Source organism: Acomys minous (assembly GCF_964271855.1).
Source record: "Acomys minous genome assembly, chromosome: 9".
NCBI lineage: Eukaryota > Metazoa > Chordata > Mammalia > Rodentia > Muridae > Acomys > Acomys minous.
The window spans coordinates 29,412,742-29,556,920 of NC_140490.1; the positions used below are offsets into that span (position 1 = coordinate 29,412,742).

The 144,179-nt window shown below is 40.9% G+C and overlaps 1 protein-coding gene across 3 annotated transcripts; it reads left to right on the forward strand.

Moving 5' to 3' along the window:
- Window positions 1-327: 327 nt before the first annotated feature.
- Window positions 328-76,140, forward strand: LOC311606101 (cadherin-related family member 3-like; the record flags this gene model as incomplete). 3 transcript variants are annotated; one of them, XM_084797143.1, is made up of 19 exons in its annotated part: window positions 328-444; window positions 7,621-7,817; window positions 10,334-10,505; window positions 13,708-13,796; window positions 39,642-39,736; window positions 42,074-42,181; window positions 42,919-43,115; window positions 44,837-45,014; window positions 46,866-47,028; window positions 49,892-49,994; window positions 54,877-54,975; window positions 59,664-59,896; window positions 61,964-62,135; window positions 63,403-63,644; window positions 64,631-64,830; window positions 66,958-66,977; window positions 68,534-68,601; window positions 70,210-70,258; window positions 75,748-76,140. In XM_084797143.1, exons 1-19 carry the CDS (start codon window positions 402-404, stop codon window positions 75,909-75,911), a joined length of 2,592 nt encoding a protein of 863 aa, XP_084653269.1. In that variant the 5' UTR covers window positions 328-401. The 3 variants fall into 3 exon arrangements, with proteins under 3 accessions (XP_084653269.1, XP_084653270.1, XP_084653271.1); XM_084797144.1 differs by having other exon boundaries at window positions 68,534-68,592; XM_084797145.1 differs by lacking the exon at window positions 75,748-76,140 and having other exon boundaries at window positions 70,210-70,287.
- Window positions 76,141-144,179: the final 68,039 nt, after the last annotated feature.

Below are 144,179 nucleotides of genomic sequence, written 5' to 3' on the forward strand. Positions count from 1 at the left end.
GGGTCACCAGTAAACAAATCCTTTTGAATCTTAATGAGCCTAGTGAGGTCATTTCTTGAAAAGTTTCCACTAATGCTAGCCATACCGCCCCATCCCCACTCCAAGCACCTACCTCTACCCTCCAGCCCCCCCACCCCAAACACCCCACCTCCACCCCACCCCCTTCTAACACCCTGAATCAGAGGTTTCTCCACCTAGCTTAAGTAAATCCCTTTGCTGGAACCTTAGCCTTACAGAACAAAGGTGTCCCCTTACAGATTAGGAAGTGTGTACTGGTGCCTAGCGACAGTGGCCTCAATAAGGTGACTCCACACCAAGAACGTGAACATCTCCAAAGAAGTCCGCCAACACAACGATTGGAACATAGTGTCTCTGAAGCGGCCAGAACCCACGAGCCAATCATGCACCCTTTCCATTTCCTCTTCGTAGTGCTTGCTCCCTCAGGTTAGTGTGTCCAACTTTGGGCTCTTTTGTTTTGTTTTAAATATTTTTTGAGACAGGGTTTCTCTGTGTAGCCTTGGCTGTCCTAGACTCCCTTTGTAGACCAGACTGTCCTTGAACTCACAGAGATCCACCTGCCTCTGCCTCTCGAGTGTTGGGATTAAAGGCATATGCCAACAACAGTTGGATTGCCTTCCACTTGGCTCCTTTTCACTTGCCCAAGCACTTTCTTGGGGGGGGTGGGTCTTTTGAACTCAAGTGCTCCATACTTGTACCTCATTGGATAATCTACTTGCCAAAATATTTTCACAGATGCAGTTTATGAATGGGAACCAGGGCAATTTCTCTGGGAGACAGTTCTCCATTTTACTACTATCTGAAATCTGGACCCTCAGAGGCGAAATTCCCCTTGTGGATGGCTTACCTACAGAACTGCATATCAGAAAAAACATAAGCAGGCAATTTGTCATGTCAAGAACTAGAGGAAGTGTTGTCAGCAGATGATCAGAGTAGCTGGTACTGTGTCTGTGCCGCAGTGTCACAGCCACACACTCTGACACACAGGCTAAATGAGTCCTATAGAATGAAGGTGAGTGCTTTAGAGTTATGCATTGAAGCATATCTCACAGATCTGCCTGTCTGTCTCTTAGGTAGGCAGGCACAGAGAGTGCAGAGACACATAGACTAAGCTTAGCAGCGATTATTTTGGAGATTACAGGTAGAAAGATACAGAAGTTGGGAAGACAGAGAAGAAAATGTAGGTGATTTAAGTTTGACTTTATTTTATATATTTTCTTTTTGGTTAAAGTAATACAAAGTCTATTTCACATGAAAAAACATGTAGCATGTCTTACTAATACTTTAAAAGATTCTAAACAATGGACAGAACACTCTCCACAGTAGAGTGGAGAGTGGGATATTACTTTCTCACATACTCTGGTGCCTCACCTTTGACCATGTCCCCTGGAGGGGGAGACCTGGTGGCACTCAGAGGAAGGACAGCAGGTTACCAAGAAGAGACTTGATACCCTATGAACATATACAGGGGGAGGAAATCCCCCTCAGGAACAGTCATAGGGGAGGGGAATAAGGGGAAAATGGGAGGGAGGGAAGAATGGGAGGATACAAGGGATGGGACATTGAGATGTAACAAGAATAAATTAATAAAATAAAAAAAATTCATATTGAAATGGTATTTTAAGTATTTTGGATCAAGTAAAATCATCTTTTTGCCTTGTTTTCCCTTTTTTTTTTTTTTTTGAGACAGGGTTTCTCTTGTAGTCCTGCCTGTCCTGGACTCCCTTTGTAGACCAGGCTGGCCTCAAACTCACAGTGATCCTCCTGCCTCTGCCTTTAGAGTGCTGGGATTAAAGGCGTGTGCCACCATGCCTGGCAAATAAAATCATCTTAAAGGAAGGTTTTTTACCATTAAAATTTTTTTCAATGATGTGGTTATTAGAAAACATTAAACTACATGTTGGATAGAGTTTTAATCCTAGAAAAAAAAATTTGCTTTGAGACAGTGTTTCTCTGTGTTGCCTTGGCTGTCCTGGACTCACAGAGATCCACCTGCCTCTGCCTTCTGAGTGCTGGGATTAAAGGCATGTGACACCATGTCCAGCCTAGAAATTTTTTATGTAAGTTTGTTTTTCTTTCTCTCGGCAGTGCCTCATTGTATGGCCCTGGTGAGTCTAGAACTTACTGTGTAGGCTAAGGTGGCCTTGAACTCACTGAAATCCACCTGCCTCTGATTCCTGAGTGCTGGATTAAAAATGTGCATCTCTGTTTTAATTTATGAGACAGGGTCTCATTCTGTAGCTCACACTGCCCTCCAACCCACAGTCCTCAGGCTCAGCCTCTTGGCCAGGACAGTGACCTTGTGTCATTATTCTCTTCCCAGGCAGGACATTTTTAAAATGTGTGGAATACTGTGATTGACCCAGTACTCTTGTGGCATATATATATATACATACATATATATATATATATATATATGTGTGTGTGTGTGTGTGTGTGTGTGTGTATGTATACACATATACTTTATATAATATTTTCCATATCTTCATATTTTAGAAATCAGTTTCTAAATTCACCTAAAAACAGGACCTGCATCCCTACTGAGTTGAGCAGTAGCCACTCCTGTTACTTTCAGTTTATTACAGTTCCCACCAATCCCTGATGTCTGACAAGGAATGGAGCTGCTTTTCACACTGGTTTTACAGTGAAACCAACTTCTTGTTTTTTTGTTTTTTTGTTTTTTTTGTCACAAAATATACTTTTAAAAAGTTAAAAATCAGCTGGGTGTGGTGGTGCACGCCTTTAATCCCAGCACCCAGGAGGCAGAGGCAGGTGGATCCCTGTGTGTTTGAGGCCAGCCTGGTCTAGGACAGCCAAGGCTTCACAAAGAAACCTTGTCTCAGAACAACAACAACACAAAAAAGGTAAAAATCAATTAACTCATCACTGCAACAGTCAACAATGCATTATTAGATGCAAAAATAAGCAACTAGCTACATGGCCCAACCTGTAGAATTGAACCACAAAAATCTGACCCAATTAACTGACGTGCTTTCAAATGCATTCAGTGTCGCGTATAATCTACATAATTAGCGAGGGAGAGTCACTTTATTTACTCTGTTATTCAGTTAACAAGGATTAACTGGGTAGGTGCTACGGGTAAGACTACTACTGCTCTTAAAGCTGCATGTGCAGCAGAGAGTAAACAAGCGACACTCTCTGACTCCGGAAGCTTTTGTAGTAGAGGTAAAAGTCAGACAGAAAACAGTCAGTCTGTGGAATTGTAAGAGAAGGTGCCCATGGTGTGGAATACACTCCTTTGTCCTGAGAAGATCTCAGGTGCAGCGAGTCCTTATCAAAGACAAAAGGATGGACGAGTTGTAATATCCTGGAAGGATGCACTTTGGACTTCCTTGGTTTGTATGAGGACTAGAGAGGAACAGAGTGAGCGGAGTCAGGGGACTCAAATATGAGGTCAGGCAAATAAAGTAAGGTCTACTCTATGGGATTTAACATTTTTATTCCTTTTTTTTTTTTTTTTTTTGCCCTCACAAGTGTTTGCCTATAGTAGGCATGTGGAAGTCAGGACAACCTCTGGTGTTGCATCTCAACTTCAACCTTTTGGGGGGCAGGGTGCGCTTGCTGTTTGCTGCTACATAAGCCAGGATGGCTTCACTGCTAGCTTCTGGGATTCTCCTGTCTCTGCCTCTCACCTCTCTTCAGGAATGTCAAGATTATAGACAAGCTATCAATTAAGCACAGCTTATATAATGGTGGCTTTACTTGGATTCTAGAGAACAGAACTCAAGTCTTCGCTGAGCTGTCTTCCTAGCCCTACCTCCTGGGCTACGGGCCTAGTAGGTGAACTTGACTTTGTTCTGGGGTTTCAGAGGTTAGCAGATACACCAGATTTTTTGTTCAAAATAAAATGTGAGGCTGATGGATGACTGTCAGGAAGGCAGTGATGACACGTGAGCTTGGTTTTAGCACACCGCCATCTCTGCTGTGGGGAGCTCAGTCCTGTAAATTGCACTCATGAATTGTTTTTAATGTAATGTAAATAATGACTGCATTTATTTTCTATTGTTGCTGCTCTAGTTTGTCACCAGCTCCGTGGTACCTGAAAACATCATACATGTGTGGTTAGATGGCTGACGTGTCTCGCGGGGCTAAAATGAAAAATTTGACTGAGCTGTGCTCCTGCTGGAGGCTCCGGAATAGGTTCACCTCTCTCCTTTTTCTGGCTTCTGGGGTTTGTTCATGTCCCTTGTCTCTATTACAAAAGCCACCAGTGACTTATCTTTCTCACTGTTTACCTTTTTTTTTTCACCATCTTTTGCTTCCCTCTTACACTTTAAGAATCTTTAAGAAGGAATGGGCTCACACAAGCAGTCCAAGACAACTTCTTCCTACAATCTTCAGTTTAATTACAACTTCAAAGTTCGTTGTACCATAACAGGATATTGTGTACCATGGGGACTGAGAGCTGGAAAATCTTGCTAGGGCAAAGGGGCCATTCTGTTACAAGCTCCAAACACTACTAAACCACCACTGCCCACCCCCACCCCCACCTACTGCTAGCATACATACACCTTTAAGAGTGCATATTTTTATCATAGAGAAATTGGGCTTTGAAATATCCTGAGGGAAATCTATAGACAAACCTCTGGCTTGGAATTTTCCAGAAGTAAGAGCTTGAGATGAAGGACTGAATGTGTCCTCAAGTATGTACTTGAAAGCAGAAGAGCCACAGGAGAGAGAATGCTGAAACCCTGTTGGCTGCAGAGAGCTCTGAACCCTTAGAACCAGACTCAGAAATTACAAGAGTCAAGGAAAGGCCTCTTTGGAGTGCTGGTGCATTAAGACTCCAGCACTTCAGTGCCAGAGGACACCATCAAGCAAAAAGGTACAGGGGCAGGCAGATGGCAGTTGCGTCTCTGCACATTGAAATAATAAAATCTAAAATGGACTTTGTATATACTGATGGCCTCTGCTTAATGCCTCTTCCCTGAGTGAATCTTGGAGTGTGTGCACATTCTCTCTCTCTCTCTCTCTCTCTCTCTCTCTCTCTCTCTCTCTCTCTCTCTCTCCTTTTTGGTTTTTCAAGGCAGGATTTCTCTGTGTAGCCTTGGCTGTCTTGGACTCTGTAGACCAAGCTGGCCTCGAACTCATAGTGATCCTCCTGCCTCTGCCTCCCTGAGTACTGGGATTAAAGACATACACCACCATACTCTGTTTAATTCTCTTTATAGAAGTAATTTTCATATCTTGGGGTGGCTTCCTTACTTAATCCAGCTCTTTTTTGAGGATATTCTTTGCATTGATTGTTCATAGTTAGCATTATTCTTTGTAAGATTCCCACCCCCCCCAGTCATTTTCAATAGGATTTATTACTATGAGATTAGTAACTTTTAAGGGTGACATGCTATATTGCTTTTCATTTATTTTTGTTTCTGTGCTAGGACCTATGCTTCTAAAGTAGTGTGTAACTGGGTGGTGGTGGCATAAGCCTTTAATCCCAGCACTTTGGAGGCAGACGCAGGCAGATTGCTGTGGGTTTGAGGCCTTCCTGGTCTACAAAATTAGTCCAGGACAGCCAAGGCTACACAGAGAAACTTTGTCTCAAAAAAAAAAAAAAAGTAGCGTGTTAGTTGTGTGTTTCTTTTGCTCAAATCATCTTTTCACTTTCTGGGAAGACCTGTACAATGTTCAGGAGTTCTTCTGATGTCTTGAGACCTTGTCTTCTTCTTTTTTTTTTTTTTTAAAGTATTTTATTTTATGTATATGAGTGTTCTATCTGCATATACACCTGCAGGCCAGAAGAAGGCATCAGATCCCAGTATAGATGGGTGTGTGCCACTATGTGGTTGCTGGGAATTGAACTCAGGACCTCTAGAAGAGCAGACAGTGCTCTTAACCGCTGAGCCATCTCTCCAGGCCCCGAGACATTGTCTTCTTATGTGGAGCATGTGTAGAGATTTCAGGTTCTATCCCTGGTCTTTCAAGGGTCCTCTATTCGCTGCCTGAACAGTATTTAAAGGGCAGCGCACTCCTTGCTGGGCTTCTCTCTTGATTTCTGCTGTGAGTCTCTAAGCCTAGCTGCTCTGTGTGGAATGAGTTCTGTTCAACCCAGGGTCGGGAACTGCAGATGCAGGGATCTTGGGTGTGTAGTCAGGAGGTCTGTGGGATGGATGTAGTCATGATGGGGGTCTGTATGGTGGGCTGTGCTACCTGTTTGAGGTGCTTGGCTCCAAGGGGGTCTTCAGGTGGTAGGAGCTGGCATTGTATGGTGCATGGTACTAGCTGTATGTGGTGCACAGATCTCTGGTGATGATGTGGGCCAGGTGGGCAGATGGGCAGTGCTACCTGTGAGGTGTGGCTGCATGAAGTCCTCATTGGCTGGGCCTGAAATGGTAATTCTAAGAGTGAATGGGTGATGGTTTGTTTTTTTTTCAAGGTGCCAACTTACTCTTCATTTTCCAAAGAAGTTCTGAGCATCTAGCCAGAGTCTACCTTAGCTAAAGACAAGAGGCAGCTGAAATTAAGGAAAACAAAACAAAACAAACAAACAAGAAAACAAGGAAAGAGGGAAAGGGAAAAGCAAAGCAGGCCAGTTCAATGTGTAGCTGCCCTTTGCTCTGAATGCATTGTGAGTCTGAGTGTTAAGTAATTCTTCAACACTGCAGGGTGGATGATACTCACAGAAAACAAGGGCACTTGGAGAACTATAGTCACCACCCTTTCACACAGTGTCTAATAAAATGTGAGTTGCTGTGAGATGAAATTTACAACTGCTGTGGCTATGAATGGGAAATCTATATTGAGAATAATGACCAGTGGTCTATACAGCGTCTTTCTTAAGTAATGGTGACTGGACGTCCATGAGGCTCAGACAAAGACTTGTCCTATGATGCGACAACACTGGTTTCGAGCTTAGAAAGTATGCGCTACTTGCTGAAGTGTTCCTATAGCTAGTAAGAGGCAAGACTCAAGCCTGAGTTAAAGAGCATGTGAAATTCAATAGTGCCCCCTTAATCAGTCCCCTCCTGGACTCTCAGAACTACTGCTATCACTTTGCAGATAGGTGTGTCCCCCAATTTTGGCAGTCTGAGAACTGGACTTTCTAACATTTTATTTGTCCAGAGTTTACTCTGTTTCATAAAATAGTTTCAATCATTTAAGATCATGGGATATTAATCTGGCAAAAGTGGGGTTAAAATTTTAGCCCTGCAGTTGCTTGGCTCTGTCACATAAAGGCATTTCTGTGCCTTTAACTTTCTTCAGTGCAAAACAGAGTTGACAATAGTTGTTACAAGATAACCTGTGAGCTTGTGAGTAACAAAAGATCTCAGATGCTCAAAACTCCAACCAAGCCAACTCAACATGCTATTCAGAAATCCAAGAAAAAAAATGCATTCAGTGTATATTTCACTTTTCCTCTGGGGTTTCACACATGGAAGAGATTGGGAAACTATGAAGAAAACTATTTTTTTTTTTTACCCGAGACAGGGTTTCTCTGTAGCCTTGGCTGTCCTGGACTCACTTTGTAGAGAAGGCTGGCCTCGAACTCACTGCCTCCCCGAGTGCTGGGGTTACAGGCGTGTGCCACCATACCTGGCTGGCAGAAATCTTTATAAAGTGTACTTTTGTGTTTTCTCTAAGGTGTTCAAGCTGCTCCAAATTTTGTTGTGGAGAATGCCGTCCCCCTCCTTGAAAATGCCTCTGATCACACACGGGTCACCACGGTCACTGTGTCTCTCTCGCCTCACTCTTCTCTGGTTGGAGATCCTGTTATTCTGAATGCCAGCCCCACAGTGCATCCTTTTGCGCTGTCTCGTCGATCCTCACATCGGTGGGATGTAAGTGTGGAGGCAGATGGTGCTAGCATGCCTCGACAGATCTAGATGTGACTATCTTCTCCGGCTTGCTTTGTTTAGGTGTGTGTGTGTGTGTGTGTGTGTGTGTGTGTGTGTGTGTGTGTGTTGTTTTTAGCCTTTTGAGATTATATAGTTAAGGCTGGCCTTGAACTCCTGGTCTTCCTTTCTTGGCTTTCCAAGTGTAGGGATTATAGATGTGAACCAACATGCCCTGCCCTCTTATGTGTTTTTAATTAATTTAATATTCCACTCTTTGAGTCCCTGTGATGTGTCATATATTCTAAAATTCCTTGAGACTAACAAAGCACACCTGTTTTACAGGTACTTATTGAGGGTCTAGTCAGGTGCATGGTAACGCCTCATTTTCACTGCATCTACTTGCTGGAACATGTTCATTAAGTAAATACACAGGCATAAAATTGTGTGCCTATGACCTGAGCGATGAAGTACAAATTCTCAGATAGGTGAGAGGACCAAACAAGGACATATGATCTGTTTGGGTTTCCCTGAAGTAGATTTTTCTGCAGAATGGGCAGGAATTGAATAAATGAAGGAGAGAACATTCCAGGTCCTGTGCAAAGACCCTGTAGAAAGATTAGGAGAAGGAACTGAGGGGTTAATGTGACCAGATCTGAACTGTGAGTGTGGTGATGAATCTGCATGCAAGAAGGACAGAGCTTGTGGGGTCTGGGAGATATGTTGGGAAGTGATACCCAATAAAGCTAGTTCTCCCACTGGGGTACAATTCAAACAGGCATATTGCTCAGCATAGGAGATTTGGGTTCCCTAAGATCAGGATTACTCAAATATACTGCAAAGATATATATCCCTGGTCTTTCTGCATTGGCCCCTGCGACCTAAAAGAGGACTCGGTATATTAACCTCTTCAGAGCATCCCAGTTGAGCTGCCCTAGGCTGGCTTGCCTCCAGGCTGTGGTTCTCTCAAGCCCCTAAGAACAGTGATTAGCAGAAGTATAGTTCATCAGTGCAAAAGAAAAGCAAGAAGATAAGCTTGAGCCCATGTGTATAGTTTTAGACTCATGTCAACTCATAGGCTATTGGCTGAAGCAAATCACGTGTCCAAGCCATAGGAACTGCAAAGTCATAGGGCAAGCATCACAAACAAAAGAAACAACTGCAGAGTGTGGCAGAAACGAGACAAAATCAGCTAATGCTCGAAAAGGATCGCTCTAGCTGCTATGGGCACATGTTCTGGAAGGACAAGAGGTGCTAATAGGACCTGGGATATCCTTGCCAAGCCTTGGATTGCCAGCCTTTCAAATTGGCTTCCACTTGGAATTTGGTATAAAGGGCTATCTTGTACTTGCTTTCCATTCGGTTCCTCTATAAGGCCAATTAGCAAAATTATGCTGTCTCTGTAATCTTGCTGATCTTTGTTGCTGCTGTTTCTATAATCATGAGGTAGATGGATGAGCCTGCTTTCCTCTGTGGCTCCTTTGGTTACCAGCAATATGAACCTGGGGAGGTTACCTGACTTTCTCCAATTCTGCTTTGTTTTCTGTAAAATGAGATGAACAGTGATCATATTACTTTACTCAGGCTGATGAAACGATTCTGTGAGATAACGTATGTGAAGTTTCCTTGTTGCTGCTTAGGCCATAAGAAATAGCTGATACCTAATATCTGTTCTGTAATAGATGCATTTATAATCCAATACTCAGCTAGGATATAAATATTAAAAACACAAGAAATGTGTCCACATTATTAAAGTCATATCCTTACTAGATGTAGAAGTGCATGCTTTTTTTTTATTGTATATACAATGTTCTGCCTGCATGTACACCTGCACACCAGAAGGCATTAGATCCCATTATAGATGGTTGTGAGCCACCCTGTGGTTGCTGGGAATTGAACTCAGGACCTCTGGAACGGCGGCCAGTGCCCTTAACCTCTGTGCCATCTCTCTAGCCCCGAAGTGCATGCTTTTAATCCCAGTACCCAGGGCTCAGGATGGAGAATCATGAATTTGATCAAGTCTAGACTACATGGTGAGGCCCCTTTGGCTTTGTCTCAAAACAAAACCGAATTGTCAGGTGTGGCGGCTCACAGCTGTAACCCTAGACCTTGAGGGGGTGAGATGGGAGCATTGCTATGAAATAATTTAAGGGCGTCTTGCTCTAGTATGAGTCCATGTCTCAAAAAGCTAACTAACCAACTAACTAAAACAAAACAAAAAAATCAATTCCAAACCAATTAAACAAATAAAAAAATCATAGACTAGCTCCAGCAATAAAAGCAGCTAGATTATGAGATAATGTCATCGAAAAAAAAATACCTGCAAATGAAGACTTACTTTTAGTATAGGACAGTAAAAAAGGATCACACTCTGATTTATTTAGCACTACATAGATATCTTTATCCTTTTTTTGCTATATATATATGAAGCCAATTGTTTAATCCTCCATTATTGTGCTTTTTCTTTTTTCTTTTCTTTTCTTTTCTTTTCTTTTCTTTTCTTTTCTTCTTTTACGTTTTAGTTATTTATCACTGGAGTACCCAAGCTGGACTTTGAGGCTGTATCACTTTATTCCTTGACAATATATGGCAAAGACAACCATGGGGCAACAACATCCCAGACCATTTTTATCCAGATTGAAGATGTGAATGAGCCACCTGTTTTTATTGGGTCTCTTGCCCAGGAAGATCAAGGTACCAAGGGTCTGTTTTGGGAAAACAAAGCCCTATGGATATAGACGTAGGTCCTATTTCCTGTGTCTTTTGACTTGTTTTCTCTGTGTAGCCTTAACTGTTCAGGACTCACTTTGTAGACCAGGCTGGCCTTGAACTCACAGAGAGCCACTTGCCTCTGCTTCTGCAAGTACTGGGATTGCAAGTGTGCACCGTCGTGCCTGGCTTCCTATGTCTTAAGTGTGTTCATGGTGCTCTGGCTATAAGGCTAAAAGAGATTGATAATTAACAACAGTTGGGCTGATGTGATGGCTCAGCAGGTAAATGTATTTATAATGCAAGCCTTGTGACCAGAGTTTGACCATTGGAACCCACAATCGAAGTAGAGAACTAACTCCTAAAAGTTGTCTCCTGAGCACTATACACATGACATGTATATGCCCCTGCACCCTACCTCACCCCCACTAAGTAGCAGATAAGTTTGGGACCCTGACTATGTGCAGGTACCATCCTAAAAGACTTAAGTGGATTGTTTTGTTTAACATTCATAGCACTAGAGGTAAGTTCTTCTATTCCCTTAATCTCAATGTGCAGAAAATAGACTTAAAGTGATTTGCTCAGTATTGGAAACTGTCCATGTATTTGTTTCATCACAGTTACCAAAACCAATATCTTAAATTTGTCTAGTTGTTAGACTTGATGCTTCATGACACACCTAGTGAGGTTCCTTGCTCTCTCACCATCTCTCAGGGTTGCCCCTCTTTGTAATTCTCTGAAGTCAAATATTTAACTCTTCCTTGTGGAAATATCCAGCCGGTTCCAACTACAACATAAAATGGTTCAGATGTAGGCATAGTGACAAACTGAACTGAGTTCCTTGCCTTGCGTGAACCTCAGTCTCTTCATCACTGACTTAGATGGGAACTATTCCCCACAGACTCATGTAGTTCAACAATGGTCCCAAGCTGGTGGCACTGGTTTGGGAGGTCATGAACCTTTGGGAGGTGGAGCCTTGCTAGGGGAAGCAGATCACTTGAGGGTGGGCCTTAAGGTGTCCTTCAAAGCCGCTCTGTTTCCTGTCCATGGAGAAGTGAGACAGCAATGTGTTCTCATGGAACACTTCCATTGCTCTGTAGTCTCCTGCTCCTATCCCTCCCATCCAAGATAGACTATATCCCCCTAAGTCATCAGTGTTAGGAGTTGGTCTAGGACTGTGTATACAAATGCTGAATTCTAAACCTCAGGATCTGGTTGCTGCACAGATGGGTACATTTTTAGGCCTTTGTTGAGTAAACTTTGATCCTCAATACTCTCTGATTGGTTAAAATAAAGGCTGGGTCCTGTAGGTAGGCAGCATAGAGGTAGGTGGAGCTTCGATTCCAGGACTGGGGAATGGTTCCATGAATGACCACTAGGGGGATGGTTCCATGAATGACCACTAGGGGGAGATGTGGGAGATAGGAGAAAGAAAAAGATGGAGATAGAAGATGGCCTGATGGAGCAGATCCAGTCGAGACAGGACAATTTATTAGCAAGTAACTTGAAGTATGTAGCTGGGAAATAGCAAAATAGCTTAAAGGGTTGATATCTGCCCAACTTTAGTGCTTCAAAGCTTATAAAATAAATCATAGTCTCTTTAGGTCAATAATTTGGGAGCTAGCTAGGTTAAAGAAAATCTTGCCTTATTAATTTCATTATATAGATCAGCCCAAACAAATCCATCTTTCCTTATATTTCTTGTTTCCAGGAATTTAGTCATAGGAAGAAAAAAAGTAAGTAAAAAAATCATTGATTTAGCTGAGATATCAATCCTGCCTTGGCACATGTCTTAGGGTTACTAGTGCTGTGATACAACACCATGACCAAAAAGCAAGTTGGGGAGGAAAGGGTTTATTTGGCTTGTACTTCTGCACTGTAGTCTATCATCGAAGGAAGCCATGGCAGGAACTCAAACAGGGCAGGAACCTGGAAGCAGGAACTGATGCAGAGGCCATGGAAGGGTGATGCTTATTGGCTGCTCCCCATGGCTTGCTCAGCCTGCTCTCTTCTAGAACCCAGGACCACCAGCCCAGGGTTGACACCACCCACAGTAGATTGGGCCCTCCCCTGTCAATCAGTAACTATGAAAATGCCCTACAGCCAGATTTATGGAGGCATTTTCTCAATTGAGGTTTCTTCCTTTCAGATAACTCTGGTTTGTGTTAAGAAAACAGACAGGTCTCCTGGCCAGTGCATATGATGTTTGGAAGTACCAAATGTGTGCACACAATCAGTGCTCCATAGCTGTTTATGTCCCTTCTTTCTCTTCCCCAAACATGTGATGAAGCCTTGCATAGAGTCATGAGAAAATCATACTCTTTTGACTTCTCAAACTGTGAGCAAGGTGCCAGAGTACTTGTAGGTAATCCACAGGGTTATGTGTTGGAAGTATAGGTCCAAGTAAGCCTTGAAGGCCTCTCTGGTACCCAGAAACTTTGCTTTCTCTATAAGATGGGGCAGCAATGGGTATGAATATTCCCTTCTGGATTCAAGAGTCCCACACTTCTCAGCTTTGTTAATTCCCCCAAAGATTCTTAAGTGTGCAAGCTTGCACTTCCTATGACTATGCTAAAACTTGTAGCATCTGGGCATGTGGTTCAGCGATAGACCATGTGCTTAGCATGTGTGAGGTCATGGTTGTAACTCCTAACATCCTTCCCATCAACTATGGAAATAGGGAAAACATAAGGAGAAAACAAAAATTGAAACAAAGACGTGTTGGTTCAATAGCCTTAGGCTTGTTAATAATTTTTAAATATCAGTAGAAATAGAATGATTAAAACCACCAATGATGTTCAGTGCTTAGCTACTGATAAGTATTAAACTTATCTAATATTATTGTTATTCAAAATTATAAATCTTCTTCTTATATGCATGACTGATATAGACAATTCAATGTTGTTTCTCATCATCATTATTGTTACTACTGACTTAACTGGAGTCACTATATAAGGTAACTATCTGTTCTGAGTAAGTATAATACTTTAAGATTTTAGTTTTTATTATCATATATTAATTATATATAATGATGAGTCTCATTATAGCATTTTCATACTTGCACATGATATACTTTAATTACATCCACCTCCTGTTATGCTTTATTCACACATAGTTGAATGAGGTGTTTGGGGACTTAATACTGGTGAGATGCACAGAATCACATCTACTGTACTTTTTTGGGCAGTTACTGAGATTTACATCACAGAAGATACTGCCCAGGGCACCATCATTTACAAAACATCAGCCAAGGACCCAGAGGATGCTGTGTTGGAGGTAATTTGTCTTTTGGAATAAGACTATCAATGCCTGGTAGTTTAAATATAATTGCATTTAAATATAAAGGCATAAAACAGTCAAGTTACTTCTAACCCCCAGTTAAGTCCAAAACACATGTTTGTTTGAATTAGTGGGATATTTCTGGTGAAAGTGGTTGAAGTTATCTAGGTAATTGTTTCCTCTCTAGTCATCTAGGTCTGTGTAGTCAGACCTAGCCTAACCCTTAGAATCCTTTTAAAGAAAAGATATTTCATTTCATTTTTAGGGATCTTAATGCACATTGTAGAAAAACAAACCCAGCTTCCTAAGATTAATGTGATTTCCAAAACATTCGGACTTGTCCACAAGCTTCCTAATACCCTGTAGAGTGCAGACACTTGGAATGAGAAGGCTGCAGCTTATGTTCTGACTGTACCAATGGAGAGCGCTATCCATTTCTGCTCTGCGATTTCAATTGTTGAATTGTGGAAATGCCACATGCCTGCCTTAAATTCTCGTGTATAGCTCTCTCAGTACAATCAGTCATCACAAAGAATATGAAAGTAGTTTTTAATATGTGAAACATTTTTTTTTAAATTGCAGGATTTATAATAGTGTCTTAGTTTTTGAAGCCACATGAAATGATTACGGCACTAAGCCAGGATGCTTTTGACTAATGGGTTGATAGGCAAGAATAACATGTTTTAAAATTTTAATGCTGTATCTCTTTTCCAGACTGGCTAAAAAATGAGATGCTTATTCATGCTGATACTGTATTTTTGAAATTTGCAAGGGTCTGGATTCTTCTTCAAGGCAACTGAGTCTTATAAAATTTTACTTACATAGTAGATGGCCACTCACATCTGGGATAGGGTCCACGTGGCTTTAAATTACAATGGAACACTATGTTTGTCAAGATCCCCCACATACATTCGTCTCTTCCTCCTCCCAGGCACAATGCCACCTCCAGGATGGGACTAGAAAGGTCACAGTTTCCTTTACAACATGCAATTAAACAACCTAATCATGCATATTGCTCTAAATTAACACATTCCAGATTATAGTATTAAATCCAGCACCTAGCAACTGCAGCCACACAGGAAGCAGAGAGCATAGAGCAATTGTTTCCTTGGGCTTCTTTCATGATTGCTCACCCACCATGTTGACATTTTAGTATGGAAAATATGTGACAGTCCAATAGGTTTTAGTTGTGACTCTAACATGCAATCCAAATGTCTTACTAACCAATTAACGCAAGTGATTAATTTCAAATGATGGACTCCCAGTTGCTTGCTCATACAGATTAAATACTTCTGGTCCTGGCCCTATACTTTTCTCAGAAAAGAACTGGTTCTTGGAACACATTTGGAAGGCCCATGTAATGCTCTTTGTGAATTTTACCAAACATGGAATGACATTTCAGTAGTGACAAAGGCTGTGGAAACTTCCGTTCAGACACACTCCTACACATATCCTTTGACACAATAGAGTGGACCAGATGTGCTATTTCACTGCTATGACTGACTAACCACCTTCAATTGTTTGAACCTTTATATTGGCTCAGAGATAAACTAGCTCTAATGTGGTGAAGACGTTGCCACGCTTTGTGAGGCCTGACAGATAATGATGATGACATTAATAACTGTCATGATAGGCATGTGTTTATATGATTGAATCTTTAAGTAGACCCATGTTATCTTTAAAGTAGACCCAGTTATTTACTATGCTATAACCTAATGAATCGATAGTGAAAACGTCATGTCTTTAATTCATAGACAAGGACATTTGCTTGAACAGGAAGCTGTAGAATTAATGCAAACCCATTAAATTCTGCTCTAAATCCTGTTGTTTCCTAGATGACTAGCAGTTCCCAAAGTGTATTGGGTATTTTCATAGTGTGCAGACTCTATCTCATGCACCATGAGAAAAGCAAAAGATCACGTGATGGCCGGATCTTAGAGATGTTGTCTACATATCTTTTTAAAATTCATAATGTGCAGTCTGTGAAATGCTCATAGGAGTTGTCTAATCTATGTTCGGTTGTTTAGTAAGTTCTGTTTTAATTATTTGTCCACTGTCTACAAGCATATCATGTGTTATCTTGTTATGTAATGCTCAGGTAGCATCTCACAGAATAGAAAGATTATATCTCATCTTACTCTAAAAGCAGGCGTTAATGTGACTTGTTCCTGGCATGGTTATAATGCTGAAAGTGAATTTGGGTGAGGATATTGTTTTCAGACCAAAAGTTAATGCAGACAAGCTGGATTTTGCCTGCATTTGTGCCCACCTGACCTCCAGGATCTGGCTTCTTCTTGCTTTGCCACCATGGCCTAGGGTATATATTAAGGATATCTGATGTTGTGATGCAGTATATACTCTCAGACACAGAAATAGTGGGACTATTCATCATTATAAGAAAGTCTCAACAACAACAACAATAGCAACTCAACATTTTTCTTGGGCCCATCTGGGCAAACTGCTATCCTAAGACCTGGAGGGACTAAGAAGTCTAGAATATTCCAGCCCAGCTCAGGCTGCCTGGGGTGGAAGGCCAGAGCCTTTTAGGGAGACACATATGAATTATTAGAGGCTGAGTGAATTCAAACCTGGGAGCAGCTTTGGGCAGGAACATACTGTCATGGATTTTTAAATCAAGGAACACCACCAGATTGTCACAGTGGATACCAGGAAAGAACATCTGATGTGTCTAGGAGGGTTAAGGAGGATTATCTTGAAAACACAAAACAGAAAAGCTCAGGCTCTTGTCCATGTAAAGCTTACCTCTCCAGATGAGAGAAGGGAGATTTTAATGAATTTTTTTTTACCATCTGGAATAAACATTCATATTTATATATGTTTACGTATATAATGAATGTATATACACATACTTCTAGACATAGTCAAGCCTCAGAAAACCAAGCATAAAGAAATGATGGGGTGAAGAGACCCCTCACCATACCTGAAGAAGAATAAAGATAAAAATTATAGAGCTGGAGAGATGGCTTCTGTGACAACCCCTGCCCCTCCCCAAAGAAACAGTCCAGACAGGAAGCCATTGAGGAGAGTCTTTAAAAACTCTGCTAAAGATACTGCAGTGTAGCTTTTCTTAGTTGATGGTTTGAGTGGGGAGGGGTTGGAGATTCAGTTTTCTTTAAGACGCCTAGCTTGCCTCCAATGAGTATATGGGCAACTTGGTGGTTTTGGATGGGGGAGCACAAGGGTGAGAGGGTGGACCGGGGAAAAATGGAAAAAGCAAGTGTCATTAGGATGCCTTGTGTGAACTTACCAAATAATTCATAAAAATATTATGTTAGGGGAAAAAAGGAAAAAACTAGAAACATGCAAGTAAAGAGAAACCGAAATGAAATATTTCAAGTTTTAAGGAAAAAGAAACCATGACAAACAAGAAATTTGTATCCAGTCATCAAGCTGAATATCTTAAAATATACATACTTAAAATATACTAATGATGAAATACATATATCTATTTAATTTTTTAAAAGTAGAAATGACGTCATAAAACATATGAAAGCAGACATTCACTGCTAACACATCTACTCTTCATAAACTGCTGAAGAATTTTTATACATGGACGCTTGTCAGGAAGAGAGAAATGACACATATCAGATCAGGAAGAGAAACGACACACATCAGAAACCCAGATCTTCATAAAGAAGGTAAAAGAAGAGAAACAAATAGAGAATATAAGCACTTTCCGTTCTTCATTTACATAGGAGATACATTTAATAATGACATGTATAGTGTGCTTATAGCATGTGGACAGTGAAATAAAAGATGCTGCCCTATAGTGCACGTGGGAAGAATGAGGAATGCTCAGTTATCAGCTGCCTGAACCACCTATAAAGCGATACAGTATCATTCATAGCTGCATGTAGGTTAGTTGAAATGTATATTGGAAACTCAGAATAAACGACTAAAAAAAAATCTTGTAACTGATGCACTATGGGAGAAAAATAAAGTAATAGAAAATACTCAAAACGATAAAGAAGGAAAAAGAACAAATGTGGAAAACAATTAGGAAAGTTTTAAATATTAATTCAAGTAACATAAAAATTCAAAGAGATTGTCAGGGTGACTTAAGAAAACTGAAGGCTCGTGCTCACTTTGGCAGCACATATACTAAAATTGGAAAGATACAGAGATTAGCTGACCCCTGTGCAAAGATGACATGCAAATTCATGAAGCATTCCATATTAAAAAGAAAAAGAAAAAGTAAAGGCTCAATTATATGTTGTCTACACGAAACCTATTTTATTTTTTTCTATTTTTTATTAATTTATTCATATTACATCTCGATTGTTAGCCCTTCCCGTGTTTCCTCCCATTCTTCCCTCCCTTCCACTTCCCCCCCTTCTCCCTTCCCCTATGTCTCTGATTGAGGGAGACCTCCTCCCCCTATATATGTTCTTAGAATATCGAGTCTCTTCTTGGTAACTTGCTATCCTTCCTCTGAGTGCCGCCAGGCCTCCCCATTCAGGGGATGTGGTCAGAAAAGGGGCACCAGAGTTCGTGTGAGAGTCAGATCTCACTCTCCACTCAACAGTGGAGAATATCCTGTTTGTCGGCTAGGTCTTGGTAGGGGTTCGAAGTTTACTGCCTATATTCTCCTTGGCTGGTGCCTTAGTTTGAGGAGGACCCCAGGACCCAGATCTGCCTGTCATAAAGTTCTTCTTGTAGGTTTCCAGGACCCTGTGGGTCCTACTATTTCCCCATTCTTCCATGCTACTCTCGCCTAAAGTCTCAATAGGATGTCCTCTCCTCTGACCCACTTTCTTGGTAAGTAAAGTTTTTCATGGTACGTATCCCTTGGACTAGTGTTTTGATATAAGTGAGTATATACCGTTTGTCTCTTTTTGCTTCTGGGTGAAGTCACTCATTATGATAATTTCTAGATCAATCCATTTGTCCACAAATTTCTGGAATTCCTTGTTTTTAGTAGCTGTGTAGTATTCCATACAAAACCTATTTTAAATATAAAAACTCGCATTGGTTAAAAGCAAAAGGTTGGAGAAAAGAGATACCTTCCTAGGACCAGGTAAGGATGGAGATGCTGTACTAATTGCAAACCAAAGGGTAGGCAAAACCCTAAACCATGTTCACGATTTCATCACAGGGTAATTAAAATTTGCCATAGAGAACTCTCCTGTTATCATGTATCTACCATTCATATACCACATTACGCGCATCATACCTTCATCTATCTTTCATTTTACTTTCCATATGCTATAAGCACACAATATCTTGTCATTATTAAACATATTTGATCATAAGGCTGGGGGCGACACATGGTCATGGTTGTTGGAGATTGTCTAGATGCTGCACGGGTTTTCCTCAGCTCCACCCTGCTGCTCTACATCACACACTGTGCTCAACACACAAACCTCGCCCACCTCAGCCCATGAGACCTCATCTTTCCCAGCAACATGGTGCTGGTAGCATTGCTGCTGGGATCAGCACATACCTGCCTTGGTTATTACATCAAGTTAGTTCGAAAGTCTGAGCATATTGTCTTCATTCCATTCTGCTTAATAAAATCTTGGCTAGAACAATATTAATGCTTTGGAATAAGAAATATGAGAGAGCACATCTTATTCAGCATTTATTGGGTCTTTGCCCTTCTGAATGGTGGAACGAATGTGTGACCCAAAGGGTAACTCTGAGTCCTGCCTAGTGTGTTCATAGAAACAGCCAATGAGATTTGGGGGAAAATACATCCAGGCTCTAAGATGATAAGAGATGAAGGTAAGTAGAGGTTAGAAAGAATGACAGTGGAATGTGATAGGGCCCCTTTCACCAATAAGATTCAATTAACGCAAGTTGACAAATCTCAGGGCATATATATTAGAATCTATAGTGGTGTTCTGAATTTTTTTAAAAGATTTATTTATTTATTTATTTTATGTATATGACTGCTCTATCTGCATGCACACCTGGATGCCAGAAGAGGGCATTAGATCCCATTTTAGCTTGATGTGAGCTACCATGTGGTTTCTGGGACGTGAACTCAGGACCTCTGGAAGAACAGACAGTGCTCTTAACCACTGAGCCATCTCTCCAGCCCTGTTCTGAATGCTTTTATTGTCTTTCAGATATTAGAAAGTACTCTACTAAGCCAGAGTTCTAATAACTTATTGGAGATACTTAAAAGTCCCAAATAAGCAATAATTTCTTAAAGTTTCATTACAGTCATTGGAAAAGAGTCATACCATTCTGCAATTGCCAAAGTGTACTTCGATAGCTCAATTATTTTTGCATCTTTGCTAAATGTGATGACTCAATGTTGCCTGCAGATTATATGTGGAAATAAACAATATTTCCCCTTTCAGTCAAGTGTATTGACTGAAAGCTAACAATGATCACATTTTTATGAGAAAGTGATATTTGGAAATCCAAAGGGGGCGTAATTAGTGATGGAACCATCAAAAGACTCAACAATTATACTGTAGCCAAGCATTTAATTATGGGTCTGAACATTTTAATTACATACTTCTATTTTATAACACAGCTGTAAAACAAACATTAAAGGGGAGAAAAAGATGAGTCCGTTGCATTAGAAACTAGAATATGTAAATTTTTGCTTTACTATTCTGCTTTGAATGAATTGTTATAAAGTACAATCATTTTGGGGGGAAAAGGGGCCATATCTTTTGAATAGCATCTACATTTTAAAATTTTCTGTTTCACAAATAGGAGAAAACATACATTAAATAGCTCAAATGTAGTCGGCTGTTGGAAGCACGAGGTCAGGCCGTTGCTATTCATGCATTTCAGTCAAAATTAGTAAACAGGTTTTTTTTTCTTACATGGACCTTAGCTATTTGCAAGTAAGGATGCTTATGGTTGCATTTCATAGAAAACTTGACACAAATGATATCTGTGGCTACAACTCCTGAAATGATGAATGGCCATTTATGGTGGCACATACTTTTAATCCCAGCACTTTGGAGACAGAGGCAAATCTCTGAGTTCTAGCCGAGCCTGGTTTACAGAGTGAGTTCCAGGACAGCTAGAGCTGTACAGAGAAACCCTGTCTCAAGAAACCCAACCCAACCCAACCCAACCAATGAAACAAACAAAGGAAAAAAAAACAAAGGGAGGCAAGAAGGAAGGAAGGAAGGAAAAAAGAAAAAAAAGGAAAGCAGGAAGGAAGGAAGGAGGAAAGAAAGAAATTTGATGGGAATCAAGGCCCAAGACCCTGGTAACAGGGTTGACCCATGGAAGCTTCCTCTACAAGATCTCAGGATGTAGTATATCTAATTGGCTCTAATTGGCCCATCATCTCATCCCTTGCCAATTGATGTGGCAAGACAGAATACAATATAATGATTGGCTGAGGCCTAGGCCACATGCTTTACCTTGTGATTTCTGGGAGCTGAAATGGAAGCCACCATGGTTGAAAATGAGGGAAATCAATTTAGCAAAAAACTCATATGCAAAGTAGTGAAATGAAGGCACTCCTGTGGAAAACAAAAGCTCCTCAGTGTAGTGAGGTTTTCTTCACAACCTCGAGTATCCGCAGAGAACCTAAGTTCATGTTTGTCCTGAATACTCTTGTTGGTTGAGCACTCCCATAAGCCTCTTTCTGTGTCCAGAGTAATTGCAGATTCCTCCTTTACATTTACTGGCCTGTGAATGTGCGTGCCTCTGGGCAGATACCTTTGGGCACGCCGGCTTGAGCCACCTATGTTTGAGTTATGACCACCAACGCAGCAAGCTGTATCACACCCTGAGCTCACGGTCTGCCAACCTAGCTTAACTTTTATTAGGGCTGAGTTCTGTGCTGCTAGAAACTTTCTATTGCTGGGGTGGACTTGCAATTCCAGATAGCTGGAACCAACTCTAGATGTTGGGAGATGGAATGGAAATCTGACATATTAACACCATATGTCTTCCCTTGGCTTTAGAGCTGTTTCAGATGTTCCACTGGCAGGTCTGATGGTGGGCAATTAGCATCTTCTTAGTGTTAGATCTTACTACCCCAGCACTAAGCTCCAGTTTAATTACTAGTCTTATTTCTAGGAAAGGGGGACTCCAACTATGTTATGCTGCTCAAGGAATGGGTAGCATTGGGTGGCAGTACTTTGTAGCCTAGGATATCTGAGTTTCATAGTCACAGTGTCCCACAGTCTTAAAGATGTGGTGGGGTCCGTGATGCTGGTAGCATTGAATGCAAGGCCAAAATGCAAGTCTGCCTCACTGAGGCACAAGCATTTGCTTGGTTTCTGGGTGCTTCCAGGGTTGCCTCTGTGAGCCAGCGAGGTACAACGATATAGGGTGGGAATAGTCCTTTGATGGACCTGTGATGGGCTTGGTGCTGGGTTTCATGTCTAAGCCCTGAATTCTCTCCTCAGAGCCCTTTGCCTACACTGGGCTGTTTGGAGCAGAGGAGGGGTGAGGTGAACTGCCTGCTTTCAGGAATCTTTGGCTTTATCTCTACTGGAAGCAGGTACTGAGGTCTCTCTGTTAGTGTCTTTGACTCTCAGAGTTGGTAGTGTCTGTACAGAGTGTGCAAGGGCAGCATGGTGGCCATGTTGTTCCTTTTCTTGATGCTTTCTGGGCAAACCAAACCATCAGCAGCCGCAGAACTCTTGCTGTACGTTGCTCTGTAAAAAAATATTTATAATTTTAAAGCTTCAAACTTTCTGTTATCCCATGTTGACAAATACTAAAACTATCTTTAAGATCTGAGAATGGTGGCTCAAGCCTGTGATTTCATAACTTTACTGGAGCATCTAGAATTCTAAGCTAGTATGGCCGCACTGACAAGACCCTGCCTCAAAAGAAAAAGAGGGAAACACAGGAAAACACAAATGAAAATAATCCCAAACTGTCATTTGCTCTTCAGAAATAACTGTAGAATAGAAATGATTCAGAACTTTTACCTTTTAGTCTGGGGCACTGCAACAAAAAGAAATCATTTTCCCCTGCCTTTTCATAGCCCTAACTATGTACTGCCAATTGAAAAAAAAAATGCCTTTCATGAAGTAACAGGCTCCATAAAAGCAGAGATTAAGTGCATCTTGCTGATAACAGTACCTTGGTATCTATGAAATGTTTAAATAAAATATCAGAAAAGGCCTTTAAATGAAATATTTTCCAAGAAAAGAGCTTCAGATGTTTTGATATCATCCATAACTTTCAACATGTATGAAAAAATATTTACTGCAAAACACAGTTAAGACATTTCTAAATTCTCTTCAAGTTTTTATTGTGCATGTAATTATGAAATGCCTGTTTTGAATACATTGGTCTACATTTTATCAACAGTAAGTGCTATGGGGAAGAGGCAAAGGAAAAAGAGTAATAGATGTGGGAGGAAAGGTGAATATAATTTTGTGATAGTGCATACATGCACCAGACATAGAGCTTGGGTAGAATATTACAGACGAAGATAACAGAAGTCCCAAAGAAGCAGCAGCTCAGCATTGCTCAGGCACTAGAAACACAGAAACACACCAATGTGACTGTAAAGTGGGGGGTAAGTGGAGGAGTGCTACTGCTGAGGTGCAGGTAAGCATCAGCTTACAGGAGCCCTCTAAAATATAAGAAAGGACTTTATGTTTTCTTCTGCTTGGTGTGGGGTTCTCTTTAGATGGGAGGAATTCATGCTGTAATTTACATAAGAAACAACAAGAAAGCCTCTGTATGAATAAGAAAGAATCATATAAGACAAAAATACAAGCTGGGAAACCACTTGAGGTAACAGCAATAACAGTCATGAGGAGAGAGAATGACAGTCTAGGATATTAACAGTTGGAGTGGTAGGAAATTGCTTGATTTTATAGGTTGTCCCAATGTCTTATTATAAAAATTTTGAACACACAGAAAGATTGAAAAAGCTGAAAAATTGAAAGAATTATTTTCAATATCTCTACCGTGCAGCACAGTCCACCAGACCCTAGCTTTTCTGTCAGTGTGTCCGTCTGTTTATCTTATTTTCATTCTTTTGCTATCCAAGACAGGTCAAGTCCCTGCAGCAATGCAAGGCCCCAGAACTCAGCTACTTTATGTATTGGTTGAGTGTGTGTGTGTGCGTGTGCGTGTGCGTGTGCGTGTACGTGTGCGTGCAGGCATGTGTGCGGGCACAGGTGCCCTCGAACTTGCTCACGCAAGCTCATGCATGCGTGCACGGTACAGTGCGTGTGTTGGAGATCAGAGGACAACTTCTGAAAGTTCCCTCTTCCCACGCGGGCTTCAGGGATCGAACTCAGGTTGACACAGTTGGTGGCAAGGATGTTTATCCACTGAGTTGCCTGAATAGCCCTCTTCCTTCCTTTTAGTCAGTGAAATACCTCACCCTTTGAATGGTGCTGCCTACATGTGGGGTGGGTCTTCTGATACCAATTAACCTGGCCTGGAAACTCCCTCATGGGGACTGTTTTCATGGCAACTCTCAAGATTAGCCATCTCACCAAGGAATTTTGCTCATTGGAGTAGCTGGAGTGAAAGTGTGGCTGGGGACACCCTGAGGGAAGAAGAGGGGAAGAAGGTAGGAACAACCAGCAGAAAGAAATTTCAAAATAATTTCCCTAAGATGTAGAGCAGAAGAAATGGGACAGTAGCTGGGGGAAAATGTGGAGCCAGGAGAAAGTTTCATTTTTGAAAAATGAGAACTATTACCATGTTCTGTGCTGAAGAAGATAATCCAGAAAAGGAGAGAGAAAATTAATAACACAAACAGGAAGAAAATAATTGCTAGAGTCAGGGCTGTGGCAGTGGACAAAGGCATCCAGGCAGGGTGGAAGAGCAATAGGAATACATGGCCAAAGAGGACAGGTACAAAATTGTCCCTAAATGCTGGTGCTGTTTTCTCTGTCTTGGCAAGACCATCATCTAAACAGAGAACTTGCTCCATGAATGAAGAAGACAGAATCTCCTTGCCACATGCAGACAATCTGGCATCAGAAAGAGCCGCTATATTCCTCAGTGTATCAGGTGATGCCAAGTGTTGCAGAGGGAGAGAGCTGAGCTATTACACAGGGAAATAGCTCATGGCTTTAAAAATAATAGTAATTTGAAATGGATGGAGTTTTCCTGTGACTTAACATAGGCAAAAAAGATCAGAGACAGAGGGTAAAGAGGGAGACGTGGTGCTGGGAACTCTGGAACTTTGAGGATGGTAGAGAAGGCATCTGTATACGAAGACTTCTTCAAGGCCATCGAGAAATAGAAAGGTGAAAGAAACAGTCAGAGAGGACGGAGGTCTCCTAATGAAAGGCTGAGTTCTCAGGGGTACATGCGGGCTCTGGTGGATCAGTTGCATTGAACAATTGTCTTGGTGATAAGGGTTGGGCTGGTGACTGATGCGTATGTGACCAAAAAATGATTTGATCATCACTTAGGTGGGGACGAATGGGGATAGCCTGTCCCAGTGCTTGTGCTTTGAATGGTATCCTGGGAAATTTAGAATAGTTAGCTATTGCCACGGGAGGAAGAATCAGGGAAGCCATATCGTTAGGAGCAGGAAGTGTCTTGGGAACTCCTTCAGAAGTGCTGTTGTGAGGGTTAAGAGAGAGATGTGGCGGGAGGGAACAGCTGCTGCAAGGGTTGCTATGAAGGAATCTATACTTTAGGATTCCTCATAGAAAAATGGACATCTGGCAACATTTTACCTGTACAAAACCAACAGCCAACAAGAGAAAAGAAAATCAACAAACACACTTTGATGTTTGCTTGGATGGTGCTCATCTACATAAATGTCCGCACATTTATTGAAAAGAAGCCCACTGCCAATCAACATAGTGTATTAGTGACTTTTCTATAAAATAAAAATAAAATGCCATGACCAAAATCAACTTAAGGAGGAGATGGCTTACTGTGGCTTATGGTCCTAGCCACTGAGATTCCTCCATGTGGAGAAGACATTGGCACGATCACATTTTATCTACACACAGGAAGTAGGTCAAGGGTCTAAGACCCTAAAGCCCCTAGTGATGCTCTACCTCCTGAAGGTTCCTTCTATAACCCTCTTCAAGCAGTGCCACTAGCTGAGACTAAGTGTCCAAATACACGAGACTATCATTGAAATCACACCATACATAGTAAAGATATGACTTGTTTCCATCTCACTGATTTGTGGTGGCACAGACATATCAATATTCCTGCAGTATTGATTGGCTGTGTTTGTTTTCATTTCACAGATACAGGCATGGGCCTGGATCTTCATTTGTAGTAGACTTCAAGGAAGTGTTTACATAATCACTGGAAAAATTAAATTTTAAGTTGTACTCAGTAACTAATGACACTTTAGAACTTTGTTTCCTTGTGATACAAAGCTATTGAGGGGTGGACTGAGTGGGGGATGGAGTCACATAATAAAGTATTCCCAGAAAGTTCTGATTTGTGATGAAATATTTAGCATAAGACTATAATAGCCAAATGGATTTGAGAATGGAGACAATTATCTGAATTATTCAAGCTAAAACACAATTTTGCTTGAAATAACTGTGTGATTGGGGGAAAGTGATTTTTAGGAAAAGCTTTAATTATCTAGAAAAAAATCTTTAATCCTCCATATGAAAGGCAGATGATTGGAGAAAGCCATAATCATGTTCTTAATACAATTTTGGCTCAGTATTTACTTCACAATTGCACATCTTTTACCATCCTCCACCAGATGGCAGATTGTAACATACTATAGCCAGCAGTTGCACCATTGCTTAATGTCATTTTGCAATAAGCAATAAACACCGAACAATTGCACAATAAATTATTATCAGCTTGTCATATCAATTGCAAATGTATAGATTTTGATGGTATTTTTTATAAACTAAGGCTTCATCTTATAAAGACACAGTTGCCTGAGTGTGACTATTTGAAGGATATGTAAAGTAAAGGGAAAAGAAGATATGGTAATGATTTACCTATAAAAAGGTGTAATAACAATTTAAGTCTATGTATACAAGGCAAACGAAGAACCACTCATGATTGACCTGCTTAAAATCAACACTGTATGGGAGGCCCAAAAAGATGAAAGAATCAAAACCACCTATGTTTAAAAGAAAATTTTATGAAACTAAAAATTATAATACAATAATTACTTTGGGAAGAGTTATTTCATTATTTTATTCATGAAAACAATTGTGAGGTCAACTAGGGGATAGTATGATAAATCAACAGTATGATAATTGCAATAGGATCAAATGGGAAGCTTTCAACAAATGCAGAAGCCAGATCTCTTTTTTAGCCCAATGGTATCCAAATCTCTGGCAGTAGGCATAGGCACTGTATAGGTCTCCCCAGGCATTCAAATGGTACCTTAGACATCTTCAGTCTCTCAAGGAGTTCTAATGGCACTTTACACATCATCATTCTCTGATAATTTTGTGGTGTATTTTCACTTGCTGGCAGGACACATCACTAATTAAACATAATATACTTTTTCCACTTGGCCTAAACTTTTTCTCTATACAATGCTTCAGGCATCCCTATCTTTCTTTTGTTGTTGTTGTCTGTTGGTTTTGTTTTGTGTTTTGATTTCCTGTTGTTACGACAAAAACTCAACGAAACAAACTTAAGGGCGAGAGAGTTTATTTGAGTTTATAATTCCAGGTTACCGTCCATCAAGGCAGGGAGGTCAAGAGAACAGTAAATGCATGCATGCTGCCGCCCAGCTCCCCTTCTCCACTTACATAGCCCTGCAGAGGGAATGGTATCACCCACAGTGGGTAATATTTCCACCTAATTATTATAATCAAGGCTTGTCTAGAGGCTCATTTCCCAGATGAGTCCTAGATTCTGGACAAGTTGACCGTTCACACTAATTATTACAGTTACAGACTATTTCAAGTTAAAACAGAGTTGTTCCCCACCTCATAGTTATTAGAGAACATAGGACAGAATTAAATGTCAGGTAGGTATAAAGTAATTGGTTTCAAAACGTAAGAGCTAACCCTACTTCCTAGTAGGATTTCTGCTTCTGTAACAAAGGACGTTTCAAGGATTGTAGCGGATCGTAACTGTGCTCCTCCCAATCTCTTTGGATAGCTTCTGCCACTTTTCTGTGTTTCACCCACTCTCTGATCACAGTAGGATTTAGCTTCCATTGCTTAGAAGGAAGATGCTTGGGGATGTTTTTGTGGCTATAACAGCACATGACACCTGGAAATTCATATCTCCTAGGGAGAATCCTTCACCATGGAAAAGGTTTGCCTTTTCATTTTTGGATGGAGGCAGTCCCAAGCACTCAGGGAAAGGACCAGGCTGAAGTGCCTCCAAAGGACTCTGAGATGGCACTGTGCCTTGGGTACCCATTTCCTCTCTTTGGGATTCACAGATTTCAGGCAGTACTAAATCATGTACATACACATTTACATACTCATTTCCATCTCAGGATCTGTTTCTGGGAAACCCCTAAGACACACACACTAAGTCAACATACCAAACCAGACGTGATATAGAACACTAAGTTATCGGGATAATGCATGGCAAGTGCACAGAAGCATTAAGAAGGAAGGCCTTACGTGCTCCTGGAAAACATACTGAAGAGGTATTGCTATTGCTTATGAAGTGAGTGTACTCCAGAGGAAATAAAGCCATGCCTGTAAAACCCCAAGACTTCCAAAAGTAAACATAGAACCCCTGTTTCAGAAGACGCTCAGGGCAAAATGTCAAGGAAGCACATGTCTTCAGCCACCATGCTCAGTAGACTGAGGCAAGAGGAGCCCAGGTTCAAAGCCAGCCTGGTGAAATCGTGTCTGTATTGATCCTTCCCCAGAAGGTAGTTCTTTGGCTCAGTCTACCAAATGAAGCACCATATGTTAGCACATCAGCCCACCCTGAATTTACGTAGCATGTGTTAGGATTTGGACTTTCTGATTTCTGGCTCTATGTCTCTAGGCAAGTCTTACAATTTCTCTGAAACTTACTTTCTTTAATTATAAAACAATTATTAATAGTACTTATCTCAGAGTTATAATGAGGATTAAACTAGATGGTACACATGAAGGGTTATCTTAGTGTGTCTAATTTGTGGCCTGGGGGCAGCATGCGTCCCCAATACTTGTGAGTGAGACCCAACAGATTTGTAGAGTACATTGCCATGTGACAGTGTCAAAAGGTTGGACATTACTGATGACTTGTCAGAGATTACTCCACAAATGTTAGCTAATGTTAACATTGTTTTATGAAAATAGTAATCTTGGTTTTCCTCTTTCTCTATTCTCTTATTTTTGTTGTTTGAGCATCTCAAACACATTTTATGTAATTTGATCAAATCTACCCCATTATTTTCCTTCTAATTCCTCTCAGGTCTCCCCACCACTTTTCCTTCCTAACAACTCTTTTTTTAAATCTTAATGAAAATATATTTTTTTCATGCAATATTTTCTGGTTATGATTTCTTCTTCCCTTTCTACTCCCATTTACTCCCCACTTCTCCTCCCATATGGATCAACACCCTTTCTATCTCTTTTTAAAACAAAACAAAGCAAAACAAAACATGCATCTAAGGAATAATTATAAAATAAAATGAGATAAAACCCAAACTAGTTGAAATGTAACAAAACAGCCAAACAAGAAAAAGAACCAAAGAAAAAGCATAAGAAACATATAGATGTATACACATGCACATTTGCACATACACAAGAATCCTAAAACACCCCCAAACTGGAAATCATAATATATTCAAGATAACAACAATAACAACAACAACAACAATAAGAAGCCCTATTCAATGCTATGAGGCAGTGCTAGAAGGAAAACTTCAACATAAAGAGGATAGCCATGCCTAAGAAAAAGAATAAACAATATCAGGCAGGTAAAAAAAAAAAAAAAAAAGAGGAGGAAAAACCCACCCATACCACAATAACAAAATAAGGGAAATCAACAAACACAGTGAACTGATAACTCTCAACATATTGGCAATTCTCCAATAAAAAGACACAGGCTAAAAAAATTGATATGAAAACAAGATTTATCCTTCTGCTGCATCCTGGAAACACACCTTGACGTAAAGGACAAACATCATCTCAGGGTAAACGGATGGAAGAAATATTCCAAGGATTAGAACCAAGAAACAAGCTGGTGTAGCCATTATAATAGCTAAAGAAATAGACTTTAGAGGGAAAAAAAAACTAATCAGAAGACTTAGAGAAGGTCACTACATACTAATCAAAGAAAAAAAACCTATAAAGAGAAATTGCAGTTTAAAAATATTTATTCATTATTTATACAGTACTCTGCCTGTCACAAGAAGGCACCAGATCTCATTACAGATGGTCATGAGCCACCATGTGGTTGCTGGGAATTGAACTCAGGACTCTGGAAGAGCAGCCAGTGCTCTTAACCTCTGAACTGTCTCTCCAGCCCTATATTGCAGTTTTTAACATTTATCTACCAAACAAAAGGGCAACAAACTTCATAAAAGAAATACTACCATAGCTTAAGTCATATATTTAGCCTCATACAGCGATAGTGGGAGACTTCAATACCTCACTCTATGGGCATGTCATTCAGACTGAACCACACATCGAAACCCTGGCGCTAACAGACGTTATAAAGTAACTGGACCTACCACGTACTGACAGAACGTTTTCCCCAAATACAAAAGATTATACTTTTCACTGAGTTCTCAGCACCTCATGGAATTTTCTCCACAATTGGCCATATGTTTGGACACAAAGCAAGTCTCAACAGATACAGGAAAGTTGAAATAAACCCCTGCATCATACCTGACCACCATGAATTAAAGCTGAAAACCATCAATAACAGAAACAACAGAAATCTTACAAACTCATGGAAACTGAATAGCTCTCTACTGAATTAAAAATGGGTCAAGACCGAAATAAAGAAATCAGACTTTCAGGAATTAAACTGAAATGAAAACACAGGCACATCAAAGGTGGTTAAAAAAACATTAAAGAGAGTTTTGGGTGACTGTTTAGGCAGCAAGCCGTCTCTGCCATTTTTTTTTTTTCCTTTTGTAAGCTGCTAACCTGCACTTCCGGTTTACACAGGTAATTACTTTTTATTTGTTCTCAAGCCTCTGATGGGGTTGAGGACAAGATAGTTTAGTTTTACAATTTAGCTTAGTTGTTTAGAGGTTAAGATATTTTTAGGTCTAGATAGATGTTTTAAGTTAATAGATATTGATTTACATTCAGAATTTTAGACTCACCAGGATAGGAAAGATGTTTTCTTCAAGGTTGCCAAATACAAATAGCCAAAACCCCATGAATGTAACATTCATATAATTCCTGATTGTTTCGTGGTTCTTCTTGCTGTATGTAGTTTATTGTATAATATAAATGTATATGTTAAAAAAAGAAAAAAAACTTAGAGCCAGGTAATGATGGCATAAATTTTTAATCACAGCACTTTGGAGGACAAGGCTGACCAAACATTGAATTCAAGGCAAGCATGGTCTACAGAGTTAGTTCCAGGATAGCCAAGGTCACACACACACACACACACACACACACACACACACACACACACACACACACACACACACACAAACCCTGTCTTGAAAACCAAGAAAGAAAAACAACAACATCATTATCATCATCATCATCATCATCATCATCATCAATAACAACAACAACAAAAGAACCTTGCAGAGCTTTCATATTAGTGTATTAATAGCACACAGAAAAGCTCTAGAACAAAAGGAAAAGTAATACCCCAAAGGAGTAGGTAGCAAAACATAATCAAACTCAGGGATAAAATCAACAAAATAGAGACAAACAAACAAAAAAAACAGTACAAGGAATCAATGAAACAAAAAGTTCGTTCTTTGAGAAAATCAATAAGATTGACAAACTTTTAACCCTATTAACTGAAAGGTGGAGAGAAAAGGTCCAAATTAACAAAATTAAAGATGAAAGGGGGATATAACAACAGACAGTGAGGACATCCATAAGGACATACTTTATAACCCTGTATTCCACCAAATTGGAAAATCTAAAAGAAATGGATAGCTTTCTTGATATAAATCACCTGACAAAATTAAATCAAGATCAGATAAGCAATTTAAATAGATCTATAACCCCTAGCAAAATAGAAACAGCCATTTAAAGTCTCCTTAAAAAAGCCTAGGGCCAGATGGTTTTAGCATAGAATTCTACTAGAACTTCAAGTTAGTTCCAACCCTCCTCAAATTACTCCACAAAACAGAAACAGAAGAAATATATTTCAATTATTTTTATGAGGACACAATTACCCTGATACCTAAACCACCTAAAGATTCAACAAAGAAAAAAATGCAGACCAATTTTCCTTATGAACATAAATGCAAAATTACTCAATAAACTATTGAACCTAGAAAACATCAAAAGGATCACTCACCATGATCAAGTAGGATTCATCCCAGAGAAGCAGGGATGGCTCAAATAAGTAAATTGATCAGTGTAATCCACTATATAAACAAACTGAAAGAAAAAAAACCCCACATGGTCATCTCATTAGGTGCACAAAAGGTCCTGGAGAAATTAGGGATAAAAGAGACATATGTAAGCATCGTAAAGGCAGTATACAGCAAGCCCATAGTCAACTTAAATGGACAGAAACTCAAAGCAACTCCACTAAAATCATGATCAAGACAACATTTCCCACTCTCCCCAGACCTTTTCTTTTCTTTTAAAAAATTTTATTTATTTATTAATTCATTCATATTACATTTCAATTGTTAGCCCATCCCTTCTATCCTCACATTCCTCCCTCCCTCCCACTTTCACCCTACTCCCCTCCCCTATGACTGTGACTGAGGGGGACCTCCTCCTCCTGTATATGATTATAGGGTATAAAGTCTCTTCTTGGTAGCCTGTTATCCTTTCCCCGAGTGCCACTGGACTTCCCCATCAAGGAGACGTGGTCAAATATGGGGCACCAGAGTTTATGTGAAAGTCAGTCCCCACTCTTCACTCATCTGTAGAGAATGTCCTGTCCCTTGGCTAGATCTGGGTAGGGGTTCAATGTTTACCACACGTATTGTCCTTGGTTGGTGCCATAGTTTGGGCAGAACCCCTGGGCCCAGATCTGCCCATCATAATGTTCTATTTGAGGGTTTCTAGGACCCTCTGGATCCTTCTATTTCCCCATTCTCCCATACTTCTCTCACCTAGAGTCCCAAGAGGATGTCCTCACATCTATCCCACTTTCCTGGGACATGTCCCTTGGACTAGTGTCCAGACCTTTTCTTATAACACTTGACATCTTAGCTAGAGCAATAAAACAAGTAAAGGAGATTGAGGGGCTGCAAGTAGGAAGGGAAGAAGTCAAGTTCTTTATTTGCACATGATACGATAGCATACGTGAATGACCTAAACATGTTAGCAGAAAACTACAGCTGATAAACACTTTAAATCAACAGCTTTTCTATATTCAATGTGGCAAACAAACTGAGAAAGAAATCAGGGAAACAACACCGTCACAATAATCTTAAACCACATACAATATTTTGGGGTAACTTTAAGCAATTGGGTGAAATACATGATAAAAGATTCAAGTTTTTAAAGAAAAAAATTAAAAGATGGAACGATCACCTATGCTCATAAATCAGTACAATTAGCATAGTAAAAATTGCCCATACTACCAAAGCCAATCTACAGATTCAATGCAATCCCCATGAAAATTTCAACACAATTCTTCATAGGCCTTGAAAGGAAAAATCTCAGCTTCATATGGAAACCAAACCCAATCAACCAATCAACCAAAAAAAACCTGCTGGAGGTATCACCATCTCTGGTTCCAAGTACTACAGAGCTATAGTACTAAACACTGCATGGTACTGTGTTTATAAAAAGCCACACATGATGATCAATGGAATAAAATTGAAGACCCTATATATATCTACCATTTATGAATACCTGATTTTTTTTTTTTTTTACAAAGAAGCCAAAAATACACACTAGAAAAAAGAAAGCATCTAACAAATGGTTCTGGTCAAGCTTGATGGCTGCATGTAGAAGAATGCAAATAGATCCTTCCTTATCACTCTGCACAAAACTCAACTCTGAGTGGATCAAACACCTCAACATAAGGCCAGATATATGGGACATCAAAGAAGAGAAAGAGGGGAATAATCTTAAACTCATTGGCACAAGAGAAGATTTTTTTCTGAATAAAACACTATTAACACAGGCACTAAGCCCAACAATTAACATGAAACAATTCATGAAACTGAAAGGCTTATGAATATCACAGGACATTGTTATTCATGCAAATTAGTAGCCTACAGAATAGGAAAAGATTTTTGTCAACTACATATCTGATAGAGGAATGATATCCAAAATAAATACAGAACTAAAAAACAAGACTTCAAGAAAATGAATAACCCAGTTTTAAAATGAGGTACAACTGTAAGCAGGGAACTCCCCAAACAGTAAACTGAAATGGCTTAAAGCACTTGAACAAATGTTCAACATCCTTAGTGGTCAAGGAAGTGACAATCAAAACTGCTTTGAGATTTCACTTTACACCAACAAAATAGCTAAGATCAATAAAACAAATCATAGCTCATGATAGTGAGGGTGTGGAGTAAGGGGACCACTTAGTCATAGCTGATGGGAGAGTAAACTTGTGCAACCACTATGGAAATCAGCCTAGGGGTTCATCAGAAAGATGGGGACTGATCTACCTCAAGATACAGATATGGCACTCTTGGGCATATACCCAAAGGACACTCAATGAGGCATGTGTTCAACCATGCTCATGGCTGCTTTATTCATAATAGCCAGGAATTAAAAACAACCTATCTGTTCATCATTCGATGAATGGATAAAGAAAGTGTGGTAAATTTACACAATGAACTATTACTTGGCTATTAAATTAAAAGATAAAAATTGTAGGTAAATAGATGGGACTAGAAAAAATTGTGAGCGAGATAAATCAGACCCAGAAAGACAACTATGGTATGTATTTACTTATATGTGGATGTTAGCAGTTGGGTCACTGATAAACAAGCTATAACTGTAGAACCACAGAGGTTATATAGAGAGTAAGGGACTATGGGGAGAAGGCTGGGCCTCCCTAGGAAGGGGAAATAGAATACATAGTTATGGATGGATGAAGTATAGACTGGAATGGAGAATGAAACAGGGAGGAGGAAGAGGAAAGTGGGGGGGGGGAAGAGGGAATATGGGAGGGACATCTAGAACTAAGGCCCATTTGAGTCATCATATAGATTCCTGATACATTGGAAGCCTTATATAATATGTGTATATACAAAGGCGACCGTGATAAAATTGCCAAATATCAGGGTAGACAAAGCTCCAGCTGGACAATCTTGTCAGCAAATGAAGCTTCTAGTACTGGAAATGGGCTACTTCTAGTTGAGTTATTGTCTAAAAGGGTCTCATTTGAGCCCCCAAACAGTCCAGGCTATTGCCAAAGTTCTTGGTGCCTTTTTACCAACTTATCGTAAGGCCCTGTTGCTGAGGACAACACCTATATAGTTCACTGAACATGGAGAATGGAGAGTACGTAGAATCCTCACCCCATACAGACTAGTGTTCATGTTGCTGTAAGATACTCGGCATGCTACCAAAGGGGAAAGGTAAACACCAACCTAGTCACAAACCTTTCAGGCTATAAGAGTGTCCTTCCTGCAAAACACACTGGTGAAATTGTGCCCCAAAGCTTATGGGAATAAACCAACCAATATCCAATTTAAGCTAAGGCCCATTCCGTGAGATATAGCCCATACTCAGCCCTGCTTGGATAAGAACCTAGGCAAGAATATAAGAATAACTAGACTAGGGACCAAGGGGAAAAACAACTACTACCATTCTACTAAAGGAATATGGCACTAAAATGACTCCTGTGGTCATTCTGCTATGTTCATAGATGGCTTTGCTCAACCATTATCAGAGAAGCTCTCTCTTGAAGCAGATGTGAACATGTACAGGGACCCAAAGCCAGACATGTGCAGAAAATGAGAAAGCTTGAAATAGTCAGCCCTAAGAATGGGATGTCTCCAACAAATCCCTCCCCTCGGAGCTCAGGGAACCCTGCAGAAGAGGAGGCAGAAAGAGTAAGAGCCAGAGGGGATAGAGGACACCAAGGAATCAAGGCCTACTAGACACGACAGGACTGGTGCATAAATGAACCCATATAGACTATGGCAACATTCACAGGTCCTGCACAGGTCTGCATCAGATGGTGTCCTAGAGATGAAAGAAGTGGACGCATCCCCCATTCCTAACCCAGAAGCTATTTCCAAATGATAGCCACTTGTAAATGAAAAATCAGTTTTTTTCCCCCAAGGGAGCTTCATTGGGTAAGGAAACTACTCTAAAGGGTAGGCCACATGCCCCACAGTAGATGGACAACATACAAAAAACAAACCACAAATAAAAATCACCTCGTTTTCTTTTTTAAGCAACTGATTCTACTTAATGCTAACAGTGTGTTCATAGATATAGCGCCATCTGCTGGAGCTTGGGCAGCTCACCAGGGACTCCATTTCTGAAATCTCACTGTCTCCTTTTAGCAGCCATCAATTGCCAAAAGCTCCTCAGATAGGGGTGGAGCTTCTCAGATAGGGGTGGGGCCTCTCAGATGGGGGTGGGGCTTCAGGAGCTCCTCCCTTGTCCATGCCAGGATTTTGTCTAGCTTGGTTGTGTACAATTCTTACGCGTGGAGTCTCAGCTTCTGTGATTTCATGTGTGCAGTGATGCTGACTGTCTGGCTGCATCTCTGGCTATCTCTGGCTCTTTAACCTTTCTGCCCTCTCTTCCATGACAATCCCTGAACTTTGGAAGGAGGTATGACATAAATGTCCTATTTAGGGCTAAGCAATTGAGCACGAATTCTCTGAATGTTGACCAATTGTAAATTTCTGTATTAATCATTTAATGAATAAAACACTTCTCTGATGAGAGTTAAGAGCTGCACTAATCTATTGGCATAAAGATAAGCACATAGGCTGGGCGTGAGGGTGCAGGCCTTTAATCCCAGCACTCAGGAGGGAGAGGCAGATGGATCTCTGAGTTTGAGGCCAGTCTAGTCTACAAAGCAAGTCCAGGACAGCCAGGACTGCAAGAGAAACCCTGTCCCAGAAAGAAAATAAACTACATAAGAGCAATCTTAATATACAATGTCCGTTTAGCATAATAATAGAAGTAAACCATCTCTTAGAGCTTATGACACACACAGCTTCAGGTCTTTGGTCTAGTTAGCAATAACAGGCATGAATTCCATCTAGGGATGCTAGCCTCAAACCCAATCAGAAAGTGGTTGGTTACTTGCATAACATTTATGTCATGACTGCACCAATAGGCATATCTTGCCAGTGTAGTTATTACTGTAGCTCACAGCATCCCCAGATGGGTAAGATTATTAATTGCTTTTCTTCCCCAAGAGACTGAATGGTACTTTCTATCACTATAAAAGCTAGCCAGTAGGGATGAAACTTTCTGGTAGGTACCATCCTGATTTCTCCAGGACTACAGTGTGCAGTGTCTTTAGTAATAAAAGTCTTTCCATTAAGTTCTGCATGCTAATGAAGAACAAGTGTTTGGAGGGTCTGCAGGACGTCTCACTGAGTAACTCTAGAAAACATAGAGCCTACACATGGCGTTGGGAGTTTTATTTGGTGGTCTATGGTGTCTGGAAAAAGAATTGCCTTCCCCCCTTTATAAGTTACAAAACCCGTGTATGCGTGTGTATGTCTATGAGGAAGCATCTACTGTGGAAAGTTTCTATGTAGCTTTCAAAAGTAATGCTAATTGTCCTTCTCCGTAAGTACTCCTTTAACTTGCCTTTCCATTCCCACAACAGTTAGCCTTTTCTCACTTCATTATTTGCCTCTTTCCCCTTCTTACTCTCCCTGTGCTACCTAGTCACACAGTTACTGTTATTTGACTAATATTCAAGGCATGGGAAGCTCCAGCCATAGCCCATGACCTGCTTTGGAAGCACTGGAGCCTCTAACTCTTTCTGAACTTTGGTTCTGACTTTTCTAGTTCCCAAGCTACCTTGAGAACAAATAGTCGTGAACAAGTCTTTTGAAGAAGGGAGTAAAGTGGATTCTGAATAAGTCCGTTCGGGTACACTGAAGGCTCGCGCCCTACTCTGCACCGCCCACCTCTCCACGCCCCCACCCCCAGGTTCTGTAATATGTCCCCACACCTTGGAATCTGAGAGTGGGGAGGCCGGTGGTACTTTATGGCCAAATAATTTTCCACAAATATGTGGCAACTACAGACTAAATCCTGGTAAGGAAAAGACCCAGGACAATGAATATAATTTGCCTAGCCCCCAGAGAATTAATTTCCCATCCCTTAGACGGTGTTCCTGTTCAAGGCATTCTTCATCTAGGCGGCTTTCCTAGTGATTGCGCTCGCTGCTTAGCAACCACCATTTCCAGCATCCCCTGAACATCAGGCTGCTCATATCAGCACCATCAAGATATTTTTTTTGAAGAGTACTTTATTTTGTGAAAAATCAGCCATACCAACCACAACTTTCCAATGTGTGTGTGTGTGTGTGTGTGTGTGTGTGTGTGTGTGTGTGTTTTGTAAGTGTTGACACCCAAGGAACACATAAATGAAATTTGAAATTGCGAATTTTGAGTAGCTCCCAACAGAAATGTGGATGTCTTAAAAAGCATGTGTATTTGTTTATGGGCAGACAGTGTTGGTAAGCTTCTTAGGCCGTTCAGTTTCCAGCTGTCCGCTGTCATTCCCTTATGAACCAGGCATCGTTATGCCTGTATTTGCCCTGAAAGTAAGTATGTGATGAATTTGCCTGCCACTCCTGCATGTTAATGTACCTCACCCTTCCACAGAGGTGGAAACAACCAGCTCAGTCTTATTTAGATGGGTAGGCGTGAAAGGTATGAATTGAAATTAGTCAGAATATGGTGATTCATCAGAAAATCAATCAATGTAAAGGTCACTAATTTCTCCAAATGATTTTCAGTCTGCTTCGCAGTCCTTCTGGGTTTAATTTTCGCTATTAAATTATCCCTGGGAATGTACAATGATTAAGTCAGTAGCACTTGGTATAATTAATCCCTCATATTAAGGCTCCTGTGGATTTTTCTTTTGTGCTCCTGGCTTTTTTTTATAAGTTGACTCTCACCTGTCTTAGGAAGCCTGGCCTCATCTGCTCCATTGGGAAGGAGTTTTTTTTTTAGGGATGCAGGGTTAAGGTTCAGCCACTGGAATTTCTCAAGACTTGGATTTTTTGTTTGTGAAATGGGATAACATCAGCGCCCATGACCTAGGATGCTGAGACTCTAATGCCAATGTATTTGAAGCACATAACAAAACAGGTGCATAGAAGATGAGGTCAAAAGTCAGCAAGGCATGGGAAGACTTGATAAAACATTCTTTGTCTGTACCTGCACAGGCAAAATCAACTGAGCAGATGTTAAGGATTTCATAGCTCCTTGGTTCACCCCCAGCACCCCAAACTTATGCTCATTATCCATACAGATCATCTCAGGGCTCATTAAACATTTGCCATGCATTTTCTGATGCAACTCCCTTTACCTGAGTATATAAGAAATACTCAGGTAATATGCAAAATGTAGAGATCAGAAAGGCTTGATTTGTTCTTTTTTAGCATTTAAGAGCATGTTGTCTGATCTAAAGTCAGTTGAATAGAATAGTTTTATCATGATCATGATGGTGATCACGACCACCACCATCACTACCAGCATCACCACCACTACCACCACCACCACCACCACCATCATAACCACTACCACCACCACCACCACCACCATCCAGCTGCCAGTATCTTCTGAGCATCTGTAACATGGGACACATGGTAGATGAGCCACACAGAGTAGACCTGGATCTCAGCATTGGTTCTTAGAGGTTGAAGAACCTCACCAGGGAGTCAGTTGTGCATCTGCAACACTTTATTTTCTCTTTTCTATCCAACAAACAGTATTTCATTTCCCCGGAGAGCTCCGGCTTCACCATCGACAGCACTGGGGCGATTTCCACAGCAACAGCTTTGGATTTTGAGAGGGGCATGAGAAGGTGATGCTGTGCTGGGTTTTCTCTGGTGATATGGGTGCTTTGGCTGTAGTTCCCCTTTTGAAAAAATTTCCCCTCATTCGCACATGAAGTTGTTCTTGATACTGTCTTAAAAATGAAAGTAGCACCCCTTTGAATTGCACCACTGCTCCTTCGGTGTCTGTGGGGCCTCCCTGTGTAACTTGCTTTCATCATCATGAAGCATGAAGGTTATTTTGGTAGTTTTATTTGTACCCTGCCATGGAAGTGGGCAGGTTGCCTCTCAGGGTACCTGTAATATAGGACAGCTTTCTAACGGGATAATCAGCACCCTTGAAAAGTTAGGACACTGCCATTTCCCTATGCTTTCTGCATCAGCTAAGCAGGTGACCACTGGTGGAAGTTATTTTTTATTTTTATAATAATTTAATGGCTACCCCCATTCATTTATATATTTTGCATCAAAGTGCTTCATAGGACAAGGAAGTGGACTCTGAAGGCATTCTAATAAAATTTCTCCTGCCTTTCATAAGTGATGCTTTACTACAATAAGAGATGAGAATGGAAAAATATCCTGAGCAGCATCTCGGATAGCAAAGGCACAGCATAGAGTGGCTGCCAACACATTATATAGTCCAGTTCCCATTGAAGGAGATTCAGAGTCCACAGACAGATCACCAAGATAATCGTCAGTCTTGCATTGGAGATGTACTTCAGTTGCTAGACTTTCCCCCTAGCATACAAGGGGTCTTGGATCCCTAGCACTGCATCAACCAGGATTGCTAGGCTACACCCATAATCTCAGCACCAGGGTGCAGAGACAGGAAGATCAAAATTTCAAGAACATCTTTGAATACATGGTGAGTTCAAGGCCAGCCTAGGTTACAGGAGACTGTCCTAAACCCAAACCAAAATACCCTAGACATTTCTAAGTCTTAAGATTTGCTAGCACATGCAAAATAATTAAAGTTTGTAAAAGGATTTTTTTTCTGGCTAAGTGAAAATGAAAGCTTAATTTTTTTCTCTTTATTATCTCTGAAACCAGAGGAACCAAGAGTAGAAAATTGAAGCTCTAATTGCAGACTGAGAGCATTAATGGCCTCTCGGCTAAGATGGCCGTGTATTCCCCTCCTGAGTGCTCACACCCTCCCTCCCTCCCTCTCACACTCCCTCCCTCTCTCCTCCCTCTTTCTTTCTTCTCTCCTTTTGAGACAGGGTTTCTCTGTATAGTCTTGGCTGTCCTGGACTCACTTTGTAGACCAGGCTGGCCCCAAGCTCACAGCGATCCGCCTGCCTCTGCCTCGCTGATTGCTGGGATTAGAGGTGTGCCCAGTTTAGAATTACTTTTTAAAATGTCTTTACCTTTTTAGGTAGATTAGATTTTTGGTTTTTGTTAACATTTGTTTCATACCTCATTAACTTTTTGTAAGAGAAATTATGAAATAAGCAATCGAGAAGTGGTTTTACATTGGCACGAAGAGAGAAAATGGTCATTTTAGTGTCAATTACAGATATATTTCAAGTTAAAATAGAATTGGTTTTTTTTTTCCCCAGAAAGTAACTCTTTCAGTTTGCCTGGAGCTGAAGTTTGTCGGGATCAAATCTGAACAGCACTGGGCAAGTTAGAAGCCATGATTGCAAAGTGATCACAGTTTAGGGATGAAAGCCATCGTACTGAGTAAAGAAACTTTCATTTTCCTCAACTCCTTCCCATCTCGTGAAATAAAAACTCATTAAGTGTATAATCAGCCTGATGTTTCTTACAACGATTAATTTATTTGGAAGGCTTTTTCCTTTTTTAAAATTGTATGTTTAAGTCTCCCTTAGTATCGCTATGCCTCCTGCCTGCATAGCAGGATGGCAAGTGTGTCTTACCACACTGTATCACCTGTTAGATTTTTAATCAAAGAAACCACTTTTTAAAGGGTACAAACCCACTGCTATTAGTGGCCTGTTTGCTACAAATGCTAGGGAATTTCCATAGGCCGCTATCCCCACCCATTTATATGGATTAGCAAACTTTACAAAGAAAAACATGTGAGGAATTTGCATGTCATCTGTCTGCAGTGCAGGGCCACGCTACTCTCTGTACTGTTCCACTTTTAGTAAGTGTTCTGCTAAAGCCTGCACTTGGGCAAACTTTTTAAACATTAGGGCCCTTTTGTCAGGTGATTTGAATCATTTCATTCTTTACAAAGTGTCATTCATTTCCAACTGCTGAAATAACTGCTTGGACTGACAACTTAACCAGAGGAGTCGATTGCTGTAGCTGGTCAGTTACATCTGATAGAGTCTACTGCTGTGGATGCCTCCTATTTATCATGAAGTCCTAACTGTCTTTTTTTGTGGCTATGCCTTTAGTTTTTCACTGGTTATTAAAGTGGTTGATCCGGGAGGACTGTTTGCAACTGGAAATCTAAAGATTTTCCTCATCAATGTCAATAATAAAGATCCCACTCTTGCCTGCAGGTAAGAAAGCACAACTTATTATTTGATTTGACCTTGAAAACATAGTCTTCACACCCATCGTTTTCTCCTTGTTTTTAGCTGAGAATGAACCTAGCAAGCATTGTATAAACAACCACATAAGATAAAAGAGTCCAACGAAAAGGTTTACTTAAAACTGAAGGTGAAGGTAGTTTTATTGTATAAGGCATATTGAAACTGCAGTAAAATAAGGTGTTATTCATGAAGTACATTCGTAATATCAGAGTTGCTGGCTTAACTCTTACTTCTCTTTAGAGAGATTCTGGTCACTGTTACAATCAGGGAGTTTATAGAAGCAGACTGAGGGGCAGCAGCCCTGCAAAACTAGCTAGCTATCACTAGACGCTTAAGAGCACAGTGATTATGCACACAGTTCGAGAGCAAAGGAGGAGAGTGGTCTAGCCCTCTCTTAACCACCTCGATGTTGACTTCTGAAAGCTATGTACTTTCTTCAGTTCTCACTTTTCACATCTATAAAACAGACAGACATGGTCCTCACTTCCTAGGCAAGCACCTTCAGAGAAGAGTGGGTAACCCATGGTAAGCCTTAGGATGCTGTGTGAACTATAGGGAAGCGACCAGTGTGGGGCATGAATACTTCTGTCACAAATGATTTCTTTCATGTCACCACACTGTACAGTCTGCTGCACCTTTACCACCCCAGGCTGGAAACGACAACAAGTCGGAGCCATGCTAATTAACCTTTCTTTTAAAACAAGCCTATTCAGTATTGAAAATGGGGTCTCGAGCGTTACCTCCACAAACTCAACTCTGTATCATGAAGTCAACATCACACTGGATGAAGAAATTCCAGTTGGGAAGATGATTGCAATGTGCCAGGCAGCTGATGAAGATAACCTAGGAGATCTAACCTTTCAACTAGATACAGTGGATGATTATTTTGCAGTAGACAAAGGTAGGTTGAAAACTGTCCTGCCCTGAGCAGTTGTATGCCTACCTCCCCCCCACATCCCTACCCCCAGTTTCTGGAGGAGAGGTAGAGATGCTAAAGCCCATCATGAAACATCTCTTAGATACTTTGGGAATGTCTGTTGAGTGATGCTACGGCTGCTGCATGTCTTCATGACTATTATTGCTGTTATGAACTCTACAGTTTATATGCATTTTTAGCCTTTATTCTTAGACCTGACTCAATGCTATTCTGCTTTAGGACCCAATGTTTGTGAGGGAGAACCTGATTTGATTTGGTAGAGTTAGTCTTTTACTCCTCATGCAATTGTGCAGTCTGGGGGAGGGGCGCAAATTGTGTAGTGTTTAAGCTGGGGTTGCTGAGTCAAGAAGCACAGTGTTGGGCTATCTTTAGCACATACACAGGTTAGCCATCGAAGCAGATACTGTCATTGTTCTACTCAGACAGTAAGCTTGGTTCCAGCTGTCGGCATCTGTGTGCCTCAGCTTGATCTTGCTTAGGATCTGACAGCTTCATTCCCTTTTCTCTCCTACAAGTCCCAGGCTGGACTTGGAGAAAGCCTGGTATTCAGGACTTGGTGTAGAACTTCTACAGTGATTTTCCCTGCTATAGTATAATTCCTAGTATGATCTACTCTGGCTCACAGAACTCATCAGTGATGTGAGGCTCTTGTTGCTATCAGTGGTAACCGGCTTGATGATGAACTTTTATTGGAATTTCCCCCCCCTGCTTTTCTTCCACATGTCACATTGGCCCGGATTGCCTCCCAAAGAACTTGATTGCACTCACATTCTGATCTCAGATTCTGTCCTGATTTCTGAGAAGGGCTGCCTCTTTTACAGTTAGCTGCTAAGCATCTCCACAGAGACACTAGTGATTTTTTGAATACTCAAACTAGGCCATATTTCTTCTTTGTTCAAAAATCCTCTCCATTTGCAGCTTACCCTTGAACTTTGGTCCCACTGAGGTCCTGTTTCTGTGGCCCCTGGCTTGTTATCAATGATTACTGCCTTCCCTCAGCACCCTCATGCTACCCCAATTTTTCTTTCTTTGCCTGTTACTCTGAGCCAGCAAGTACGCTGTCTGCCTTGAGAACTCTCCCTTGTATTTCTTAAGCACCTGATCATTAGACATTATCATCTGTAAAAAAAAAAATCACATTATAACACTCCTTTCCATAATAACATAGCATTTGAACTTTTTGTTTTTCTACACATGTTGGAGGGCTGTAGCCAAGTTTAGAATATAAAATCCGTAAGTATGGAGGTTTTGTGGCGTCATACTGAGTACCGTATGAAAGGCACTCAGTAAATACTTGCTGTACTTACGTGATGGATGACTATGAAAAGCAAACTATGTTATAACAGTGCTTCATCTGTAGTTCTCTCTGCAGGGAATCATTTCCCGTTTGCTGACATTTCCTTCTGTTATGCAACCTTCAAGTCCTAGAGTAAGGATCTCTTCTAGAGTCTACCCTATCCCAAGCCAACACAATTTTGTTTCCCTATCCATTAACATAAATATGATTAATAGCACATTCTAGTGATAAATGATTTAATGCTGTGCATGCACTTTGAATCAGCTCCTTAATTCTAGAGAACAGGGCAGAATTTTTACTTTCTCTTTCTGTCTCTGCACATGCAATGAAGTAGTTTTAAAAATCACAGTCTGGTCCGGTCTGAGCAGGATGTGCTCTTTTGTTACAGAGAAGGGGGTCGTGGTCACAACCTCTCGTCTGGATGTGGAGAAAACTGGGTTTGCAAGTGCTCTGTTCTTCTCTATTAAGGCATGTGACGGTGACCAGCGGTGCACAGCAATTCCAGTGGCTACCTACGTTCGTGGCATTAACGACAACCCTCCATTCTGTGATCAGTATCTGATTAGGTGAGCAGGCAGAAGGCAGAAGAGAGAATTCAGAGTGGGCAGGGAGAAGGAAAGGCTGTCTTATTTTTTTTTTTTTTTTTTTTGGCTCACTCTGACATGTGGTGGATCATCAAGTTGAATCCTGGTCACTCAGAAATGTTTCTCAGAGATGGCCTGATGGTCCTGTTTGTGGCTTTCCAGAATCTGAAAGTGAGATCTGAGATCATAATGACTCCACTCCTACTGTTATTAACCGAAGCCCTTCTGTTTTATTTTGTAAAATGGCATGGCAGTAGAACTCTTTGAGGAATGGTTGTGAAGAATCAATGGGTTGAATTCTGGGACTGTTTCAGCACAGTGCTGAGAGGATGCTCTTTCATAAAGGTCCTCATTATTGGTCTGTGGCTGTCACCAGGGACCCTCACCATGCAATAGGTTTATGGTTGAAGATGTTGTGCCGGGGGTGAGGGAATGTCTCAGTAAAATCGTTGCCTTGTAAGCACAAAGACTTGACTTCAGCACCATGACACACATAAAATAGCCATGTGTTGTAAGAAGCTTTTGGAGTCTCAGCGCTAGAGATGCAGAGACAGGCAGGTCCCTGGGGTGCACTGGCCAGGCAGCCTAGCTTACTTAGCAAGTTCAAAACCAAGGCAGAAACAAAACAGAACAAAACAACAACAACAACAACAACAACAAACCATACAAAATAGTGGACAATACCCAAGATAGTCCTTTGGCCTTCACATACAGGCACACATGTGTGCCTGTTATCATAGGCACCTGAATACCCACATGTTATCACAGGCACCCGAATACTCACATGTGCCTGCACACACAGCACAAACACAAAGATTTTGTCCTTGATTAAAAAGAATCATGGCTTTAAAAAAACATGATTAACTTTTTAAATGTAACATGGCTCATGCAAAATATATTGCGTGACTTTCTAAGTGGAAAGATAGTAGGTCTCCATATTCAAATCACTGTAAATGGAAGAAAAATGATCTGACAACATGGACAAAATCTTGATGCAAAATATTTCATGCAGGGTCAGGATTTGATGTTAAGGAAGTGATGAAAATATTCCGAGCTGTAGGACGTTGGGGTTTTGATATGTGGATAGGAGGTTTGTATTTCTTCCCATGGGGGGGCTATTCTGTCCTTCCTCTCCTTTCCCACACCCTGGCCATCTGCCTGAGAGCACGCCTTTTCCGTTTCTATTATTTTCCCTCTCCTTCCTAAGACTTTCTGCTGCCTCTCCTGCTTCCTCTCTCTATTGATGACTTACACCTACACTCACTCTCCCATATAGGAATCAGCAGCTAGCAGCCTCAGATGAGAGAGAATATTTGTCTTCCTGAGACTGCGTGACCTCACTTAATATAATAATTTTCACACCATTCTATTTTTCCTGAAAATTACATAATTTTATTTTTATTTACAACTGAATAAAATTCCACCATGTATATGTGTCACATTTTGTCATTCATCCGTTAGTCGCTGCACATTGAGGCTGCTTTCCTTTCCTAGCTATTGTGATGAGAGGCAGTAAATCTGGATGTGCAAGGATCTCTGTAGTAGGATGCAGAGGTCTTTGGGTATATGCTCAGAGGCACTATATCTGCGTCACATAGGAGTTCCATTTTAAATTTTTTGAGGAGCTTCTGTACTTATTTACACAGTATCTATACCAGATTACACTCTTAGGAAATGGTCACCCAAATGATGCTCTAAGGGGGGGCCTATCTGCTCCAGGATTAACAGTATACATATAAACCTCATAGAAAGTAGTGGATGTTTAAGGGGAAAACATCACATTCTAAGAGAATGCCTATCTAAAGTGATTTTTCTTTTTGAACAATTAAACAGGTACACGGGCAAAGAGAAGATTGCAAAAGACACAGTAGTTGCAAAGCTCTCGTGTCATGACCTTGACAAACCTCCTGACACAATTCATTATTCTCCGAGCTTTGGCCCAGTAGGTTCTGGACACCTATTTGAGCAAGTGTCAAATGCCAAAAATTTCATTCAGGTAAGCCCGGGTGGAAGGCATTTCAGGAAGCTTTCTCAAGGAAATGGAGTAATGTCATGGCCAATGGAATGATGCTAGTAAGTTCCAAAGGAGGAGTCCTGGTACAACAGAGGAGGATTCTGGATTCCTCTGCTGTCTTGGCAAGTCTTTAACTATCTTGTTCCTGCTATCTTTTTTCCTTTTTATAATGAGCAACAATCAATTTACTTCCTATTTAACTGGGGAGATTAGAAGCTAAAAACACCTTCTGATTTCCTTAGAGGTGAGTCTGTATGATGGCTTATGTGACAATGGCTTGGTCTCCTGGCACTGGAAGTAACTGAAGCCAACTCCTCTTCTAGAGGGTCAAACTTTCTACTGGCAGAGCATTAAAATGTAGGGTTTTTTTTCTATACGTGATTCTGCCTTAGAAGAAATTCCTTTTCTTAATTCCCAACTTTCATGGCGTTTATTTTGGAATGCCAGTCCATGATTGCATCCTTAGTTCCTTACCTTCCCTCTCAGTATCACCAACTACCCTTTACCTACCCATTCCTGTCCTTATCCAGAAGATTATATCTAAGAAACCCACAGATGAACCCTTTCTCTTATCCTGACCCCAAATATTCTTGACAAAGTTTACAGCTACAAGGTAAGTTCTTACATGAGTGTAAAATTTGGACACTTGAGCCCAGAACCAGGTGCATACTGGATTGATATTCACTTTGCAATGCAAACCCAAAGTGTCGTCTTTAAAATGAAATTTGCGTAAAGACGGAGGATTTGTAAGCACTATTCTAAGACCCAAACCTTCGTATATGCTTGATCTGTCACCGAATGAATGACTACAGCCATCACCCACCTCTACCTGACTTCAGTGTCTGCATGCTTATCATGTAAGTATTAAAAGGCACTTATTCCTAAGAGTTACATCCTACCACCATAATCATGCAGATTGCATGCCACCTATAAAAACATTTATTTTACATGTACAATGGTCTATTTGGTTGTTGATCCTATTAGATCATAAGATTTACAGCTATTGTCAAATGGTTATCATTTGTGAACCAAATTTTGCTATGGTGCTTGGTTCACAGAGGGTACTCAGTGTAATTCCCTGAATGATAAAGGAGTCATATACTGGAATTTTAAAAATAGATATTTTTTTCTGAACCCTGGAATTCTTGGTGCTATATAGATGTATTCATTTTTTGCCCAACTGAGGTTCATGCTAATAGTATTGTATTAGACTTTCTCAAGTTTCAGATATGAGCCCATATTACTGTTTGAGTCCTAACATCTATAGCTCTAACTAAAACCTAATTAGTATTCAAAAATATTGTGAAGTGGTATCTTGTAATAGGAGTATCTTACATTTTATTTGCTTATTGGTGTATTTTATATATATGAGTGTCTTATAAATGCACACCAGGATAGCAAATCGAAACCCATGGGACTAGAGTTATAGATGGTTATGAACCGCATGTGGAAGCTGGGAGTTGAAATGAGGACCTTTAGAAGATCAGCCAGTGCTCTTTTTAAAAAAATATTTTTATTTAATTAATTTATTCAGATTACAACTACATTTTTATGCCATCACTTATATCCTCTCGTTCCTCCCTCCCTCCCTCTTTCACCCTATTCCCCTCCCCTAGGTCTATGACCGAGGGGGACCTCTTCTCCCACTATATGGTCATAGACTATCAAGTCTCATCTTATAGCCTGCTTATCCTTTCTTTGAGTGCCACCAGGCCTCCCCACCAAGGGGAGGTGGTCAGATATGGGGCACCAGAGTCCATGTCTGAGTCAGTCCCCGCTCTCCACATAATAAAGAAACTGTGGTACATTTACACCATGGAATACTGCTCAGCTATTAAAAACAATGAAATCCCAACATTTGTGGACAAATGGATGGAACTAGAAATGATCATATGGAGTGAGTTAACCTAGAAGCAGAAATAATCACATAGTATTTACTCACTTATAATTGGGCACTAGCCCAAAAGGCATGTCCCATGAAAGTCTTCACTTACCAGGAGATTGGGATAGATGTGAGGACATTCTCCTGGGACTCTAGGTGAGAGAAATATAGGACATGGGCAAATAGAAGGGCCCAGAGGGTCCTAGAAACCTACCAGAAGAACATTATGATGGGTGGATAAGGGCCCAAGGGGTCTGCCCAAACTATTATACTAACCAAGAACAATACAAGTAGTAAACATTGAACCCCTACTCTGATCTAGCCAATGGACAGCCAGTGGCCTTAACCACTGGGACATCTCTCCTGACCCAGAATAGCTTACGTTTTTATCATAATTTTTCATACAACATTCACTCAATATATTTAGATCCTTTGCCCATGGCAGCATAATTAGCATACAATGTACATTATAATCTATATTTTCTTCTATGCTGGAATATTTCCTCCAAAAGTATGCTACTCTGAAAAGTGGTCTGTGGTGCCCTATTGTTCCACTGAAATGCTCATTTATATATATGAGCCCTTCTCCAACTCATGCATTCTGAGATGTTATTCCTTGTCAATTAAGAATGGCCATACACTCAACTTTTCCAGACTGACTTTTTAAACATGTGCATTAAAAGTTTTAGTTCAGGGTCGGTGAGGTGGCTCACTGAGTAAAGGCGCCTGCCTAGCTATTTAAGTTCCATCCCAGGTCTCTGCAATGTGGAAAGAATGGACTTTTGTAAGTTGTCCTCTGACCACCATATACAATCCATAGCACACATGCATGTGTGTGTGCATGGATGTGGGTACACACACACACACACACACACACACACACACACACACACACACACACACACGCACACCAGATGAAAAAAATTTGAGATTTTTTTTTCTGAAATAGTGTTGTTCTATAAGGTTACCAAAGAGCTGGATTATGAAAGCCCAGAGGTGGTTGCAGCTGGACACATTTATGAAATGATGATTTCTGTATTTGATGACCTACATCCGTCTCACACAGGTAACCACTACAGACTTCTCAAGTCTGCTCAGTGTGCTATCAGCATTAATCCCATTGGGGAATGAGATAGACGGGTGGTAGAAGTTTCCATCACTGGGAAGCCTTTGCATCTCTTCATAGCAGCACCTTAATAATATGCAATTCATATCCTGGTCAGGTTAGAGATGTTGCTATTGGAAAAAGCATGGCATGTGAGTTCAAGTTTTGATTCTTGATAGTATTTAACATTTATTTGATTACTTATGCTAAATAATACCAAATACCCCAGACTTGGAAAGAGCTTGATAACAGACAACATGAAGCCCAAACGTATAGGTAGTTGGTTGGTAAAACAAAACAAAACAAAACAAAACCATTTACTTGAAGGATATTGCATGCTCTAACACTGTTATTGATGCAATTAGTGGGCTACTTGCCAAATTCTACAGCTCATGAACTTGAAGAACATGCAGGGCATGGCTGCTGCTCCCTCACCCAAGGTCTTGTCATAACTTTCCCATAATTTTGTACCAGCCTATGGTAAAGGAGCCTTAGGGGCAGGGAGATACATCTTGCCAAGACTGCACGATTATAACATTTTTGGCATTTGGAGATTTAATAGTTGTAGTTTTGCAGATTGTGAACTGCTATTCTTTGGAGGTACGAAGGATCCAGGGCAGAGTGATTAGGAGTTGGTGTGTCAAGTAAACTGCCTGATTCCTATTTCTCTTCATTTACTCTTGTGCAAATGAAAACATACATCAAGTTTCCTACAGGGTCTGGGTGGGTACTTGCTCTACAACTACACATCAGCAGAGCAGTTCCAGACTCCCCATTTTTGGCTATAGAGATTTTTCTGGGAAGAAGTATCTTCAGACTTTTTAGGTTACATCTGCCGATAATGCCAAATCTCTCTTATACCTGGAAATCACTGTGCTGAAATGGCTTTGCAGTTGTTGCAATTATGGATAAATCAAAAGTTATGGGAGAAAACTCAAGTTTTTAGGGATAAGGGCCATGTTCAATTGTTTCTTTTTTCTCTTGTAAGAACTCTGAATCATTGCTGGTGGTTGCCTTGATCATTGGGTTGAACGGATTCTAAGATTCCATCTGAGACAAATAGAGAAAGTGTTTTGTCTTTTGTGAATGCAGAAGGGTGGACGTACAGAAGAAATTTGTGTGTGTGTGTGTTTTTTTTTAATCAAATGGAACTTAACCCTGAACTGTCATCAGTATATTTAGGATGCTTTCAATCCTTCTTGACTCACTGATATAAGAACTGTAAAGGATTTGCTACGGCTGAATATGAAATGTTCCTCATAGGATTGTGTTTGAACACTTGATCCCCAGATGGTGACACTGCTTTGGGAGGTTGTGGGACTTCTGCCAAGTGGCTCTTGCTGGACTCACTGGGGGTGGGTCATGGAAGTCATATCTTAACCCTGCTCTGTTGGAGGTTGGTCTGGTGTGATTTGATGCTAATTAGTGCTTGTTGTCTCTGCCCCACCTGTACCTTGCCTAAGAGCCTAACCTGTTTGGTCAATAAAAGGCCATCACACCCGGGCAGGGCAAATGGGATAGGCGTGGCTAAGGTTCCAGGGCTGGGGGAAACAGAGAGAATCTTGGGAGGAAGAGAGACCAGAGGAGAGGAGAGAAGGAGGAGGCTGCACCGTGGATTAGGTGGAGGAGAAGCCCATGGCTGGCGTGGATGGAGGATTTGGCCCAGGTGAAGAACATTAGCAAGTATATGGGATTGTGGATGGGAGGTAGCTTGATAGAAATTATTAGAAGCAGATGGGATGGGATTGGGGCAGAGATTCCATACCTGCCCCACTATGGGAGGCAGTTTAGGGGATCAATATCTGCCCTGCCCCAGGTTAACTAAGGCTATTTTAAACTGTAACGGGTGTCTTGATTGATTGCTAGCTGGTTAGAAAATACTGCCATAATAATAATAATTACATTCCTAATAATAAACATTATTAGGCCATATGGGTAAAATAACTGCAACACTGCTTTCTGCTGTCTTTCTGTTTCCTGAATTGCTGAGACATGAGAAAGTGTCCATCACTTCCTCTTGCTAGCACATCCTCCTGCCACCACTTTCTCCTGCCACACCTTCCCAGATTTAACCAAGAGTCAAATGCTTTCTCCATTAAATAGCTTCTTTTGAGTATCTTTATTGCAGTGATCAGAAAAGTAAGTAGACTTACACAGCTACCTGAAGATGTGCTATGCTGGGGATAAGAACCAAACTATGATATCTCACTCAGAAGCATTTTATTTATTTATTTATTTATTTATTTATTTATTTATTTATTGGTTTTTCGAGACAGTCTCTCTGTGTTAGCCTTGGCTGTCCTGGACTCACTTTGTAGACCAGGCTGACTTTGAACTCACAGCTATCCACCTGCCTCTGCCTCCCAAGTGCTGCCACCATGCCCGGCCCCAGAAGTATTCTTGAAGTTTTTTTTGAAGATATTGGTAGCGCATCATAAATCACTATTATATAGCCCAAAGTGACCTTTTAGGTTGGGTTATTTCCCCTTGTAGTTAAATAACTTGCCTATCTCAAAAGATTTGAGCCTTTCTTGAACTGGGAAGAGAGAAAACATCTTTCTTAGTTACATATCTTCTGTAGTCTTTACATGCCAACATATTCACAATAATTGCTCATAAAATATGCTTGCAACATTGCACGTTTGGTTCCCTCTATTTTTATAGGCCAGCCAATTCACACAATTTGGAGTCTTTATGGACACAATAAAAACCTTAGTACGGCAGAGCTGTAAACGGCCCCTGCTCTTGCAACATGTAAGTGGATTTATTTAAAGAAATATAGAGTTGTTAAAGCAAAGCATTTGTTTTTGTAGAACAGCACTCTTTAAACTTTCTTAGGAATCATGCATACTGTGGAGACTATGATGAAAGTTGTAGACACTGTCCTATAGTAGAATATGCTAGGAGGTGAAGGATGCCATAGAGTTCCCGGAAAATATTCATATAAATCTCAGATTAAATTTTACTATCTGACATACATCTCAGAACTTTAGAAGAGGCAATGAAGCAGAAGTCTTCTGAGCATGAGTGCTGTAGATAACCCGCTGGACGAGACTTCACTGAGTAAACGAGTCTGGGAAGAAGGCTTGCCTGCAGATTGAACATAAACACTAGCATGGCAGGAACCCCAAGGGTCTTGCCATAAAACCTTAATTTTTATTTAGTTTAGGACGTCGTAGTTGGCACATTAATATCTCAGAGATGTTAATAGTCAATAGAACTTGCTCTGGCATCTACTCCCTGAACTTTTACCTTTGTAACATGAGACCATGAATTTAATTCTGTTTATCTCGGTCTCTTTCCTGTGAAACTGTGGTAGTAATACCAACATCCCGGCTAGTGTCTTGCTCATGATGTTCTAACTTTACTTTAAAATATTTCTTGACTTTCAAGTTGGTTTCTTTTATGTTTTAATATCAAAATATTTCTATTGCGGCTCGAGAGATGGCTCAGAGGTTAAGAGCACTATTCTCCCAAAGGTCCTGAGTTCAATTCCCAGAAACCACATGGTGGCTCATAACCATTTATAATGAGATCTGGTGTCCTCTTCTGGCCAGCAGGAACACATGTGTGCAGAATATTTATAAATAATAGATAAATACATCTTAAAAATATATTTCTTTTGAACAACTCTCTAATAGGCTACCTTAGCTTGCCAAAATACAGAGTTTTTTTTAAATTTATTTTTATTTCTACAGGCAATAGGAAAAAATTGTAACAAATCCTTAATTTGTTTTTTACCATGCTTAATTATTTGATTGGGTGTGTGGAGAGTGCCATAGTATGCATGTGCAGATCAGAAAACAGCTTGTTGGCATTGGTTCTCACCTTCCATCATGTGAGACTTGGAGACTGAACTTAAATCATTGGGATGGGATACTGAACAACCTGGCTGGCCAGTAGTGACTTCTTTTGTCTTTACCTGTTATCATTTGAAATTTTTCTTGACCATAATTTCCTTTGACTTCATATTCATACTATGATGTACGAGATGGACACTGATTTGATTGATTGATGAGGAAATTGAGCTTCCTAGAACTGAAAGTTAATTTAAGGCCACAGAATTTATGTTAATTCCAATCCTTAAACATGGAATTTCTGAGACTCTTTCCATTTCTCTCAAGTTTTAAAAGCATAGTGCAAGACATCACAGAATGATTTGAAAACCTCCTCATTGAACCAATGGAATAATTGTTCCAATGAAATTTGCGATATACTCTCTTGTAGAAAATATGTAATATACATAAATATATATCAAACTTCACACATGTCTGTATTATATAAAATAAATATAAAACAGGATACTTTAGAACTTTTTGCTAAATTGTTTTGCCTGTCATGGAACTCATGTGGGTTTTGCCTTATGTTTCTTGTTGCTGTCACAACTAATTGACAAGAAGGAACATAAGGGAAGACCGGCTCACAGTTTGAAGGGATATCATCCACTTGACGATAGTAAGTGTGACAGTAAGACTGGACAGCAGCAGTTGCACTGCATCCACAATCAGGTAGCAAAGACAAAACAGGAAGAGGAGTCAGGTTATAAAACCAGCCCCACCTCCTTCCTCCAAGGAAAGACCTCTTCCTAAAGGTTTTACAGCCTTCCCAAATGGCACCATCAGCTGGGAACCAAGTGTTGAAACACAAGCGTCTTGGGGGGAGGGGCATTTCACATTCCAAGTGGTCCCCTAAGAACACAGAATGGGGGAATACCAATCATTTGGAGGTAGAGAGACTCCTGTTGTAGTTTCATAATCTTTGCCAGTTCTGTAATTGGGGACATGTTACAGTTGTTTGTAGAGTAAAACAACAAAAAGCACTAATTTACTGCTCAATTTTACAGTGACTGTGACCATCCTTGTGGAGATTGCTCCTGAAAACGATTTCAGCCCCAAATTTCAAACCTCACACTATGCATTTTCAGTTCCAGAAACATCAGGAGGTAAGAATGTTCTCATTTCTTTAACATTAAAGCATCCACAAGGAAACACCTACCAGTGACCAGTGACCAATGGAAAAGGAGCATGCGCATTTACCGAACAGCAGGTGTAAGGGCATTGTGGGACATGAGACCTCCATGGAAGTTTATTTTCACTGGTGATGTTCTCAGAATATCATCCTGATGATTTCTCAAAGCCTACTTTAAGCTTTTAGGATTTGTTTTTGTGGTGGACAAATGCACATTACTGACTTCACTTCATTCCTCACCCAAAACATGAGTAACTGTCAAGAAGTAGAAGCATGGGGTTATTATCCATACAACCCAGATCTCATAAAACAACTGGGGTCACGGTTTTGGGTCCAAAGTCAAGACTATGGCTAAGGTTTTCTCCCAGTTCTAAATTAGATATGAGTTAGGATATATGGTTAGCCTCATTCTATTTGGAAAATACAGCGGTGGTCACAGTTGTGATTCTGGCATCTAAGATGGGAACACATCCCATTCTCAGAATCTCTGGATAGTGAATCCCCAGGCTTGACCCAAATACTTCAAGTGATAGAGCTGACTGTGCCATGAAATCGAGTCAGACTGCTTTGTAAGCGTGTCCTGTGGTGGCAGAATGACAGTAAATGCCAGAGTCAAAGGAAACTGGCTTCAATCCTGTCTCTGCAACTTGCTTCTCTTGTACCTTTGAGGGTTCTGTTTTGTTGTAAATTCATAGGAGCAAGTTTTTGTAGTATAAAGATATTTGTAGTAGTAAAACTTTCTTATTTCTTAACAAATACAATTATTTACTTCCTAACATGTAAATATCCAAAATAAACTCTCCAAGCTGTTTGGAATAGTGATGCCAGTATCTTACTTATAGAAAAGGTGTATCTTGATATATTTAAGGGTATAGTTTTCATTTGTCATATGCACTTCATCAAAAGAACCCAGACCTTATTCTCTTAAAACTCCACTCCTTTATTATTTTTGTTTTTGTTTTTTGTTTTTTTGTATTTAAGTAGAAAAATCAGCAATTTCTCTAAAATGTTAGCTATTGGAGCAGGCCAGAGCAAAGTTTTGAACAATCCAAATATCTTTGCCATGGGAAAATAGTTTTCTTGAGATTTGGAACAGTCAGTCAGCGCATAGTGTTTGAAGGCATGCCTCAGTAGTGCTTAGGGGAAAGCACAGGATCTGTGCTCCAGGAAGGAGCTGCTTCTGGGGACACACTAACCAGTGGGGGCCCCTGCAGGCATTCTGCATACAGCACCACTGAAGCTCTGGGACTGCCCGACAAGCTGAATAACAGCCTCAAAGCCTCAGGTCCCATCTCATAGCTTTGATGTCCCTGAGCAGTTGGCATGCCTTTCTTTAGCTTGTGTCAGTAATGATCTATAGGAAACTCCATGTCTCCTCTTCCATTCTTATCTATCTATCTATCTATCTATCTATCTATCTATCTATCTATCTATCTCTGTGTGTATGTGTGTGTGTATGTGTGTTGCTAGGAATACAAACCCAGGTTTTCTAGATCTTTGCAGAAATAAGCTAGAGCCAAAATCCTGTACTTTTGAGTTCTCACTTATAAAATAATGATAATAACTATACCATAGAGCTGGAATGAGGCTTGTGTATAGACTCACATCCAATGAATATGGGCCATACAACATATGTTGGTTGTCACATATCAGAGTTCTTTTACAATATTTATATTATCTTTAATTATGTGTCTGTGTGGGAATGTGTACATGAGTATAGGAGATCACAGAAGCCAGACATGATTGATCTTCTGGACCTAGAGAAATTGTGAACCACCAACCATGGGTTCTGGGAATGGAATTTGGGCCCTCTGCAAGTACAATGTGTGCTCTTAATTGCTGAGCCATCTTTCCAGCTCAGTAGCTCCAGTAGCTGGATAATTGATGTCAAACAGCCATGTTTTTACTGCCAATGATAGTTATACTGCTAATGGCCCCTGAGTGCCAACAGTTTTCAGATGCTCAAGCTGCTTCCTTCTTGTTTTTTTTTTTTTGTTGTTGTTGTTGTTTTGTTTTTGAAACAGCAAGAAAAAAGCACAGCTTGGTCTTCCTTATTAGGGCTTACAAGTTGAATGGAATTAGAGCATTTGGATTTTGTTTGTTTTGTTTCATAGTCTTCAATTATTTTTATAATATAATTACATAATTTCTCCCTGCCCTTCTCTCTAGACCACCCCCCATATATTTCCTCTTGCTCTTTTTAAAATTCTTGGCATATGTGTATATATACATATATATCTATTTATTATCAATCTGTCATCTAGATATAGATATGTAGATATATACAGGTATTTTTCTGAAGAGACAAAACCTCCACAACTCAAGCTACCTTTAGAAGAAAGCTGATATTGTAAAACTACTCTGAACACAAACTCCCCTGAGAATATCTATAGACCTGGAGGATATTCAACACTACATTAAGGAGCAGGTCATGGTAGGACTTGCCTATAGTCCCAGCACTTGAAAGGCAGAGGCAGGTGGATCTCTGTGAGTTTGAGGCCAGCCTGGTTTCCAGTCAGTTCCAGGCCAGCTCAAAACAAAACAAAAAATTACATTAATAGAAAAAGTGCACCTCCCCCAATAGTGAGTTAATTAGCACAGATAAATTCAAATTTATCTAGTAAATTACATGAAAATTATAAGTATGGATATTTATAATATTTAAAGTGAAAAATGATGATATGTGATAAACTGACAAAAAGTCTATGGAGGAAAGTAGGTGTAGGCAAAAGAGCCCCTTTATCAGTAGTGACTTAGAAGAAACATAGAAATTGAATCAGCTGAGTTGCAGGTCACAAGGGAGAATGTGTTTCATTTCCAGTAGGTTTTGATGAGGTCTGGCAGCATTCAGAGTTCCATAATTTTTCTACTTAAAATTCAGCTAAAGATGCCCAAGATAATATTTAGAGTTTATTGAAAGTTTGATTTTTACACCTTCAAAAGAATAGACTTCGCATTGTACCTACCCAGGTGTTAAATGTGGAAATGATCCCGTCACTTTCCAGGTTTGTAAGACAGAGATTAGCTTTACTGATTCTCTCTTCTGCATTGTGATACCCCATTAAAAAGTTATACTCTCACTCAAAGAATAAATTCATTCTCTTCTGGAACTGCCATAATAAGAAATCTTCTTTGCCGTAAATGTGCTTCTTCTGTTGTTGGTATCATAAGCTGGGTTCACTGCCTACTTAATAATTTGCTACAAGAGATGAATCTTGATTAAAGGAACATGCCAGACAAGGAAAATTTCTTTGGGGTTGAGAGTGATGGGGATGGCACATGATATGCTTTCTTCTTCATCACTGCTCAGTGGAAACGCCCATGCACATGTTGGTGAGCGATGCATAAGCATGCATCAGAGCTTCTGACTGTAGTATAAGATGATTGAAGAGTATCCTGTCATAATTACAATCTATTGCCATAAGTGCGCTATGGCATACAAATGAAAGTAACACAGCAATAAACATTTTCCAGCTCAGATATCCGAGAATTGGATTATCTGAGAGTGGGCTGGTTTTTACGGCTCTGTCCTGGTTTGGCTTGGATGACTAAAGGAAGGGCTTTGGCCTCTCCCTCATCCTTTCATCCTCAGGCTAACCCAAGTGTGTTCTTAGAGTGAAGGAAGAGTTATAATAGAATGACTTTCACAGGGTAACAGGTGTGTGTGTGTGTGTGTGTGTGTGTGTGTGTGTGTATGCGCATGCATGTACACATGCAATATGTATCTAAGGAAAGTCAATCGAATCTCACAAATGCTTCTAATACCTTTGCCTACACCAGGTTCACTAGTATCTCATTGATCAAAGCAAGTTACAAGCCAGAGTGCTATTGGTTGCCTGCCTGCATGGCTAATAGTGTGAAGACAGGAAGGGCAAAGAATTTGGGCACATGAATGTAACTAATGTAGTGTAATTATCACTCTTCTGAAAGATTATTTGTGAATACTATTAGCTGGAAGTATTATGAAGTAATTTTGAAATCTGACTGTAGAAATAGCAGACACAGGTTGAGCCTGACTCTATGCCATTGGTTTTGGGCAAATCAACATCACAGGGTCTCAATTCCTTATCTATATAAAATGGAGCTACCACTACTACAATCATAAGGCTGTTAGGAAGATTCAGTGAGGGAATTGTACAAATAAGAAATAATCCTTATTTAGCACTTACTATATACTAGGCTTTACTGTTACTCTAAGTGCTTCATGTATTTTAATTCATGCAGTCTTCACAAATCTGTATGGTAGATACTTAGTTTGCAAAGAAGAAAAAAGTCAAGGGATCTATAAAATTGTTCATTGTTATGTTAGCAGGTGAGAGGCTGAGATTTGTAAACAAGGTCTTCTAGTTTCAGAGTCTGGCTCATGAACATTACCTGCCACTAATGTTAGCATAATGCTAAGATGAACCAATTACTAACATCACAAATTATTTTTAAATTGTTTCATATGAGTGAAACCAGTGGTCTCAAGTGGCTGGGGATTCTCTGTAAATCAATCTGCTATCATGTGGAGTTTTAGCCTTCAAACATTCATCATTACCCAAAAGGATTTAGGTTACCACTTGGAAAATTTCAGGTTATTATTTGAAAAACCACAGGCATGGTAAGCCTTCATAGTAATGTACATATGTGAGAAAAATGAGCTCTGTAAAACATTGGCAGCCTTCTACAAAGTTGGACAAGTGACTGCCGTTGATGAGGACCACCCACCAAACTGCCTGATGTACAAGATAATCAATGGAGACAGCCAGGCTGCACGAAGGTTCTGGATTCATCCTTTGTCTGGAATGATTGAGCTCACCACTCAGCCAGACTATGAGACGGTGAGACAATATAACCTCACGGTGGAAGCTGTGGATTGTGACAGAGCTCATCCACGCACTGCAGTGACCACAGTGAGTAGAGAGGCACAGGTTTCGTGCCTATGTGACTGAGCAATGTATTAAATTCTAATGATCACATTGGAGTGATAGGGTCATGGTAGTGGCAGTGAATGGAGAAGCTGGTGGATTTTTTTTCCTACTTCTCAATTATTCTATAACTTTTGTCTGAACTTAGCTTTGGAAGTTTGAACGGGGAAGAAGGATCTGGCTACTTTCTCTCTGGCATTTATGTATTCCCAAAAGGATAACAGGAACCTTTTTGGACAAGATGTGAGGTAGTGGATACTTTAACATGTGAAGTAGGAAGTGTTAATCTCACATTCATCCTACAGATGAGGAGACTGAGTCACAGAGTCAGGACTTCTTCAGTTGTAAGGACTCTAGACCAGTTGTTCCTGGTGTATTTCCTCCTGCTTGTATGGTTATTCGGTTGTTGTTTTTGTTTGTTTGTTTGTTTTTTTAGTGTTACTGTCATAAGTATCAGGCCTATTTGCATCAATGACTAGAATAACACTCACAGAGCTAAAGTTATAGCCATGAGGCTGGAATTACGAGGGCGGGCCATCCTAGGATGATAATCACGGGCGTGACTTTTAACGTGAGGTCTCTTGGTCAGTTTTCTTATAGACACTTATACCTTCTCTGCATAGTGTAAGATGACACACCTTGCAATTATCACTCCCATTTTACAGATGAAAGTGAAAATTAGATTTAATATAAAAACCCAGAAACTTCAAGTAACCTTCTTCTTATAAAAAGAATTTATGTTGGCTTGAATGTAAAGCAGAACTTGTCCAGTCTTTCCTCCTCTTAATCAATACTTATTAAGTGTTTGTGTACATCATCTTGGGCTACAAAAAAGTGAAAGATATTGTCACATATGCCTTTGGCGAGCTTGATATATCAAGTGCCAAAATGGTGATGCCAATGAATTTCGCTTCCCGGTATAGAAAAGGATGATAGGTCTTCAGTCTCCAGCATTGAGACGTCTATTCTTGTCATCATCACCTCTATCCTCATCTGATTTTTATTAAGAACCCAACGAAGGCCAAGTGTTGTGTATGATAAGCTCTAATTATCTAATTCATTCTCACCTCAAGGTAGTGCTAGACACTAATTTTTTTTTAACACAAGGAAGCATTTTATTTATAAGGCTTAGGTGCTATAGAACGTATTTGAGGTTACTCAGCTCAAAGAGATAGGATGAATTCTGAGCACTCATTCCCTGCAATGTGTCCCATTAAAAGACACTGTTTTTAAAACATACAAATAAATAAATAAAATATAATTTAAAAATCTCTCATATCGAATATATTTATCTGTGTTGAATCTAGAGAAGTAACATTAAGAAATGCAGAATTTCCTCCAAGAAGTTAACTATGTTATTAAAACATTCTATAAAAATTTTTTTAAAAGATAATTCTTGAAGATGTAAACACACCAGGGAGTCTCTTCTAATGTTATTGGAAAATTATTAGTCATCAGAGAGGTGGGCAGAAACCTTTGTAGGCTGATTGGTATTTGATCATTGACATTTTCAAACTCTTGATATTTTGATCTTTTCCCACATAAATCACAGCTTCCTGGTTTATGGTATTTTAATTAGGAAAAGGTTGATAACAGCCCTAATTAAGGTCAGACAAACACTGTGCTTGGGGAAACGGTACAGAAGAGGTCCTTAGCTAAGTTAGAGGATGCTCCTTCTGGGTGTGTTTATCACTGAACAAGGGCTGTTCAAAGAGTCCAGCAAACTTCATCCTCAAAGGCAGTATTCTTCAGTGTTGCTTTTGTTACAATTTACATAACTGTACTTTCCATAGTGATTCATCTAATGAGCCCCAAATTCTCCCTAGAGGGGACAAAGAATGTCACAGCTGACCCAAGAATAATAAACCACCAGCTAGTGATTGACAACCAGAATCCATATCTCTAAGAACATGTCTGCAAGCTCAGAACATTTTAGACTTTTAACTTAATAATTCTGGGTGATCTGCCCATCCAGATGCTTATTTCTGATCCTGTGTATAAATAGTCTCGTCGTGTGGACGTGATGTTTCTTTTTTCCTTCATCACTGACAGGTCACTGTTGACATTGAAGATGAGAATGATGAAGCACCTGTCTGCATACCCTATCTATATACAGCTACTATCCCTGACAACGTTGTTGCTGGGACAAACGTCAATGGCCTCAAACTAAACTGTCACGACAGAGATTCACAAGATTTTGAAATGCGCTTTGAAATGGCTTCTGGTAGGTACTTTAATTATTTCTTTTAACCACAAACATATGTCAAGTTGACATTAGCTATGCAGTGTCAGGCATGATATTTAACCCTAGAAGTGACTGTTTTTAATGGCCACACTATTTCATAGCTTTAGTATTTTGTTTCCTCACAACACCCTTTCATGTCTGCACATATGAATGACTGAATTACTTCTGTGAGTTCAAAGAGACTCAGAATTTGAGAAAATGCTACAGATTTTAGTACAAGGAACTAAGTTTGCTATCCATGCAACTAGCTGAGAACAGATGCCATCTTTCCAGATGATGATGTTGTTACAAGTCCACGAGGCTAGATGGTTTTGGCTGTATTGTCATTAGATCTACCCAGAGTCACATGCCTATTATAGTCACCAATTTCTCATCTATAGGAGATTTTTGGTTATTTGAGACCAACCACATATTAGACACTATTCCTAGAAATTGTTTCATTGAGCCAGCTAAGACAGATATGGAACATATTCATGACAACTCATTATTCATTTTATTCTGGGTACCGTCAACACATAAAATCATAAACCAAGAAAGTCTACACAGGAAAACACTGTCTTTGCATTCACCTTGGCCATGACAATAAGACCTTTTCACGTGGCTCAAGCCTGCTTCTGCTCATATGAAAGGATGAGAGTGTAGACATCAGTAAACACTTTGCTGATAAATTAAGGAGATCATCACTAGATGATGAACTCTGTGGAAAAAAGAAGGGAGATATGTTCTTCTTCTTTATAATAGGGTCAACAAGGCCCTGGAGAAGACTTAACTTTTAAAGACATAATTAGTTTAGACTAAATTGAACATAACAGTAAAATAAAGGAAGAGAAAAAAAATCAGAATAATCAAATAGTAACATGAAATTTCCTGGCCACATGTGTGGGTCAGAAACATCATGCTAACCTTTAAAAATCTTTTTTTTTTTTTGAGACAGAGTATTTTGAAGCCAAGGTTGGCCTTGAACTCTCTATTTAGCCAGGGATGACGTTGAACACTTGATCTGCTTGCCTTTCCCTCCCAGATTATAGGCTTACCCTAATATGCCTAGTTTAAAACGCTTTTTACCTAATATGTATTATTTTACTTCAACCTTATTATAAGCTATTTGTAGATATGGAAATTTTCAGTATAATACAAGTTTTAATCTATGTAGACATTCTGTGTTTTAACACCGTTTTAAGGTAGCTTGAGACCATTTGATGTATTATAAAATAATTCTAACCTTCCCATTATTTTTTTTTAAAAGGAAATGAAAACCTTCATTTCCAATTAGACCCAAGTCGGGGTTCCAATACTCCAAAATTAATTGTGAAGAATCCTTTCAACTTTGAGTCTGGGGCTGACCTGCGGCAGCAGTACCATCTTGTGGTGCATGTGCTTGACGACAACCTGAAACACGGCAAAGCCATCAAGCCCAGGACAGGAACTGCCGTCATAGATATCTACGTGATACGAACCACCACACCACCTCCTCCAACCAGTTCTGAGGTAAAGAGTTTCAGAATGTGATTTTGCACTTTGTGTTGTAAATGTCTTACTGCAGAGTCAAATGTCAGCCAGAAATGCTAAGTGAGCAATCAGGGCCCCACTCTCCCTTCTGTACCTTTAGTCTTTCACACTAACCCAAACAACCTTGGGCACTGTGCATCTGTGAACATATTATGTGCACAGGAATCAGTGAAAATTACACACACAGAGGGAGGACCCTAAACTGCTGGCTGAGTAAGTTGAAGGTCCTGCTCAATAGAAGGTAAACAGTTTTCAGTGAATCTCAACCACTAAAGACCTCTGCAAATGGACACTTTAAAAGACTACGCTCTCATAGTAATGGGCACCTATGATTTGCTAGGCATCACCCTGCATGTCTTATATCCACCATTTTATCTAATCTTCACTCCAACTCTACAACATTTAGCAGACATTTTTAGTGTCTTATCGCTGATAAAGCAGATAGGGGAAGCCTCTGCTGAATTACATAATGACTTATCAGCCTTTCAAGGAGGAAAGCTCCTATTTTCTAGGACTTAGAGTGTATTTTACTGTGTTTTGGCCTTTAATGCACAGCATTAAAAAGTCTTTTCCTTTGAGCACTTGAGTTTTGAGAACACACTGTGAATTCTAGCTGCACAAAAGGGAGTAGATAACAGGAACTCACAAGCCTAAAAAGACTGGGATGCCAGCCAGCTCAGTCTCTTAATTTTATAGGTCAAAGGGCTCAGGTGAAGAGAAGAGACATGCTTTGCTTTGGGTCACAGAGTGGCCGTTTCATGCAACTCTGTTCTCTACATTCTTAATTTGGTGGCTTTTTTTCTTGGATCATGTTTCTCATTGTTACCTAGGTTCTTATGCATATGTAGGCGTCTATACCCCACTGTCTGTGTGCCGACGGTGTGGCTCTGTCCTGATGCTACACCGTGCAAACAGATGTGCTTTGAAAGCAGGAACTAATGGTCTGCTTTGAAATAATTTTCCAGCAAAGAAAAGGTCTGACCATTGTGTACACCGCTATCAACACGTACAAAAACAGCGACTGGTACATTCCTTTCATCTTCACGCTGATGGCTATTTTCCTTGCTGGATTGCTTTCTTGGATGTGCTTTCTGCTTTGGAGATGTGGAAACATTAAGAACTGCTCTCAGAAAATGGCCAAAGAAGTTTCCAAGTCACAACCCAAGTATGTGATTTTTTTTCCCTTTCTCTCTAAGGTTTTGCTATGAAGAATTAAAATGAATTAAAGTTTGGTAATCTTAACTGTCAGTGATTCTGCATAAGTGTGCTTTAGAGAGACACAATACTGGGGTTACAGAACTCAATGGTCTCTTTTATGAGACTTCCCAAACCCACTCTACCCTGAAATACTTGGGTGGCTTTCTTTAGTGAGTGGCAATGTTCCTAGGAGACACAGTTTTGCAGCAGTCTCCTTGATCCCTGGGTTCTTACAATCTTTCCCACATTCATACTTCGGCAATTATCTCTGATTGTTAGATACAGGAGCTTTGTCGTAGATGCGTATCAGTTGGCAGTGGGGTCCACAGCTTGCCTCTTGACTGGCTGTGGCTTTTTGGAATGGTCTTTCTCAGCTGCAAAGGGATGCCTCCCTGATGAGGGTTGATGACCACACTTCTCTGTGAGCATAAGGACAAGTATTTAGATGTGGTTAGGGATTATGCTGTCTTAGTCAAGTGTGGGCTCATGAACTGGATAGGGACATGCTATCCTGGGTTGGGGGGGTAGGGCAAAAGTTCATGAGGCCTCAGTCCTATGCAAAGAACTACAGACAACTAAGGAAAGCCAAGAGCACGAGAAATAGTTTTTCCTTGTGAAGAACACACCAATTGGTTATTCAATAGCAAATGGTCAGCCCAGAAAACATATGTATCCATATAAGTATCATTATATGTATTGAGCAGGTTGTATATAAAATAAATCCACACACATATGTAGCACAGTTAATGAAAAAGAGGCTATGAATCTGAAAGAGAACAAGGAGGTATATTGGTAGGCTTTGAGGGAGTAAACAGAAAGAAGAAATTATGTAATTATACTGTAGTTTCAAAACAAAAAACAACAACAAAAACAAAACAAAACAAAACAAAAAAACCAAACCCAACAGAAGTTAGTTTGGTGGCATGTAAGACGTAGAGGCAATAACTATATAGGAAATTTGAGGCTAGCCTTAGCTACCCAAGACTTTGACACACACATGCGTGCACACGCACGCACATACACACACACACACACACACACACACACACATACACACACTGAACAAAGAAATATGTGGCTTAGAAGTTAAGGGCTCTTGCTGTTCTTGCAGAGGACTGGAGTTTAGAAGTCTAGTTCTTAGCACCAACTTTGGGCAGGTGACAACCCCTTGTAACTCCAGATCCAAAGAATATGACTTTAGGGCCCATGGGAACCTACCCACAAATTAAAAATAAAATAATAAATCTTACAAATCCAACCTACCAAACAACAACAACAACAACAACAACAAAGCCTGTCCAAACAGAAGAGCAGCACCATTGTAGGATGTACTGTCTGTGAGAATTCTTTTAAAATTAATAAGTTTGTGAGCAAACTAACTCATTTGATTTTGAGGCAAAGTGGTTTCATGGACAGATGTTTGACAATCACCAGAAGTTAATTTAAGCATGGGTAGGGAATATGTATCAGTTCCCTCTCCACACAATAGATTGGTTTTAAAGTTCATCTAGGCTAAAGAAATGGATAGAAAACACCAACTGCTTATGTTGCCATTTATCAATATAATTCTTCAGGATAGAGTATACCAAAGCTTCAAAGGCGAAGGTGGAGCCAGGCCTAGAGATGCAGGCCCATATCCCAGGTCTTTTCAAGGCTGAGGTATGAGGATTGCAGATTCAAATCCAGCACGAGTTAGGCCATTTATAAAAATAAAAAGGTAATTAAAGGAAGGGATATAAGTCACTGATTAAGTATCTAACTGGCATGAACAAGGCTTTGGATTCAATCTTAGTAACACACTTGCACACATGCATGCACATGCACACACATGCACACATGTATACATGCATGTATGGACACATGCACACAGAGTAACACACACACTTTAGAATTAGAATTGTGTTTTCATTAACAACACAGGTTATTTTTTTAAATGGTACAGTAAAGCAGATGGACACAGATAATGAAAACCACTTAATTACTTAAAGAAAAACTAGATATGATAACAGTCATATGTTAACTATTGAGTAAACTTACTTTGAATATATATTGCAATAATTTAACTGGTGTTTTGTTAAATTTTCTTTTTCTACAGAGGGATAAAATATGTTGTAGGTAAGATATAATTTGCTAATTATATAATTTAAAATTTTCATAAATTTCAGACTATATTTTATTGATTTTTGAGAATTTCTTGAAATGTATTTTAATCATAGTCATTCCCATTTCTCCTTGTAAATTTTCCGAGAGTCACCTTCCTACCTGCCCACTACTTTCCAACTTCATGTTCTATGGGAATGTCTGACCTACCAGGAGCCACACTCGTAAGAAAAGAAAACAACAGCTGCTACTCCCTTTGCCAGAAGCCATCAAGTGTCAACGGCTTGTGAGCCCCTTCCTCACTCCATGCTTGAGTATGGAGGGGCTTGTTCTTGTACAGAGCTTGCTCGGGAAGCCAAAGCTGCTGTGAACTCATACAGTGCTCCTGTAATGTCCAGAAGGCACGCCTTTGCTTAGGTCCTGCCTTACCTCTGGCTCCTCTCATCTTTTTCCTGCTCTTTCTTGATTGTCCCTGAGCCTTGGGAGGAGTGTTTGATATAAATATTCCACTTGTCGCAGAGTACTCCACTGAGAAGTATTCCCTCTACTTCGACGGGTTGTGTATCTTTTTGTGTCACTCACTGTCCATTGCACAAAGAAACTTCTCTGATAAGGTCCAAACTCTGCACTAATTTATTGGTATAGAGGACTGTTTGTCCCATTTGGCAGAAGGTAGTAGTGGATTCACTCCTGGTGCCTGGGAGCCCCTGACCTTTTGGTCTAGGCTAGATTTACAGTGCCAGGTATTCTTCCCCTTTTGTAGAGCTGGCCTAGAATGCAACCAGAAAACAATTGTTTATCTCACAACACTTGTGGGACTATTGCACCGTTGCCAAGCTGGGGGTTGCTGTGGCTCACAGGGTTACAGCTGAGCACTACTGGTGACAACTTCATACCCCCCCCCCCCCAGCTTACAGAGCACCTTCAGGTACTGTGGAACTAGATAGCAGGAAACGGCTTCCTAGTCAGTCCCAGCTTGATTTCTCCATGTGTAGATGACTTCAGCAGTGAGCATCGCCATCATCATCAAGTTGTGTAGGCAACCAAGGGCAGTGGCTGTGGTCTCCTGGGTACTTCAACCAACAACTGGACGAGAAGTGGCCCATATTTGGTGCTGCGATTTTTGTTTGGCAATCAGTGTAACTCTAACAATATTCATTTAAATGAATACACACATACACACACACACAGTATAAAATACACACACATGGACACTACAAAATAGAAAGTTTTAATAAACCTTTTCCAAACATCCTTGGTGTTATTTTAAAAGTATGGATGGTATCAAAAATTTGTGTGTTATCCACATAGAGGGGCCATACTGAGCATTTTGGTTTTAGTGTGTGTATTGTTGAAGTGTCCACACCTTTATTTTAAGTTTTATTTTGGTGGAGGTCACAGGACGACTGGAGGGATTTGGGTTTTCTCTTATTACCATGTGGGCACCAACCTCTCAGCAAGTACCTCAACCCTGAGTTGTTTTGCAAGCCCACATTATATCTTTAAAAATGCTACCTACTACATATTTGCTGCTTATTTATTTACTCATTTGTTTGTATTTTTTTAAACAGAAGATAGAAATCAAAAAGAAAAAAACATTATCACAGAAACAAGAAACAAAAAATTAGAGGTATTAACAGTAAGTGCATTTTTGTCTATTTTTGTTGCATATTGAAATTTTTTTCCTTGTAATCGTATGGTAAAATCTCTTCAAATATCATAGGAAGGAAATAAAATAATTTCAGGTCACCATTTTTGTTGAATTAGTATGTGTTACAAAGCTGGTATTTCAGATTAAATTTTAAAGTTGAAAATTTAGAAACTTGGTGAGGGCAAAATTTATGTAAAATATATATGCTTGTAGTAAAATTACTCTAGGCAAATGTAAATCTAACATTATTTCATACTACTTAGAATTTAGAACTATATTTGAACATTATACATATGACAAACGTGGGTAAATTCCTAACCTTAGACTCTTGAGCAGATTGCAAATGAACCCCCAGAGAAGTCACACTATTTCAAACTGGCCAAAGCATAGTCACTGAATTATCCATGTGAATACACCAAGGAGGGCAAGACCTTGGATCCACAGTGCACCATAGAACAAGAAAAGGCAGCTTTAGTTTTCATCTCCTAGCTTTCTCCTCTTGCCTTCCATGCGCACTGGAAATCCCTGCGATGGCCTCGTTTCACAGGCTGCCCCATCTCATCGCTCCTCTCCTCCACTTCTCGGTAAGGAGGCTGATGCCATCCAATCTTCTGAATTAGCTCTCTGGTGTTTCCAGATTGGGTGTCTTAATGACAGAGATGTTTAGTCAGAATCCTAGAAGTGAGATGCCCACGATTCTGCCGAGACTGCTTGGCCTTGAGGACAGACTGTTGTCTTTGTCCTCATTCCCTCTTATAATACTGGTCATATTGGATTAATATTCATATGCTTTCACTTTACTTCACTGCCTCTTTAAAGTATTTGAAAACTTAGTGGTATTCTGAGGTAAGGAATCTGGCATACAGCATGACCTATGATGCCTCTCATACAAGATTCCCATTAAGGGAGGTGTCTGAGTTAACAGAGGTCATGGCAGACAGCTCATTGTAGGGGGCGTGGCCAGGAGGAGGTAAGACTGATAGGAAGTTTTAGACCCTAATCTGGTGCTCCTTTACAGAGTAGAAAGATGGGAGACCTTCCAAGAAATTATGTCCTGGTCTTAGTTCTGTTGCTGTAATAAAATATTCTGACCAAAAAAACCAAAACAAACAAACAAAAAACAAAAAACAAAAACAAAAAAAACCAAAACAACTTATGGGAGAAAGAGTTCATTTTATCTGACAACCCCTGGTTGTGGTCTGTCATTGCTTGGCCGGAGCTTCTTGAAGCAGCTAGTTACATCACAGCCACAGTCAGTAGCAATAGATGCTTGGAGGCATAGGCTTCACCTGGTTATCTCCACTCTTAACAGCCCAGTGCCCCAGTGCAGGGAGTGGTGCCGCTCACACTCAGACTGGGTCTTCCCACAGAATGAACACAATTAAGACATGTCTCCCAGAAGTGGCATAGCCCAGTGTGATCTAGAAACCCATGACTAAGACTCTTTTGAGGTGACTCTAGGTTATGTCAACTTGATGAAAATTAGAACTAATTATCATAAGTCATTTGCTTAACGTTTTCAGCTCATGACAAAAGCAATTATAATAGGTTGACTTTATTTCCAATGTGAACATTATTTTATTTTATTTTTTAAAGGAAACCACTGTGTATGAGACTGTGTTTGATGGAGAAGCCATTGATCCAGGTATGATGCTTTTGTATCTTTTGAATTAAGTCCATTTTGTGGACTTAAATACTCAAAATATGAGTGGATTGATTATTTGCTATGCTTTGTGAAATAACTATGCTGAAGAAAACTACCTTAGAGCTGAGCCCTGGCAAAAAGGCCAGGAATTTTTATAATTTCACTAGTCAAAAGGAGCTGGACAGACACCTACCTTAAATATGGGTAAGGAGTTTAATTAAACTTCATTTAAGGGTAAATAAAACATATTTTAAAAAATTTTCTGATTATATATTTCTGGGTTCCAAGTGCCTCCAAAGGGTACTAGCTTAGAATAATAACCATATTATTATAACTAATACTTTAGGTTGCCAGTGATGTGATTGGTGGCACCTGGGCAGTTTTTTTTTTTTATCCTCATGAGCATCAGTGGTGTCCCTCCAGTACTATTCTGGTCTGATGTGGTGGGTCCAAAGTGATCATTCTCACATCTCGACAATATAGTCCAGCATTTGCAGGTCGTGCAGTTGGGTCCTATGGCTTGTTTCTCTGTCAGGATTAGCTAGATGTTCACTGTTCATAGCTAGATGGAGTTCCAGGGAGCTTGTAGCCTTCTGAGGCCCAGGCTAGGAAATCACACGGCATCACTTCTGCAAGTCTATTGGCTGAGCCAACACCCAGATTGTAAACAAGCAGGATTTCAGACCTCTTCAGGGTTAAGCTCCTTTATCAGCCTTCATATTTGTAGGCCTGACGGGCCACATATTTGCAACCTGTTTTCTGTCATTTATCTGTTATGAGTCCTGGAGCTACAATGCAGGCCTTACTTTCATTTTATAAAACACTCCACAAGGTCTTTGGTGCTGTGCACTTCATTCCTAAAGGAAGAAAGAGGACTTAGGAATGGCCAGAGACTTAGGAGAAGCCAGAGACCTGGAATTAAAAGGCTGAGGCTTAAATGAGTGTAATTTGCACTTTCCATGTGATCTTGGAGGAAGCGTTTACTAGCCCAGAGCCTCCCATTCATAGCAGAAGGGTGGGCATGATGCAGGCTTTGCCTCTCTCTCATATTCCTGGCACGTATACACTAAACTGTGTGCAGCTTACACATGGCTATAATAAACGTAAGAGCCACTTTGTCAAATGTCATGCAACATGAGGAATTAGTGACAGTGGACTCAGTGGCACTACAGAATCTTGTGATATTGCTTTCTGATTTAGCTCCTGCCAGCTCTGGGTGTCTCGGCATGAAGTTAGGAATATTTTTATTGCGGGCTTCTAGGTTTTCTCTAAAGAAAGTCATCCTTAAAAATATTTTACTAAATTGAAAACATATCACTCATCTTACCCTGTTGTATGTTAAATAGGCTCTTAGGAATTTCAATCTTCAGCAATTCATTAAATGTTTATGAGAACATATGGACTGCTTACCGGTGCCAAACATTGTTTGTTCTTCTTAGTCTCATAAAAATGAAGGGTGAGTTTTACTTTGAGAATCCTATGATGGAAATATCATCACTGTCCTGTTTGATAGGCACTGAGTCAGGGGCTTCAAGAATGGGCCATAGTCATGTGGCTTTTTTTTTTTCAAGACAAGGTTTCTGTGTAGCCTTGGCTGTCCTGGACTAACTTTGTAGACCAGGCTGGCCTCGAACTTACAGTGATCCGCCTGCCTCTGCCTCCCAAGTGCTGGGATTAAAGGCATGCGCCACCGCTGCCCGGCTAGTCATGTGGCTTTTAAAATATATATATTTTATTAATTTATTCATATTACATCTAAATTGTTATACCATCCCTTGTATCCTCCCATTCCTCCCTCCCTCCCACTTTCCCCTTACTCCCCTCCCTTATGACTGTGACTAAAGGGGACCTCCTCCCCCTGTATATGCACATAGGGTATCAAGTCTCTTCTTGGTAGCCTGCTATCCTTCCTCTGAGTGCCACCAGGCCTCTGTGGTCAAATATGGGGCACTAGATAGAGTTCGTGTGAAAGTCAGACTCCACTCTCCACTCAATTGTGAAGAATGTCCTGTCCATTGGCTAGATCTGGGTAGGGGTTGGAAGCTTACTGCACATATTGTCCTTGGCTAGCGCCATAGTGTGAGCAGGACCCCTGGGCCCAGGTCTGCCCATCATAATGTTCTTCTTGTAGGTTTCTAGGACCCTCTGGATCCTTCTAGTTCCCCATTCTCCCATGCTTCTCTCACCTAGAATCTCAATAGGATATCTTCCCCTCTGTCCCATTTTCCTGGTAAATGAAGACTTTCATGGGACATGCCCCTTGGGCTAGTGTCCAGATATAAATGAGTATATACCATTTGACTTTTTCTGCTTCTGGGTTAACTCCACTCCCTGGAATATACCCAGAAGATGCTCCAACATACAACAAGAACATTTTCTCAACCATGTTCATAGCAGCCTTATTCTTAATAGCCAGAACATGGAAACAGCCTAAGTATCCCTCAGTGGAAGAATGGATAAAGAAACTGTGCTACATTTGCACTAAGGAATACTACTCAGCTATTAAAAACAAGGAATTCCAGAAATTTGTGGACAAATAGATTGAACTAGACATGTGGCTTTCTTTACTTTCAAAGGCAGAGAGGAAAAGAGTTGATGTGACTCTTCAGGACAGAGACTGTTTTTAATTAATTAATTAATTTACATTACATCCCAATTGGAGCTTCCCCCTCCTTCTCCTCCTCCTAGTCTCTTCCTTTTACCTTCCCATCCCCCCTCCTTTTCTCCTCAGAGAAGAGGAGGCCTCCCGCGGTTATCAAACCATGTTGGCCTATCAACTTGCACAAAGACTAGGCTCATCTTCTACTGAAGCTAGACAAGGCCACCGTCCAGTTGGGGGAAGGGATCAAGAGGCAGGCAACAGAGTCAGAGACAGCCCCTGCTCCTGCTGCTCCAAGCTGCACACCTGTGACATACCTGTATATCCCATGCATGCTTCCTGAGTGGTGGTTCATCAGAGACTAAATTTTAAGTGAGGCAGCGGTAGATGAGGAGACAGAGAGATCTCTGGGTAGAAGAGCATCAGGCTGACTGTTAAGTGCCTTCCAAGCAGGCCAAGCCTTTTGCCAGGCTTCCTGGTGTGTGAACAGGAGAGCAGCTGGAGTGACTCCAGACCCTCTCCTGCTCTTTTCTATTGTTACTATTGCTGTTGCTATTTTGCATAGCTTGGTGCCTTAGTTAGGGTTTCCATTGCTGTGAAGAGACACTATGACCAAGGCAAGTCTTATAAAGGGAAATATTTAATTGGGGCTGGCTTAAAGTTTCAGTGATTTAGTCCATTAATGCCATGGCAGGAAGCACGGTAGCGTCCAGGCAAACACAGTGCTGGAGGAGCCAAGAGTTCTACATCTTGATCCAAAGGCAGCCAGGAGGCAGCTAGCTTCCACAGACAGCAAGGGGGAAGTTCTCATTCCACACTGGGTGGAGCTTGAGAATAGGACACCTCAAGGCTCACCTACACAGTGAAGAATGTCCTCCAACAAGGCCACACCTCCTCATAGTGCCACTCCCTAGGGGCAAGCATTCAAACACATGAATCTATGGGGGCAAACCTGTTGAAACCAGCACACTGAACCTAGGCCACACTGATATGATTAGAATGGGTAGCCAGTGAGCTCCAGGAACCTGCTTGTCTCTCTATCCCAGAACTGAGTTACAGATGTACCTACGTCCTAGATTATCATTATTTTTTTAAACATTTTGTGCATGTAGTTGTAATGCACTTTAATAAAATTCACCCCTTCCTTTTCTCCTCTCCAGCTTCTTCCCTCTCCTTCTTCCAACACAATTTCTTCCCAACTTTATGTGCTTTTATTAAAAAAGAAACCCTGTCAAGTCTGCTTCGTGCTTCCCGTGTGTATATAGGAGCCCAAGTAGCGTCTTGGAAGCCACATCCCTAAGAACACTGACTCGCCCAACCCCAGCACCAATTGTTACTAATGGTCCCTCCCATGTATAGACTGAGGTTTGGCCTGGCCTGGTTTTGTGCATGCAGTTACAGTCATTTGGCTTGTTTTGAACCCGACTGTTAGGTGCACAGCTTGGCTATAATTTTCAGGTTCCAATGTGAACTGTTAGATAAGGGTAGAGGTTGTTTAGTTGAGTGTGTGTGTGTGTGTGTGTGTGTGTGTGTGTGTGTGTGTGTGTGCATGTGTGTGTGTGTGTGTGTGTGTGTGTGTGTGTGTGTGTGTGTGTAGAACAGGGTTTTCAGTGAAGAACGTTAACATCCGTATTAGAAGAAGAAACATCCTTCAGTGACTGGATACTGAGGACTGGCTCAACATAGCACAGCTTTACCTGTATGGGTCGTTTCTTATTGTCGTTGACTGAATGTTTGGCAGGACATAGACTGTGAGGCACAGGACACAGCCTTCTCCCGATCTTTGGCTGTTAATCATCGAGCTCTGTAGTCACTTACAGATGGTGCAGCATTGCCAAGACAGTTGACGTTTGTGTGCCTCAGTTTCCCCATTTCCAATATGTAAGCTCCTCTCCACCATATTAAGTGTGTTTGGCACGAAAACATAGCACACACTTCTCTAAATACTTCGACTATCTGACCAGCACTCCAGGAAGAATTTTTTTTTTACTGTTGTTAATTTTTTATCTAGCCACATATTAAATAGCCATGACTTGATATCCACCTTTTCGAGTCTTATCTTCCCAGCTCTCTCTCCAGTACATCATTGTTAGCTCTATGAAGGTTGGTTGGTAAATATTCTATCAATTAAGGTACCTTAGGGAATGGGAGCAGGGGAAGATTCAGTACAGTTCTGAGGGCTTTTTTTTTTTTTGGTAAACTCTAAAAAATAATTATAAGCTCACAAAAATTGTCAAAATTAATTCATATCTCTCTGTGTCCAAGGTTCTTCTAAAACACTGGTTTTCAACCTTCCTAATGCTGTGACCCTTTAATACATTTCCTCATCTTGTAGTGGCCACAAACCATTAAATTATCTTATTGCTACTTTATAACTGTAATGTTTCTACTGTTATGAATTATATTATAAATATCTGATCTGAAGGGTATCTGATATGTGACTCCCAAAGGGGTTGTGACCGAAAGGTTGGGAATCACTGTCCTAGGGAATATATCTTTGATAATTACAATACATTGTCCAATGTAAGAAACTGACATTGGCATAATACAATCAAGTAGACCAGAGGCTTCAGATTCCATCAGTTTTTGCATGTAGTAAAGTATGTGTCTCATTATGGAGAGCTAGTCATTTGTGGAGAGTAATGTAACTGCTGAAAGTGTCAGTGTGTAGTACTAGTCCCTTTACAAAGGATCCACTGGAAGGCTCATGCTTTTAAAGGCATGTGAGATCACAAGCCATCTCCTTTTGCTTCCTTTTCTTTTGGTAAAGAGAGAAAGACTTCAGAAGCCAGGCCAGCCACTCTCTGGACCACACAGCAAATGGTCAATAAACAGTCAGTGCAAGTTTGTCCATCTGTTTTCTCTATGCTGTGTATTTCTTTTTCCACAGTCTCTGGGAACATATATGTATACAACAGCCGAACAGGTGCAAGAAAGTGGAAGACACTCGGGCACCAGGAAGAGTCCTTTGGGAACATGTATTCCCTCACAGAGGTCTGTCCCTTGGAGGAGTCAACAGCTGTGAAAACTCCCATGCAACAACAGTTCCTCTGAGTGATGCCATCTTTGTACGGATTACTAGTGTGGCTACCTAAATTTAAGCTGGAGACCTGAGTTGAAAAGATGTGTGTATGTTTATTTATAGCATTTTAGAATCAGCTAGTTCAGACAGAGGCAAAAAGAGCTATCTAGTTTTGAGTCTCTGGTTAGGTTTTGTTGAAAACTAGAAACTATATCTGTATACACTCTGTGTAATGCCTGTCTCAGTAGGGTGTAGCCCCATACCTACTCAGTAAATAAAGGAATTTGAGTATATGAACTGAGTTCCCTCGCCTTTGATTCTGGTCACTTATTCCACTGTGACTTACAGGAGAGAAACGGGAATCTTCAGGAAAGGTAATTTGTTTTGTTTCATTTCATTTCTTGTAGTCATAAAAAATGTAGGATTTTACAGAAGGACAATTGATCTTGCTTTTAATTTTCTTTTTATAGGTCTATGGAGGATGACCACCTGAAGGCTTTACTTATTAATGACTTGCTAAGGAAATGTCAGTGTCAAGCTTTTTGAAAGCCATGTACTTAGATTTTAAAGATTCATATGGGCTTTCTGATTCCTTTTGATCTGGAGACCAGAAGACAGAAGAACAGGAGGTCACAAGCCTGGTTGAGAGGCTATGTCAATACTCTTTCCACAATGACGTTGCCTTGGGATATTTGTACTCTTAATCATAATCAAAGTAATATGTACACCATGAACATTCATAAACTAATATTTGAATTGGGAGCTATCAGGGACTTGGATTACCACAATTGCTTTAGCATCCATCTCTGTTTGCACAAGTTCAAAGTTTGGGAGACATGATCTTCCAAGAGCAAATACCTGAAATTAAGCAGAATTATTTCTTACTTATGTCTTCTTTGAGGGACTGATCCTCAAGAGGCATTGTAGAACAGAGGCATCAATGAATTAGAAGCATGACAGTTCCTTTAGTTTCCCTGAAGTCCAATATTTATTCTTTCAGAAAATATATATAGAAATCACTGATCTATCTGTCTGTCTGTCTATCTACCTTCCTACCTATATATTTATTTTGGTGTGCGTATTATGTAGACATAGATGCACATCATGCATGAGTGCATATGTGTAGAGGACAGAAGTTAATGTCTGGCTTCTTTGCCAATACTCTCCACTTAAAAAAAATTGTGTTTGAGATCATTATTTAGCGATAGCTGACCTGAAATTCACTTGGTTGTCCAGGCTGGCCTTGAGCACACAGAGATCAGCTTGCTTCTGTCTTCTGAGTGCTGGGATTTAAGATGCATGTAACTATGCCTGGTTTTTCATCTCTTTTTTTGAGCTAGGAGCTCACTGACTTGGTTGGGCTGCCTGGCCTGCAGTCCCCAGGTGCCCATCCACCCAGTCTTCCCTGCACTGGGATTACAGGCATGCATGGCTGTCCTCAGTTTTTTTTTTTATATGGCTGCTGGAGAGATTCATATTTGTGTGGCAGCTTAACCTGTGATCCACACCCCGCCCCTAAACTTCACTGCTTTACTTCTGTGTCAGCACCTCCTGACCTATAAACTGGGGACATCTGAACATGAGGGGGTCAGTACATAGTTCTGGGCTGTGTAAGTTGGAACTAGTTGATAATTATCTTAGCAATGTCTGTGAAAGGAGCAGCCTGTTTTTTCCAGATGGCAGGTAATTCTCCTCCTGGGGAGAGACCAGAAATTGTCTGCTAAAGTGCTCTTCCCCCTCCAACAAGGCTCTCTTAGGATCAATTATGGTTTGATGAATCGAGATTCCTGAGCCTCCATCTGCTGCCACCAGGCTTCTAGGCGAAAACACAAACACTTATAAACTTTCTTTTCAAAGTCTAGATTGGATCAATTTGTATTGGATCTGCCTGTGCCAAAGCACAACAAATGAAATGTTAAGGTGGTGCTTGTTACCCACATACACAGGCTCGTTTCAATGTATTTGCTTGTTTGGGATCCAGTTGCAGACCTGCCAGGAGAATAGACCTGGGATGGAAATAGTCTGGAGGAGTTGTTCCCAAGAGACGTGGAAGAGCTGTCCTCAAGGCGAGGCTTTGCAGTGGAATCTTGTGTCTCTGTTAACTTGCCTCCAACCTACATTCATGTCTGGCGTCGCTGCGTGTCCAATTTAATAATAATGATTTTATCAGTTTCCAGAGGTGCCATTGGCACTGTCACAAACTGAGCAACTTAAAACGACAGAAGCATATGAATCCCTGCACCATCCTGGAAGCTAAGATACTACGTGATTGTTAATGGGGCAGATGATCATTTGGTTTCTGGGGAGGAAGGCTCCCTGTCTCCTCCACTCTCTGATGGTCTTTAGGTGTGTCTCGAATCCCTGTCAGCTACGCAGTACATTTCCCTTTATGTCTCTGTCACACTTTCTTCTGCTGCACATTGCTTTGTCATTGTTATGGGTTCAGTTTTCATTTGGCCTTTTCTACTTTACACTGACATCGCACCTGCCATTGGGTGTGGCCTTGGATGAAAGCCTGTCTGCAGTAAGCACATGTTCACAGACTCCAGGAGTTAGGACATGACCGCACCAGTTTGGAGGGCCACCATTTGATCCAATATGGTACTTTTGAAATACTTTAATAGGTATGATTGTTAGGTCTGTTGTCTCATGCCTGCAGACCCAGTATTTGGAGAGAGAAACAGAAGGACCGGCATCGGTTTGAGGCCAGCTGCGTCTGTGTAGTGAGGTCTATGCACCATAGGCTACAGAGTGAAAACCTGACTCAAAAGAACTTCACTCATCCACTTGCTCAATGTGGGTGTGAGATACAGTAATGTAATTTTTAAAAATTTATTTGTCTCTCATATATTCCATCCCCACTGCAGTTTTCCCCTCCCTCCTCTCTTTCCTGTTCCCCCTACCCAAGCACTCCTTCTCCATGTCCCTTCAGAAAAGGACAGACATCCCAGGGATATCAACCAAACATGGCAGATCAATTTGTAATAAGACTAGACACCACCTCCTAAGGCTGAATGAGGCAACCCAGTAGGAGGAAAAGATCCTAAAAGCACGCAGAAGAGTCAGAGGCAGTCCTTGCTCTTAGACAGAACCTTAGTCAGGTCACTCTCATAGATTCCTAGGAATTTCCATTGCACTAGGTTTCTACCTCATCCCTGAGATGCAACCCCCTTCCCCCATTCCAGTATTCTCTCCCTCCATCCTCCCTAACCTGATCCTTCCTGTTCCCATCCCCACCTGCCTCCAGTCCACCTATCAGATCTATTCTATTTCCCTTTTCCAGGGAGATCCATGCACCACTACCACCCCCTTGAGCCCTTCCTGCTGCTTAGCTTCTCTGAGTCTGTGGATTGTAGCATGACTGTCCTTTACTTTACAGCTAATATATACTTATAAGCGACTGAAAATCATGTTTATCTTTCTGGATCTGGGTTACCTCACTCAGGATGATTTTTCTCTAGTTCCATCTACTTGCCTGCAAATTTCATAATGTTATTTTTTCTACAACTGAGTAATAAGCCATCGTATAAATGTACCATATTTCTTTATCCATTCTTTGGTTGAAGGACATCTAGGTTGTTTCCAGTTTCTGGCTATTAAGAGTAAAGCTGTTATAAACATGATTGAGCAAGTGTCCTTTTGGAACGGTGGTGCACATTTCTCTAAGTGATGCTTGGCCATTTGAGATTCTTTGTTGAGAATTCTGTTTAGATCTGTACCCCCTTTAAAAAAAATTGGATTATTTGGTTTGGTGGTGTCTAGTTTCTCGAATTTTTTAAATATGTATTTTAGAAATTATCCTTCTTTCAGATGTGCAGTTGGTGAAAATATTTTTCCATTCTATCCTATTGATGGTGTCTTTTGCCTTACAGAAACTTCAGTTTCGTGAGGTTCCATTTTTTGATGTTGTTCTTAGTGCTTACACTATTGGTGTCATTTCTGTTCAGGAAGTTGTCTCTTGGTCCAATGTGTTCAAGGCTCCTCTCCACGTTCTCTTCTATCACATTCAGTGTATCTGCCTTTCTGTTGAGGTCATTGATCCACTTGGACTTGACTTTCGTGCAGGGGTATAGATATACGCATCTATTTATATTCATCTACATGTTGACATCAGTTGATGGTACTGTCTTTTTTCTATTGTATAATTCTGGCTTCTTTATAAAAAAAATCATGTGTCCATAGGTGTGTGGATTTAGGTGTGGATCTTCAATTCAATTCCATTGTACAACCTGTCTGTGTTAATGGCAGTATCGTGTGGTTTTTATTGCTACAGGTTGGTAGTACAGCATAAAATTGGGACAGTAATATCTCTGGTTGTTCTTTTATTGTACAGGATTGTTTTAGCTGTCCTGGGTTCTTTATTGACATTGATTATTGTTTTTTTTAAGGTATGTAAGGAATTGTGTTGGAAATTTAAGTTCTGTGAAGGATTGATTTGAATCCGTAGATTGCTTTTGGTAAGAAGCCCCCCCCACCCTTTTTTTTTAAGTATGTCAGTCCCACAAATCCATTAGCATGGGAGATCTTTTCATTTTCTGATATCTTCTCCAAATTCTTTCTTTCTTCAAAGACTGAAGTTGTTATCACACAATTTTTTTTCACTTGCTCAGTTAGAGTTACCTCAAATTTATTTAGTATTATTTGTGGCTGTTGTGAAGGGTATTATTCCTCTGATTTTTTTCTCAGCCCATTTATCATGTATATAAAGGAGAGCTACTGATTTTTTTGAGTTAATCTTGTATCCATTCACTTTGCTGAAGGTGTTTATCAGCTGGAGGAGTTCTCTGATAGAATTTTGGGAGTTGTTTATGAATACTGTCATATCATCTGAAAATAATGATACTTTGCCTTGACAATATAGTAATTTCTTCTATTGCATCTTCTATGCCTGAGATTCTCTTTCATCTCTTGTATTCTCTTGGTGATGCTTGCATGTATAGCTCCTGTTAACTTACCTAGGTTTTCTCTCTCCAGGATTACATGTTTGTGTTTTCTTTATTGCTTTTATTTCCATTTTCAGGTCTTGAATAATTTTATTTATCCCTTCACCTGTTCATTTTTTCCTGGCTTTCTTTAAGGGATTTATTCATTTCTTCCCATTGTTTGTATTTCCTTGGATTTCTCTAAGGGATTATTCATTTCCTCTATAAGGACATCTATTATCTTCAAAAAATTGGTTTTAAAGTCATTTTTCTTGTGCTTTAGCTATGTTGGAATACCCAGGGCTTGCTATAGTAGGAAAGCTTGGCATTGTTTTTGCCACATTGCCCTGGCAGTAGTTGATTGTGTTATTATGCTGACCTCTGGGCATCTTGGTTTGTGCTAACTATACATTCAGGTGCTAGTTTCTGAGTTTGTCTTTGTTAGATGGATGTTTTCCTCTTGTTTTTGTTTCTCTATGGTCTTAGTGCCTAAGTGGCCTGTGGTTCTAGTGGCAATGAGACCAGTCAGGTCCAGTTGGTTGCTGCTGCTGGGGATTTGGTGCCCTTCATGACCTCCTGGTTTTGGCTGCTTCTTCTGGAAACTGGTGTCGTGGTACCAGCATGGCCTCTTGTGGAGCAGAGAGCTTCTGCTGGAGCTATGGACTGGGATATGGAGACTAGGGGAAGGGGTGCTGTTGGGTAAAGCTGGGGGCATCTGAGGAAGCATTGGGTGGGGGATTATCTGTAGTTCTGGTTACTGGGCTGGCTTCTGGTAGAGATGAATCTTCTTCTGGAGATGTGGAATGTAATTTAAATTTTATGATAGACAATATGATAATTTTAGTTTCATTGAGTGCCTACTTCATGCCAAGAATATTTCATCAGTAAAAATGAAAATATCATTGCCCTCAAGGCATTTCAGTGTTTATACAGTAAGTCTAAGCTATATACAACAAGATATGCTTATATAATAATGACAGGAATTATTTGCAAGGTTGTTATGGTTGCATTGTTTAGAGAGAATAGTAATAAAAATTAAAATATTCATCACTTCAGCATTTGGATGAGAAGTCACACTCTGTCTGTGTTATGGTATGTATGCTGTAGCCAAAACAGAAATAAAAACACACACACACACACACACACACACACACACACACACACACACACACACACACACACCACACACAAACCAAACAAAGCAAAAAACACCAAACAAAAAACAAAACAGTTATGAGGTGGTATTAAGCATTAGAGATTACAAATTTTGTAATTTTAAAATATAAATATTCTCTGTGTATGAGGGTTGGCATACACACACACAGCAGAGGGAAGAGAGAAACCCAGGATTGTTATTAGATGATTATTTGACCAGTCCTGGAATTTTCAGCTTTCATGACATTATGGAACTTGAATTGTCTCACCTTGTGGATTTGGCATTTTTATTATTTAAAAGAATTAACAGAGGTGATCTAGTAATGATAATTTAGGGTATTATTTTCTTTCTAAATTCTGTCTCTCTATCTCTGTTACTATCTTTCATTCATTCATTCATTCATTCATTGTGTGTGTGTGTGTGTGTGTGTGTGTGTGTGTGTGTGTGTGTGTATGTGTGTGTACATAGGTCATGTGTTCCATAGCACATGATGTGGAGATCAGTGGACAGCTTTGGTCTTTGGCATTTCCCTTCCGCCTTGTTGGAGATAGGATCTCTTGCTGTCCATTCCTGTTCATGCCAGGGCAGGCAGCCTGGGAGTGTCCAGAGGTTCTTTGTCTCTTCCTCTTACTTTGCTGTAGGCATTCTGGGACTGTGGGCATGCTACCATGCCTAACTTTATGTGGGCTCTGGGGATTTGAACTCTGATACTCCCACTTGTGCAGCCAGTGTCTCCCTCCCACCCCTAACCCCCCAAGCCATCTCCTCAGTCAAAGCATTACTTTCTTTTTAAAGATACACTGTTTCTGGAATTTGGGAGTCTTCTGAGAGCTAGCAGTCTTCTTTCAAATTACACAAGTCCGGGATTCAAGTCTCTCTAGCATTTTGAGGTATTTTCTTCCTCAATTATGTAACCACTGCTGGTTTTTAAAGATTCGTTTTCTTTGCCCTTGGCAAATGGATTCTTTTTATTTTCAGATTTAGTAGCCAAATCTTTTCTCCTTCCTCCCATGGTTGCCTCATCTAGCCTTTGTCCTAAGAACACAGGGAGTTCTTTAAACGGTCACTAAATTTGCATCTCACCAGTGACATTCTCAGTTTCAACACACACTGACTTTTTTAACCTTTAAAATTATACTTCCAAGAAGAATTATTCTGCACCTGTGTGCAAACACATGTGTGGATAAGGTATGCACTTTATACATGAATCTGAACCTCCATGTATCTGTTGTTAAAGTTGCTATCTGCCTTCTGAAACAGTTCCATGTCAGCGATGTCTGGTCTGAATATTTTATTTGCTCTTTCTTAGGGGTCTCACCTCCCTTGGTGTGGGGGCTGGACTTCCTATTCTGCCCTCCCGTCAAGGTATAGAGAACACAGGTATGTCATGTCTCCCTGATGTGAGTTGACAGTCTACTGAGGCAGGCCATCAGCTCTGCCATGACAGCTGGTCTTTCTTTGCTCTTGTAGTAGTGAGGAACACTGTCCTATAGCTTATCTGGTTCTTGACTGTCTTTGGCATCAGGGAAACAGAGTCCTTTTGTTGGTCCATGTCCAATTCTTTGTTGTGGAGGGTAGGCCCAGTGAACTTCATATCCTAGAGAGAAAGGCAATTCATATTCAAGCTTCTGGGTGTCCTGTGCTGGTCTTTAGCTCTTTTCTAGGTCAGAAAGGGCTAACTGCCAACTTTTCGATTATTCTACCAGGTCCCAGCAGATGAACTACCCACAACCTCTTTGACCCTGTGCAAATTAGGGCACAAGTGCAGTCAGTATAATCAGAAGTGCCCAGCACAGGCCAGCCTAGACCAGTCCTCCTACAGCCTTCCTTCACCCCTGTGAGCTGCCATAATACATGGTCAGAACCTCTGGTCTTTTGCAACAATAGTTAATTCATAATAGAAAGAAAAGCAAGGCAAAGTCTCCCTGTGGTGTTTTCTATATTTAAAATTCTGTACAAAAATAAGTACAATTAAAATTTGGACCCAAAGAAAAATATTTAAGATAGGAGAAAAGATCTGCTATAAATTTTTATAAGATGCATTTATAGGATCTGGGTGAAAAAGTGTGGGGAGTGTTGAGATAAGCCTTTTGGAGGCCCACAGAGAATGTTGACTGAAGCATCTGCATCTCCTAAGACTCTTCAAATGGCCCTGACCCACTGCACACAGTGTTGATCTACTAGGAGCTCCTAGCTCACTAGTGAAGTCTCAAATGGATCCGAGGCTAGGGCAGTGGCTGCTTCCTCCTTCTTTATAGAAATCTCCTAAGCTGACCTCCTCCCCCAGCCCCTGCCAATTTCCCATAGTTGCTCAAAGCTACACCACCCTAAATGATTGCTATTGGTGCTTGAGGCTAGTATGGGATAGTCTGTTTGGCCCTTTAACCTTTTAAAGGCTTATACACTGACCAATAAAGTTAAATCTGCACCTTTGCAGCTGGTCTTTGGAATCTGATTCCTGGGTTTCTGCGTGAGTTCCATCACCATTCATCCCCCTTTCTTCTGGTTCCTGATCCTCACGAAAATGATTTCATAGACTATATTTTGTTTGAAGATGGGAACTGACTTGAAGGAAGTTCTGTCCTATAGGGCCTGGCCCAAGTGAAGAGACTGATAAATAAATAACCCATGACCTATCTCTATGTAAATCCTGTCTGTTAGGCTGACGTGGGGTGGATTATTTACCATGGTGCACTCCTGTGTTGACCTTATGTTTCATTAATTGTCATACGGATATGGAGCTCTCTAGTCCCCAGCAGCTTTCTACTTTGCAGAGGCCACATTTCCACTCATGAAGAAGTCTCCCCAGAATTACACAGTCTCAGGAGCTGATGACAGAGAGACTGTGGACTGGGACACACGTACAAGAGCTTGCCTTCAGGACTGCCACCTGATACCTCTGATCCAACATCACACTGATTCATCTATAATAAACAAACTGGCTGTAGTTGGAAAAAGGAAAAAAATCTCTTTTGGATTAAAATTAACCACATTTCATGTATGAGCCTATCACCTCAGCTCTTTGTGTTGGCTTTAAATAAGAAGCCCTGACAGTCATATTATCTCCTTGATCTGTCCCTAACAACGATACTGGCATACATGGCTATAGGGCCAGCCTAGATACCCTCAACGCAAATTTAGTTTTTATCTATTGCATTGAACATAGCATTAGCTATACCCACGTGGGCTGGAGAGATGGCTCAGTGGATAAGAGCTCTGGCTGCTCTTTGAGAGGGCTGAGGTTCAATTCTCACTACCCACATGGCAGCTAAGAACTATTCAGGGAGATCTGATGCCCTCTTCTAGCCTCTGTAGGCTTTGCATGCATGAGGTTCATGACACACATTCAGGTACAGGCATACAACTAAAAAGAAATAAACCTCAAAAAAAAAAAAAGTAAAGATAGTTATCTATTTGACTATAGGCAGGCTTGAGAATAAAAACTATTGACTGACCTCTTCATATCCCTCATCCTTTTAATTTTAAAAAATAGGTATGGAATAACATATAAAAAGTGGTTAGCAAAACGCTTAACCCATAGCATTTGAAAACTGTCATCAGTTTGCATTTGGGTTAATAACATTTAATTGCTGGAACTGTTGCAGCTATCAGCAGTGTGGCTTCCAGCTCCTTATCCAACACTGGATCTTCAAACATGTCTGTTCTGCCACCTCCATTCTCCCTTTCCTACACAGATTTGGGGTGTAACCAAACCCTGAGAAACAACATACAAATGGCAATAAGCCTTCCCCTTACCTCACTTCCAGAGTCAAAGAGAGGGAGGCTTAGTGATGAAGGCTTCCTGGAATCTCAGAGCCTTTCTCACCAGGAGCCTTTTTCTAGTTAGGGCTGTAGACAATGGAAGTGGGCTCATGGCACAGGTGAAATAAATTGGGGGAAAACCCTGAGCTACTGTGTAAGAACTGGCAGTCTGTGTCTGCAAGTCTGAACTCATATGTTATTTACTGATTATTGTTTCCTTCATGTGCCAGGTTTATGCTTGGCACAAGATGGGCCCTTGATAAGTGCATCAAGAATAAACAAAGGAAGGCTTTTTATTCTGATAAATCACACAGGTTCATCAGAGGCTGAAAGGATGATTCTACAGTTTGGATTTAAAATATCCCCACAGGCTCATGTGTTTGAACAATGGGTCCTCAGAAGATGGCACTGTTTGGGGAGGTGGTGGAACCGTTGATGTGGGAGGCAGGTTGGTAGAAGTAGGGTCGTTGGGAGTGGGCCGTCGAGAGTTACAGCCTAGCTCACTCTGGCCCAAGATATCTACTTCCTAGACAGTAGTCATATGAGAAGTTGCTGCTGTAAGTTCCTGTCACTACAGACCACTATTCCTTCCTTACACTCTCTGAAACTATGATGCAAATGAAACCACCATCAGGTACTTTGTTAGAGTGATGGGAAAAGCAATCGATAGAGTGGCTTGATTGCTCCTTTTGGATTTCTTCAAGACCCAGTTAGTTTTCACTTCTCACCATGATACTGCAACTATAGTCCTATGTTTCTCATGTAGAGTTGCCAAATGCCTGGCAGAGATGCTCTGCCCTTGCTTCATGGCAGACATTACTAATGGATTGTAGCGTGCCTTTTCACTGGGAATAGGAATACCTATGGAATCCATGGAGATCTATAATCTAGAACGCTTTCAAGGAAAGGTTTGCTTGTGAGGGCTGAGGAGTGCAGGTAGCTGAGAGTCCAGCTGGAAATACATGGAGGTCAACTTCAGCTGCTGTGCATCTTCCAGATGAAAGTCATGCCTTCTCTGGGATAGTCCTCCTCAAGATAGTCTGAGTCAGGGTGGTGACTAGGAGAGGGCAGGCATAAAGATGCAGATGCTCTAGGCCACTGTTAGCCAGCTCTTCTGGGGGACACTGGCTCCAGCACTTTTCAGGTTGGTGGAGGCTTTACCAGACTTGTGCTGTCTTCAGTGCAATCCTAGCTCTCCTCCCTTCTTTTCATAGATGTCTATGTCTAATGAATATCTCATACCTCAACCCTCAACCCAGGGTGCCTTGAGAAAAGCCAAGCTAGAAGTCACTGCCAACAGACTGGAGCTGGTGCATACAATTAGCTTCCTTTCCGTGCCATCCAAATGTGGGTGCTTGTATTGCATGGTGCAATCCAGCAAAGAGAATATTTAAAGACTCTGTTTTGGCCTGCTGGCTATGGAAAGTACAGCTGTGTATCAGTTAGTTGGGTCTTTTTTTTTTAAATATATAACAATAAAACTCAAAAACATGGCCATCTTCAAAGCATCTGAATCATTTTTTCCATTTTCACACGCAGGGTTTCCCAACCTTGGTGCTACTGACATTGGCAGAATGTCCCCACTTTGTCCTCTGCATTGCCAGACAGTTACAAGCATTCACTTTATGTTTCTAGACCTTAGCAAATGGCTCCCAGAAGAGGGAATATATCTCCCCAGTTGAGAACCACTGGCTTAAGAGTTCTGCTTGGGGAGGCAGTTTCAGGAAAAGACAAATCCAAACTCTTAGAATGTCTTGAAATATTCCTTTTTTCATGGGCCAAGACCCTGGCCTGAGATCTTTTCTTGGAAGGGGAACAATAGTTCTTTGAATGAATCATCAAGCAGATAGAAAATCTGATTATGCTTTGAACACAGGCCTCCCAATTAACAGGTTGAATTCAGAGGCTGCTGGCAGCTGTCTGCAATCTCGGGGCCAGCTTTTTGAAGCTCACTCTGTCTTTGGGAAGGGTGTCTCACCACTACACATCCTACAGGAAGGTGGTGGGCTCTGCTGTCCTGACTAAGAGAGGTACATTCCTCATCCTAATGAGAACACTGGGAACTGGTTTTCTGTGTCCAGGACAAACCTGAATTTGTAGGAATTAAAGGTCCTTTACCTGAAAGATAAAGAAACAGTGATTTCCCCAGGAACTTCCAAAAACAATTAGTATTTACATCTTGTTGGAATGTTTAGAATCAAATATGCTAATGCAAGTGTTCCTTTGATATCTTACTTTATTTTTAATTTTTATTACATTTAGTGTGTGTGTGTATGCACACACATCTGCACTTGCACATGTGCATGTAGGTCAGAGAACAAGTTTTGTGAGTTAGCTATCTCTTTCCACCTCCTAAATTTCAAGCATCAAACCTAAGTATCTGGCTTGGAAGCAAGTGCCTTTATTTACCGAGCATCTCTCTGGTCCTCTTGGGTAACTTTTATGTAAATAATGCATATCTACCGAAGAACATTCAAAATTATAGATGGCTGGCTGTGTCAGTGCATTCTGGTAACTGCAGCACTTGAAGGCAGAGGCAGGGAGGGTTCTTGTTCAAGGTCGGTCTAGCCTGCATGAAACCCTGTCTCAAAAAAATTAATAAATAATAAAAGGCTGGTGCTGAGATGTAGCTCAGTTGGGAGGGTGTCTTCCTAGAGTGCATGAAGCCGGGGTTTGATTCCTAGGTCTTACATGATGAAGGAAGAGAACTGACTCCACGAGTTTTCCTTTGATCTCCATGTGTGTGTGCATGTGCACGCATGCGCATGAAGTGCATGCACACATAGGCACCATAAATGAATAAAAAAATAATAAATAACTTTAAAATATCAGGGGCCGAGGATGTGGTTCAGTGGTAACACATTTGTGTAGCCTGGGGGAAGGCTCTGGCTCAGGCTCAATAAGAAGTAAAAATAAAAAGAAAATAACAACAAAAGAGAAAAATTATACATAGGTAGAAAAATTAAAAATTTACATCATCCCCACTTAATGCTAAATGTAGTCAGTATTTTGAAGAGTAACTTTTGGGAGTTCTCTTCTTTATGTAGAATTATACTTTTTGATATAAACTGGATCATATTGAGATAGTTTTCAATCCTGTTTTAGCTGGCTGTGATTAGTAGGATTAGTAATATTCTTGGGGTTCACCACTTATGTTCTCTCTCTCTCTCTCTCTCTCTCTCTCTCTCTCTCTCTCTCTCTCTCTCTCTCTCTCTCCTCTTTGACTAATTTCAGTCTGACATCTGAAAGGGATGCCTCAGGAAACAAGACTTGCTTCTCATGTTCTTGGCTGCAAGCCCTGTCTCATTCCCTCATGTTGGGATGGAAGGCTAGCAACTATGAACTTTGTAGATTCTCCTGAAAAATTGAAGATAGCCCTGGGAGAAAAAAATCTCTCTTGATCATATAATAGCTATACTAGATCTCAGAGCCTTGAAATAGCATCTGCTGAGGTTGGCTCCTGAGCTGTTAATACTGCACAGATCGCTTCAATCAATCTACAGGATTTACAAGGTAATAGAAAACGTTTCCCATAAAACCTAACTTTTTTTTTTTAATCTACCAAGGTAAGTTTTTAATAAAAATCCTTTGGGCTGACCTTTGAAAGCATGTTTTTCTCTAGAGCAGCAGACTGGCCTGCAAGAGACTTCTAAGGACTTTCTGGAAGGCTCCAGGGCACTATGGCCCCATTTGCATGTTGGCAATTGGTAATTAGAAGTGATCTACCCATGTTATTACTGTAACCTTGGATAGATAATTTCCTTTCTCTATATTTTCATTTTTTCCTTAGTACAAATATTTATTCATAGAAAAATATCTCTGTACAGCCCAAGATGGCCTTGAACTTGCAATATTTGGGCCTCAGCCTCACAAGTGCCAGAATTACAGATGTGTCCTGCCATACCTGGGTTAAATAGTACTTAATAAAATCCCAACCAAATCAAAGAAGTTTCAATTTTGAAACACAGCAAAGTGCTTGATTCAAGCTATGTTCTTTCTGACCAAAGTGCTCAGTGGTGCTAGTCTGGTTTGTGTGCTGTTTAATTTGTTTTGATTTGCTTGGTTTCATCAACTTGACACAACCTAGAGTCATCTGGGAAAAAGGAACATCAATTGAGAAAATGCCCCCTGTAATACTGATCTGTGGGCAAGTCTCTTGGGATATTTCCTTGATTAATGAGTTCTGTAGGAGGGTTGGGCCCACAGAAGCGAGTGCTACCCATGGGAACGTGGTCCTGGGTTATATAAGAAAGGTAGATGAATACAGTTTGGAGAGCAAGCCAGTAAGCAGTGTTCCTCCATGGTCTCTGTTTTGGTTCCTGCCTTGAGTTCCTGCTCTGACTTCCCTTCATGATGGACTTTTTCTTCCTGAAGTTACTTTTGGTCATGGTAGTTATAATAGAAAGCAAACTAGGACAGGTTGGGTGGGAAGGCAATCCTCATCTGTGCTCATGGTGTTCTTTTTAGTGAGTCAGTTTCCATGTTTTACATCATATTGTGCATAAGTTCAGTACCTCTTTCCACCATCCTTCTTGTTAACTGTGCTCATTACTTCCAGTCCAAAAAAATCCTGACACCCAAACATTCATCCCTACTCTTCTGTCTTTGTCTCTCTTTCCTAACACTGCTATGTAAGCATAACCGTTAACTCAAGACGACTCTCATGAAGCAAAGTGGGGAAATTTGACGTTAGTATGAAGACTCAGAGCATATGTTGATCTCAGGGTCAACTAATGAAGGGAGCTGTCATTTTGGAACCAGTTATAATCTTGATCCTCTCCCAGAGAATGACACATCTTTGGGTAGCTCATTGCAAGGCTCGTATATTATGAAGATATTATTTTTTTGCACACATTAATTGGGTATTTATTCTAGAGACCTGCAGACTTTTCATGTCATGGACCAAATAGTAGACACAAAGCTCAACCTGTCATATTTATAGCATTTAGTAGCTTTACTACTAAAGTTTGGAAGAGGACATAAGAGACTCATAAACCAAAGCTTGTGGGTGTATTTCAAACCTTTACCCATGGATACTAGTGATTGAACTTCATGCCATTTCAAATGTCATGGAATAGCATTACCACTTTTCTTTCAACAACTTTCTTTCAAAATATGAAAACCATATTGGCTTGTGGGCCAGATCCAGCTTACTGGGATAGTGTGTTAGTCCCTAGTTTACTCTGTACTAAGCACTGTCAACAAATGAGCCTGGCAGTTACCCTTGCAGAGTTTTTCATGAAGATGTTTAGGTTATGTAAGCAAAATAATGCATGCACACACACACAAACAAACACAAGTCTATAATCAAAACCAGGAGGGGCTGGGCATGGTGGTACACACCTTTAATCCCAGCACTCCAGAGGCAGAGGCATGTAGATCGCTGTGAGTTCAAAGCCAGACTTGTCTACAAAGTTAGTCCAGAACAGCCAAGGCTACACAGAGAAACCCTGTCTCAGAAAACAAAAACAAAACAAAACAAAAACAAAAACAAACAAACAAAAAACCCAACAACAACAAAACCGTCCAAAAAATCAGGAGGAAAATCCTGAGTTTGAGCAGTCTTTTTTTGGAAAGATTTATTATTATTATTATTATTATTATTATTATTATTATTAATTTATTCATATTACATCTAAATTGTTATCCCATCCCTTGTATCCTCCCATTCTTCCCTCCCTCCCATTTTCCCCTTACTCCCCTCCCCTATGACTGTGACTGACGGGGACCTCCTCCTCTTGTATATGCTCATAGAGTATAAAGTCGCTTCATGATAGCCTGCTATCCTTCCTCTGAGTGCCACCAGGCCTCCCCATCCAGGGGACATGGTCAAATATGAGGCCCCAGAGTTCGTGTGAAAGTCACTCAACTGTGGAGAATGTTCTGTCCTTTGGTATTTATTTATTACTATGTACACAGTAATCTACCTGCATGCCAGAAGAGGGCATCAGATCACATTAGAAATGGTTGTAAGCCACCATGTGGTTGTTGGGAATTGAACTCAGGACCTCTGGAAGAGCAGTCAGTGCTCTTAACCGCTGAGCCATCTCTCCAGCCTCTTGAGCAGTCTTTTTACTCCAGGATACAATATGACAAAAAAAAAATGATATTAACACTGTGAGTCTCTAAGATGGAGATAACAAGAGACAGATTTGCAAGAACAGAGCACTTACCATGACTCGTTTAAGAAAACTCTTTTCATTAGGTAAATGAAGTCATTTATAAAGTGACACAGCTGCAAGAATAAATCTGTACCTAAGGCTTAACCCCTTCTTGAAGGTTTATTCTCTACCCAGTGACCAAGTGTTGTAGGAGAACGACCTCCACGTTTTTTTAAACTTTTGGTTGTGTATAGTTATTGTACACAACACAGCACAATTTCACACATGTACACATTGTACATTGAGCAAATCCCCAATGTCCTTTTCCTTCCACGTTCCTCCCAAACCAATGTGGTCAGGTTCTTCACGGCAATAGCTGTTCTTTCTCATCAACCTCTGTATCAGTTGCTTTTCTATTGCTGTGATGAAACACCATGGCCAAGGCATCTTACAGGAGGAAGTGCTATTCGAGTCTGTAGTTCAAGCGTGATAAAGAGTCCGTCATGGTCGGGAAGCACCGTGGAAGGAACAGAACGCTGAAAGGCTACTCTTCTTGCTGCAGACACAACGCAGACAGCAAACCGGAAGTAGGGTCCAGCTATAAACTGCTAGAGCCTTCTGGCAGGCGCAAACATCCTCAGGCAAGACTGCACCTCCTAAACCACAAAACAGTTTCACCTACTAAGACCAGGCTTCAAATACATGTGCCTCTATGAGACATTTCTAATTTAAACCACCACAGTGACGACATTTTTCTTTAGTCTGTTAGCCTTCTCCATTCCCATCTCCATTCGTCAGATGGCTTTTTTTTTTCAAATCCATCTTTTTTGAATTTTCTCCTATGATAAAAAAAAATCCTTGAGAGTTAAAGTGGCAGGGTGGTCTGGCAACCTGTCACACTTGCAGATGAGACTCATGTGAAGTATGTCTGTGATCCTGCCGTACCCTCAAAATGAAGATGTGCTCAAAGGAACCATAAAAATCATAAAACTAAGAAAATACCCCAGTATCCTGTGAATGTAGGGTCCCTGGAAGCTCAAAGTAGAAACACATCTGAAGAGACAGGAAAATAAAAAAATCTAAAAACGTCCCATCCACACACCTTTACCGTGTTGACCAGTGTCAAAGCAGTGCCCCAGTCCCTGTTCCAGAAGCAAAACAGAAAAATAACAAATGACACAGGGCATGAAACCCAGAGAAAGCCTGAGGCTCCTTGGGAGACAGGAGGTTGTGTGCAAAGCCAGCAGACAAGGCAGAGGACAGCGATGTGCCCAGTCTGCCCCAAGGACTGACAGGTGTTTTTGAGGACACCTCATTTGTCACCCTGTCTAATCTCATCAAGGAAAAAAACTCTGAAGACTGTAAGAGAAACGGCCTCCATTAACATGACCAAAAGCTAGGACAAAACCATCAGGCTATTTTGGGAGGAACGGATCTATCGAGGGCAAAAGAGAGAGTGGCAAACCCCTACCCACTTTTCTAATCTCTGTGGTTAAGCCAAAAGTTTCTGCTCAGGGGTGTAATAGCAGTCCTGGTTTTGTAACCTCCCAGATAAGTGGCCATGCAGACCTTTGGTGTTTTCAAGTTGCTAATGATACACCTATGTTCACACATATACCTCATCATGGGCAGCAGTAACAGGGCTGTCAAAGCAAAGACTTGAAAATGGAATAAATATCCCAGGTACAATGCTGGACAGCCTCTGGACTACACACAGAAACCTCAGAGTTATATACAAAAACCTAGAGTGTCTAGTTATTGATGAGGCTGACGTATGTATCATGGACACTGGGTTTGAAAAGGAATTAAGGCAAATTATTAAAACCTTTTGACAACATCCAATCACATTAGATTTTAATAATAAATTCTCTAAAAAAGAAGCTTGTTGTATGTGATTATTGATGACAATAAAGGCACATGAGCATACATGCAGACACCACACACACCCACCCACCCACACACACACACATATACACACTGATCTCTATGTTTCCTAGGACCTGAAACAAGTTTTTTGTTATGTTTATTTTATAAACTACGTGCAGCAAGAAGAACCATAAAACAATCAGGAATTATATAAATGTTATAGTCATAGTGTTTTTGGCTATTTGTATTTGGCAGCCTTGAAGAAAACATCTTTCCTTTCTTGGTGAATCTAAAATTCTGAATGTAAATCAATATCTATCCTATCTCATCTTTATCAACTTAAAACATCTATGTAGACCTAAAAACATCTTAACCCCTAAACAACTAAGCTTAATTGTAAAACTAAACTCTCTGGTCTTCAACTCCGTCAGAGACTTGAGAAGGAATAAAATTAATTACACGAATAAACAGGAAGTTCAAGTTAGCAGCTTCCAAACTGCCAAAGTGAAAAAATAATAGAGACAGTTTGCTGCCTGAATAGTCACTCAAAACTCTCCATAATGTTGGAGCATCATCTTCAGCCTTCTGGCCCAGTGTGTATCTGACAGACATATTTGTGAGAGAGGAACTATTGAGGACTTGCTTACCTTGTCTTGGAAGAGTTTGCTGTTGACTCTGCCTGCATCCAAGCTTGCCTATTTTTAGGCAGAATTCTGTCTGTAACTGAAACAAGGACATTTTGCCCAGTGGCTTGTTTGTCACATTTGAAGCCATCTCGGTAAGGAGGTTCATTGATGCTCATCATCATCTTTGAGGTAGGCTGCGTGTTGCCAGGAGTTAACCTGTCTTATTTTCAAAGAATCCTTAAAACAATAAAATCTTTAAATGCCATTTTCTGTAGGACTCCAAGAGTTTTGAAGACCTCATCTAACTATTTTATCTTATATATCTATAAAATCATATCTATTTGTTACACCTAGGATGTATATTCTTATGATAAAAATAGGCTAGTAGTTGACATGATCATGATTTGATCAACTAACAGTTAACTTGTGTATTTTACTATCCTAAACAGCTTTCAATAGCACTTTCAAAATATTGGAGGAAAACCTCATATTCTACTTGAGTTGTATGGGTACACCATTTTAGAGTGGAGATATATAAAATGTGAGTGAAGAATAATCTTAAATTTGAATTCTATACCAATGTACCAATATGAAACCTATTTTCATCAATATACAAAATTCTATACCAATGAATTAAAAATAACCATGTGAGCAGCCATTAAAGCCTTAAGTTGAAGAGTAGACTCAGTAGTCTATTTTTTTTTGTCCTATCAACTCTATATATTTGTATATTCTCCCTTCTTTATTTTCAACCACTATCTCCAAACCTAAGAAAGAAAGATAGAGAAGAAGAGAGACATCTCTGAGTCTGATCTCGTTTTCTTTCTGAATAATATCAATAGTAACTTATAACCAACTCCCAATGAAAATAAACATCTATAGCCCAAGAAAGCAACCACAAACCTACCCAACCTTCCTTAAGGGAAATGGGGTATTTTTCTCTTAAGGTTTCTTCTGGCTGATTTGGATAAACAAGCTAGGAAAAGCATTTGTGGTCCAATTTCTAAATGTTTAGAAATTCCAGGCTTAATAGAAATCCTGTGTGTAACAGTCTGAAATGCTGGACCAACTGGGATCGGAAGCTTTCTTCAAAGCTGTCTTGGGAGCTATCCTGTTCTGATGGAGAATAGCAACTGAAGCACTTGGTGCTGGAACATGAAGGATCCAGGGTGTCAGCATCCAGCATGCTGAGAGGAATGAATCCTGTCAGATCTTATCCAGCTTCAATGCCTGGTTCTTTTGCTCTGAAAACATAATTTCTCCCAAGCATTATACAGTTCTAAAATTATAAATGTATAAGGTATGCAGGGTACACAGAACAATTAAGGTTAGCTCTCTGCTGTTTGCATGAGCAGAAGAAAGCCATCTGTAAATCTTCATTCATGTCATATGAAGAATGGCATCTAATCCCAAGGCATAGGGATTCTGTAACCAACAAGAAACATTGTCTATGCGTACATATTCATCTCTTGGCCAGTCTCAGAGCTAGTCCTATGTATTGGGATTAGCAAAATAAGTTACCTGCAGTTCAAATTCTTTGCATTCCAATTGTAGCCCCCTTCCTCATCACCTCAAGATCCCTCCCTCTCTTCCTCACCACCTCTCCCCGACTCACCCTATTCCCCTCCCCTAGGTCTATGACTAAGGGAGACCTCCCCCCTCACTATATGGTAATAGGCTATCAAGTCTTGTCTTGGTATCCTGTTTATTCTTTCTTTGAGTGTCACCAGGCCTCTCCACAAAGGGGAGGTGGTCAAATATGGAGCACCAGAGTTCATGTCAAAGTCAGTCCCTGCTCTCCACATAACTGTGGAGAATGTCCTGTCCATTGAGTAGATCAGAGTAGGAGTTCGATGTTTACTATTGTATTGTCCTTGGTTAGTGAAATAGTTTGAGCAGACCCCCCTGGGCACTGATCCACCCATTACGATGTTCTTCTTGTAGGTTTCTAGGACCCTCCGGGTCCTTCTATTTCCCCATCTCCTATATTTCTCTTACCTAGAGTCTCAGTAGGATGTCCTCACATCTATCCCAATCTCCAGGTAAGTGAAGACTTTCATGGGACATGCCTTTTGGGCTAGTGCCCAATTATAAGTGAGTATATACTATGTGAGTCTGCTTCTGGGTTAACTCACTCAGTATGACCACCTCTAGTCCCATCCATTTGTCCACAAATTTTGGGATTTCCTTGTTTTTAATAGCTGAGTAGTATTCCATAGTGTAAATGTACCACAGTTTCTTTATCCATTCTTCAACTCAGGGACATTTAGGCTGTTTCCAGGTTCTGGCTATTATGAATAAAGCTGCTATGAACATGGTTGAGCATATGTCCTTGTTGTGTGGTGGAGCATTTTCTGGGTATATTCCAAGGAGTGGAATAGCTGGGCTTTGAGGAAGCCCTATTCCCATTTTTCTGAGAAAGTACCAGACAGATTTCCAAGGTGGTTGTACAAGTTTGCATTCTCACCAGCAACGAAGGAGTGTTTCTCTTTCTCCACCTCCTCACTAGCATGTGGTGTCACTTGAATTATTGATCTTAGCCATTCTAATGGGTGTAAGATGGAATCTCAGAGTCATTTTGATTTGCATTTCTCTGATGACAAAAGACGTTGAGCATCTCTTTAAGTGTTTCTCAGCCATTTGATATTCCTCTGTTGAGAATTCTCTATTTAGTTCTGAACCCCAATTCTCAATGGGGTTATTTGCTAATATCCACTTATAAGTGAGTATATACCATGTGTGTCTTTCTGTGTCTGTGTTACCTCACGTAGGATGATCATTTCTGGCTCTATCCATTTGCCTGCAAATTTCATGATTTCCTTTTTAATAGCTAAATAGTATTCCATTGTGTAAATATACCACAGCTTGTTTATCCATTCTTCAGTTGAGGGACATCTAGGTTGTTTCCAGATTCTGGCTATTACAAATAAAGCTGCTATGAACATAGTTAAGCAAATATCTTTGTTGTATGGTAAAGCATCTTTCAGGTATATACCCAGGAGCTGTATAGCTGGATCTTGAGGTAGAACTAGTCTCAATATTCTGAGAAAGTGCCAGATTGATTTACAAAGTGGTTGTACAAGTTTGCACTACCACCAGCAATGTTCTCCTTTCTCCATATCCTTGACAGCATGTGCTGTCACTTGAGCTTTTGATCTTAGCATTCGAATAGGTGTAAGATGGAATCTGAGTAATTTTGATTTGCATATTCCTGATGACTAGGGACATCAAGCATTTCTTTGTTTCTCAGCCATTAAGTATTTCTCTGTTGGGAATTCTCTATCTCTGTGCTCAATTTTTTATTTGGATTATTTGGTTTGGTGGTGTTTAATTTCCTCAGTTATTTATGTATTTTAGATATTAGCCTTTTGTTTGATGTAGAGTTAGTAAAGACCTTTTCCCAGCCTGCAGACTATTCCTCTGTTCTGATGACAGTATCCTTTGCTTTATAGAAGCTTTTCAGTTTCATGAGGTCCCATTTATTAATTGTTGCTCTTAGAGCCTGAGCTATTGGTGTTCTGTTCAGGAAGTTGTCTCCTGTGCCAATAATTACTAGGTTTTTCCCACTCTTCTTCTTACATATTTAACATGTCTTGTTTTATGTTGAGGTCTTTAATCCACTTGGACTTTACTTTTGTACAGGGTGATCAATATGGATCTATATGCACTTTTTAAAGAGGTAGACATCTAGTTAGACCAGTACCATTTATTGAAGATGCTATCTTTTTCCATTGTATGATTTTGGCGTCTTTGTCAAATATCAAACTGCCATAGGTGTGTGGATTTATTTCTAGGTCTTCAGTTCAATTCCATTGATTAACTGGCATATCTCTGTCAGTACCATGCCATTTTTATTACTGTTGCTCTATAGTACAGCTTGAGATCAGGGATGGAGATTCCTTGGGAAGATCTTTTATTGTACAGGATTGTTTTAGTTATTCTGGGTTTTTTGGTTTTTTAATATGAAGTTAAGAATTGATCTTTCCAGGTCTTAAAAAATTGGGTAGGTATTTTAATAAGGATTTCATTGAATCTGTAGATTGCTTTTGGTAAGGTGGCCATATTTACTATGTTGATTTTCCCAATCCATGAGTATGAGAGATCTTTCCATTTTCTTCAATTTCCTTCTTCAGAGACTTGAAGTTTTTTCATATAAGTCTTTCATTTGCTTGGTTAGAGTTATACCAAGATACTTAATATTGTTTGTGGCTATTGTGAAGAGTGTGATTTCCCTAATTTCTTTCTCAGTCTGTTTGTAATTAGTATATAGGAGGACTACTGACTTTTTTGAGTTGATTTTGTATCCAGCTACTTTGTTGGAGGTGTTTACCACCTGGAAGAGTTCCTTGGTAGAATTTTGGGGTCACTAATGTATATTATCATATCATCTGCAAATAGTGAAACTTTACCGTCTTCCTTTCCTATTTGTATCTTTTTGGTTTTTTAGTTGCCTTAGTGCTCTAGTGAGGACTTCAAGTACTATATGTGTCCCTGATTTCAGTGGAATTGATTTAAGTTTCTCTCTATTTAGTTTGATGTTGGCTATAGGCTTGCTGTATATTGCCTTTACTATGCTTAGATATGTGCCTTGTATCTCCAATCTCTCTAAGACTTTTAATATGAATGGATGTCAAATGCTTTTTTGGCATCTAAGGAGATGATCTTGTGTTATTTTTTCCTTCAGTTTGTTTATAAGGCTGATTACATAGATGGATTTCCATATACTGAACCACCCCTGCATGCCTCGGATGAAGCCTACTTGGTCATGGTGGATGAGGTTCTTGGATTTGGTTTGCCAGTATTTTAGTCAGTATTTTTGCATCAATGTTCACAAGGGAAATTGGTCTGAAATTCTCTTTGTTGGGTCTTTGTGTGGCTTAGGTATTAAGGTGACTGTGGCTTCATAGAATGAGTTTGGTACTGATTCTTCTGTTTCTATTTTGTGGAATAGTTGAGGTATATTAGTATTATTTCTTCTTTGAAGGTCTGATAGAACTCTGTACTGAAACCATCTGGCCCTGGGCTTTTTTTTGGTTGGGAGACTTTTGATGACTGCCTATACTTCCTTAGGAGATATAGGAGTATTCAATTAGTTTGCCTGGTCTTGATTCAACTTTAGTAAGTGGAATTTATCAAGAAAATTGTCCATATCATTTATATTTTCCAATTTTATGGCATATAGGCTTTTGAAGTAAGTCTTAATGATTCTCTGGGTTTCCTTGGTATCTGTTGTTATGTCTCCCTTTTCTTTTTTTTTTCCCTCCTTTATTAATTTATTCTTGTTACATCTCAATGGTTATCCCATCCCTTGTATCCTCCCATTCTTCCCTCCCTCCCAATTTCCCCTTCTTCCCCTCCCCTATGACTGTTCCTGAGGGGGATTACCTCCCCCTCTATATGCTCTTCTTGGTAATGTCTCCCTTTTCATTTCTGATTTTGGTGACTTGGATAGTCTCCTTTTGCCTTTTAGTTAGTTTGGCTAAGGGTTTGTTTATCTTGTTGACTTTCTCAAAGAACCATTTAGGTATAAGTCTGTCTCCTGTTCTGAGAGACTCTAGCCAGCCCAAGCATGACAAACATGGCCTGGCAGGCCTGGGCCTTCTCCTCATTCCCTCTGCATTGATTAAAAACCATTTGATTACATTCCTAAAGTTAAAGGTCACTTTCTCTTTCTAAGGCTGACTACTAAGGTCCAGCTCTCAAAGTATTGAAGGTCAGCAGTCAAAAGCCCTCTGGCTCACCTAATTAACATGCTCAATGAAAATGAAATCCCTCATCCTAACACTGGGTTTTCTATTTAACCTTTATAAATAGCCATTTTTCTATGTGCCACATATATCTTCTCTCTATCCAAAGGCTATAATTGTCCCATTGGGACAAATAACCCTTTCCCTCTCCTGTTGTGTCTGGAGTCACACAAGCAAAATACCAAGGAAACCTAGTAGTGGAGCAAAAGTTTGTTTTCCAGGCAACAGGTACTGGCAGCCAGGGATGCAGCTCCAAGCTCAGGAGTTGGAATTTTTACCCAGAATGAGATTATTACAATCTCTTAAAAGCAAAAATAATAAGCAGGAAGACATGTGTAGGAGGGGAGGGCAGTCTTATCTAGACTGGTCAGTACCAGATGGACTCACCATTTTTTTTAAACAAAGCTGGAGATAGCAACATGTGATAAGGACTAGGGAGTCAGTAATGTGTGGAGTCAGTAGTAAGATGGGAAGCAACAGTATTGTATTTTGGGGACTGGGAACATCCCTCTGTCCTCAGCTGATGGATGGTCTCATCATTCTGCTGGTTTTTACATTTTTTCCTAGAACTGAAGGCCTATGTGCTCATAAGGAGAACAGGCCTAAAATGGAGTCAGGGGCTGGAGAGATGGCTCAGTGGTTAAAAGGACCTACCACCTGCTCTTCCAGAGGGCTTGAGTTCAATTCCCAGAAACCACATGGTGGCTCACAATCATCTCTAATGTAATCTTATGCCCTTTTCTGGCCGGCAGGTGTACATGCAGGCAAAACACTGTATACATAATAAATTAATAAATAAATCTTAAAGAAAAAAAGATGGAGTCAGACCAGCTAATCTTTTCACTCCATTGTTCCCTTCCCCGTTCTCCCTTGTTCTCCTGCCCTTTGTCCACTAGGGCAAATAAAACTCCTTTGTGCTGAGACCTTGGTCTTCGGGTGTGTGGAGCAGATGACCAATAGCAGCCTTCTCTACTTCCCTGCTGCTTCTTGCTCTTTCAAGTTTCCTAACGCTTCTTGCCTGTTCGAGAAGAGGCAGGCACCTTTCCGTGTCTTTCCCAATAAATCTCTTGTATGAAGTTTCTTGTGCTGTGTGACTTTGATATTCCTTGCCTTCCAACTCCCAGGATACCTTTCCCCTCAGAGCTTCAACATGTGTACTAGGGAAGCCTTTCCCCTCAGAGCTGTAACATGTGCACTGGGAAAACCTTTCCCCCTCAGAGCTGTAACAGCACTTATGATCTTCAGCTGGGAGCTGTCTTTCCACCTGAATGAACTTCCCCTACTTTTTTTTTTTAAGGAACTTTTGTGACCTTTAGAATTTTTGGCCTTTTAATTTAATTTAAAATAGCCTCCACAAAATAAATCATGTTGTCTTAATAGGTTCTTTCGCGTCTCTCGTTTCTGGTATGTGGAGAGTTTTGTGGCTTGAACTTCTAGGCAGCTCCTGCTAAGTGATTTATACTGAACAGGTGGGGGTGATGTAAAACAAAAACCAAACAAAAAGCCGCACCACACCACAGCATGGAGGATTCCTTGTGTCCATTTTCTCTGGTTTGTAACATGCCCTTTTGGAAGGAGTCTGAGGAAGTAAACAGAACTCTAGCCTCCTCCCCTAAGATCAAGTAAGAAGGAAAGCTCTCCCTCTGGCCCAGCTGCTTGCAAGTTGTCCAGGTTCATTCTCTGGGGTTCCAACTTTTGTGAGTCTGCATCCATGTGGGGAAGGCTTTTTGATGATGTAGCTGCCTTGGAGTCACCCATGCTCCAGTAACTCCTTGTCAGTGTTCCTGTAAATAACCCCAATAAACACATGGCTCACCAGGATAGACTTGGGCCGGATTGTTTCTTTGGTCTGTCAGTGCCCTGTCTGCGATGAAAGGATATCTGTTCACATTTTTCTAGAAAAAGTCACAGGACACCAGTACTGGAAGTTTTAGACTAAGGTCAGTGTCCTCATGGCATAAGTAAATAAATAAATATTTAGTTCTCCAATGGTTATATGTCCCGCCCCTCCACACACACAGGCTTTGTTCCTGGCCAGAATGATCTTATGAGACTCAAGGATTTTTTAAAAATTCTAATAGAGTTCATTTATTAGTAAATATTTTAAAAAGCTGGAAGAGACTGCTAATGGACAGTAAGTAGTCTTGGTTTACAAATACTTTGGATCTGTGAGGAGGACGTGAGTTGAGTTCTCACAGAGGGTACGGGCCAAAATTGAATAGAAAAACAATTACAATGCTATTACCCACAGCTCATACATCTGGAGCACTTAGCCCGCCAAAGGCTCGGGCACAGAACATTGCACATCTGCTCTCACCAAATCTCACCGCTCTGCCAGCTGAGATTGTTGCCAGATGAGGCTTTTGAAGCTTAGGGAGAAGCTACAGACAGAGGCCTGAGGGGTTGATTATGTGGTACAGGAGATCTGAGATCCCGGAAACAAGATATTTGTGTTTTCCAAAGAACTAAGGTCTCATTTCTTCACAAAGAAAACTATCAGGAAACGTCAATATAGACATTAAGTTCATGTGTTTTTTGTTTTTTTTTTTTGTAAGGAGGGAAACCTTCAGAATGTTTGGAAATAAAAACTTAAATGCCATCCCTTACTGCATAATTATTTACTGAATCTAACTCATGTGCCAGTGTCTAGGGTAGGTGCATGGGTAGGGCTGGACTTCGAATCTAGTTTGAGGCATGGATGGTGTGTACGATGATGACGTGAAGGGGAAATGACGGTCAAAGATTAGAAACTTTCAGTTATAATTTAAATAAGTTGTAAAGAGCAGTGCAAAGATGGGGATCATAGTTAATGATAGCTTTCTATGTATTTGAGGTTTTTCAGGAGATTAGGTAAGGTTTTCCACCATGAAAAACAAGGTAACTACATGAAGCAGTAGTTAATCCTGAAAGTCTCTGTGGCTGTGATGTCACAAGGTTTCTGTAGAGCAAGACAATTTTTATTCATCAATTATGCTTCAGTAAGTTTGACTAAATAGAAATGTTTTATCCTCAGAAATGGTGTGCTGCCTGTGCATTCTCACGCCGGCAGTGTGTGCTCAGTGCCTTACAGTGCCAGAGTCATTTTCTTCATGTCATCATCGGACACTCACCATCCATTCCCTACTTTGGGTGGTTGGATGATATTCAATTACACATGTGTGCACATGCATGCAGATATGTGGGCACACACACACACACACACACACACACACACACACACACTGTTCTTTATCTGTTTATCAATTGACAGGTTATTTCCATGTCTTGGCTACTGTAAAGATATTATAATTAACACAAAACTAAGATACCACTTAGATATTCTAATCTATTTGAGTATATCTATATGTATGTGTGTATCTAATATATATATATGTGTGTGTGTGTATACATGCATAGGACATTTCAGTGTACCTAATTTCATCCTAAACACCTTGCATAAAGTTCTTAATCATTTGTCTATAACTCTGAGTTATATTGCCATTATTAGCCTACTTTACAATTGAAAAAGTAAGATATTGAGATGTTTAATAGCAGATTTAAGGAAGTAGTCATTACTATCACCCAGGCTTTCATATTTCAGAGATATCACCTTAGTATATGTATTCCTCCTCCATGAGAAGTAGTTGGAGGAAGAAGACATAAGGCCTTACCTTTCTGAACAGTCTGCTTCTGCTCCACCTCAGTATATGGCACTGCAATGTTCTTATTTGTTCAATCTGAGACACACACACACACACACACACACACACACACACACACACACACCCCTTTTCATTTATGACCAACAGATTATGCCACTCAAAGTCATCAGAATTTCTTCTTTTACCCAAGGCAGCCATGCCACCATCTTCTGACTTTTGAACACTGTAACAATTTTCCAGTAGATTCTTCCATCTTCAGTTCCATTCCTCCAAGTCACCCTCCATCCCTTCATGTGGAAGCAATCTTTTAAAAATTTTTTTAATTAATTTATTCTTGTTACATCTCAATGGTTATACCATCTCTTGTATCCTCCCATTCTTCCCTCCCTCCCATTTTCCCCTTATTCCCCTCCCCTATGAATTTTCCTGAGGGGGATTTCCTCCCCCTGTATATGCTTATAGGGTATCAAGTCTCTTCTTGCTAACCTGCTATCCTTCCTCTGAGTGCCACCAGGTCTCCCCCTCCAGGAGATGTGGTCAAATATGAGGCACAATCTTACTAAGCCGTAAGTCATACTCACTTTTACTTCTAGTCCTTAGATAAGCTCCAAGTATTGTAGAGCAATTAGTGTGAGGCAGGCGTTCCCATATATTACCTTTACATATTAATTGTATATTATTTATTTTACATAGGATTAGTTTATCCATATTCTAGGCAGATGTTGTAGCAGAAAATCTTTTTCTCTCAAAACAAACAAAAGTAAGTCACTTGAATACTTAAATCCAGTGAATCTTTGCTGTGACTTTTAGGAAACACAAACATCAGGTCTAACTTATTTTGTCACAATCTTTCTTGTGCCCTGGATAGTCCTACAATTGTTAACTTATTCATAGCTCTGAACACCATATTACTTACTACAGTCCTGTGTATTCTGTTACTTTACTTCTCATCACATGCCATCATTTCTCATACTTTTTAATTTTCTCTCAAAAGAAGGGGCTGGGAAGGCAGTGAAAACTGTCTCTGCCTCCCTCCCCTTTCCCTTCTCCTGTGCTTGCACTAATCTGCACACACACACACACACACACACACACACACACACACACACACACACACTTTCCGAGCTTCCAAATGTTGCTCAGCTGCTCCTGTATTACTGCTATCTTCAACTCATTAAATATTTATTGTGCTTCTTTAGTGATATTACTTGTGATTGCATGGATATTGCCTTCCGTCTAGCCTCTCCACAAACATCCATCTTTACACTTACCAGGATCAATAGACTCAACATTTAGGGATTTGGAATTAAACATCAACCTATAGTTCACACATAAAAAAAGACTCACCTTCAAGGAAGGTGGAATTTAATTTCATTTGCTTGGACGATCGGTTGGAGGATGGCGGGAAATACTTTGGAAATTACTTTTTGGCTAATTTCCTGGGGAGAGGGTGGCTGTTGTCTAAGGCTGTGTCGCAGGTAGGAAGGCTTGCTTTTGAAATGAAGACAAGTAGAGCCATTCATCCAGAGTGACTCAGAAGCAATCACGCTGCGTCCAGCATTCAATTAGATCTGCCACCACTTTGATCTAGCAGAGGAATTTGTTATTTCCCTGACTTGTTTGGTGCTGAATCTCAGGCTGGGAGCCTGGTTGGCAGCATCATTTCTAAGTGAAGTGCAGGCTAATGCCCCAGCAGAGCCCTGGGGAAGACCTGGGGCATCCCATCTTTTTACGGTTAGTTAGAGGCACTCTGTACACATTATGCCCAGGTTCCTCTCTGAGGCTGCCATACGGTGTTGTGACCTTGGGCTATGTAATTCCACCTCTCTGATGCCAGCTTTCCAAGCAAGTCCACCGTCAGATTCTGAGATGATGGTTAAGTAGAGAGCAGGTATGCACAAGGGAGGAGTCCTGGTGATGCTGTAGCCCTGCCCATCAGTGACCCACTGATGGCTCCACTCTCTTCGGCCAAGTGGTATCAAATTGTCTTGTGACCTAAGTTCTTCCTCTGACTGACACAAGGATTCAATCTTTTCCTTATTCCAGCATGGGGCCATTCTATTCTTTGGTGTCCATTTTGGGATTGTTTGATAGCCACAGGGTCCAAGTAGCTCTTTACATTATCTCCTCTCCTGTCAGAACCGTTACACTGTGAAAACATTAAAATGCATATAAAGCATTTAGAGTGAATCTTGTCTCCAGTAAATGTAGTAATGTATAGTAATACATGTCACCGTGTGCTCTCCCTGTCACCCACTTCGACTGTGTAAGCCTGACAAGTGTCTATCTGACTTTTTACAGTACTTACTGAATACCATGGTACATGGTATGCTCTTAGCACAAGTGAGTACAGGAATGAAACAGACAGAGGAAAAGACTCAAAGGCACAAAACCAGGCAAGGATAATAAGCCAGTATTTTTCATGAGACACCGTAGCATGGTATACTTCATTAACTCCTTTATGACTCAGAACAATTCTGGATGGTCACTATTGCTGCCCTATTTCACATGTGGGGGTGCTGAAATGCAGAGGTGTGAAGCCATCAGCCAAGGCCACTGAATGAGTGGGATGGCATCTTTTGTTTTGAGGCTTGTCTGTTTCAGGGCTCGACTATTTACAGTCTGGGGCTCTTTTCAGAATCTTTCGGTCTCCTTCCCTTCTTCATTTTCAGGCAAGCCCACATGAAGATGTCCAGCGTGTGCCCTTTGCCTTCACTAACATGCCCGTGTGTGGCTGTGGAGAAATGGCGGGAAGAATACTGGTGGTTGGTGCGTTGGCAGCACCGGCTTCAAATGCATCAGGAAAAGTAGATATTATCTTGGGCCCACATGCAATACACATGCACACAGTCACATTTTGAGAATGGGTATCAGCCATTTCAGATGGCCCAGGCAGGCCAGACACTAACTATATCAGATGTCTTGCTTACTTATTTATTTATCTATCATATTCAGCAATATAACAACAATGATAAACTGACAATGACTGCAATCGCCTAACCAGAAATTTCAGGGCAAAAGTCTAGGCTCTGGCACTTCCAAGTTAGGCTTGACTGCCTCCTCAATATGCCAATCAAAGTGACAAATAATGGACATGTTTATTTAATGAGGTTAAGTTGGAAACAGATAAGGTGTCCCAAGATCCTGAAATTCATCTTTGAGGTACTGATATAGCTCTGAGTTTTTGTAGAATGCAGACAGTAAGCAGTTCTAGTTAAGGTAAAGCCATCATTGTTTCAATTCTAGTCTTATGAAGAACATCATAAATATCTATTTAAATTTTAATCCCACCCAAAATTTATATGCTTTCTGCTTTCTTTCAATATTCTAAACATTGTATGAAAGATATCAACAAATTGATCTTTGACATTTAGGATTGTATAGGTCACAAACCTATATATTGTTGTATAGATTACATTGTATATATCATAATATATATTACAAATTGGTTACTCATCTTTTCCTGCTTGTTTTTCTGGGCCCTCAACCTCTGACTATTACTTCTCTTTTCTTTCTTTCTTTCTTTCTTTCTTTCTTTCTTTCTTTCTTTCTTTCTTATTGCTTAATGATATATTCTAACCCCTGTGAAATAGGGACTTAAACTACCAACCTCAGTATTTTGGAGTTTAATAGAAGGTCAGACAGTAAATAAGCCATGATCACTTGGAACACTCAAACTCCCATGTGAATGTTCTTTTTCATGAGCAATCATGAGCCTAGAAACAAAGTACACAGGTCACATGGGGTTCTGGTGATAAGGTACGTTGGCTTGTGACGATTGCCCATAGGCTGGCTAGTGATCATTTACAAAACCCCTGAATTCTTGTCCACTGTGGATGGCTCCCTTGTACTTCTAGCCTGCCTAGGACATAGTCCTCCTATTGCACTGGGAATAGTTGAAGGATGCAGCAAAGGCCAAAGACTGACTGTCCCCAGTGAATCAGTGGGGGACACTAATAAGGTGATTGCAAAATTGGGTGTCATTTGCTCTTCATGAGGAGAGGAAAGGCTTAACAAGGATGGACGCTGGATGGGGAAGACCTCCTGACTCTCAGTAGCAGGAATTATTGGGCCCTGAACAAGACACGCTGTGTAACTGGGCCTGTTTCTCCATCAGCCTTGTCAGCTGCACGTTCAGCTTTCCCAGGCGAGGCTCAGCTGTTGCTTCATCAAATACCCAGCTTCCACAAGACAAACAGCTCTGCCTGACCATGCCCTTCCACCATCAGGCCAGCAACAGATCTCTGAATCTGTGAGCAAACCACTGCTAACACCTATTATGTCATCTGTTAGAAAGAGAGTGGCCTTTCAGGAGTGGGATGGGGGAAGCCCACATGGGAAAATCTCAAAGGGCTACAGCCTTTCAGTGAGGCAGTCAGACCTTCAAAAACAACTCTGCTTTTTCTCTGAGGATGGATGGATCCAGAAGGGTTATTTTGGGCTTTGCAGTGCCCCTTTGTGCATATGCCTGAGTTACCTCAAGGGATCCTACCCCAAACAGCTTTTTGCTCTTGAGTTGATAAAGTTGATTGCAAATAGGCAAGGAGGGGAAAAAGCCAAGCCTCCCCTTAACATGGCAGCCCTAGCCAGAGCTGATAGCCATGAAAGTGTAAATGTCAATGATAACGGATGTTTTGGAAGTGACTTCTATTGTCACCTCTCTATCACATCCCAAGGCTGGCCAACCATAAATAATGAACACATTCTTCAGAGCATAGATAAGATAATGGGCACATTCTTTAGAGCTTAGATCCTGCCAATGTCAGGCATCCAGGTCTTTATTCCTGCAGCGTGTGAATGCCCTCTTACCTGGTAACAGTATCTATGCGACATGACTAGGTTAAGGATCTTGAGGAGTAGAGGCACTTTCCAGCTGGCCTAATGGAGCAGGCACAATCACAAGGGTGCTTAAGCAGCAGAAGAGGAAGGCCAGGGCCAGAGATGAATATGTGCTTGTGCTACTAAGATTTTCGTCTCTGTGACAATCTATTTGTGAAAACAACCTAAAAAAGCAGATATTTATTTTGGCTCATAGTTGCAGAGAGATTATTATAGGTTTGTCAGGGCCCTTTGCTGTATGGTGAGATGAGGAGAGAGAGAGAGAGAGAGAGAGAGAGAGAGAGAGAGAGAGAGAGAGAGAGAGAGAGAGAGAGAGAGAGACAGGCAGGCAGGCAGGCAGGCAGGCAGACAGACAGACATCCTTTTTTAAAGCCCCAGAATTCCAGGAGTTGGGATAACAAATCTGTAGTTCCATGATCCCTGGAATGGCCGGACACACCAACCACCAGGCCCGATCTCTGGGCAGAAAAGGAAGAAGTGCGCTGCAAAGTTCTGCTTCCCTCAGGGATATGGGACTCCGGGAAGGGTGGAACCGGGAAGTGAGGTCCGTGCCACAGGATTACTGGTCTAGCCGTAGGTGCTAGAGAAAAAGATTTCTCTACAGCTAAGGTTGAGGCTCTTTTAGTTGGAGTGATTGCACCTGATGGCAGCGGAACCTCAGGGCTCTCTGCAACAGAGACAGGTGACAGCGGAAACCAGACCTGATTAGGGCAAATAGAATGGCTGTTTCAGGAACAGCTGACAGCTCACTACCACAGAGAGGCATTGTGGAGAGTGGAGCAGAGCACAAACAGTGGCAACAGCGATCTGTGCTGACTCGCTGATGAACAGCAGATGCCCACGGCAACCAGACAAGCTTCTACAGTGGCCACAATGGTAGCGGCACTGCCATGGCAACAGCCTGTTGCAGTCAAATCCGTGGGTCCAAGGGTGAATTCTTCTACGGGCCGCGGGTGGGGGCTCTTCTTTCTCTAGTGTTACCTACCACTCAGAACAAACAGCTGTCTCAGATGATATTTGATGAAATAGATGTTGCACTTTATTTCATGTGATCAGGGCCTTTATAATCCTTGGGCAGAGGGGATGGGTTTCGGGGGTGAATGTGTTTCATTGGCTGGGTCTAGGATCCTGGTGATGCTTTATACGCACGGGGAAAGATAACAGGTGACAGGTTTATGTGACTGACCACCTTGTAATCACCTCGGGCGTTGTGTCACATGCTCCTGACACAAGCACGGAAACAGGGAGAGAGCTTTGTCCCATGCCTTCCGTTCCCAGGATGAGATTTTAATCTCAACTTTGAGATTTCTGGGGTTTGAAAGCACTCCATCTCTCTGGTTTCTATGCCCGTTACCCTGGAGGCAGGGTCAGCGAGCCCCACACAAATCTCGGTGTGACACTGCCAAGGTTGTGGTAACTTTTTGCAGGAAGGACAAGACACATATACCAACCTTCGGTTCCTTGAGTGTCTTTACCCTTTTAGGACCCTGTGGGTCCTCCTTGTACATTAATGACACCTGAGATGTCATTCTCGGGCTTGGAGAAAAGCCACAGAGCCTGGGTTTGCCTCTCATCTGGCCCTTCCCTAACTTCTAGTCCTTTTGACCTCCACTAGTCTTGTGTGATTGCCCTTACCGCGGTGTTCATTGGGTAGTCGTTTATGCATTATTTGTCTTCTAGTAGGCAGTAAGGTCATCTCAAGCCAAGGCCTCATCTCATTTCTCTTTCTACTCATAGCCTTTGTCTCATAGAATTGCACATAGTAGGGTATCAAAGAGGGGGGGGGGGAAGGGCTCTACAGGTACCACCTCATGCTCCAGGGAAGGAAAGTGAGTCTTGGAGAGAAGTGATAGTGTACCAGCGCCAGCTTTAGGTATTATTTTTTGGGTGGTGGTGGTGATGTGCACAGGTTGTCTATGTGCCTTCTCTCCTACGCATCCCTGCAGAATGGAGCCATAGCAGCTCATCCTGAGAAGATGCACATGGGATGGCTTTTATGGCCTCTGGTCTTCCCCATCTCACTTCTCTGTTCTCCTCCCACCTTTCTGGGAATAGGTCCCAAGAAAACTCTTACATTTGGATATGAGTCTCAAGACCCTACTTCTGGGGATTGTAACTCAGGAGGAAACCCGAACATCACCGTGTTTCAACACTGACTTTTGTCTAACTTTACTCTTGAGTCTGGTAGATTGGGATTCTTATTCCCACTTACAAGAAAATAGAGTAAGTTTCAGGCAGGCTCCATAACTGATATCCTAAAGAGAAGGCTGGAGTTGGAGTGTTGGTCAGCTCGGCCTCGGCTCCCACATTCTTAGCCATGTGTCAGCATGTGGATTTTGTTCATTTTACAGGTTCAGCCAGACTCCTGGGTGTGATTTTGGGTATATGATTCCAATTTCTGGGACATGAAAATGGTTTCCATGAAATTGGTTTTTTTTTTTTTTACACAAAACTTTGTCCCATGCCTTCCGTTCTGAGTAGGCACATGTCTAAAAAGTGTCTTGGGTTTCATGTGGATGGAACAGAGATGTAGCAAATATGCTCTATTTTTAGAGTTACAACATTAAAAACAATAAATAAGACTTTGCATAAACTATTCTAAGTTTCAAGGCAGTCTTCTCTTTGCTTGCTTTACCTTTGCCTTGTGCAGCGATGTGGACGCATTTATCTAAGGTTTGTTGGCTACACTTAATGGATGGCTCACTAGTGACAACTATACTTGGAGTAATGGGATTCTTGTATTTTGTTCTAAGAAAGAAAAAGTTACCTTATGAGGTTAATATGCTCAAAAAGTACATTATATATTTGCACAAAGTGGCCATAAATAACAGTGAAATAAGAAAATAAAGCCCTTTATCAAACATTGTATTTTCCCTCTCTTGAGGCACCTACAGTAAGTGGAAGGCAGATAACCAGCACAATGTGATCAGTTTGGAGACCTTCCCTAAGTGACATTCATAGAAACACAGTTTGGAGGCCTTCCCCAAGTGACATTCATAGAAACACAGTTTTTGTTGATGTTGAAAAGCCTGTCTTTCCAGGTCCTCCATAAACAACACTCCTTTTTGCAATTAATTACTTTATTTTATGTGCATTGATGTTTTGCCTGCATGTTTGTGTGTGGGTATCAGATATTGGAGTTACACATAGTTGTGAGCTGCCATCCTGTGGGTGCTTGGAATTGAACCCGGGTCTTCTGGAAGAGCAGCCAGTGCTCTTAACCACTGAGCCATCTCTCCGTCTCTCAACACTCGTAGTGGTATTAACTATCCTACAGCAGGACTTGGATAGACTTGTGTTTCTGCTGGCATCTCTACCATCTGTGGTGTGGACCTGGGCATATCCCTGCAAATGTCCAGGTTCTTGTTTCTCTAAGACTCAGATCTGACTCAGCTTAGCATCAGTCTACGTGGCCAAGAGACTGCCACCACCACCACTATCCCAGTGTAGTGGATATAAACATGTTTTTGTTTTGATCTCAAGTGTGGGATATGTAACAGACTTGTGTGAGGGTGTGCAGTGTTTGTCTGCTGTAAACAGACTTGTGAGAGGACACGTGGTGTTTGTCCACTAGAAGAGGAACTGCCTCTTGCATGGGCATGCTTTTTGTCAACTAATAAACATCCTAGTACAGACACATGTATGTGTGTATATATGTGTATATATACACACATACATACACATATGCATGAGCCCCCAAAACAAGAGGTTTGGCTTTTTTTTTGCATTTTGCATTTTGGCTTTTTGGCTTTTTGGTCTTGGCATCGATTCCTATCATTTGTCTGTTCGTTGCTCCGCTTCGAGACACTCCTCCTAGAGGGAGCCATTCCAGAGAATGCTCTGAGTTTCTGGCTGCTGCTCTGGGTTCCGGCTGCTACGGTTGCAGTCACCTTTGCTGAATTGTTGGTTTGCTGTTTAATGGGTCTGCTGGAATCCTGCCGACTACACAATACACAATACACAATACACAAGTGTATTGCTTGACACTCTGCAGCACTGAGATGGCAAAACTGAGCATTGTGATTGAATGATTCAACATTTGATGGCAAAATAGATCATTGTGGTTGGACAATGCAGCACAGTGTAGGCACAGTGAGTCATGACGTGACAAAGTGGCATTGGCATGCCCAGTGGACCATTATGATGTCACAATTGATTGTGCTTTATTAAATATGCTGTGATCTCTAATATTTTTCTTTTCACTAATTTCAGTTTGAAACCTAATTTGTCAGATATTAAATTTAAGGACCTGATAGGTTCTAGTTTTATTGCTTTGGAAAACCTTTTTCATCTCCTTTTTCGAAGGCTGTGTTTGTACTGTGAGATGTTTCTTTAGGCCAGATGTGTCACACAAATCTGATCTACTACCCTTACATTTAGATTGGGTGAATCAAGATTTCAGAGCTATTAATGGAGCAGATATATTATTTCTTGTTATTTTGTTGTTTTTGTATATTTAGACTTTTCCCAACTTCCATTTGCCTATATGCTATCTCTATGACTGTGTTTCTCTTTCTCTTCTCTATGATTGATTCCAAGGAGTGTCTTCTCTAGTTCTTAGTGGACATGAATTTTTTTAGTTTATGTCTATCATGTAAAATGTTTTTTCTCCTTCAAGTATGAATTATAGCTTCCTGGGTATAGTGGTATTGGATGACTTATTGTTTTTCACAGCTTGACGTACATCATCCCATACCCTTTTGGCTTTTAGAATTTCTGCTGACAGCTATACTCTTATTTTCATGGGTTTGGCATTTTATGTGACATTTTACTGCAATCTTCTTTGCAATATTTAATGTACTTTATCATGTATATTTAGTGTTTTAACTGTAATACAACCTGATAACTTATTTCTGGGTTTTTTTTTTTCTATTTGATGTTCAAAATTGCTCTTATCCAGGGATAACCAACTATTTTCCCAGACTTGGGATACTTTCTGCTCTGATTTTATTGAATATGTTTTTTTGTGTGACTTGTTTGGAAACCATTCTATTTTTCTAGACACATAGGTTTGTAGGTTTGTTGTTTCAATGATGTCCCATAGATCTTGAATAGTATGCTCATACTTTCTTAGTAACTTATCTGACAAGCCCTAATACTCTGTCTTTCATTTGATTAATCCTGTTGATGAGAATTGTTACTAAAGATTTAAAAAAATAACTTATTGAACTTTTGCTTCTAATATTTTAGCATGAAATTTTAGATATCTGTTTTTTAATTGAATTCCATTTTCTTATTTTATGTCAACATCCTTACTTTATTCATGTCATACTTAATTTCATTGAGCAGTCTTATAATCATTGCTTTTATTATTTGTCTATGATTTCATATGATTCACCCTCATCAGAATCTGTTACTTTAGAATTTGTACTCATTTTAGAAATCACAATGTCTTTAGTATTTCATGATTCTTGTGTTTCTGCTTTGGTTCTTGTGCATATGGGATGAGGCCATTGGTTGGGCCACTGTCTTTCAGTGGAGTATTTGCAATGTTCCAGTGAGACTAGGTTAGAGGACTGTTAAGATGCCTCCCAGCTAAGAAACATGAGTATTTGACAACCATGAAAGCTGTAGTATAACTTGCAACCATGGATGGTGTTGCTTCTAGCAGTGTTCTTATTGGTAAAGATTGTTTGGGCTACCCTCGGTCTTTTGTGTTCCATACAAACTTTGAGATCTTGTTTTTAATTTGTATACAGAACTGTATTGGGAGATTTCTTTGAGTATGTAGGTGGTTTTTTGGTAGGATGAACGTTTTCACAATGTTAATCCTATCAGTCCATGAGCATGGGAGGTCTTTACTTCTGCTAGCTTCTTCAATTTCTTTCTTCAATGTCTTAAAGATTTCATTGTCCAGACCTTTTGTTTCCTTGGTTAAATTTATTTCAAGATATTTCTTGAGGCTGTTGTAGGTAGGATTGTTTCCATGATTTTATTCGTTTTAAAAATTATTATTATAAAATCTTGAAAATAAATGGAAACACCACATCCCCAAATTAATAAGACCCAAAGTCTATACAACCCAATGGAGTTTTATATAGGTAGAATAGGCACTTGGTGTGTTTGTTGTTGGAATACAAAATGTGATTGTGTGCGCTGACTTTGCATTCTGCTACAGTGCTGAAGGTGGCTATCAGCTGTCTGAGATTTCCGGAGAAGTCTTTAGGACATTTTAGGTATAGAATCATCTCATTTGCAAATGAGAATGCTCTTACTTTTTTCTGACTTGTAGCACCTTTTTCTTAGTCTCTTGTCTTATTGTTATAGTTAAGTCACAAACACTTGTTAAATAGGAATGGAAAGTAGACATCCTTGTCTTGTTTCTGATTGTGGGGAAACACTTTGAGTTTTCCTGCATTTATCATGATATAGCTGTAGAATGGCTAGCCAATGGGAGCTCATTGATTGGCTGGCCAATGAGCTCCAGGAATCTTCCTGTCTCTACTACTGCATCTCCAGTTCTGAGGTGCTGCTCACTTGCTATTCTCGATGAACTTCCTTTTTTTCTGAAGCTTCCTCTGTTGCTGACAGTTTTCCCTTTCATCTCCAACACTTCCTTAGTCTCTGTTAGCTGTGAATTTTATTGAACATTTAAAAAAATATGAGGACACTGCTTTTTGCCTTCATTCTAGCAGAATACCTTTTCTCATGCAGAAGCTGGGTCTTCGCCCTTCTGCTTTCAACCCTTTAAGGCACTTTTTGTTTTCTGGTCCCTATAGTTCTTGTATTTTCTGGTTCAGTTTTTTTTGTAATGAAATGTGTTGTTTTTCATTTTCGTTCAAATCATTTTACTTTTTACATGCTGGCTGGAAAATTTTGCTACTATTTAGAGACTTTCACAGGAGTGTGAATTCTGTTGGGCATCCTGATGTCTCTAGATTTGCAGAAGTGTGTAGAAGCCATATCTTCTATTAATTACAGATAAGTCAGTCATTGCATTCACAAAAGTCACACTTGCTTATATGAGAACCATTTATGCAAAAAATATTCTATTATCTCAGAAATCTTCCTATTTTCATAAGTGATGTCACACATATACCTTTGCAAGAGTGATTTGTTCCATTGGCCTCTGTAACAAGAGTTTGCTTGCTTATTTCTGGGAACATAGTTCAAAGTGCTTATCAGTATACTGAACACATCTGTCAATGTTTTCCAGCCCAAACAAATTAGTGTATGTCCTTAACTTTAGTTTACATCCAAATTTCGTGGAAAGTGGCCAAATGTTAAAACCTTGCTGTCATTTTCAGTAATAAGACTTAACCACATAGTTTTGAACTGATGCCTTAGAAAAAGATAATTTGTAGAATGTTCTCAACTAAAATCTGATTTCTCAATTCTCTCAGTAAAAAGTTTTGAAAACTCTAGAAGATATAGGATGAAATAGTAACTATTAGCATCGCAAAAATCTGTGTTCAAGTTCACCCTGCTTCTTCGGTGTGGTGTTTCAGGACATTACCTAGTCTTTTTTTATCTCAACCTTTCCCCATGCAAATAATAATTTGCCCATCTGTGTAAACATTTTACTATAAACATATAGAATATATGAAGTTAGAAAATAAACACAAATTCAGTTATAGTTCTAACCCTAGTGATAATTGCAGTTATCGTCTTATGTTTTGGAAACACTAAACATATAAAGAAAAAAAAGTGGGGCTATACATAATGTAGATTTCTGAATTAATGCTTGTAACAGCAGGTCCAGGAAGCTATCAGTACTTGGCCCAACATGGTGGGGAGTTGGTCAATCACTGCCTCATGGCTGGGCTCTGAGGGCTGTACCCTCAGAGAAGGCCAAACATGCACACCTTGGCAATCACACAGAAATCTCTCCTCTGGTCAGTTACCTATGGTGTTCCTGCAGCAGTCTCCTGTCAGTGTGCTCCCAGGCAGGCCTTCTCTTTACTCACTGTACTGCTGCTGGTCAGTCTGTCCAAAGCGAGATGTGGTCACTGACGCTTGCTCAGCACACTCCCAACAGTCTGCGTGCTCGCGTCAGGGTGGTCTTCAGTTATTCCCATGTGCCTCTCTTTCTGTAGCTTGATTCATTTCATATATTTTGTCATTCAGACAGTCTTCAGTCCATAATTTTAACTTAGCATTCTCTTTCCCTCAACAACGCACTAAGGCAAACATGAGTGAAGCATAGTTCACACGGCTGTCTAGCATTGTCTTATAGACACTCCATCACCTAAGTAGCTGTGGCCCTGATGTTCAGCCCTTCAGCTTCTCTGCGTATCTATAAAATGGATAAGCTAGCATCAGTCGACAAACAGTTTTAAGAATAAAATAATAATAAAAAAACAGCTTTGCATATTCTCGCAGGATTCTTGACACAAGGTAGAACTGTACAATCTTACCACTGCATCAATCAGTCAGGATGCTGCATCTCACAGTTCTCCATCCCTACTTTCCCCTGTGAGCCTTGCAGGTTCCCAGGCTTCCTGTGCCCAGGGATGCTGTCTGGGAATCACAACTCAAGTTTTGCAGCTGTTTTTACAGCTAAGAGCTACTCAGACAGAATCAGGCAGTGAGTAAACAAAACCTCAATAGAGTCTGCTCTTGTTGACATGGCAACCTGACTACCAGCTGTCACACACAGGTCTGTCAGGCTGCACATTGAGGGGGAGAGTTTTTACCACCTGTGCCTGAGTAACAATTCTCCTGAGCGGGGAGGGAGACAGGTGGGTGCATACAAGGACTAGATTCTAGGGTCTGTTTCGGCACTCACCACCCTCCCCCCGCCAGCTAGGCAAGCCCCTCTTTGAAGATGAGCTCAGGCTTTGCTGTTTTAATTCTTGGCTCTACCAGCTGCCTATGTCAAGGTGCTGAGTGGAATCTGCTTGAAGATGTTTCGCCTTCAAGTTTTCACCTGACTGACTTTCAATTGCTTCCCAAGGACACCCTAGCAAGCAGGGACTAGGATGATGTGACAGGAGAGCGGCAGTTGTCAGACCCGCTGTGATGGGAGACAGAGTCACTTCTTAGGGAATGACTCACTACTTCAGAGAGAAGTCTCTGGGGTGTACATTGTAACAAACACAGGGCACGAGGGTCTTAGCTCTCTAAAGCAATGGGTTTGCTCTCCCTTTTTTGCTGCTCCAACTTTAGTAAAAAGGTATGATTTCTTTGCGGAAGGTCTGAGCACACAATTGTCACAAGAGGTGGATTCTATGCACACACACCCCCCAACTGCATTTTGGCGCTTTGACTAAGGTGGAGTACAGTTGCCTCAGGATGACTGTAAAGCAGTCAGCTCCCTGTTGCTGTAATGAATAAGCTGAAATAACTTTCAGAGAGGAAAAAAAAATTTTTTTTGCTCATAGTTCGGAGGCCATCATCTATGAATGGCCCATTTTGCTCTACCCTATGGCAAGGTGGCACCTCTTGTTGGGGGTAGGAGTGTGTAGCCAAGGAAAACTGCTCGGCTCATCAACCAGGATGGGGGTGGCTCTCCTACAATCCCTTAAATGACACACTCCAGTGACGTAAGACCGTTTCCTAAGTCCCTATGTCCTACAGACCCACAGCTTCCCCATGGAGAACCACCTTGAGCATCAGCACACGGGACTTGTGGGGGGACATTTAGCATTTAATATATGGCACTGATGAAAGTTGTTCACTTCACAAAACTCCCTGACTGAAGGGTCAAAGGCCCTGAAAGGGCTTCTAGGAGCCCTGGGGGTTATCTTGACACTAGATTCTATTGGCAGGGTTTAAGAGGAGGAAATTGCCACCATGTAAAAGAGGCACAAGAAAATTTTACCTGAATCTTATATTTCCAAAATAATTAAATTTTGATTTTTTTCCAGTGAAGTCCAACTGAGCTAATAAATTTAGCTATAGAATTAAACCAAGAAGACTGGAAAGGTAAGATAGCTCAAGGATTTTATAACGGGGTTTGGAGGATGTTTGCGCATTCTATTAGATGAGGAACCTCTTGGTTCTGAAAGGTGTGGACCATGCTGAAAGCCCCTTCTCAGTTCCCAGGGCCTCGATATCCCAGCCTGGCCTCAGTCCTGGGGTGGATATGAATGTGGTCAGCTGTGCTCAAGTTATGATTTGTTACAGGAACTCTTTCTGTTTTCTGCTTTGAACTTTGGAGCCAATATCTCATTTCACTCTATATAGTAGAGCAATCTATTGGATGGTAATTTGAACATTTTCCTCTGACCATTTCCCCTAGTTCCCCGACTTGAGCTGGACTTCAATCCAAGAATCCAAGCTGGAGGGGAGGGCATTCACTTGTCCGAAGTGGTGCCAGCATCATAAAAGCAATGCCTCTGATGTTTGTTTTTATTCCAAAACCTTCCTTACATGGCACCCAGCCAATGGCCCTAGTTTGCTCATCACTTTCTGGCCTTAGTTCTAAAATCCCACATCCTAGTAAACTCCCGAGTCCCAGGTAGTTTGGGATGGAAAGTAGTTCTGCCCTGAGGATTTGTGAAACCAATGAGTGAATGGAAGGCTTTCTATCCTTCACATGAGGTCTCGCTGAGGGCAAGGTTAGTGAACAGGTTATCCAGCTCTTACATGTGTGCCAAGTGGGGACCAATGCCTATGGCCTGTGCACTGCGGTGCTTGTTAAACAGTTAAAGACTGTTCAGTTACATGTGAACATTATTTATGAAAGTTGACTTTCAAAGCCTATAAATATAGTGTCATTGGAAGATGGCCACACTTACTTTGTGCATTGTCTGTGGCTGCTTTTCCAACATATGGACTCAGATGGAGGGTGAGAGGTGACAGGACCATAGCACACAGCAGTAATACCCCAGGTGGTCTCAGGATACTATCTCTCTGGTTCTCATCTGCACCCAGAGCTTCTGAGAGTGGCCAGAAGCTTCTGTCCCCTGGGCAGCCACGGCCCTGGGGAGGGGGAGTCAGGGAATCGTTTTCTGTCTTCTGGGTACTTCGAAATCTCCCAGATTGTAAAGGAACTTAGGGAGGAAGGAAGACAGTGAGGGTCACAATCTTCCCAGCATGCTGGGGATAGGATGTGGAGTTGTGTACACACAGAGCTTGATGGAAAACAAACAAATGACAATCCCTCATGGGTGGTCACAGTAAGGACACAAACACTACTGGGAGTGCTGGACCAACCCTGAGATGTGCCAGCCAGGTGGCTCACTTCATACCAAGGCAGAACAGTCACAATCTGTAGGCTGGTCTCTTCTCCACCCCCCGGGGACTACAGCAAAGCTGGCACCTAAATAAATGCTTAATGCAGGGAGCAGGCAAAGCTTTCTTTCTCTCTTCTAGCCTTTTAGATCCTGTTAGAGTCTGAGTGACCTGGATACTTTATAGGCATGTGTACGTGTTTGTTACTAAGCCAAACAGAAACATACTCTTCAATGAAAGGGATTTAGATAGCATGTTAGTTTGTGTCCACATTTTAGTGATGCTTCTAAGAGCAGTACCTCACTAAAAATGCTAAGAGCAAGTGTGTACCTAGTAAGTGTCTAATTTTTGAGTTCTCATGGTTAAATGTGGTTGGCTGTGTTAACCTTGAGACTGCTACAGTACTCCTCAGACTAAAGCTAACTTGAATCGTTTGGAGAACCCGGAAACAGTGTATGGTTCATTCTTTGACCTCCCAGTTTCCATTGTTGTTAGGGACAGTTCCTGGACCAGGCTTGCATTGCTTGAAAGCCTCAGGTAGGGACATGTTTTGGTGTTGGTCCCTCAGTCTCTGACTGCTTACAACACCATTATCTAGATCCCTAGAACTACTGCTCTGCCTCTCCTTCTCCATGTGACATTTTTGAACCCCAGTGACTGCAGGGCTGTGGTAGACTCTGGCGTGTAGCAAGCATTTCTCCTAGTTCCTCTTCCAGTTACACGCAGCTGGAGTTCCCATCCATTATCTCTGAAGGAACACTGATAAATCCTGCATCATTAATTTGATCGGAGCCTCGGGAAGTTCAGCAAGAGAAATGCATCATTTTGAATAATAAGCTTCCTAACTCGACATTTCCTCACGTATAAGGAAGTACCTGGGTCTCAGGTCCCTGGCTGGCCCTCTAATTTATACGCATGAAAGTGTGTGTCATGAAGACTCCATTTGGCAGCATTCCCAGCAATGTATGGAGGTGTGAGCTGAGGATTAATTTATAGTCCTGTCCTGGGCTTATTACCGCACAGACTTCAAAATCCAATTAGAAATTATAATGCACTCTAACATTTTCCTCATTTTCACAGCACCACAGGGACTCAATGAGATGATTTACCTGGAAGGTATTTACATTTATTACTTCTTATTTTATAAGGCCAAATATTTCTAATTTGTTATTTAAAGATTCATATACTGAATTCTTGCTCTGAGGCTCCCTGGGCTACCATCCAATGGGAATGAGGAGCTGCCTTTCCATGGAAGAGAGAGAAGGGTTATCCAAGTCCCTGAAGCAGTGTGCAAGCTGTTTGGTGTCCACATTAGTACAACAGTTAAGACTTGAAATTTTGAAATATTAAATACTTTCCACTCTGCCTGTGAAAAGTAAGCAATAGAAATAAATTTCAGTAATTTGAAAAAATTTAATTTGAACACTTAAATACAAAAATAAAATTTGTACTATTCCACCATGCAGTTATTACAACCAGTAATATATTTGGCTTATTTATGAAATGAATTGTGTGTGTGTGTATGTGTGTATGTGTGTGTGTGTGTGTGTGTGTGTGTGTGTGTGTGTGTGTGTGTGAGAGAGAGAGAGAGAGAGAGAGAGAGAGAGAGAGAGAGAGAGAGAGAGAGAGAGAGAGAGAGAGACTCTATGTACCTGTGCATACATGTGTGTTCACTGAAGCATTATCCTGGTTGTAGACAGTTTTATTTAAGTCTGTCAGCCACCATAGGAAACAAAGATTACCATTAGCCACTTTTTATAGATGATGTGCAATTCTATATTCATTTGAGCAGTCTGGCTAAAGGTTTCTCATCTCAGACTCTTTCATGTCCCTGGGGTTCTGTTTCCATGTGGGAACACAACAGGGTACCAGCATTAACATAGTGTCAAGTTTATGACTGTGCATTTAAAAGTTAACTTAGTTGTGCTGCATTCTTTCTATTCTACTTAACAAATCTTACCATGCTTATTTCCGCCTCTATATTATTTTAAACATAATGTTTAACTTGTGGCTGGCCAATTGCATTTTAAGAATATAAGAGTATTCATGTCTCATTTTATGTCTGACTCAAACTTCAAACTTCATGATGGAGTAAAAGTTTTTTAACTACAAAGAACAATTCAAGAAAATATTGGGCCATCAACATTTCGCTGGTAATGACAAGACTCTTGAGGTCTTCATTGAGGAATATGGGGATTAGTCAATGCTTTCTGGGAGAAGGATATCTTTTTTTTTTTAAATAGCGATGTAAGAACTAAAAAGTAACCTGTGTGTCAGTAAATAAGTTCCCATCCATGTGTATTCAGGCAAGCACAACTAAACTCAGAGAATCACACACAGGAAGGCATGAACATTAGAGGACATCTCCTTGGGGGACAATAAAGAGTTTCAGTAAAAGAGGGGGCAAGGATGAGACAGAATAGTGGAATAAAAATGACTAAAATTTACTATATATAGTTATGAGATTATGAATAACTTTTTAAAAGTAAAATACATGGGAGCTATTCCACTGGAGTAGATTATTATCCTCCTAGCCACCATGAAATAGTGCTGTAGTCATAGCAATGAAATAAGCAGGATAATTCAGTGATGCTTAGGTCTATGGTAATGAAAAGGGAAGCAGGGGATGCAGGCGTTGGAAGATGCTAGAGTACATAGAAGATGGAAGATTAACTGGAGGTGGGACTCCATGCTGCAAGTTCCCTGAAATTATTACCCATGACGAGATAGGACACCACTTTTATTTTCAGTGGCACCACTTTTCTTGAGTCACCCATACTCCCTTCAATATCAATCCATATATACGCTCCTGTAAGAAGACCAAATGAACTCATTGGTTTGCCAAGCTGGGCTTGGAAGGACCCCTTCCCTTAATGTGCCATTAGGGCACTATCTGGAGTGAACAAATATTAATAAAACACCTCCTCATCCTGTGTCTAGCTATGTACAACTCTGTCACCCTAGCCAATTACCTAACCTCTTGGAGTCTTTAGAACTGGGTATGGTAGTGGAGTTCTGACCCAAGATGTTGCACATGGTTGGCAAGCCCCATCTTGCCCCGCAATCACTGAGCTACATTCTCAGCTCCCAGAGATTGTTTCTGAGTTGATGACTGTTAAGGGATTAAATGGAAGGATTGCCATAGGTGTATATGGTAAATGCAAAGCAAATGTTAGATATTGTTGGATATGAGGGAATGGAAAAGTAATTTCAATACATGCAACACTAGACTCAGACCCTAAGCAACCCATGCATTTGTAAACTCAAATCTCTACCCTCAGCCTGTTTATTCTAATTGGCATCTAATGAGGAATTGCTTTTATTCTTACACATGCCTCAGGGTGAATTAAAACAGGTTTAAATTAAGTTCAGAAATGAAAATGCCTGCTTTCCTCACAGCTTTTTTTTCTCGTTGTTATTCAATCATTAAGAAGAGGTTTGGAGTATGAGTCTGCATATTTGAAGAGGCAAAAGTCTGATTTCCATAACTACTTTCAGTCTCAAAGGAAAAGAACTGGAGTAATTGCTGAGCAGAAATGGTGGACAAATCCTACTCAAGAGTCCAGGCTAGATGCAGCTTAAGCCACCTACCCAGATGAAGCCAACAACCTCGAGTTGTTTGAGAGTCTATAGGGAATTTGCCAAATGTGCTCAATTGGAAATCTGCACACAGCCTTTGCCATGTGCTCAGGTTGCTGAAGTCTGAAGGACAAAGCCAGACCACAGCCTTTAACTAGAAGGCATGAGAAGGGAAAGAGACTCCTCAGCTATGGCTTTGACTGAAGAATTTGCTAGCAGAGAATCCCAGCTGCTTAAGGCCTTTCTTCCTTCCTAGCTATAAACCTGTAATTTTCTAGGAATCTCACCAGAAGCTACGAATACAGGAAAAAGGCATTGCATGACCTTAGTGACTCCTGGTTTCATCCTATAAGATTATTAAAAACAAAAGACAAAAGAGAGAGAGAGAGAGAGAGAGAGAGAGAGAGAGAGAGAAACAATTTCTTAGCTACGTTTATATTAGTTTTTGAATTTGTTCTTTTCGATTTTTAAAAAAATTATTCAGATTACATCTCAATTGTTATCCCATCACTGTATCCTCCCATTCCTCCCTCCCTCCCACTTTCACCCTACTACCCTCTTCTAGGACTATGACTGAGAGGAACCTCCTCCCCGACTATATGGTCATAGGCTATCAAGTCTCATCTTGGTAGCCTGCTTATTCTTTCTCTGTGTGCCACAAGGCATCCTCACCAAGGGGAAGTGGTCAAATATGGGGCACCAGAACTCATGTCATAGTCAGTCCCAATCTCCACATAACTGTGGAGAGTGTCCTGTCCATTGGCTAGATTAGAGTAGGGGTTTGATATTTACTGCATGTATTGTCCTTGGTTGGTGCAGTAGTTTGAGCAGATGCCCCTGGGCCCAGACCCACCTGTCATGATGTCTTCTTGTAGATTTCTAGGACCCTCTGGATCCTTCTATTTCCACATTCTCCTATATTTCTCTTGTCTAGAGTCCAAATAGGATGCCCTCACATCTATCCCAGTTTCCTGGTAAGTGAAGACTTTCATGGGACATGCCTTTTGGGCTAGGGTCCAATTATATGTGAGTATGTACCATGTGAGTCTTTCTGCTTCTGGGTTAACTTACTCAATATGATCATTTCTAGTTCTATCTATTTGTCCACAAAATTTGGGATTTCCTTGTTTTCAATAGCTGAATAGTATTCCATGGTATAAATGTACCACAGTTTCTTTATCCATTCCTCAACTGAGGGACATTTAAGCTTTTTCCAGGTTCTTGCTATTACAAATAAGGCTGCTATGAACATGGTTGAGCATATGTCCTTGTTGTGTGGTGGAGCATTGAATCTGTAAATTGCTTTTGGTAAGATGGCCATTTTTACTATGTTAATTCTCCCAATCTATGAACAAGAGAGATCTTTCCATCTTCTGATGTCATCTTCAATCTCTTTTTTCAGAGATTTGAGGTTTTTTTTTTAAACAAGTCCTTCACTTGCTTGGTTAGAGTTACTCCTAGATATTTTATATTACTTGTGGCTAATGTGAAGGGTGTAGTTTTCCTAATTTCTTCCTCTGCATGATTGTCATTTGTATATAGGAAAGCTACTGAGTTTTTTTTTTAGTTAGTTTTGTATCCAACCATTTTGCTGAAGGTGTTTATCAGCTGTAGGAGTTCTCTGGTGGAATTTTGGGGTCACTTATGTACACTATTATATCATCTGCAAATAGGGATAATTTGACTTCCTTCTTTCCCATTTGGATCCCCTTGGTCTCCTTGTGCTGTCTTATTGCTCTGGCTAGAACTTCAAGAACCATATTGAAGAGATATGGAGAAAGTGGGCAGCCTTGCCTGGTCCCGACTTTAGAAGAATTTCCTTGAGTATTTCTCCATTTAATTTGATGTTGGTTATTGGCTTGCTGTACATAGCCTTTATTATGTTTAGGTATGTGCCTTGTATGTCCGATCTCTCCAAAAAGCATTTTGTCAATGCTTTTTCTGCATCTAAGGAGATGATCATGTGGTTTTTTTCTTTCAGTTTATATGGTGGATTGCATTAATGGATTTCTGAATATTAAACCATTCCTGCATAGCTGAAATGAAATCTACCTGGTCATGGTGAATGATATCTTTGATATGTCCTCCTTTCAGTTTGAGAGTATTTTATTGAGTATTTTTGCATCAACGTTCATAAGAGAAATTAGTCTGAAATTCTCTCTCTCTCTCTCTCTTTTTTTGTTGGGCCTTTGCGAGGTTTAGGTATCAGTGTAACTGTGGCCTCATAGAAAGAATTTGGTAATGTTCCATCCATTTCTATCTTTTGGAGTAGCTTGAAGAGTATTAATATTAGCTCCTCTTTGAAGGTCTGGTAGAATTCTGCGCTGAAACCAAAGGCCCTGGGCTTTTTTTTTTTTTTTTTTTTGAGACTATTAATGACTATGTCTATTTCTGTAGGAGAAATAGGACTATTTAATTTGTTTATCTGATTTTGATTCAATTTTGGCATGTGAACTCAATCAAGAAAATTGTCCATTTCCCTTAGATTTTCAAATTTTGTGTCATATATGCCTTTAAAATAGGATATTATGATTCTTTGTATTTCTTCAGTGTCTGTTGTTATGTCTCCCTTTTCATTTCTGATTTTGGCAATTTGGATAGTGTCTCTCTGCCTTTTAGTTAGTTTGGCTAACGATTTGTCTATCTTGTCGATTTTCTCAAAGAACCAGCTCTTGGTTTTGTTGATTCTGTGAATTGTTCTCTTTGTTTCTAATTTATTCATTTCAGCCCTGGGTTTGATTATTTCGAGACGTTTACTCCTCTTGAGTGTTTCTGATTCTTTTTTTCTAGGGCTTCTGGATGTGTCATTAAATTGCTTATATGGGATGTTTCCAATTCCTTTATAAAAATCACTTAGTGCTATGAATTTTCCTCTTAGCACCACTTTCAATGTGTCCCAGAGATTTGGGTATGTTGTTCTTTTATCTTCACTGAATTTCAGGAAGTCCTTAATTTTTTTCTTTATTTCTTCCCAGACCCAGGTGTCACTAAGTAGAGAGTTGTTCAGTTGCCATGTGTGTGTAGGCTATTTGATATTTCTGTTGTTGTTGAAGTCCAGCTTTAGACCATGGTGATCTGATAGGGTACAAGGTATTATTTCAAACTCCTTGACTCTGTTGAGGCTTGCTTTTTGATCTACTATATGATCAATTTTGAAGAAGGTTCCATGGGGTACTGAGAAGAAGGTATAACCCTTTGAGTTTGGGTGAAAACTCTGTAGATATCTGTTAGATTTATTTTATTCATGACATTGGTCAGTGTCCTTATTTCTCAGTTAAGTTTCTGTTTTGCTGACCCATCCTTTGGTCAAAGTGGGGTTTTGAAGTCTCCCACTATTAATGTGTGGGGATCAATGTGTGGTTTAAGCTTTGTTAATAGTTCTTTTACAAATGTGGGTGTCCTTGTATTTGGAGCATAGGTGTTTAGAATTGTGATGTCCTCTTGGTTGACTTTACCTTTGATGAGTATGAACTGATCATCTTCATCATCTCTTGATTAATTTTGGTTGGAAGTCTATTTTATTAGATATTTAAAACAGCTACATCAGCTTGCTTCTCATTTCTATTTGCTTGGAATACCTTTTTCCAGGCTTTTACCTTGAGCTAATATCTATCCTTGTGGCTGAGGTACATTTCTTGAATGCAGTTGAGGTCCCATAGAGTCTAGGGAACTCCCTCAGTCTGCTGAGGGTGACAACTACAAGCCATGTCTTTGTCCTCTTACCATTGATAGATGAATAATACACTTGGCACTTCCAAGAAATTCTAGACCACTACCCCCAAAAATTGAAGTATAGTATCCCAGAGTTGAAGATGGGACATGATACCTCATACTTTGAGATGGCTAAGGACAGCAAGCATCTCTTCATATGCTTATTTTGTTTGTGTACTTTGTGTGGCTGAATGTCCATTTTCCAATTAGATGGTTGTAGCCTTACTCCTACTCTTTGAGAGTTCTTCACACATTCCAATGGCAAGGTCTAGGTCAGGCTGTGTAGTGCATACTTTCTGTAATGCTGACTTCCTATTGCTGTTTTCAATTTATTAATTTTGAAAAATACACCTTGAGAAACACAATTTGAAGAACAGACTCTTCAAGAATCTCTCGGTAATCTAATAGAGTGCTGTAATTTGAATATGTCCCTTAAGAGTTCAGATGTTGGGAAGTTAATGATATTTTGAGGTAGGGATGTAAGGAGATAATTAGAATTAAATGAAGTCAAGAGAGTTGGGAAAATAGGAAGAGATTTGAGCTAGCATTCCAGCTTTACATTTTTCTGTTATGGCCTCTGCCATTTTATAATGTGATGAGGCCAATGCCAAGCAGATGTTGACACCAAGCTTGGATTGCCAGTCTTCAGAACTGTGAGCAAAGCAAATTTCTACTCTTTATAAATTATTGAGTTTCAGGTATTCAGTTATAGCAAGAGAAAGTGGACAGGGACTCAGTATTTGAAGAAGCAGAAAACAATTAATAATGAAGCAATATATGGGTAATACAAAATATGCTAAAGATGAGAGTACCGTAAGTTAATCCTTGTTTTTTCTCTTCTATTTTAACCAGATAAGGAAACTTAGGTACAAAGTGGGTAAGTAATGTGCTCAGTGTGGTGGTTTGAATAAGAATGTCCTCACCTCATATATTTGAGTGCTTAGTCACCTAATAGTGGCACTGTCTGAAAGGCTTAGTAAGTGTGGTCTCATTGAAGGAAGTGTGTGACTAGGGGTGGGCTTTGTGGTTTCAAAAGCCCATGCCAGGTGCAGTGGCTTCCACACTGCCTGTAAACCCAATGTAGCACTCTCAGCTACTTCTCCAGCACCATATCTGTCTGTGTGCCACCATGCTCTCTGCCATATTGACAAAGGCCAAAGTCCCGAGATTGTAAACCAGCTTCCAAATAAATTCCTAAGAGTTGCTGTGGTCATGGTGTCTCTTCACAGCAGTAGACACTGCCTAGGACAATCAGTGAGTTGTTTAATGATTGAATCAGGATCAAATGTAGATCGTCTGGTTCACAGGTACTGCTCAATGAGATAGATGTTTTCTCTCTTCTCTCTTCTCTCTTCTCTCTTCTCTCTTCTCTCTTCTCTCTTCTCTCTTCTCTCTTCTCTCTTCTCTCTCTCTCTCTCTCTCTCTCTCTCTCTCTCTCTCTCTCTCTCTCTCTCTCTCTCTCTCTCCCCCCTGGTGCTATCTCAGAAAAATGGGAATAGGGCTTCCTCAAGACCCAGCTATTCCACTCCTTGGAATATACCCAGAAGATGCTCCAGCACACAGCAAGAAAATTTGCTCAACCATGTTCATAGCAGCCTTATTCATAATAGCCAGAACATGGAAACAGCCTAAGTGTCCCTCAATAGAAGAATGGATAAAGAAACTGTGGTACATATACACTATGGAATACTATTCAGCTATTAAAAACAAGGAATTCCCGAAATTTGTAGATAAATGGATTGAGCTAGAAATGATCATAATGAGTGAGTTAAGCCAGAAGCAGAAAGACTCAAATGGTATATACTCACTTATATCTGCATATTAGCCCAAGGGGCAGGTCCCACGAAAGCCTTCACTTACCAGGAAACTGAGACAGAGGGGAGGACATTCTAGTGGGACTCTAGATGAGAGAATCATGGGAGAATGGCAAAGTAGAAGGATCCAGAGGGTCCTAGAACCCTACAAGTAGAACATTATGATAGGCAGATTTGGGCACAGGGGTCCCGCTCAAACTAAGCCAAGGACAATACAGGCGGTAAACCTTAAGCCCCTACCCAGATCTAGCCAATGGATAGAACACTCTCCACAGTAGAGTGGAGAGTGGGATACTACTTTCTCACATACTCTGGTGCCTCACCTTTGACCATGTCCCCTGGACGGGGAGACCTGGTGGCAATCAGAGGAAGGACAGCAGGTTACCAAGAAGAGACTTGATACCCTATGATCATATAGAGGGGGAGGTAATCCCCCTCAGGAACAGTCATAGGGGAGGGGAATAAGGGGAAATTGGGAGGGAGGGAAGAATGGGAGGATACAAGGGATGGGATAACCATTGAGATGTAACAAGAATAAATTAATAAAGGAGAAAAAAAGGAAATGTTAAATTTTTATGATAGAAGGCTCATACCCTAGACTCATATTATTTCTTTCCTAAATATTTTAGTACATATCACTAAAGATAAAAGCTCTTAACAACTCATCCCAATACCATTGTTGCCCCATACAAAATTTACATGAGTTCTCTAGTATCAGAGGGTTTTGCAGGCATCTTCTGCCTCAGGTGTGACAGAGTTCCATCTCTGGCCATGCAAATGCTGCTCAGAACAATTGCAGTGCATTATGGATGGTGTGTACCTGGGTCGCCAGACAAATCAATGCTTGGTTGATGAAATTTGAACTTTAGATAAACAATTAATTTTGTCTTGATGATATTCAAAATATTTTGGGACCTATTTTTACTAAAATAAGTATTTGTTATGTATTAGTAATTCAAGTTTTACTGGGTAACCCATATTTCTATTTAACAGTAAGAGCCAAGCTTGTTTGTTTGTTTGTTTGCTTGTTTAAAACAGGGTTTCTCTGTGTAGCCTTGGCTGTCCTGGGCTTGTTTTGTAGACAAGGCTGGCCTGGAACTCACAGAGACCCACCTGCTGCTGCCTCGCCAAGGGCTGGTATTACAGGCATGTGGCACCATGCCGAGTTATGGGCTAGTCTTAACGTTACCAGGAAAGACGAACCAAAAGCCTTCCTGGAGAAGATGAATGCATAAAAGCATGCAGATACACAAGTGTGTGTGTGTGTATGTGTGTGTGTGTGTGTGTGTGTGTGTGTGTGTGTGTGTGTGTGTGTGTGTGGTGTAGTAGGCATTTGAAGTTCTGGATGTGGAGTACTTTGCCCTTTTGTCCTACTTCCCACAAGTTCTATGGAAGCCTTTTGTCTCCATGATCCCCTCCCCCAAGAAAGTGGAAATTCATGTAGCAATAACAGCTATTACTTCTAGAATGTTTGCTTTTGTCCTAACCATCTAATTCTCCCAACATTCCCACGAGTCTGGAATTCTCACTATACAAGTAATCTAGAGCTGAGTGAGTTGATACGATTTTTTTGTTGTTGTTGTTGCCCAGTGTAGGCTTTGAACTTTTCAAACGTACTTTTTGGGGATTCTTTAATGCTTATACCTCCATTTCATCCTACCTGCCCTAGATAGGAGAGAAAAAGGTTAATAGGAACAGGAGAAGTAGACCTGTTTAGATTCAGTTACTTGGAGTGAGTACACTGGTGTAGTCAGCAGGATTCCAACAGACCTGTTAAATAGCAAACCAGCAATTCAGCAAAGGTGACTGCAACTGCAACAGCCAGAACCTGAGCAGCAGTTGGAACCTTGAAACATTCTCTGGACTTATTCTCTCTAGGAGTATCTTGAAGGGGCTCGATGAACAGCCAAGCAATAGGAAACAATGCCAAGACCAAAAAGCCAAAAATAGCCCAGCCTCTTGTTTTGGGCTCATACATATCTCCTCTCAAGAGTCCATACTAGGATGTTTATCCATTGGCATAGACCATGCCCCCGCAAGATGAAGTTCCTTTTCTAGAGGACAAACATCACCTGTTCTCTCACAAGTCTGTTTCCAGTGGAAAAACACCACATATCCTCACACAAGTTTGTTTCACATCACACTTGGGGTCAAAAAAAAAAAAAAACATGTTTACATCCACTATAGCCCAGTTGTACTAAAACCAGCAGTCAACCCACTCCGCATACTTTATGAACAGTGATGCTTTCAGTTGTTTCTGAGCCCTGAGGAAGAGCTGGGGATTTGCAGAAGGGCACATGTAAGGTCTGTTCTAGAGTCAGGCTCTGTATTATCCTGAACTCTTGGATCTGAACCCTGTGATCTAGGAGGCACTATGTTTCCCAGTTTGCTTAGCCTAGGATGAAGACACATTCATCAGGAGGTTCTTAGTATGGGAAGGAGACCAGTGGAGTAAATTGAGTCTTATTTCCTTGATCTGATGGAGCTCAAGAAAACCAGAATTAAGAGCAGCAAGTCACGATTGGGAGTTTTATTCAGGAAAATGGAGGTGTAGCAAGTTCTAGCTGCTACTTCTTTTTTTTTTTTTTTTTTTTTTTTTTGGTTTTTTCGAGACAGGGTTTCTCTGTGTAGTCTTGGCTGTCCTAGACTCGCTTTGTAGTCCAGGCTGGCCTCGAACTCACAGCGATCCGCCTATCTCTGCCTCCCGAGTGCTGGGATTAAAGGCGTGCGCCACCACGCCCGGCCCCTAGCTGCTACTTCTACACTGACAAAAAACACAGACTTTAGGGCATATCTTGTATCTGATCTCCATTTTCAGTTATAGAATTTTGGGCAAGTTACTTGAAATCTTTGAGCTTCACCTTCCTCATGTCAATCACTGTTTGATGGGCCTGCTTGAGACATTGGTCCTGAGATTTTATAAAGAGTGCGCTTTCAAAGTCCTTTGAGGCACAATGCCAAACTTGATAGCTATTGCCACTACCACTACCACCATCTTCATTACCATCATCACCACCAGAACCATACCATATTACTACCTTACCAAGCAACAGTACCATTACCACCATGACCAAACACTATCATCATTACCACCACCACCAAACACCAACATTACAACCATCACCATCATTACTACCCCTACTATATGAACAGCACACCATTACCACCATCACCACAAACCATTACTACCACCACTACCGTTCCAACAACAATACCATCACTATCACCACCATCACTACCATACCCAAAACACCATGACCAAAACAACACCATCACCACTACCACCAAAGAACACCATCATTACTTTTATTACCACTATACCAAAAATACCATCATTACTACCACCAACACCACCAGCACCACCATACCACCACCAATACAATCATTACCACCACCACAAAGAAACACCATCATTACCACATCACTATACTTACTACAAAACCATTATCATCACCACCACTTAAGAATATGGGTCTAACTTATCCCACATCTCAGAGTCTGTATATTGTTTACTTTCCCTTTTTATTAAATATTTACTAATTTGTATCAGGCCTTTGGTGAAAAGGAAAGAATGAACTGCATCTACTGAGGCAATACAAAACAATAAACCATGCCACAGACTATAGGGATAGACCTAATTATGGGAGATTGAGTTTAGAGGAACCGTACAGCAAGTGTGGAAGCTAGCTTCAACTCATTCAAGCCACAGGACTGATCAAGAGATACCAGGGCAATCTGGGTTCATGAACTTGCTCCATCAGACTGGAGCTTAGTTCTTATACAACCCCACCAAGAATGAATCTTTCTGTGACTCTAAACTCTGGTTGCATTCATTTCTGGGCAATTCTTTCCAGGGAAATTTTGTAATAATCTGAGAACTCCACTGAGAGAGGACTTTTAAAAAAGTGTGTATGTGTGTGTATGTGATGTATGCATTCCTGTGTAAGTAGTATAATGTGTGTGTGTGTGTGTGTGTGTGTGTGTGTGTAAGAAGATAACCTCAGGTGTTAGTCCTTATCTTTCACCTTATTTGAGATAGGGTATCTCTGTGGCCTGTATATGTCAGGCTAGCTGGAGAACAGCATCTAGGGAGCTTCCTGTCTCTGCTGCTTATTTTGCTTGAAGACCTCTGGGATTATAAACTTGTGCTACATACTCTGGAATTCATACTTTAATCCTCATGTTTGTGCCAAAAGCACTTTTACCATTTACACCTCTCAAGCCTGAGAAGGCCTTTACATTGCAGGAAGGCCACACACTCAGCACTGGCTCTTTGGCCTGGACTTGAAAAATGTCTACCCCTGGACCTATCCCTGTGATTGTAAGTCCAGCACTCTTCCAATATGGAAGTTGTCGTGGTGAAACAACTGTGGTGGTTTGAATAAGAATAGCCCCTATAGGCTCATATATCTGAATGCTTAGTCATCAGGAAATGGTACTATTTTAAAAGGATTAGGAGTTGCTGCCTTGTTGAAGAAGTTGTGCCAGTGGGTATGGGCTTTGAGGTTTCAAAATTCATACTGTTAGAGTCCAGGACTCACTAATAAAAACACCTCAAACTCAAATAGTATGCAAATGACAAAGAGTGGTTATTCTGCAGAAATCCAGCATACTGGGTTCATCACTTAGACACAATGGTGACCCCGAGGTGAGCTCAAAGTCTCTCTTTAAAAGAATTCAGGGGAATTCCAAGGGGGTTAGGTAAACATTCAAACTAGAAAACTTGGGGGAAGCTGAGAAAGTGTGGGCAACTTTAGTCAGTGGCCGTGAGTTAAACATAAGACAGGAAATTTTCCAAACCAGCTCTAAATATTTCTTAAGCAATCAGACTGGCAGTTGATCAACCTTAATCTTATTTTCCTCTAGCCAGGAGGAAGATTGGCTGCCCATTTTCTGCAGTATTTCCAGTGACTGCTGAGCTCATTTTGAGGAAAGGAGGCTTAGGCCTATTCTGAACTAACCAGAAACTGAAGCCTGTTATAGAGTCATCTTGGCCCCTAGATCAAGCCTTCTGGGGTCTCAGAGTTCCTCAGAAGTCTTGAATAGGGGTTCATCTGGGGCCCTACATTCTCCCTTGAGAAATGCTTCTTCTTAAATCTGTGAGATATATTTATAGGCTGGTACTGTTATTGGAGAACCATTAGTTGGATGGTAGAGACCTTTCTTTCTACAAACTGAACCAGTCTGTTGACCATGCAGGGGTGGACCAGTGAGGGCAATTAGCAAGAGAGTCAAGGGTCCTGCTTTGGCTGAAAGCAGGGTAATCAACTATGGAGACTATTTAAATAGTGACTAGTACCAGTTCTGTGTTCCTTCTCTAACTTTTGCTTCTGTAGACCATTTCTGACTAGGGCCATTGACTCTTTGACAATCTCCAAATGATCGATATAGAAACAGTCTTCTTCTCCAAGGGCAGCATAAGGCTCCTTGTTGCAAAAACAACAAATCTAAACCTCTTCTAGTCTGTAACACTACTTCATAGAGGGATGTTAATGACTCTTGGAAGTTAGAAATGGGCTTTTCTATGTTGGCAATATCTGGGTCTTTGGCTCCTTGAAGAGTCTGATACTGTTTATTCTGAAGCACTAAGCCTGAGACCCATGACAGCTCCCACTATACCAAGGTCTAGTAAAATCGACAGTGTTACAGCTGTAACTGGGGTTCTCTTTTAAGCTGGAAATTGGCATTTTCTTCAAGCAGACTATAGATATCATCTTTTAGGTGATAAATCATTTTGGCAATACTAATACACAGAACTCTCTGATATGGCTTAAGAATTGATTATGTATACAAGGAGTGAGCAAGTGATGCAGGCCCAACAGCTGTCTTCTGGAGGCATAAGAAATCTTATGTCTGTTGGGGATACAGTTTCATTGCAGAGGTGAGAGCATCCTGGGAGGTGTCATGTCCTATGCACAGCCCCTTTTCTATTATGAGCTGTAACATTAATCTGGTACCCTCTGGTTGTTGCCATCTGCTGGCCATAGTTTTTGGGGACACAGAATAACCTCCCATAATTGTGATGCACTCATAGTAGGGGTATTTGACATCCAGGCATAACCAACAAGCCTCAGTATGGTCTGGCCTTGAGGTGTGCAAGACCTGGTAGGTGGCCCTTAGGAGTTCTAAGGGTCCCAGCAGAGGGAGATCTGTCCCCTTGGGCAGAGTTGGGGGTGGTAAGGTTATAAGACTAGCTTCAGAAGCCAGTGCTGTAACATGAGCTTTGAGTAGATTTACCTTTGGAGGTCCAGATCTATTTATTTTTGGATGAGATTCTAGATTGGAGACTAGATTTGACTATAAAGTCAAATATTAATTAAAAAGCTCAAGGCCCAAGCTGAACGCACTCCTCCTGGCACATGATGTGTGTGAATTCCCCAGACTTTGCCAGCATCCCATTTAGCCTTTTTATCTGATTCAGTTAATTGGACCAGAATGACCAGAGGACTATTTAAACATCTGTATCTTTTGGACCTGTCCCTTGGAATCATGGGGATCAAGTTGGTAGTTGCAAGTGGTGTCCAGGAAATGTGTCCCAGGAGGCACAGAAATAATCTGAAGGGTCTACACATTTTCTCTATTGAGTTTTGGTCAATCTATGTCTTGGGCATGCATAAAATTTGCCATGAGGGGCCCAGGTTCCGCAGTGTAGAAAGAATATCATCAGTGTTCAACTCCGCATCTGGATACCAGGTGCCTTCAGGAGCAATAAAAGACTTTTGGTAAAGATGATCACCTGTTTCAACATGAGTAACTATCCTGGCGAGGTTCATATACCAATGTGAGGTCATCAGGATGGGTCTTAGGCAGCAGGCAATCAGGATCAGGAGTGTTGGAGTCACAGCTTTAGCAGGTCGATGTGGTGTGGTGTTGACTTCCATCACAGTCCCTCCTCAGGTGAGATACTGAAGAGTATTTGTCTTGCATCTGGCCAGGGTCTATCCATCAGGTCTGGCTTTAAGCTCTGGGTGACACAGTATGATGTGGAACTCATGGTAGATGGCTGAATCTGTATCTGGCAAAAGTGTTACTGGGTTGAGGGCAGACTTCAGGAGAAAAGATTGGTAATGGACCAGTCTGGCATTTGACAGCCAATGATCCGATGGGTTCTTTAGAATCCCTTCAATAGCATGAGGGGTAGCAATAGCAAATTCTTGTCCCATGTTTATTTTATCAACATCTTTGACTAATAATGTGGTGGCTGCCACACTGCAGAGGCAAAGGGCCCAGCCTTGTGACACTGGATCCAGTTTCTTTGATAGGACGTTGGTCTCTTCCAGGGGCCTAGGGTCTTGGTGAGAACTCCTTTGGCTATGCCCTTGCTTTTGTCCCCATATAGCTGGAATGGTTTGTAGATGTCAGGTAATGGCAGGGCATGTGCCTCTACCAGGGCCTGTTTAAGTTCTGGAAGGCATCATCTCTCTCAGGAGTTCAGGTCATGTCATTTTCCTGGCCTCTCATGGCCACATAGAGGTCTAGCAATCTCAGTAAACCCGGGCACCCAAAGTCTACAAAACCATGCTGACCCCCCCCCCCAATTCCCTTACTTTCCATCATGTGGTGGGCACAGGGATGTTTAGCTCCTAAGGCCCCTTGAACCCATCTTTTTGTTAGATAGTGGCCCTGTTGGCTATTTCTTTTTATTGTTGTTGTTTATTTCTCTTTTTAACATATACATTTATATTATTGCACATACAAACAATAAACTACATACAGCAAGAAGAACCACAAAACAATCAGGAATTATATAAATGTTATATTCATAGTGTTTTGGCTATTTGTATTTGGCATCCTTGAAGAAAACATTTTTCCTTTTTTTGGTGAGTCTAAAATTCTGAATGTAAATCAATATCTATCATATCTCATCTCTAGCAACTTAAAACATCTATCTAGACTAGACCTAAAAACATCTTAACCACCAAACAACTAAGCTTAATTGTAAAACTAAACTATCTGGTCTTCAATTGCATTAGAGATTTGAGAAGGTAATAGGGTGTCATTCTCCTAAAGTTTCTTCCAGCTGGATTGGGACAAATAATAACTTTGTAGCTGCCCAAATTAAATAGGGAAATTGGTTAAACAAGCTAGGAATAACATTTGTGGCCCAGTTTCCAAATGTTGAGAAATTCTAGGCTTAATTAGAGTCTTGTGTGGGACAGTCTGAAATGCTGGGCCAATTGAGGTTAGAAGCTTTCTTTGAAGCTGTCCTGGGAGCTGCCCTGTTTTGATGAGGAACAGCAACTGAAGCACTTGGTGCTGGAACATGAAGGATGCAGGATGCCAGTGTCCAGCATGCTGAAGGAATGCATCCTGTCAGATCTGATCTAACATCGGTGTCCAGTTCTTTTGTTCTGAAAACATATAATTTCTCACAAGCATTATACAGTCCTAAAATTATAAATATATGAGGTATGCAGGATGCACAGAACAATTAAGGCTGGTGGTTCTCTGCTCTTTGTATGAGCAAAAGAAAGACATCTGTAAATCTTCATTTATGAACAGTGACATCTAATAATAAATCACAGGGATTCTGTAACCAACAAGAAGCATTGTCTATGCACAGACATTCATTCCTCAGTCAGTCTCAGAGCTATGCACTGCCTGTTTCAATACTGAATGTTGGGCCCCCATGTCACTAGGAAATCAACAACTTTCTCCTCCACCTTCAGAATTATCCAGGGCTCATGGAGGAGTTTTGAGTCCCAACACCCTCAGTCATCTATCCCCCCAATCCCCTCTTTCTCGAGGATCTTGGGGCCCTCCTGACTTTTCTTGGGGCACTCACTTTTCCAATTCCCCCATCATTACAATATACACATTGATCTTTCTGCAAAGGTTTTCAGGGAGAGGGAGTGGTTCCCCTGTCAAAAACTGTTCCACCACTGGCTGTCAAACGCTTGCCTCTGCCTGGCATGGAGTTTGTCCAGGTGGCCCCACTCAGCCAGAAGGATCTGGGCTAATCCTCGTGTCTGTTGGTTTCTCTCCGTTTCCCAATCATTGTAGATTTTCTCTTATGGCAACCAGCTCACTTCTGCTCTTACCAATGAATCTATCAAGTCTCTGCAGCTTCTGGCAGATGTTGAGGGTGGCTTGTGTCACAAATGCCAGGTTGATTACTGGCTGATGTTCTGGCACCTCTGGGTCAATATGATTGTATGTCCTAGTAGGTTTCTAAAAGTTTCTGCAAGTAGTTTCTAAGAGCCTCATCTTTTTCCTGCAGTATTTCAGTTGTCTTAGACAAATTTATGGGTCACCTGGCAGCTTCCTGAAGGGCACCCATTAAAAATCTGGCAGTAGACCTGGAGCTGCTTGCTCTCTACTGCAGGGGTGTGGTGGTCCCAGTCCAGCCATGCCAAGGGGAAGGCGGCATCCACTTGTGGGGGGAGTCTGTGGTTCCAGAACCGGAAGCTGTGCTTCCGGGCAGCTCCTAAGATGGGTCCCTCTCCTCAGCTGTGAAAAGGGTGTGTAGGGGTTGCTGACAGTTATCCCATGTCAATCGATGCGTTAGCATTATAGAATCTATGAATTCAATAAGGGCAGAAGTTGTCTCAGAAAAGTTGGGATTCTGGGCCCTCCAATCGTACAGGGCAGTAGTGGAGAATGGAACATAGATCTGATACTGGTGACCATTTTCGTTTGGTGGGGTTGTGGTACATGTGGGCAGGGCCACTGTGGAAGCTGACCGATGCCCCACTTGCCACTGGGTACATGGAGGACTCCATTCATCGCAACTTTTGCTCCACAGGGAATCCGAGGATTCTCGACTGTTCAGTCCCTCCCATTCCCAACTCCTACCTCTTTCTCTGCTTTTTCCCCTCTCACCATCTCTCTCCTGTTTTTTCCCCTCACCTGTGCATCCCAATTCTGCTTCCTGCTCATGACATGTTCTCCTGCTTAGCCTGGGGTTGGGGTTGGGGTCTGGATGCGGCCATTCCTCCAGTGCCTACTAGGAGAAGACAGCTGATCTCTTGTGCCTTTCTCTCGCTTGGGGGGAGAGTCATCTGAGGTGGAGGGAAGGGTGGGTGTTCCAACCAGGAGGGAGGGCTTTCTACCAGGTATTGCCAAGTAACTATTTAGGGCACTTGATCTGGTGCCTTGGTTTCCCAAAGATAGACCCTTAATCCTTTGACCCTGTGAATCATGGGGAGATAGAACATCCCATCCTCTGGCCAGGCAAACCTCAGGTTGGCCATATGCTCCTGCAGAGAATAGTTAGTTTCATTGCATGGACCATCAGGCTGTTACCATCTGTCAGCCATCCGAACTCCTTAGAGTGAGCCTGGACAAGGGCCAGGGGGGATGGTTTGTGCGTGGCCCATTTGTCTAACATTCCAACAAATACAATAATGAGACAATAACAACTACAATCAGACAAAAAGTAACACACAGAAAAAAAAAAAAACCCTGAGAAAAACGAAAGCAAAAACTAAAAGCCCAGTCAACTGGAGAGTCCTATTGCCTTTGGAAAGGAAAATGACCACAGGCCCCAGTAGAAACAAGGTGAGAACAACCTTGTTCTCCCAGAGATGCTGGATGAGAACTCAACCCACTGACTTGTTCTCTCATAGACGTCTCTGCACACCTCAGGCCATGGAGTCTTAAGAGGATCCGCTGACCCTGAGGGCCAATTCAGATAGCCAGGCTGACACAAACCAGATACAGATCAAAATGTGAGCAGGTCAAAATGTAAGCAGGCCAGAATACATATGAGTACCCTCAGACTCATCAATCAGCAGGGAAGCTAAAAGTTCCCGTTAAATGCTCTTACTATTTGAGTAGGGGGCTTCAGCACATTCCTGGTCAGGGAACCAAATGTTAGGGTCCCAGATGCACTGAAGAAAACACCCCAGACTCGAATAGTCTGCAAGCAACAAAGAGTGTTTATTCTACAGAAATCCAGCATGCTGGCATCACCACTTTGACACCATGGTGACCTCCTAGGTGAGCCCGAAGACTCTCAGGGGCTGGAGGTGGGGTAGGTAATCATTTAAACAAGAAACTTGGGCAAGTTGAGAAAGTGTGGGCAACCCTAGTTAGTGTTCATGAGTTAATCATAAGACAAATTTCCAGACTGGCAGTAAATGTTCCTTAAGCAATTGGACAGGCAGTTGATCACCCTTCAATAATCTTACCTTCCTCAGGCCAGAAAGAAGATTGGCTGCCCATTTTCTGCAGTATTTCTAGTGACTGCTGAGCTCATTTCTGAGGAATGGAAGCTTAGGCCTGTTCTGAATTAACAAGAATTTGAAGCCTGTTATGGAGTCAGTTTGGCCCCTTGATCAAGCCTCAGGGTTCCGTGGGAGTCTTGAATAGGGGTCCTTTTGGGTCCCCACAATACAAGGCCCAGTGCCTCTCTCTTCCAGGCTCCTGAGGATCTGGATGTGGCCCTCTCAGCTCCTTCTCTAGCACCATGTCTACCTGCATGCCACCATGCTCCTTGCCATGAAGATAATGGACCAAGCCTCTGAAACATCAAGCCAGCCCCACTTAAATGCTTTCTTTTATAATGTTGCCATAGTCATGGTGTCTCTTCCCAGTGATAGAACACTGACCAAGGATATCGTTAGCAGAAGTTTATATTGCTGTGTCAGGACTGATTGTGCTCCTTGTTGACAGATTATGGACTTTGGGAGTTTGGGTTAGGGAACTGTTGAACACTTTAAGCATTGTTTAATGGGCCATGATAGTGGCAGTGGTGCTGATAGGAATGTGGATGATGAAGGCCCAGCTCAAAAGGTTTCAGAGGAGGAGATTATTAGTAAGTGGCCTAGAGATCATTCTTGTGAGGTTTTGGCAAAGAATGTGGCTGCTTTCTGTCTTTGTCCAAAAAAATTTGCCTGAGGTTAAAGAGTTGTGGATCAATGTCACTGGCAGAAGAGGTTTTAAGTCTGCCTAGTATTGACTGTTGCATGGCCACTCTCTTATGCATAACTGTAATGAAAGGGAACAAACTGAGCAAGGAAAAACTCAAAATGTATAGCTTGAAGAAGAAAAGGAGCACCAGGAAGTGTAATGGAGTTAAGTCCAGTGCTCAAGGAGATAAAAACTTAAAAGAAAAGTCTGATGTTAACTAAATGGAGTAAAGGGAGTGTAAAGGGACCCCACCCAGCTAACCTTCCAGCTTGTGAAAAGGAATTAAGGAAAAGCTTAAGCAGTGCAGGAAACAATCACCAACAGAAAGCTGATGCAGATGTAATTGCAGGAAGAGTCCAAGTTCCAGCCCCAGCAAGCAGAACTTGGCAGCTCCAGTCATGTGGTTCTGGCTTTTGAGTCAAGGAGACAAGAAAGGGATGTGTGGGAATTCCCTCCACAGCCAAGGAAAGCTGCTGAGGCAAGGCATTTGTCAGGGTTTTCCCTGAGTGGGAGTCCCAGCAAGGCTGTTCTGTGAAGCCACAAAGATGAAGCCTGGATTGCTTTGAGGACCTCAAGATGCTGGAGATGTCAGGGTCATGAGATACCTGCCTAGGAAAGCTGCTGACAGGGAGTGAAACCAGCCAACGAGAGAAGTGTGTTGCAGCCAATAAAGCTGAAAGGAGCTGGAGATTTGAAGAGCACTTTGACATCAGACATGGAGATGCAGAGTTTGGAGTTTGCTAGGCTGGTTTTTCCATCTGGCTTTGATCCAGTATTCTTCACGATGGTCCCTTTTCTCCATTTTGGAATGGAAATTGCTATAAGTCTATGAGAAGACTTTGAACTTTGGACTTTTACAGACTCTGATCTTTGGACTTTTAAAGACTTTGATCTTTGAACTTACAAACAGAATTGAAACTATAACAGGCTATGGTGACTTTCAATTTGGACTGAAAGCGTTTTTTTCCATTATGATATGGGTACAAGCCTATGGGGGACCAGGGAGTGTAATGTGGTGTTTTGAAGAAGAATGCTTCCCATAGGTTGGTATAGTTGAATCCTTAGTCATCAGAGAGTGACACTATTTGAAAAGGATTAGGAGGTGTGGCCTTATTGGAGAAAGTGTGTCACTGGTGGTAGGCATTGAGATTTCAAAAGCACAAGTCCGGCACAGTGTCTTTCTCTTCCTGCTGCCTACCAATCTGATTGTAAAACTCTCCACTCCTTCTCCATCATGTCTGCCTGCCTGCCACCATGCTTCCTGCCATGATGACAGTTGCCTAAACCTCGGAAACTGTAAGCCAGCCACAATGAAATGTTTTCTTTTTGTAAGAGTTGTGGTCATGGTGTCTTTGTATAGCAGCAGAACACTGACAAAGAAAACAACTGTATGGCAAGTGGACCACCTAGTCTGTTTCCAAAGGTAACAGAGGCATGGCTATGGGAAGGAGAATTAGACATTAGGTAAAATAAACAGATGTGTATTCTTGGAACAATAAAAAGGGGCCAATAAGAAGCCTCTAAATCGAGGGATTGAAGTTAAAACTATGAATGGGTTAAGCTATGAATTTCAGTTAAGATGTGATTGTTATTATTATTATTACTATTATTATTATTATTATTATTATTATTATTATTATTATTATTAAACAAGCAAAAAGAAAAGAGGCAGTGTATACCAGAAGAGGCATAGAGACAAGGAGATGGAAAGATGCACAGTAATATTTTCAGAAATATTGTTTGTAAATGCTGTCACTTTCACTGCTTCTTTCAGTCTCCCTTGGTCCACTTAGGTAGGAGAGTGCACTCCAGTTTCCTCACTGGTGGGGCTAATGTGCAGGGTTACTCTAAAAGTGGAACCACAAGCTTCCCGCTACTGCCACGTGCATAGTCTTCATCACCAATTGCTGCTTCTCTTTCACTGTGCGCCCTTTGAAAGTGATCTCTTTGTTGTGTGTCCACAGTCAGCCTGTTTCCATGTGAGGACTGCAGTCGGGAGCCCTTTACTGGTACAACAACGTGTACAGTTAGGCAGCTGGGGGTAAAGTTCAGAGGGTTTGGCCTCCTCAAAACCAGGTATGTCTTTGGGCAGAGTCACACCTCATCTTCTCCAAGCATGCTGGAAGCCCACGTTATGAATTGATGTCAGTCTTCCAGGACACACAGAAGAGCAGAAAAGAGTGAGGATAAACTGACGGCAGGCATGATGCCTTCTCCCATTTTCGGTACGAAGCAAGGATACAGGGGAGTTCTGAGGCCAGTGTGCATCTGGCATCAGGGTTGAGCCATAGGGGCAGGGAGCAGATGAAAATGGCCTCCTAAACAAATCAGTGGGGAAGGAATTTAGCATTCTGACCTCCTAGCTAAAGTGGATTTGACAGCCTGTAGTCAGAGGCCAACAAAGCTATGCAGGTGCTAGCTATAGAGTGCAGATGCTAATTGCAGTCTTATGTGAACAACAGTGGTAAAGGGGTTGAAAGGATGTGATCAAAGCCCCTGTAGATGTTTTATTATACACATTTTTCCTCCTTCCCTACTATCTTCTCAGGGATTCCTTGTTTTAAACACACATATATCTTTGTAACATTGACTTCTGACCCCAGGGTCAGCTTTGTGGGAGTGTGGAGTGTGTCATTGCTCATCAATTGGCAGACTCTTATGCCTTAAGACTCTGCCATCAGCATTCTGGGTTTATTATACAAGGAATCCTGCATTTTTGATTTGTACCAGACCCCATAAATTATGTAGTTGGTCTCCTCTAGCACAGGCTTTGGCACAGCAGATACATTTGGTTTATTTTTATTGAATGAAAAAATTAATAGCTGAGATTTATGAGGGGGTTCAAAACGTGGGGTAAATGCCTATATTCCAGGGGAGCTGCTATCCTCAGGTCTCTGCACTCAACAGCAAGGAAGTTGCAATTAGAGTGTGCTTTCTGATTTACTACCCACCTCCCCTCACCCCAGTCCTTTCTCTGAGGTCTTCATGAGGAGAGTGTAGAATCTATTTATTTTTCTTTTCCCACAACACAGACTTTTTTTTTGCATCAGACAGCACTATTTTTATGTTTTCTACCAAATACTTAAATTTCAGATAATTTTTTTTCAAGAAATAGGCAGTGGGTAAATGAGATGAGCTCTGATGAGGCTTTGATGGGGCGAGGCGTGTTGATAGAGAAGACATTTGTCTGGGATCTGTGAAAGGAAGAGGCAGTGACTGCTGCATTATAGGCAACAAGGTTGACCTCTCTATTAGAGCAGCCACAGACGACTTTCAGAATTATGAAGACTGATGGAGCTGTAGGTATGTCTTAGACCAGAGGTCAGGAAACTATAGCTCATGTAACAATATAGTGTCACCTGATTTACACATAAACCCTTTTTGGAACACAGTGGTCCCTTGAGAATTTTCTACAAATGTTAGAATACAGAAAAAAGAGTGGGACAGTTGTGAAAAGGACTACATGGCTTTATCTAAGCTAAAATTTAGTGGCTGGTCCCTTATAAAGTCTGTTGACCAGCGACTGCAATTAGGAACTCCTATAGTTTGTCACGAAACACCTGTA